This window comes from Dryas octopetala, chromosome 2, assembly GCF_963921425.1.
Source record: "Dryas octopetala chromosome 2, drDryOcto1.1, whole genome shotgun sequence".
NCBI classification, from domain to species: Eukaryota; Viridiplantae; Streptophyta; class Magnoliopsida; order Rosales; family Rosaceae; genus Dryas; species Dryas octopetala.
Window position 1 is genome coordinate 2,596,930 of NC_141367.1, and position 105,279 is coordinate 2,702,208.

At 36.4% G+C, this 105,279-nt stretch overlaps 8 protein-coding genes, 1 long non-coding RNA gene and 1 pseudogene across 13 annotated transcripts; 6 read left to right on the forward strand and 4 right to left on the reverse strand.

Moving 5' to 3' along the window:
- Nucleotides 1-19,309: 19,309 nt before the first annotated feature.
- Nucleotides 19,310-20,356, reverse strand: LOC147292483 (germin-like protein subfamily 1 member 14). The gene is made up of 2 exons (XM_086234520.1): nt 20,175-20,356; nt 19,310-19,995 (listed from the first exon to the last, which is right to left on the reverse strand). The coding sequence occupies exons 1-2, from the start codon at nt 20,308-20,310 to the stop codon at nt 19,439-19,441; spliced, it is 693 nt and encodes a 230-aa protein (XP_086090646.1). The 5' UTR covers nt 20,311-20,356; the 3' UTR covers nt 19,310-19,438.
- Nucleotides 20,357-24,873: 4,517 nt separating this feature from the next.
- LOC147292484 (germin-like protein subfamily 1 member 14) lies at nt 24,874-25,880 on the reverse strand. Its single transcript, XM_086234498.1, has 2 exons — nt 25,745-25,880; nt 24,874-25,559 (listed from the first exon to the last, which is right to left on the reverse strand). The coding sequence occupies exons 1-2, from the start codon at nt 25,878-25,880 to the stop codon at nt 25,003-25,005; spliced, it is 693 nt and encodes a 230-aa protein (XP_086090624.1). The 3' UTR covers nt 24,874-25,002.
- Nucleotides 25,881-30,042: 4,162 nt separating this feature from the next.
- On the forward strand, nt 30,043-33,119 carry LOC147292485 (uncharacterized). The gene is made up of 5 exons (XR_015120920.1): nt 30,043-30,158; nt 30,243-30,327; nt 31,606-31,682; nt 32,830-32,922; nt 33,032-33,119. It is a non-coding gene; the product is annotated as an uncharacterized LOC147292485 (long non-coding RNA).
- An 8,119-nt stretch (nt 33,120-41,238) lies between these two features.
- LOC147292486 (germin-like protein subfamily 1 member 14) lies at nt 41,239-42,156 on the reverse strand. Its single transcript, XM_086234567.1, has 2 exons — nt 41,975-42,156; nt 41,239-41,795 (listed from the first exon to the last, which is right to left on the reverse strand). The coding sequence occupies exons 1-2, from the start codon at nt 42,108-42,110 to the stop codon at nt 41,239-41,241; spliced, it is 693 nt and encodes a 230-aa protein (XP_086090693.1). The 5' UTR covers nt 42,111-42,156.
- An 8,941-nt stretch (nt 42,157-51,097) lies between these two features.
- Nucleotides 51,098-53,174, reverse strand: LOC147292487 (zinc finger BED domain-containing protein RICESLEEPER 2-like; annotated as a pseudogene).
- Nucleotides 53,175-64,559: 11,385 nt separating this feature from the next.
- On the forward strand, nt 64,560-78,583 carry LOC147292488 (S-adenosyl-L-methionine-dependent methyltransferases superfamily protein). The gene is made up of 16 exons (XM_086232158.1): nt 64,560-64,964; nt 65,068-65,169; nt 65,428-65,494; nt 65,588-65,769; nt 66,026-66,280; nt 67,054-67,137; nt 67,245-67,292; nt 67,383-67,447; nt 68,036-68,084; nt 68,345-68,603; nt 71,225-71,346; nt 72,472-72,552; nt 72,676-72,750; nt 76,996-77,195; nt 77,313-77,463; nt 78,049-78,583. The coding sequence occupies exons 1-16, from the start codon at nt 64,614-64,616 to the stop codon at nt 78,244-78,246; spliced, it is 2,289 nt and encodes a 762-aa protein (XP_086088284.1). The 5' UTR covers nt 64,560-64,613; the 3' UTR covers nt 78,247-78,583.
- Nucleotides 78,584-80,072: 1,489 nt separating this feature from the next.
- Nucleotides 80,073-85,286, forward strand: LOC147292489 (uncharacterized). 2 transcript variants are annotated; one of them, XM_086233831.1, is made up of 9 exons: nt 80,073-80,571; nt 80,677-80,826; nt 81,019-81,168; nt 81,258-81,419; nt 81,644-81,724; nt 82,734-82,850; nt 83,086-83,391; nt 83,914-84,287; nt 84,675-85,286. In XM_086233831.1, the coding sequence occupies exons 1-9, from the start codon at nt 80,073-80,075 to the stop codon at nt 85,284-85,286; spliced, it is 2,451 nt and encodes an 816-aa protein (XP_086089957.1). The 2 variants fall into 2 exon arrangements, with proteins under 2 accessions (XP_086089957.1, XP_086089958.1); XM_086233832.1 differs by having other exon boundaries at nt 83,086-83,373; nt 83,941-84,287.
- Nucleotides 85,287-86,008: 722 nt separating this feature from the next.
- LOC147292490 (uncharacterized) lies at nt 86,009-88,434 on the forward strand. 4 transcript variants are annotated; one of them, XM_086233684.1, is made up of 2 exons: nt 86,009-86,145; nt 86,606-88,434. In XM_086233684.1, exon 2 carries the CDS (start codon nt 86,622-86,624, stop codon nt 88,308-88,310), a length of 1,689 nt encoding a protein of 562 aa, XP_086089810.1. In that variant the 5' UTR covers nt 86,009-86,145; nt 86,606-86,621; the 3' UTR covers nt 88,311-88,434. The 4 variants fall into 4 exon arrangements, with proteins under 4 accessions (XP_086089810.1, XP_086089809.1, XP_086089811.1 ...); XM_086233683.1 differs by having other exon boundaries at nt 86,057-86,145; nt 86,451-88,434; XM_086233685.1 differs by having other exon boundaries at nt 86,064-86,145; nt 86,705-88,434.
- Nucleotides 88,435-93,282: 4,848 nt separating this feature from the next.
- Nucleotides 93,283-93,958, forward strand: LOC147292491 (uncharacterized). The gene is made up of 2 exons (XM_086230865.1): nt 93,283-93,702; nt 93,785-93,958. Exons 1-2 carry the CDS (start codon nt 93,283-93,285, stop codon nt 93,956-93,958), a joined length of 594 nt encoding a protein of 197 aa, XP_086086991.1.
- A 5,521-nt stretch (nt 93,959-99,479) lies between these two features.
- Nucleotides 99,480-103,011, forward strand: LOC147292492 (uncharacterized). The gene is made up of 3 exons (XM_086230866.1): nt 99,480-101,836; nt 102,156-102,216; nt 102,646-103,011. The coding sequence occupies exons 1-3, from the start codon at nt 99,480-99,482 to the stop codon at nt 103,009-103,011; spliced, it is 2,784 nt and encodes a 927-aa protein (XP_086086992.1).
- The last annotated feature ends 2,268 nt before the right edge of the window (nt 103,012-105,279 follow it).

Below are 105,279 nucleotides of genomic sequence, written 5' to 3' on the forward strand. Positions count from 1 at the left end.
TATTGTATGTTGATGATATTATCATCACAGACACTGATGATTCTGTCATTTCAGCTGTTATTAAGGAGCTTTCTTCTGAGTTTGAAATGAATGATCTGGGAGAACTCAACTATTTTTTGGGTTTGCAAATCACTAGGACTTCTACAGGTATCTTTGTTAATCAACAGAAATACATCACTGATTTGCTTAAGAAGGCAGCTATGGAGGATTGCAAGTCATGCTCTACTCCCTCTATTCCCAATCACAAACTACTCAAGTATGCTGGCACACCTCTTCCTGATCCAACTTTATTCCGAAGCTTGGTTGGTGCTTTGCAATATCTTACATTCACCAGGCCTGATATTGCTTTTAGTGTCAACACAGTCTGTCAATTCATGCATGCTCCTACAGATGTTCATCTTGATGCTGCTTATCGAATTCTCAGATATCTCAAGCATACCATTGACTATGGCATTCATTATCAAAAAGGTACTCTTGATCTTCTTGCCTACAGTGATGCAGATTGGGCTGGGGATCCCAATGACAGACGCTCCACCACTGGCTATGTCATTTTTCTTGGCTCTAATCCCATTTCTTGGTGTTCAAAACGTCAACCTACTGTCTCCAGGTCCTCTACTGAGGCTGAATATAGGGCTCTAGCCTTCACTGCTGCTGAGTTAACTTGGATCAGGCAGCTTCTTTGTGATGTTCATGTCTTCCTTTCTGCTCCTCCTCTGCTTCACTGTGATAATCTGTCTGCCATTGCGTTGTCTTCTAATCCTGTATTTCATTCTAGAGCTAAACACATCGAAATCGATTTTCATTTCATTCGTGAGAGAGTCATTCGAGGGGATATTCACTTGGATTTTGTCTCTTCCTCTCAACAAACTGCAGACATTCTTACTAAAGCATTGTCCTCTCCCCACATCAAATCTCTGCTTTCCAATCTCATGCTTGTTCCTAAGCATGTGATTGCGGGGGGGTGTTAGCTGTACGCTTGCCTAGTCAGCAGCCACTCTAGTCAGCTTCTGTGTTAGCTGTACGCTTGCTTAGTCAGCAGCCCATCTGTCAGCTTCTAGAAGATTAGTTTGTTACATTAGCTGGCAAGTTAGTTATGAAACTGTTAGAAGTCAGTTTTAGCTTTATAAGCTCTCAGACTGTATCACTTTTCTGTGTGTGAAATTAATGAGAATTCTTCAGCTTATTCTTCATTTTCCTGCAAGTTTTCTTAGCTACCAATCACGAATTTTACTTGCTCAATCAAAGACTTGATTAATTTTTCCAAGCAGGTAAAGACTTGATTAATTTTTCCAAGCAGGTAAAGACTGAATTGGCATGTTGATTAAGTCTTTACATGTGAATGTGAATCGATCAACCCAAATAAAAAAAAAAAAAACCAAAATTTGAGCTAGGTACATTAATTAGACTACTTAATTAATTGCTCCAACAAATATTTGATATTTAATTCCACCTCTTCCTTCTCGAATGGATTTCTATATATGATGTCAATTTCTTAATTTAAATGTCCAGAATCTTTTCTGTAGATAGATTAGAGATCATAGAAAACGCACTAATTAATTGTTGGAAAAAAGACTTTTTTTGTAATTGTATTATAAATGAGTCGCACTTTGGTCCCATCATTTTAATTTTAATTTTGTAAGGACCGTGTTTTCATTAATGTCGCAAAATCGAGACAGAAAAAAAAGACGTGGCACCACGTGATTGGCTCTAAAGTAGATGATTTTGATGGATTCGACCTAATTGCGACACTAATGGAAACACGGTACATCCTACAAATGTGCAAATTGAAATGACGGGACCAAAGTGCGACTTACCTTAAAGTACAGGGACCATAAGTGACTTTACGCCTTAATTGTTCAGCACTAACCGGATTGTGCATTTTAATTCGTTTTGGTTTTCGAAAATTTCATTAAATAACTCATTTAATACAATTATATCTTTTTAACCGTCCACACTCAGTTTATCTTTGATGAGTCTTTAGCCCATTTTCAAACAAAAATGTCGTTGATGTAAACCACTCAGTTATGCTTAACCTTCTTCCTCACACCCACATCCTCTTCTTCTTCTCCACAAATCACAGATCTAAACCAACCCACACCCACTCACCCACAAATTTTGATGATATTAGCACCCACAAAAAGTTGACCCAAAATATAATGGATAACTTTTTGATGATTCGCAGCAACCAAAAAGCTAAAATCATCAAGCATCCATGACTTTCATCCACCCACAGGGTTGCTGCAAATCACCTCCACATGTCGCGAATAACCTCTTCCAAGCTTGGGTCGTTGGGAATCATCTCCACAATTGTCTACAGCCGCTGAAATCTTCTCCAATTAGTTGGTTACTCTCGATTTCTCAAGGGTTGCAGTGGGTTCCTCCCAAAATCCCCAAACAGAGCGCTTTGCAGTTTCACTTTTTTTTTTTTTTTTTTATCAATTCATTATGTAAATCAAGCATCTATTCTTGTATCAATATATATGAGATTGAATTTGTGGGTTTGCTTAAGTGGGTTCTCAATTTTGCAGATCTAAGATCTTTGTGTAGTAGATCTAGGTTCTCAATTCTTGTATAATAAATGGATAATTTTGAGTTTTGATTGTTGATTTATATGAGTTTTAAATCTTGATTTAGAGTGGTATTAATGAAATTTTGATATGGGTTTGATGTTCCAGATCTGAAACTTCGACCTAGGTTTGTTGTTTGAGTTAATTACACTTACACCCCCTGAGGTTTATTGTGTTTTCACATACACCCCCTGGGGTTTCAATAATTACACATACACCCCCTGAGGTTTCAAAACTGTTGCATATAACCCCATATAGTGAGCAAAAAATGATGAGAAATTATGCAAAAAGGCATGCTAAGAGGTTAAATGGCCTAATAAGATTACTCAAGGTGTAAAGTCCAACCTCAATACAAATATTTTCTTTTTTGTTTATTTATTTTTTTCTCTTGTAAGGGGTTATATGCAATAGTTTTGAAACCTCAGGGGGTGTATGTGTAATTATTGAAACCCTAGGAGGTGTATGTGAAAACACAATAAATCTCAGGGGGTGTAAGTGTAATTAACTCTTGTTGTTTTATATCGGAAATTTGATTCCTAACGACACATGGTCGGCAAATTGTTGACAAATAATGGTCAACAAATGGTCGATAAATGGTCAACACATAGTGGTACAACAACTTTAGATGGTGCTGCAGCCAATTCGATCATCATATTCATCATTTTCTACCTTTTTTTTTGTCGACAGATTATCGACATGTCAACCATGTGGCGATGAGAAGGGCATTTTTGTCCAAAGAAGGGCCAAAGAGTCATAAAAGATAAAGTTGAGAGAGAAGGGTTAAAAAAGATAGAGTTGTATTAAAAATGGTTGAATCCTTTTTCACATAAGTACCTTTCCAACACTCTAGAATTAGTAATTACGTACCGGCACCCCAAGTATTTGTGATTTCACCAACACATACGTACTGCCTTAGCAGTCAGCATCCAAACAAATATATTGGTGACACTAGTCAGTTATATAGAGACTAGCATTTGTGTCATTTTTGGCTTCCATGCATATATCAAAGTGCGTACAATTTGGTGTCATGCACTAGTCAGTTATAGAGAGGTCGAGTTACCTTTCCAAACTGAATTATTGGTAGGAAATCTTTTATGTACATTTTGTTCTCGTATCACATGGCAGTCGTCCTTCTCATATATATGTACTTGCATATTGTTCCCATATAGTACTTCATTATTATCTTCTCTATGGCTATTTGGCTTTGTTGTTAGATTGATCATATCCTCTCTGGGAAAAAGATCAAAGTCCATCACTATCATCATGGCAAACATGATAAAGCATGTGACACATTTCTCAACTCTGGATGATACTTTAATTGAATGGTTATGATATAATTGCCCAAATGGACAATTTGAAAAATTATAAGTAAACCCAGTGAGATGTGGAATATATGTTGTTTATGTCTCTGGAAAAATGCTAATTAAAGGGATTACATTTTCGGACGATATTAGCTCACCATGTGATAGTTAACATGTATTGTCAATTTTAGTGCACTCAACATCAAATCTATGCTGAGAGACATTATTGTCACTTTTGTTTTGCTTGCGCGCTTTTAATATTTGACACCATGCTCAAATATACCCATGAATTAATTACAGTTCGTGCATGTATATATGCATGGTTGTAGTACGTAGCTCTATACCCTTGTGCGGTACTAACTTTATACGTACCCCTTGTCAACTTGAGCTCCGAAGATGCAGAAGAAGTAGAATAGAAACATATATCTTGATTTTCTAAGCATCATATTCACTACAAAGAAAAAAAGGTTTGGGCGACGAACCTAGTTCCTCTCCCAAAGTCGAATTTCGTCGCCCAAACTTTTGGGCGACGAACTCAGTTCGTCGACAGTTTAGCCGCCCAAGCCATGACACCTAGATTTTTGGCGACGGATTTAGTTCGTCTCCTAAAGCATATTATTCGTCGCCCAAAGCATACTTTGGGCGACGAAAAATTTCGTCACCTAAAGTATGTTTTGGGCGAGGAAAAATTAGGTTCGTCGCCCAAAGCATGTTTGGGCGACGAAATTGTCCGTCGCCTAAACCTGCTTTAGGGGAGAAATAATTAATTTCCTCGCCAGAACATGCTTTGGGCGACGAAATTGTTCGTCGCCTAAACATGCTTTGGGTGAGGAATAAGTAAGTTCGTCGCCCAAAGCATGTTTAGGCGACGGAATTGTTCGTCGCCTAAACATTATTTGGGCGAGGAATAAGTAAGTTCGTCGCCCAAAGCATGTTTAGGCGACGGAATTGTCCGTCGCCTAAACATATTTTAAAAAAAAATTGTGTTTTTATTTAGATTATATATTTGAATTTAATATTTTAAAAAAAAAATCTTTATTCAAAAACTATATAAAACAAAATTAATAAATTTATATATCCAAATATCCATACAAAGTAGTAATAACTCTAATGGTCAATCTATTCTAAACCAGTAGCATCATCATCATTCATATCTGACAGAGGTTGATGAGAAGATGGTGGCGGGACAAACCCAGGTATCGCCTTGGTCAATGCAGCATACAACGCCTCCTTCTCCGCTCTCTCAGCTCGTAAGTCCTCCTGCAACTTCTTCACTTGAGTGGACAACCCTGCGACGACTGCAGATGGCTGAGAAGAAGATGAAGACGAAGGCGAGGATTCAACATCACGAATCCGGCCCATATCCCATGCCGCGTATTTCCTTACCGGGCCTAGCACCCAATGAGTCTATCATAATACGAAGTCCGACATCGGGATCGGGTACTGGAATCTACTCCAACGGAGTACCCGGAGGGTGCTGCTCGGCCAAGCTCTCCAAATATATTCTCGAGTTGCCATCTCATCCTTCAAAATGTTATATATACAAGTAACCAATTAGAAAAATAAATATAAAAAATTGTGAAAAAAATTAAAATATAAAAAACTAACATGTTTTGCCTTGGCCGCATCACAACAGGGATGAACATAGATATCCCCGAAAGTGTCTATCTCCGGGAATTGCGACCCCCGCTGAAAAAGAAAATAATTTTGTCAAAGACCCAAACAATATTAAAGAATATATATGTATTAAATTAAATAATGGCGTACCCGACGTCGCGACTCCACTCGATATGAGATGGGCGTCGGACCATTATGATGGTTAAACGGCTTCCCTTTCCGGTTTCTGGCGTTGGCGACCGACTACTTCTGTTAAATATTAAGCAAATTATAAATGTGTTAGTGTATGTATACAATAATAGAATAACAAAACAATAATCGATTTTTTAAAGTCTTAAAATGATAAAACGTACCAAAAACGACGGGCTCATGAAATGATCGCACAAAAAACGCCACTGGTCAGACCGCTCTACCAACTCCATAGGGGGGTTCGCCAATGCCTCAACTGCCGACGAAAATCCCTTGAAATGCACGTGTAGTTCGTGCTTCCACTGCTTGTAGGACTTGATGAGTAAATCTGTCATGTACGTGACGGTGAGGGGATCATCCATCTGAATGTCAAAGTTAACCTAAAAAAAATATTAGATTGTTATGAATGATCAAATTTATCGTTTTGAATTAATTATTGAGCTATATACTCACTGAGATAGAGCGGATCACTTTGTGTTGAATCTTTGCCGACAATTTTTTCCAAGTGGTTGCAACCATGGCGCACTCGGCACGGATAATAGCCCCCACATCGTGCGAGAACAAACTGTCAACATTAGGATCTAACGGTCGTCGGCCGTTTTGCACACACATGACTGGAATTCGCGCCCCAGTACTGCGCACGATCCGAGAGAACTTTAATCCACTACATGGTCCCCTCGTCGCAGTGGATGACGTCGCAGTAGATGAAGCGAAAGTGGTGACCTGACTAGAGCGGTGAGATCAACGGGCCCTCCGTGGCATAGAGGGGCTCCCAGTACTCGAGGATGGCTGAACTACATCATTGGGAGGGGACTCTATCGCCTTCCACCTTATAACTAAATTATATTTCTCAAACTAATTAATCTACATTTTGTAATTAAACTAAATTTTATATTTAAAAATTAACAAACTAACTAATCTACATACAAACTAACTAATAAATTTTATAATTAAAAAACATATAAAACTAACTAATTTTATATGAAAACTAATTTGTTATCTAGCATAAGAAAATATCAGCAAACTAAATGATCAGAATTAAACTAATTTATTCAACACTAATAAACAAATTTAAGAACAAAAAATTAAAAACACCAGCCAAATAACATTAAAGGAGCGATTGAGTCTTAAGTCTGACCTGAAAAATTTCCCTGGGTATTACTATTCCCCTGGCCACCTGCACTCGATCCCTCTGAAAAAAAACTAAAGCTAATGAGCAGAAAACACAGAAAACAAAAAAAACAAAAAATACCCAAATAAAAAAAAAACCCACCAAAAACCCACAATCGGGTGGGTTTGTTGCAGCTAGGTTCAGGTGGGGTTGCTGGTCGGGGTGGGGGTTGCTAGTAGGGATAGGAATGGGAATCGAGGGAGGCGGCAGGGAGAGGGGAAGGAGAGAGAAAGAGGAAGCCGGGGAGGGTTTTGGGGAGAGAGAAAGAGGAGGGGGTGGGTTTCGGGGAGAGAGAAAGAAGAGGGGGTGAGAGATCGGGAGAGAAAGTTTTGGGCGATCGGCGACGAGGCGAGGATCGAGGGGGATTGGGGTTTCTGAGAGGATCAGCGGGGATGGGCGGATCGACGGGGATGGGCGGGCCTGGGGCTGGGAGAGAAGATCAGAGAGATGAGAGAAAACAGAAGAAAGGAAAGAAAATAAGAAGACGAAGAAGAAGAAGAAGAAGAAGAAGAAGAAAAGAAAGCACTTTAAAAATTTCGAGAACCTTAGGTGACGAAGCATTTTCGTCGCCCAAAACGTTCTTGAGCGACGAACTAAGAATCTCCTCGCCTAAGAACAAGTTCGTCGCCCAAACATTAAACTATATGGCGGGCTTAATATCGCCCAATTTTTCAACTTTTGGGCGACGAAGAAGAAATTTCGTCGCCCAAAAGAGTCTTGGGCAATGACTTTCCCACTTCATCGCCTAAAAGCTGTCCGAATAATTAATTTTAAATAACTAAATATGTTGTTAATTTTACATAATCAATTATGTTGTTAATTTTATATAATCAATTTATTAATTTTAACGATCCGAACCGTTTATTTATTAGTCCCTCACTAAAAGATCATCCCTACCAAAAATCGGTCAAATCGGAATTCATCTAGCCGTTCGATTATCATTATTAAAATCATGATCGTTCATAAGTTCGATCTCCGATACTTAACTTCTAAAACTTTGATTGAGCTAATTTTTTACATAAATGATCTTTGAGTGGGAAACTAATAAATGAACGGTTCGGATCGTTGAAAATAAGATCAATATATGAGATTATATATATAAATGAACGGTTTATATATTTGAAGAATAAAATTTCATTAACTCTTTCATTGAAATCTTGTCATTTCAATAATTGTGAAGACCATAATGTGATTACAATGATCAGAGCCGTTCATCATCTATGTTCATACTCAAAGATCATCCGTGAAAAAAATCAGTCCAATTGGAGTTCATCTACCCGTTCGATTATTATTATAAGAACCACGATCGTTCATACACCCAAAACGCCAAACCTAACTTCTACATCTTCGATTGAGATAATTTTTTGCATGGATGATCTTTGAGTGGGGCACTAAGAAATGATCGGTTCGGATCGTTCAAACCACAATAGAAAAGTGAGCTTCTACATACATATACACTTGAAGAGTATAATTCTATTAGCTTTTTTGTTGAAACTTTGTCGATTCAACAATTGTGAAGACTACAATGTGATTTCAACGATCTGACCCGTTCATTTTATTCGTTTACACTCAAAGATCATCTCTGTTAAAAATCGGTCAAATCGGAATTCATCCACTCGTTCGATTAGTATTAGAAAATTCACAATCGTTCATAAGTTCGAGCACCGTTACCTAACTTTTACACATCTCCGATTTAGTTAATTTTTTGCAGGGATGATCTTAAAGTGGGGAACTAAAAAATGAACAGTTCGGATCGTTGGAAATACGATCGCATCTTATACGATTACATACATAAAATTGTAAACAAAAAAGGCAATGAGATTTTGGGCGACGAACTGCACATTTCGTCGCCTAAGATCACTTTGGGCGACGCATACTAATATTCCTCGCCTCAAGTAACCTAGGGCGACGAACTATTTCCTCGCCCAAAGTCATTTTAGGCGAGGAATATTAAATTTCGTCGCCCATAGTTATCTTAGGCGACGAACATCTTCGTCGCCCAAAGCCTCTTTGAGAGACGAAATTTTACATTTCTAGCCTAAAATAACTTTGAACGAGGAAATGGTTCGTCGCCCAAACCTTTATTAGTTGGCAATGATCGTTCATGCGTTCGAACTCCGATACTTAACTTTTACATCTCTAATTAAGCTAATTTTTTGCATAGATGATCTTTGAGTGGGAAACTAATAAATGAACGATTCGGATTATTGAAAACACGATCGATATTTGAGATTCTATATATAAAAGAACGGTTTATACATTTGAAGAATAAAATTCTATTAACTCTTTCATTGAAACCTTGTCATTTCAATAATTATGAAGAGCACAATGAGATTACAACGATCAGAGCCGTTCATCATCTATGTTGATACTCAAAGATCATCCCTGCAAAAAATCGGTCAAATCAGAGTTCATATACCCGTTCAAGTATTATTATAAGAATCATGATCGTTTATACACCCTAAACGCCAAACCTAACTTCTACATCTCCGATTGAGATAATTTTTTGCATGGATGATCTTTGAGTGGGGCACTAAGAAATGATCTGTTCGGATCGTTAAAAACACAATAGAAAAGTGAGCTTCTACATACAAATACACTTGAAGAGTATAATTCTATTAGCTTTTTCGTTGATACTTTGTCGATTCAACAATTGTGAAGACTACAATGTGATTTCAACAATCAGAGCCGTTCATTTTATTCGTTTATATTAAAAGATCATCCATGCAAAATATCGGCCAAATCGGAATTGATCTACTCGAACGATTAGTATTAGAAAATTCACGATCGTTCATAAATTCGAGCACCGTTACGTAACTTTTACATCTCTGATTGAGCTAATTTTTTGCAATGATGATCAATGAGTGAGGAATTAAAAATTGAACGGTTTGGATTAATGGAAACATGATCGCATTATATGAATATAACCTACATAAAATTGTACCAAAAAAAAAAGGCAATGAGACTTTGGGCGAGAAATATGCATGTTCCTCGCCCATACATTGGGCGACGAATACGTAAGTTCCTCGCCCAAAGTGACTTTGGGCGACGAACAGAAACCTTCCTCGCCTAAAATCATCTTGGGCGACGAAATAGTTCGTTGCTGAAAGTTATTTTAGGCGAGGAAGCTTTTTGTTCGTCGCTCAAAGTCACTTTGGGCGAGGAACATACTTTTTGTTCATCACCCAACATATGGATCAACTATCGTTTTGGCGCGTGTTTTAGGTGACGAAATATTTTCGTCGCCCAAAGTTCCTTTAGGCGAGGAAAATTATATTTGTCGCCCAAAGTTATCTTGATAATATTCGTCGCCCAAACCTAGATAGGATTAGGCGACAACGTTTATGGTTCGTCGCCCAAAGTTGCTTTGGGCGACGAATTTTGGTTTGTCTCCCAAAGTTTCGTCGCCCAAAGATATTTTTCTTGTAGTGTATCTTTTTTAATCCTCCACACTCAATTTTATCTTTAACGACTCTTTGGCCCATTTTCAAACAAAAATGCCCTTGATCTAAACCACTCAGTTATGCTTAACCTTAATTCTTCCCCCCACGCACATCCTCTTCTTCTTCTCCACAAATAACAGATTTTGATACCCACCCACAGATCTTAATGATTTTAGCACCCCACAAAAAGTTGACCCAAAATATAATGGATAACTAGCTTCTTGATGATTCGCAACAACCAAAAAGCTAAAATCATCAAGTATCCATGACTTTCATATATCCACCCACAGGGTTGCTGCAAATCACTTCCACATGTCGCGAATAACCTCTTATTCCAAGCTTGGGTTGCTACGAATCACCGGCCTCCACAATTGTCTATCGTCGCTGAAATCTTCTCCAATTAGTTGGTTTCTTCTGAAATGCTCTCCAAGCTACTGGGTTACTCTCGATTTCTCAAGGGTTGCAGTGGGTTCCTCCCAAAATCCCTAAACAGAGCATTGTGCAGTTTCACTTTTTTTTTTTTTAATCAATTCATTATGGAACAAAAATGTTGATGGTGGTGGTGGTTACTGGAACAATAATGGAGGTAGAAATGGGAATTCTGGAAGGCATGCACTGGGGTAACAATGGAGGCAGGTTTAATACTGGTGGTGGTAGAGGTTGGAATTATGGTGGAAATGGTGGCAGGTTTAACAACCATTGGGTTGCAAATAACTGGAACGATGGGGATCGACATATTCTTGAGTGTCAAATATGTTCTAGAAGAAGGCACACTATTGTCAATTGCTTTGATAAAGATAGATCATCTCAGAATGTTGGTACTGTTGTGGAATGTCAGATTTGTGGTAGAAAAGGTAATGTGGCTTTAGATTGCTTCAATAGATCAAACTATGTTTATCAAGGCTCAGCACCACCTTCAGCAAACTCAAGATATGTTTCAGACTACACTCAAGTTAGGAGATGGAGTTGTGTACAAATATTTTTGACTCAGATGGTTCGTTTTGTTGGTTTTGAGTTCTCTAACTTGTAGAAGAACTACACCTTTGGAGCATAAGATAAAGAGCAAGAACAAAACAGAGGAAAAATGAAAACAGAGGTCAAGCTATATTTTTCAGAAAAATGGAGAGATTTTAAGGAGGGTCTGCACAACTTTGATAGCTTTCATTAGCATATATTGATTCATTACAACCCTAAGGCTTTAACTAATACAAAGCCAAAATCAACCACACACAAGTTTACTAACGTGGCTGACTAAGAACCAAGTACAAAAACTTAAGTATTAAGACAACAAAAACAAAAAGACAAAATTTCTAAAAAACTTGCTTTATATAAATTGATGCATCTGCTTCATTGCTTCCATCTTCTTTTTCAAGATTAACTACCAAAGGTGTAGCTACAGGTTTGCATCCTCCTAGGCCAAAATTTTTCAAAATAGTCTTTGCATACTTTTTTGAGATACAAAAATGCCATCTTCATTTTGACAAACTTCAATTCCCATATATAAAATAATGCAACAGACCCAAGTCACTCATTTCATACTTTTTCATCATCTTTTTCTTGAAATTCAAGATCAAACTCTCACTACTTCCAGTAAACACCAAATCATCAACATATAGAGAAACAATCAGAATATATATCAGTGTTACCTTCAGTTTTGATGTAGAGAGTAGGTTCATTTTGGCTTCTTTGAAAGCCTTTCACAATGAAATAAAAGTCTATCGATCTCCCCATATCATGCTCTTGGTGCTTGCTTCAAGCCATAGAGAGCCTTATTGAGCTTGTACACCTTTATTTCTTCTCTTTTGATTACAAAGCCCTCAGGTTGATCAATATAGACCTCTTCCTTCAAGACTCCATTAAGAAATGCAGATTTCACATCTAGTTGGTGTAAAAACCACCCCTTTTGAGCAGCTAGGGAGATTACACTCCTAATTGTATCAAGCCTTGCCACTGGTGCAATTGTTTTATTGAAATTAATTTCGGGTTGTTGAGAATACCCTTTTGCAACCAGCCTAGGTTTGTTCCTTTGAATGGAACCATCTTTATTTAGCTTTGTCTTGTAGATCCACTTCACTCCTATGACATCTTTGTCACTAGGTCTGTCCACAAGCTCCTATGTGTTGTTCTTTTCAATCACATTGATCCCTTCCACCATAGCTTTCTTCCAGTTATCATCTTTCACAGCATCTTCAAAGGTTTCTGGTTCAATGAAACAGAAATTACACCTTGTATAGACATCATTCAAAGTCCTCATTCTGATTGGAGTTGAACTAGGGGATGAAGAACCAGATGATTGTGAATGTGGACTGTCCATTGGAGTTAGTTGTTGTGGAGATCCTTCAATAAGCTCATCTTCATTTTCTAGATTCTCTACCTAGCCTCTTCATTAACATCAATGATGGGACCTTGAAATTCCTTTTTCTTCCAATCCCAAGTGGCTTTCTCATTGAAGAGAACATCTCTACAAATCACAACCTTCTCTTTCTTCAAATTGTAGAGTCTATAGCCTTTAGTTTGATTGCTATAACCCACAAAAATGCATTTCTCATTTGAATCATCAAGTTTCTGCCTTTTCTCCTTTAGAACACGATGAGCAAAGCAAATAGAACAAAACACCTTCAAGTGATTAACAGAAGGTTTTCTGCCACTCCATGCCTCAAATGGTGTTTTGTCTTCCAATGCTTTTGTTGGACACCTATTCATAAGATAGATTGCAGTGTTGACTGCTTCTCCCCAGAATTCATAAGGCATTCCTTTTTCATGTAACATGCTTTTGGCCATTTCAAAAATTGTTCTATTCTTCCTCTCTAAAACTCCATTTTGTTGTGGAGTATAGGCTGCTGTGAGTTGTCTTTCAAGCCCTATGTCTTCACAAAACTTGAGAAACTCCTTTGAAGTATACTCTCCACCTCTATCACTTCTCAAAACTTTAATCAAATGCCCACTCTGCCTTCCAACCATCACTTGAAACTTTTTAATACAACAAAGACATCTAATTTTTGTCCCAAGAAATACACCTAAGTCATTCTAGAGAAATCATCTACAAAGATAATGAAGTACCTGTTGTGACCATGAGTTTTTGTCTTCATCGGACCACACACATCACTATGGACTAGCTCCAAACGCTTAGATGCTCTCCATGCTTTCCTTTTAGGAAATGATTCCCGATGGTGTTTCCCAATAGCACAACCTTCACATACTTCACTTGCTTCTTGAATTGATGGTAAGCCATGAACCATAATCTTCTTTTTTTTTAGATCCTTCAAACTCTGAAAATTCAGATGCCCATACCTCCTATGCCATAGCCAAGAGTCATCTAGAACATCAACCTTCAAAGCCATTTTGCTTGGATATTGAAAGGATATCGGAAAACTCATATTCTTCTCCATTTTGATTCTTGCTACAACTTGAGACTTGCTTCCCTTGTCATAAATTGTGCAAAAATTATCTTCAAACTGCACCAAATAGCCATGCTCTTGAAGTTTCCCAACACTCAAGAGGTTTTGGTCCAATTGTGGAACCAACAACACCTCATTGATGTATATTCTTCCTTTCTTTGTTTCAACCACAAGTGTGCCCTTTCTTTTTACTTGAACTAAATCACCATTGCCCATCTTCACTCTAGTGCTCACAGATGTGTCAATATTAACAAGAATTGACTCATTTGTTGTCATATGAATACTACAGCCACTATCAACAAACCAAACATTGTCATTTTTTGGTATAGTTGCTGCTTGACAAGCAAAGAACATGTTGGCACCATTGTCTTGTTCCTCCATGAAGTTAGCTTAATAATTCTTGTTGGACTTGCAGTCTTTTTGCATATGCCCAAACTTGTTACAATTGAAGCATCACTAATGCCCCTTAAACCAACATTCACCAGTATGAAGTTCATCACAGATTTTGCACTTTTGTTGAGGTGCTGAACTCATCTCACCATTCTTCTTGTCAAAAGTACCTTTTCCTTCTCACTTCTTCTTGCCTTTCCAATTCTTCTTAGACTTAGGCACATTGCCTTTGCCTTGACTAGAACTAGATTGTTCTGGTTTTGTATCTCCTGAACTAAAGCTAAGTGTTTGGAAAGCATTCTCTGTATCATTCTCATCATGCCTACTTAATCTTTGATCAAAGGCTTTAATTGATGCTGTCACTATTTTAACACTCAATGTCTCCATATCTTTAGTCTCTTCTATATTATAGAAACTATAGAATCATAATTTCTAGTTATGCTTATAAGGATTTTATGAACTACCCTCTTTTCTGGTATAGTTTCACCATAGCTTCTCATTTGATTCACAACATCAGTAAGCCTAGTAAAATAATCCTTGAGAAATTCACCCTCTTTCATTATAATATACTGAAAATCTCTGCTCAAAGATTGAAGTTGTATAGCTCTAACCTTTGAATCACCTCTGTATTCTTCTTGAAGAACATCCCAAGCAGCTTTTGTTGTCTCCTCATTTGAGAATATTCTTAGGAAGATGTCCTCTGAGACTGCACCTTGTATGAGCCCCAAAGCTTTTGCATCTTTTTTAATGTTCCCCTTCAAGATCACCTTTTGAGCTGCTGTCAAGGCTCCCTCATCTTCAGGAATTTCATATCCTTCTTCAACAAAGCTCCAAAGAACATGTGAAAAAAAAAATGATCCTCATCTTGATTATTCTCCAAAAATCAAAGTTTTCCCCATTAAAGATTGGAGTTATGAGTTCACCACTAGTACTTGAACTTGCCATGGTTTTTTTGATTCTCACAAACGCCCACGTACAAGAGTTGATCTTAGAGAGCTCTAATACCAAATGATGGTTTTGAGTTATTTAACTTGTAGAAGAACTACACCTTTGGAGCATAAGATAAAGAGCAAGAACAGAACAAAAGAAAAATGAAAACAGAGGTCAAGCTATATCTTTTAGAAAAATGGAGAGATTGTAAGGAGGGTCTGCACCACTTTGATAGCTTTCATTAGCATATATTGATTCATTACAACCCTAAGGCTTTAACTAATACAAAGCCAAAATCAACCACACACAAGTTTACTAACGTGGCTGACTAAGAACAAGTACAAAAACTTAAGTATTAAGACAACAAAAACAGAAAGACAAAATTTCTGAAAAACTTGGCTTGAGCCAACATTGGCAGAAGATAGGTACCAAAGGGACAATCGATCATGAAGCAGGGGACGATCGATCGTGTGAAACAAAAAATCAATGAAGCATTAATTAATATTTCAACACCTTCTTAGATATTCCTACTGCTTTGCATGCCCACTACTTTGACCAAATTGGTTTTGTGGTAAATGTTTGCCCAGGATCACCCCCTCATTATCAAGAGGACATTCTTCATAGCTAGTCACCATAACTTAAAGGAAGAAAAGTTATCTGCAAAGTCTTATTCAGTGGCATCATCTAATAGTAATACCAACTGTAGTGAAGATGATAATCAGGAATCTAGGCAGTCAATTCTTAAAGCTCATCAGCAGAGAAAATTTCAAATCCAAACCACTCTTTGCAATCATGTGCCAATGATGCTCCTGCTGGTGCTCATGATTGTGAAATTGATCATTTCATTGATAAAGATGGTGATTTGTTGAAGAGAAGAAAAGGCAGACAGCAAACTAAAAGAAGAGTTATTTCTCTACTAGAAGATGATAACATGTTTTTGCAAGCAGACACATCATCACAATAAAAATGGCAATCTAGTTGATCATGTCACACAAGTGGAAACTAAGCAAGTGAATCAAGCTTTTTATGGGAGTGATTTTGATGAAGTGATTGATGAAAGACAAATGTTGTCAAATAAAGTAATATCTCACTAATTGATGATGCAAATGGATCATTTAGGGGTGCATGCTTATCGATCACCGAGGAGTGAAGATTTTATTGAGAATTATTTCAATGTAAATGTTGCAGATTTGGGAAGTCGTGAGATTTGTAGGCAGTATATGCATTGCTATTGTATACGTGCGCTGGATTCTCTTTACAAAGAAAGAGTCGTTGTTGTTTTACTGAGTAGTGCCAACAAGCAGTATGTGCAACTCATGGTTTTGCTATTCTCGTTAGAATTTTGTCCCTTGGCCAAATCTGACAAAGAAGACTCAAGTGTAAATGGGAAAAGGACAGCTTTAGGGTTGGTTCCAGCATATTGGTTATGTTTGAAAGAAGATGCTGATCTTGGCAGGTTGATCTATTTATAGTTCTTTCTTCTCCTCCTCTATTTCATAATCATTTGCATCATCAACATTACTACAACCTCAGGCTTGGTTCCCTTGCTGAGGTTGAGGGGAGATGTTGACTGTACAACTATCAGGCTTGATTAGTAGCTTAATTAGTATGGTTACTTTTTTAGCTAATAAAAGGCCTATGTGGTTATGCCATGTGGCATTATAGTTAGAAAGAAACGAGTATGTTAGAATTGGTTAGAGGTTAATTAGTTGTTTCTATATAAAGCATTGAGTTGTATTCATTTTCTGCATGTAATTTCATTCAACTCATTCAATGAAAACTCGGAGTTTCCTCTTAAAACTCTCTCTCTTTTCTTGATGATCTTTGATTCTTAGAGCTTTGTTATGAATACTTACCCCTTGTCAACTTGAGCTCCGAAGAGGCAGAAGAAGTAGAATAGAAACATCTTGATTTTTCTAATTAAGCATCAATAATTCTTCCTCTGTTAATGGGTGCAGCTTAGCTTAATATTTAATTAGAAATAGAACTGATCAATTGTATTTAATGTTTAGTGTGCATCCTATTCTTCCTTTGTTGTAAAATTTGATTATTCAATGTTGTGATTGTAAGCAAGGAATTAAATTTCGTTTTTTTAGGGTGTCGAAATCGAAACACATGTTTAATATTTTTCGGGAAGATTTCGCCGAAAGTTTTGAAATTTTCGAAATTTCGGCGAAATTTATCGAAATTTATCGAAATTTACCGAAATTTTCATATTTTCTATTTTCTCCAATTTCAGAAATTCACCAAAAATAGCTCGAGACTCCAAATAATTCACCGAAAAATTCTACGGACTCGTATTGATGAGTACTAATTTCCTATAACCTCAAAATAGTCAAATTGCTTTCAAAACAATTATGAAAAATCCTACTCTTATAATTTAATTATGAAAAAAATAATAATCGTCAAATTCTTGAATTTTCATTTTCTAAAATTCATTTCCACACAACTAAGCTCTAGAACCATAACCAAACGTCTAAGTAAGTTAAATTAAATTTAAAGAAATTTCTAATTCCTTTAAACAAACCTTAAAAAAAATTTGAAAAATTTAAGTAACAAAATTTGGGTTGTTACACTTAGTGAAGACAAAGCTTGGCTAGGTAAGAGACACGAGAAAAAAGGAAGGAAAGAAAAAAAAAATACTGAAGATAAAGGCACGGGAAAAAAAAGTAAGGAAAGAAAAAAAATGAGGGGGGGTTTGGGGCCTTTGGGCAATTGGAAAGAAGAAAAAAAGATTTGAGATTTCTTTTAGTTATTTTAAATCTTAAACTTTAATACATTTTATATAAAAAAAAATAATTAAAAGTATCCTAAAGGGCTTAAAACTTAATATTCTAAAAAATATAGAGTATATAGGGTTTAATATATAGATTATAGAGTATAAAGAGTATTAGGGCATATAGAATATATAGAATATTAGGGTTTAGATTTTAGTGTATAATTAAATTATACAGTATAAAGAATATACTAATTTTGTTTATTCATTATACTAATTTTATTTAACAGTATTTGCTCCAGCGCGCATTATATTCACCTTATATCACATGAAACCTACTATATAATTTGATTTCTTCAATGTTTTTTTATCAATTTAGTAGATAATATGTTAAATAAATATATGGTGAAGTTTCATTCAAAATTTTCGTATTTTGATAGCAATTTCCGTCATTTCCATCTAATTTTTGTCGAAATTTAAAAATCTTCGAAATTTCCGTCGAAATTTCCTCGAAACTCGAAATTTTATTCCTTGATTGTAAGGCTTCACTTAATTAATCTATTTTTTGTTCTTTGGGGCTGCATGTATTGATTTCCTTCTTAATAGAGAGCTAATAGTGCTACTTTGATCTCTTTCTCTTCAATATTCCCGTCCATATTGTGTTGCTGTTTATTGATGTGTGTTATCTCACTAATCATTGCATTTGATAGATTACTTTTATATAAGATTAGTAGTTTACAATTAAGTTAAAGTAAATTAGTACGTTAGTGATCGAAGATGTGCGTATATACCAACCTAGCTAAAAACACCAGTGAATGCATACTTACCCAAAAATTAGGTGCTTGGACAATTCACTTGACATAAAACAATTTAATAGTACGTTGTATTAAATCAATGCTCCTGAAGTCTTCATTATCAAATTGACTCCAGAACCAGCATAGGCACATGTTCATATATATATAAATATATATATATATTAAATTAAGAGATAATTAGGCTTAAATTCTTTAGAAAAACAGTTTTTAGATGGAGATCGGAGGTGTTTTAAAATTTATAAGCTAGAAAATTCTTTTAATTCATAATAAAGTCCTTTTAATTTATAAGAAAATCATTTTAATTCATAATAAAGTCTTTTCCCGATTTGGCCAAGGAGCAATTGGGCCGATGGGCTTCTTTTCTTGGGCCTCCATCTTCAAACTCTTTAACACGGGGTCAAATAGTGGCCCGAGACATCATTCGGTGGTCGAATCAGGGCCCAATTTTCTATGCTAACCGATTCCTCCTCCATTGACAAGTCAACGCCTCAAATGGGATGATTGGCTAGGATACGTAAAATACTTAAAAATTAATTAGGTGTTGGACGATTCACTTGACATAAAACAATTTAATAGTACGTTGTATTAGTTAATGCTCTTGAAGTCTTCATTATCAAATTGACTCCGGAACCAATATAGGCACATGTTTATATATATATATAAAATTAAATTAATGGATATATTTGTAAGTAATTCTTAATTGAATTGCATGTATCCAAAGTGAAGTAAGAGATTGAGAAATGGAACACACCGCACCACGTACTAGGGCAATATCATTATCATAATTATACTGATCATCAAGTAAATCCACGTAGGATGAAGTACATCATTGAGCTGGCTAGCAAACCATTTTATTTAATCAATATTATATTGTAATTTGTTTTTTGTGTATACTTATTAATTAATTGTTGTCGTACCAGAACTGCTTCTGGAGATAGTCGACCAAATTCTTGTCGACTTGGAAGGCCTTGGCAAGAACATCATCAGAGATGGGAGGGTCGGAGCCGAAGACAGCATTGGCTATGGTGATGACTCCTGGGTTCTGGCTGCTCAGCCCAGCAATGGCCACAGCGTTGGTGTGTCCCACATTCTGTTGGAAGTGAATGAGACCAATTGGGAAGACAAACACATCTCCCTTGTTCAACACTTTGGTGAATAGCTTGTTTTTAGCGTTTGGAAGGTTGGAGGTGACAAAGCCAACGTTGAGTGTGCCTTCCAAGACCACAAGGATTTCAGAGGCACGTGGGTGAGTGTGGGGAGGGTTGATGCCTTTTGGTGCATAGTCTATGCGAGCCAAGGATATACCGAGAGTGTTGAGTCCTGCTATTTGCTGCACATTCGCGGGTGACACTGTAGAACCAACCGGGTTTGCTGCACTTTTCGGAGTCAACCCGGAAAAGAAGAAATCGTTTGCTGATGCAAGCTTTGGGTCCTTGCAGAATTTCCCATTCACAAACACTGCTCGCACAAAAAAAATATATAGTTCATGTATAGTTGTGGGCATGCATTCATGAAGGAACAAAATAATCATATATATATAATAATTCATATATATAGTTCATGGATTGCATATACATATATATATAATAATTCTTCATGTATAATAATCATATATAGTAATGCATAAGTATATATACCAGCAGATTGGGTGTCATTAATATCTACGCAGAAGTCCTGCAGAGGACTGGGGTCAGAGGCAGACACGACAAGGAAGGTTGCCAATGCCAGAATGGCAATTACAGTGACTGCAGGGAAATGAACAGCTTTCATCATACTGAAAGAATTATAACTTATAAGCTTGCTTGCTAGCTTAATTGGTTTGAGTTTGAGATCGATGGATGAAAATCCTGCACTGGGTATATGCCTATTTATAGCTTGGAGTTAGACACTGAAAGATAGAACTGGTCTTTGATTTTTGTCGAAGCAGGTAAAGACTTGATTAATTTTTCCAAGCAGGTAAAGACTGAATTGGCATGTTGATTAAGTCTTTACATGTGAATGTGAATCGATCAACCCAAATAAAAAAAACAAAAACCAAAATTTGAGCTAGGTACATTAATTAGACTACTTAATTAATTGCTCCAACAAATATTTGATATTTAATTCCACCTCTTCCTTCTCGAATGGATTTCTATATATGATGTCAATTTCTTAAATTAAATGTCCAGAATCTTTTCTGTAGATAGATTAGAGATCATAGAAAACGCACTAATTAATTGTTGGAAAAAAGACTTTTTTTGTCTTTGTATTATAAATGAGTCGCACTTTGGTCCCATCATTTTAATTTAAATTTTGTAAGAACCGTGTTTTCATTAATGTCGCAAAATCGAGATAGAAAAAAAAGACGTGGCACCACGTGATTGGCTCTAAAGTAAACGATTTTGATGGATTCGACCTAATTGCGACACTAATGGAAACACGGTACGTCCTACAAATGTGCAAATTGAAATGACGGGACCAAAGTGCGACTTACCCTAAAGTACAGGGACCAGAAGTGACTTTACGCCTTAATTGTTCAGCACTAACCGGATTGTGCATTTTAATTCGTTTTGGTTTTTGAAAATTTCATTAAATAACTCATTTAATACAATTATATCTTTTTTAACCCTCCACACTCAGTTTATCTTTGATGAGTCTTTAGCCCATTTTCAAACAAAATGCCCTTGATGTAAACCACTCAGTTATGCTTAACCTTCTTCCTCACACCCACATCCTCTTCTTCTTCTCCACAAATCACAGATCTAAACCAACCCACACCCACTCACCCACAAATTTCGATCATATTAGCACCCACAAAAAGTTGACCCAAAATATAATGGATAGCATTTTGATGATTCGCAGCAACCAAAAAGCTAAAATCATCAAGCATCCATGACTTTCATCCACCCACAGGGTTGCTGCAAATCACCTCCACATGTCGCGAATAACCTCTTCCAAGCTTGGGTCGTTGGGAATCATCTCCACAATTGTCTACAGCCGCTGAAATCTTCTCCAATTAGTTGGTTGCTGCCGAAATGCTCTCCAATTAGTTGGTTACTCTCGATTTCTCACGAGTTGTGGTGGGTTCCTCCCAAAATTCCCAAACAGAGCGCTTTGCAGTTTCACTTTTTTATTTTTTATCAATTCATTATGTAAATCAAGCATCTATTCTTGTATCAATATATATGAGATTGAATTTGTGGGTTTGCTTAAGTGGGTTCTCAATTTTGCAGATCTAAGATCTTTGTGTAGTAGATCTAGGTTCTCAATTCTTGTATAATAAATGGATAATTTTGAGTTTTGATTGTTGATTTATATGAGTTTTAAATCTTGATTTAGAGTGGTATTAATGAAATTTTGATATGGGTTTGATGTTCCAGATCTGAAATTTCGACCTGGGTTTGTTGTTTTATATCGGAAATTTGATTCCTAACGACACATGGTCGACAAATTGTTGACAAATAATGGTCAACAAATGGTCGATAAATGGTCAACACATAGTGGTACAACAACTTTAGATGGTGCTGCAGCCAATTTGATCATCATATTCATCATTTTCTACCTTTTTTTTTGTCGACAGATTATCGACATGTCAACCATGTGGCGATGAGAAGGGAATTTTTGTCCAAAGAAGGGCCAAAGAGTCATAAAAGATAAAGTTGAGAGAGAAGGGTTAAAAAAGATAGAGTTGTATTAAAAATGGTTGAATCCTTTTTCACATAAGTACCTTTCCAACACTCTAGAATTAGTAATTACGTACAGGCACCAAGTATTTGTGATTTCACCAATTTCAACGATCTGAGCCGTTCATTTTATTCGTTTATACTCAAAGATCATCTCTGTTAAAAATCGGTCAAATCGGAATTCATCCACTCGTTCGATTAGTATTAGAAAATTCACAATCGTTCATAAGTTCGAGCACCGTTACCTAACTTTTACACATCTCCGATTTAGTTAATTTTTTGCAGGGATGATCTTAAAGTGGGAAACTAAAAAATGAACAGTTCGGATCGTTGCAAATACGATCGCATCTTATACAATTACATACATAAAATTGTACACCAAAAAGGCAATGAGATTCTGGGCGACGAACTGCACATTTCGTCGCCTAAGATCACTTTGGGCGACGCATACTAATATTCCTCGCCTCAAGTAACCTAGAGCGACGAACTATTTCCTCGCCCAAAGTCATTTTAGGCGAGGAATATTAAATTTCGTCGCCCATAGTTATCTTAGGCAACAAACATCTTCGTCGCCCAAAGCCTCTTTATGAGACGAAATTTTACATTTCTAGCCTAAAATAACTTTGAACGAGGAAATGGTTCATCGCCCAAACCTTTATTAGTTGGCAATGATCGTTCATGCGTTCGAACTCCGATACTTAACTTTTACATCTCTAATTAAGCTAATTTTTTGCATAGATGATCTTTGAGTGGGAAACTAATAAATGAACGATTCGGATCATTGAAAACACGATCGATATTTGAGATTCTATATATAAAAGAACGGTTTATACATTTGAAGAATAAAATTCTATTAACTCTTTCATTGAAACCTTGTCATTTCAATAATTATGAAGAGCACAATGAGATTACAACGATCAGAGCCGTTCATCATCTATGTTGATACTCAAAGATCATCCCTGCAAAAAATCGGTCAAATCAGAGTTCATATACCCGTTCAAGTATTATTATAAGAATCATGATCGTTTATACACCCTAAACGCCAAACCTAACTTCTACATCTCCGATTGAGATATTTTTTGCATGGATGATCTTTGAGTGGGGCACTAAGAAATGATCGGTTCGGATCGTTAAAAACACAATAGAAAAGTGAGCTTCTACATACAAATACACTTGAAGAGTATAATTCTATTAGCTTTTTCGTTGATACTTTGTCGATTCAACAATTGTGAAGACTACAATGTGATTTCAACAATCAGAGCCGTTCATTTTATTCGTTTATATTAAAAGATCATCCCTGCAAAAAATCGGCCAAATCGGAATTGATCTCGAACGATTAGTATTAGAAAATTCACGATCGTTCATAAATTCGAGCACCGTTACGTAACTTTTGCATCTCTGATTGAGCTAATTTTTTGCAATGATGATCAATGAGTGAGGAATTAAAAATTGAACTGTTTGGATTAATGGAAACACGATCGCATTATATGAATATAACTTACATAAAATTGTACAAAAAAAAAAAGGCAATGAGACTTTGGGCGAGGAATATGCATGTTCCTCGCCCATACATTGGGCGACGAATACGTAAGTTCCTCGCCCAAAGTGACTTTGGGTGACGACCCAAAACCTTCCTCGCCTAAAATCATCTTGGGCGACGAAATAGTTCGTCGCCCAAGATGATTTTAGGCGAGGAAGGTTTCGGTTCGTCGCCCAACATCACTTTGGGCGAGGAACTTATGTATTCGTCACCCAACGTATGGATCAACAATCGTTTTGGCGCGTGGTTTAGGCGACGACATATTTTCGTCGCCCAAAGTACCTTTAAGCGAGGAATATTATATTCGTCGCCCAAAGTTATCTTGGGCGACGAATATGTTCGTCGCCCAAACCTGGATGGGATTAGGCGACAACGTTTCATGTTCGTCGCCCAAAGTTGCTTTGGGCGACGAATTTTGGTTCGTCTCCCAAAGTTTCGTCGCCCAAATATATTTTTCTTGTAGTGATTCTTCCTTTGATAATGGGTGCAGCTTAGCTTAATATTTAATTAGAATTAATAGAACTGATCAGTTGTATTTAATGTTTAGCATCCTATTCTTCCTTTGTACGTTGTAAAATTTCATTATTCAATGTTGTGATTGTAAGGCTTCACTTAATATATTTTCTATTCTTTGGGGCTGCATGTATTGATTTCCTTCTTAATAGAGAGCTAATAGCTAGTGCCACTTTGATATCTTTCTTTTCAATATTTCCATCCATATATTGTGTTTCTGTTTATTGATGTGTGTTATCTCACTAATCATTGCATTTGATAGGTTACTCTTTCTATAGGATTAGTAGTTTACAATTAAGTTGGAGTAAATCAGTAAGTGATCGAAGATGTGCGTATATACCTACCCAAAAACACTGGCGAATGCATACTTATCCAAAAAAACTTAAAAATTAGGTGCTTGAACAATTCACTTGACATAAAACAATTTAATAGTATGTTGTATTAGTCAATGCTCTTGAAGTCTTCATTATCAAATTGACTCCGGAACCAGTATAGCACGTGTTTATATATATAATTAAATTAATGAATATATTAATTTGTAAGTCATTTTTGGATTGCATGTATCCAAAGTGACGTAAGAGATTAAGAAATGGAACACACCGCACCACGTACTAGGGCAATATCATTATCATAATTATACTGATCATCAAGTAAATCCACGTAGGATGAAGTACATCATTGAGCTGGCTAGCAAACCATTTTATTTAATCAATATTATATTGTAATTTGTTTTTTGTGTATACTTATTAATTAATTGTTGTCGTACCAGAACTGCTTCTGGAGATAGTCGACCAAATTCTTGTCGACTTGGAAGGCCTTGGCAAGAACATCATCAGAGATGGGAGGGTCGGAGCCGAAGACAGCATTGGCTATGGTGATGACTCCTGGGTTCTGGCTGCTCAGCCCAGCAATGGCCACAGCGTTGGTGTGTCCCACATTCTGTTGGAAGTGAATGAGACCAATTGGGAAGACAAACACATCTCCCTTGTTCAACACTTTGGTGAATAGCTTGTTTTTAGCGTTTGGAAGGTTGGAGGTGACAAAGCCAACGTTGAGTGTGCCTTCCAAGACCACAAGGATTTCAGAGGCACGTGGGTGAGTGTGGGGAGGGTTGATGCCTTTTGGTGCATAGTCTATGCGAGCCAAGGATATACCGAGAGTGTTGAGTCCTGCTATTTGCTGCACATTCGCGGGTGTCACTGTAGAACCAACCGGGTTTGCTGCACTTTTCGGAGTCAACCCGGAAAAGAAGAAATCGTTTGCTGATGCAAGCTTTGGGTCCTTGCAGAATTTCCCATTCACAAACACTGCTTGCACAAAAAAAATATATAGTTCATGTATAGTTGTGGGCATGCATTCATTAAGGAACAAAATAATCATACATAGTAATTCATATATAATAATTCATATATATAGTTCATGGATTGTACATATATATATAACAATTCTTCATGTATAATAATCATATATAGTAATGCATAAGTATATATACCAGCAGATTGGGTGTCATTAATATCTACGCAGAAGTCCTGCAGAGGACTGGGGTCAGAGGCAGACACTACAAGGAAGGTTGCCAATGCCAGAATGGCAATTACAGTAACTGCAGGGAAATGAACAGCTTTCATCATTCTGATCGAATTATAACTTATAAGCTTGCTTGCTAGCTTAATTGGTTGGCCTCAAACTTGTACTGTTTTGTGTAGACTACTTAATTGGTTTGAGTCTGAGATCGATGGATGAAAATCCTGCATTGGGTATATGCCTATTTATAGCTTGGAGCGACACACTGAAAGATAGAACTGGTCTTTGATTTTTGTCGAAGCAGGTAAAGACTTGATTAATTTTTCCAAGCAGGTAAAGACTGAATTGGTATGTTGATTAAGTCTTTACATGTGAATGTGAATCGATCAACCCAAATAAAAAAAACAAAAACCAAAATTTGAGCTAGGTACATTAATTAGACTACTTGCTCCAACATATATTTGATATTTAATTCCTCCTCTTCCTTCTCGAATGGATTTCTATATATGATGTCAATTTCTTAAATTAAATGTCCACCATCAGTTCTGTAGATCAATTAGAGATCATAGAAAATGCACTAATTAATTGTTCAACACTAACCGGATTGTGCATTTTAATTCCTTTTGGTTTTGGGAAATTTCATTAAATAACCCATTTTAATTCATTATATCTTTTTTAATCCTCCACACTCAATTTTATCTTTAACGACTCTTTGGCCCATTTTCAAACAAAAATGCCCTTGATCTAAACCACTCAGTTATGCTTAACCTAGCTTAATTCTTCCCCCCACCCACATCCTCTTCTTCTTCTCCACAAATCACAGATTTTGATACTCACCCACAGATCTTAATGATTTTAGCACCCACAAAAAGTTGACCCAAAATATAATGGATAACTAGCTTCTTGATGATTCGCAGCAACCAAAAAGCTAAAATCATCAAGTATCCATGACTTTCATATATCCACCCACAGGGTTGCTGCAAATCACTTCCACATGTCGCGAATAACCTCTTATTCCAAGCTTGGGTTGCTACGAATCACCGGCCTCCACAATTGTCTACCGTCGCTGAAATCTTCTCCAATTAGTTGGTTTCTTCCGAAATGCTCTCCAAGCTACTGGGTTACTCTCGATTTCTCAAGGGTTGCAGTGGGTTCCTCCCAAAATCCCTAAACAGAGCGTTGTGCAGTTTCACTTTTTTTTTTTTTTTAATCAATTCATTATGGAACAAAAATGTTGATGGTGGTGGTGGTTACTGGAACAATAATGGAGGTAGAAATGGGAATTCTGGAAGGCATGCACTGGGGTAACAATGGAGGCAGGTTTAATACTGGTGGTGGTAGAGGTTGGAATTATGGTGGAAATGGTGGCAGGTTTAACAACCATTGGGGTGCAAATAACTGGAACGATGGGGATCGACAGATTCTTGAGTGTCAAATATGTTCTAAAAGAAGGCACACTATTGTCAATTGCTTTGATAAAGATAGATCATCTCAGAATGTTGGTACTGCATGTTGTGGAATGTCAGATTTGTGGTAGAAAAGGTAATGTGGCTTGAGATTGCTTCAATAGATCAAACTATGTTTATCAAGGCTCAGCACCACCTTCAGCAAACTCAAGATATGTTTCAGACTACACTCAAGTATTAGGAGATGGAGTTGTACAAATATTTTTGACTCAGATGGTTCGTTTTGTTGGTTTTGAGTTCTCTAACTTGTAGAAGAACGTACTACACCTTTGGAGCATAAGATAAAGAGCAAGAACAAAACAGAGGAAAAATGAAAACATAGGTCAAGCTATATTTTTCAGAAGAAAGGAGAGATTGTAAGGAGGGTCTGCACCACTTTGATAGCTTTCATTAGCATATATTGATTCATTACAACCCTAAGGCTTTAACTAATACAAAGCCAAAATCAACCACACACAAGTTTACTAACGTGGCTGACTAAGAACCAAAGTACAAAAACTTAAGTATTAAGACAACAAAAACAAAAAGACAAAATTTCCGAAAAACTTGGCTTGAGCCAACATTGGCAGAAAATAGGTACCAAAGGGACAATCGCTCATGAAGCAGGGGACGATCGATCGTGTGAAACAAAAAATCAATGAAGCATTAATATTTCAACACTCCCCCTTAATGCTTTGTTCCATAACTTCCAATAGCTTTATGAGATGCTTGAACTTGTCCCTTGGCAATGCCTTGGTGAAAATGTCATCAATTTGATCTTCAGTCCTGCAGTAGACAACATCAATCTCATTGGCTTCAACAGCATCTCTGATGAAGTGATGTTTTCGAGCAATATGCTTTGTTCGATTGTGAAAGACCGGATTCTTTGCTATTGCAATTGCAGACTTGTTGTCACATAGTATTGGAGTAGGTTCTCCTTACTTTTCACCAACATCTTCCATGATACTTCTCAGCCACATTGCTTGAGAGGTTGCCAATGATGCTGAAACATATTCAGCTTCTGCAGTTGATAAAGCTACTATCTTTTGTTTCTTTGATTGCCATGAGAATACACATGTTCCAAGAGTGAAAGCATACCTAGAAGTACTCTTCAAGTCATCAACATTGCCTCCCCAATCACTATCACAAAATCCATATAGTTTTGGCACAACATTTCTTTCAAACATGAGCCCAAAATCTATTGAACCTTGAATGTATCTTAGAATCCTCTTTGCTGTCCCATAATGAACTTGAGTAGGCTTGTGCATAAATCTTGACAATAAACTTGAAGCATACATAATATCTAGCCTTGTTGCAGTCAAATAAAGCAAGCTCCCAACTAAGCTTCTATAAATTGATGCATCTGCTTCATTGCTTCCATCTTCTTTTTCAAGTTTTTGATTAACTACCAAAGGTGTAGCTACAGGTTTGCATCCTCCTAGGCCAAACTTTTTCAAAATAGTCTTTGCATACTTTTTTGAGATACAAAAATGCCATCTTCATTTTGACAAACTTCAATTCCCATATATAAAATAATGCAACAGACCCAAGTCACTCATTTCATACTTTTTCATCATCTTTTTCTTGAAATTCAAGATCAAACTCTCACTACTTCCAGTAAACACCAAATCATCAACATATAGAGAAACAATCAGAATATATATCAGTGTTACCTTCAGTTTTTATGTAGAGAGTAGGTTCATTTTGGCTTCTTTGAAAGCCCTTCCCAATGAAATAAAAGTCTATCGATCTCCCCATACCATGCTCTTGGTGCTTGCTTCAAGCCATAGAGAGCCTTATTGAGCTTGTACACCTTTATTTCTTCTCCTTTGATTACAAAGCCCTCAGGTTGATCAATATAGACCTCTTCCTTCAAGACTCTATTAAGAAATACAGATTTCACATCTAGTTGGTGTAAAAATCACCCCTTTTGAACAGCTAGGGAGATTACGCTCCTGATTGTATCAAGCCTTGCCACTGGTGCAAATGTTTCATTGAAATTAATTTCGGGTTGTTGAGAATACCCTTTTGCAACCAACCTAGGTTTGTTCCTTTGAATGGAACCATCTTTATTTAGCTTTGTCTTGTAGATCCACTTCACTCCTATGACATCTTTGTCACTAGGTCTGTCCACAAGCTCCTATGTGTTGTTCTTTTCAATCACATTGATCTCTTCCACCATAGCTTTCTTCCAGTTATCATCTTTCACAGCATCTTCAAAGGTTTCTGGTTCAATGAAACAGAAATTACACCTTGTATAGACATCATTCAAAGTCCTCATTCTGATTGGAGTTGAACTAGGGGATGAAGAACCAGATGACACTACAAGAAATATTGGCTATAGTGATGAAATTTTTAGTGACGAATGTGAAATTCATCATTAAACATGTAGATTTAGTGACCAAATATATTGGTTCATCCCTAAATGGTTTGGCTCCAAAAAAATTCATTTTGCCTCCTAAATTTTGATTATTAGTGACCAAATATTTGGGCTTTAGTGATCTATTTTTGACTTGGTCACTAAAGCCCAAAATAAAAATAAAAATGGCTAAGTTACTTCTTGTTAACTCGGTCACTAAAGCCCATGAAAAAAATTATACTGTATTCTATTAAATTAATAAAACAAACAAAGAACCACAAACGTTAACACACTCCACGCACAACAGAAACCCACACAATTGCCAAGACCAAACTATCTCACTTCTCGATCTCGACTCCCTTAGTTTTCCCGTTCACTAATTTTCTCTCTACAATTTGCCAAAATCTTTTCCCTCTCTAGATGATGATTATCCCTAATTTCTCATTCGATTAGCTCTGTTCTTTAGTCAAGTGCGTTTTTCTCTGGCACTCATCACTGTAGGTTCACAAAATTTTGGCATTTGGTGGAGGTAATTTGGTGGACAGACTAGATTTTCTGTATCTTGCCATGGATTCTTCCTGGTAGGCTTTCTATTTTTTCTATTCTACTTTCATTTTTTCCCTTTGTTAAACTCAAATAGTTAATGGGTTTCAATTTTGATACAGAGAATTTTATGGAGTCTTGTCTTTGATCAAGATAACTAAACAAGCTTCTTCATAGTGTGGGTATAGGCTGAGGTTCTTCAATTTGGTAAGTTTGTAGATTTTTTACTATGCCTTTTTCTGTTTTGTTTTGGAGTCTCCTATCTTTTACTCTAACTCTGTGTTTGGATGGGGGAAAAGAAGTCGATATTTAGAGAAAATTTGGAATTTGAGGAACGACAAACTCTAAGTATCGTGTTTGGCATCTTACACTTGGAAAATTAGAAATTTTTTGCTTGAAAATTTGATGAAATTGGGCCTCTTTGTTTGTCATGGCTGGGTTTATTTTGGGATTGGGTCTTTTGTTTTCCTTTTGACATTTTTATTTATAAATATGTATGATTAATTTGTATAAAATTGACATGGGTCTTTGTATTTTTGTTGCTATGGATGAGTTTTGATTGTTAACTTGTACGTGGCCTTATGGTTTTGTTGTGCTTGTGCTACTGCAAATTAGATAATTATAGTTTTGGTTTTAAGTTGCAACTTTGCCTTTCTTCTCAATTGTTACAAATTAGATGATTATATGAGAGCAGGATGGTGGTTCTTTCCTCCTCTTGAGTGATTTAGTTGCCATGTTATTGGCCACGCAGCAACTTGAGCTTTTCAAGCTAGTTGCAACCTATATTTTATAATATATTGTGTACCACTTAATTTTAAATAATATGAAGTTAATTAGTATTGCTTTCAATTTTTACCGACAATTAATGGAGTTATCCAAACAATAGAAATTATATATAATTCTTGTCACTTTCTAGTTCTGGACACATAACATCCAAATGACTGTTATTGACTTGCTATGAATGGTTGTATCATGTATCGACTATGACCATAGAATATTATATGGTTTCTTAATTTGGGCAGGAATTTAGGTAATTCAAATTATAAGTAGAATTGAATGATATCTTTTTTCTTTTTGGTGTTTCTCTCTGCAAAAGTGCATTTGACCAATCTATATAACTTGAAGTACTATGCATCTGGTTTTTTTTTATTTTCTTGCTGTTTTGCCACAAAATTGTATGGACTATATATGTAGTCACCATCTTCTTCTAAGTGACAATTTCATGCTCTACTAAACTATATGTTAGGATAATTATTCTCTTTTAAATGCCTTTATCTAACTGAAAAATATGATATAAAATCTTAAGGTGTAAAAGCAAGAATTATATACTTAAGGTGTAAAAAAAACAAGAAAGAAGAATCTCTACATTCTAAATTTGGTCGGTTATTTTTTCTAAAATCAAAAGGCCTTTGGATGCATTATATTTGGACAGATTTTTTGCCTATATGAAAAATATTTGACTAATGCTTTCTTTCTTTACTGCAGGCTGATTCTTGGCAGTAGTTGCATTGAGTTGTTCTTCTCTTTGTACTCAAATATTGCGTCTTGATTTCTTTGTACTGGTATGTTTCTATTGATTTCCACTCTTTCATATCAATTGCTTTTATGCTGGATTTGTTGTTATTAAGTGATCAAAGTCGAAAGAACCTCTTGGCATAATCTTGTTGCTCATAAGTATTTTGGATATGATAAATGCATGCTACTGTCTCCCTTCTCCCTGTTCTCTCCAGGAGTATTTTACACAAGCATTTAATGCATTGACAACATAAGTTCTTTTTTTTGTAATTCAACCCTTACTAAATGCCTTCATTTAGCTGTTTACAAAAAGAAAAAGTACATTTTAGCAACACTATTGTCATATATATATATATATATGTACGTATATTTTAAATTCTTGCATTGTTTTTAAATCTTTTTCAAATTTTAGCAAAATCATTGACTTATATTGGGTCAAACTCTTTTATTTTTCATTTATTTTAGTTTAATAAAAGTGTGTTACAATATATCAAGCTCAATTAAATAAAAAATAAAAGAAGATATTAAACATGCAAGTAAGAAAAATATATATATATATCAGACAGAGGGAAAAAAAACCTTTTCAATTATTATAATTTTTTTTTTTTGCATGCAGTAGTCAGTGTCGTTCAAAGTGTTTTCATAAGAAAAAGAGTTGATAAAGACGTTTATTAATGTCATATGTAGGAGAAATTTATGTTTTCAATCCATATTAATTACTTAGTTTTGAGTATGTAAAAGACACAAGGCATAAAGAGAAAGGAGAAAAAAAGAAATATGACAAGGTAAGAGGGATAAGACAACTGTCATTTCTATCTGGACAAAACTTTTTATTTTGCTTATTTATGGTCAAGTACCTCATTATTTGCTCTATGTATTTTCTATTCTTTTAGATAACCAAGTGTATTATCTTTATTTTAAATTGATAACACTATGATTGGATACCAATTGTTTGGGTTGGAGATGGATAGGAGTTGGATTCATCTGCACACTAGGGGGAGACCACAGTATATTCATGGGGTCAAAGAGTTCATTCGTTTTGCAACGGACCACATGAAGCTGATTAATAATTAATTAGTTGGTGTCTACATACTCTTTTTATGGTTTAGATTTATTTATAATTATTAAACTACTCATTCCTTTATTGTATGCTTTTAAAAAAAATGCTAACTTAATATTTTCATTTTAATCAAGTTAAAGAGCACAAAAAACAAAGAGAACAGAGAAAACTTAACGATAACTCATTGTGCTGGGACAAAGGCATTCAGTCGTCTTCGAGAAGAAAATGTAAGCTTTCTTTTGAAAATTTTATTTTTTCTCTTATTGTCTGTATGGTATATGCAAGTTGTATATCACCTCTGCATGGTGGTCTATATATGGTTGTCAAATTATATAGAAAAATCATGAGAGTGGAGAGGAGCCTAGTCGAATTGAAATGTTCAAGCTCACTCGGTTTAGCACAAAAAAAGCATCTTGGGTTGGTGAATGGAAGTCTTTGTTATATATATAATTAAGTTTATATATTGTCTTATTGTTGTAATAATTGAATCAATTACTCTTAATTTATACTATCTTATGTGTAGGCTGATATGGAGAAGCTCCAACATCAGCCACAAACAGATGAAAATACTGAAGTTATGACTGACGATCAAGTCTATGATAAAGTTCTTGATACAATTATTGGCCATCCACCTCGGCCAGGTTATATACGTGGGCTAGGAGCAGGTCCTAAGCCAAAAAAGTCCAGATTGGAACAATCTAGTCGTGCACAACTTGAGGAGGCTGCAAGGATAGCAAAGGAGGCTACAAGGAGGGCCGAGGAGGCTACTCAAAGGGCTGAAGCTGCAGAGAGACGAGCTATGCAACTAGCTGAAGACTTAGGGTCAATGAAGGCAACTGCTGAGGATGCAGAGAGGCGCTCTAATCAACAAGAAAATGAGTTGCAAACATTAAAGTTAAAGACTAGTGAGATGGACAACATGTTACAGTTGATAGTGCAAAGTTTGGCACCATCCACAAATTAAAGGTTTGTCTATATATATTTCTTTTCTATACTTCTTTATTTAGGGTAAAATACAATTTTTAGAGCTTTGATCACTGGTTATGGTTTCTATACCGTAGATCTAACTCATCCATCAGCAATAATAAATGGGTTTTGATTTGTAAGGGTCGAGCTTGCCCACTCCCTATAACTGGGTTTTAGTTTGGTGGGTGCAACAAATGAGTTTGTCCTCATGACTTTAATTCTTTAATTCTTGTTTTTTTTTTCTCTTTCTATTTAAGCTGCAAATGGATTCCAAAAGTAATTGTTCCTTCCACTGTATATTTGTTTGGGTGCTGAGAAAATAGAGCAATGAAAAGATGAGATTTTTTATTTTCTTTTGGTTCATTTTTCTTATTTGGTGCATGAGAAAATAAGTTGTAGTGGAGGGATAGGAAAGTTGGAGAAGAAGGGGAGGGGAGTGGTGAGGTGGGGCGATGGGAAGGAGGAGGTGAAGGGTGGGGACATTGACTGAGGTGGGGTAGCAGGGGAGGGGAAGAGGAAACACTTTTTGTGATTCTCTGTCTTCTTGTGGCAGTGGCAGTGTCTTCTTTGCTATTTTCTTTTTTCTAGCTTCATGTCGCTCTGGTTTTGTTTCTTTGTATTGGTCATGGACTTGGTGTCATCCCCATGACCATTTATTTCTTGTTTCTATATGTAATTGATATATATTGAGAGGCTAGGCAAGGGTAAGTGTGTTTATTATTAAATATGTTTTAGTTCTAACTTTGTAATTCCCAATTTTTTATTTCATATCTTTTAGTTGTAACTTTGTATCTCTTTTTAAATATGTTTCTTGGATGTTTCTAGGCTCTAACTCTTCATGAGATATATATATATATGTGTGTGTGTGTGTGTGTGTGTGTGTGTGTGTGTGTGTGTGTATCTATGTGTTTGGCTTGCCGTTCCTTGTTTGGCATAGATATTGCATGCATACTACTAATTATCTAAAAGCATTTCGCTATGTGGTAGTATTATATTACAAGCACAATGGACTAATACTATTTATGCATCTATCTCTTATTTTCAGATGAATGATTTATCAAAGGCGTACATCTCTCTTGGAAATTGAATCAAGGTTAAATGATTTGGGCTTAAGTGTATTTTTTGGAAGTGTTTGTTATGGATGAATTTTCGTATCTAGAGATTTTCTTTTTGGGTTTTATGTTTAGAATTTGATTTGTAAGAGAGATGTACATGTTTTGGTGGATAAACTTTGATATCCAAAAACTTGCCACTTGTGTCATTTTGAAATGGAATGTATATATTAACATCTACTATTGGTACTTGTATATTGAAAACAAAGTAGGATGCATTTAATTTTAAACATTCAATTTGTGACCAATTAATTAAAGTCTCATCACTAAAGCTTGCATTTAGTGACCAAATAAATTGGTTACTACATATCCATCTACAAGATTTTAGTGATGAATAATCTTAGTGAGGAACCATGTTCCTCACTAAAACTTGAACATGACCATCAGTTGATTCAGCTATAGTGATGAAATGGTAGGTTTTAGTGATGAAAATTTTGGTCACTATTTCATGTAATCACCATATCTAACCATCATGTTTTAGTGATGAATTGATTTAGTGAGGAACATGGTTCCTCACTAAACCATCATCTATAGTGATGAAACATAGGTTTTAGTGACCAAAATTTTGGTCTTTTAGGGATGAATTAGTTCATCACTAATTCAATTATTTTTAGTGAGGAAATACTTTGGTCACTAAACATATAGGGTTTTAGTGATGAAATTTTTTTGTTCCTCACTAATAGGCTTTAGTCACTTGGTTCTAGTGACGGCGCAGTGACGAACATTTTTTCGTCACTAAATTGCTTTAGTGATGAAAAATTGACTTTTAGTGACCAAAATGCTCCATCACTAAAGCCCAAATTTCTTGTAGTGTGATTGTGAATGTGGACTGCCCATTGGAGTTAATTGTTGTGGAGATTCTTCAATAAGCTCATCTTCATTTTCTAGATTCTCTACCTAGCCTCTTCATTAACATCAATGATGGGACCTTGAAATTCCTTTTTCTTCCAATCCCAAGTGGCTTTCTCATTGAAGAGAACATCTCTACAAATCACAACCTTCTCTTTCTTCAAATTGTAGAGTCTATAGCCTTTAGTTTGATTGCTATAACCCACAAAAATGCATTTCTCACTTGAATCATCAAGTTTCTGCCTTTTCTCCTTTAGAACACAATGAGCAAAGCAAATAGAACCAAACACCTTCAAGTGATTAACAGAAGGTTTTCTGCCACTCCATGCCTCAAATGGTGTTTTGTCTTCCAATGCCTTTGTTGGACACCTATTCATAAGATAGATTGCAGTGTTGACTACTTCTCCCAAGAATTCATAAGGCATTCCTTTTTCATGTAACATGCTTTCGGCCATTTCAACAATTGTTCTATTCTTCCTCTCTAAAACTCCATTTTGTTGTGGAGTATAGGCTGCTGTGAGTTGTCTTTCAAGCCCTATGTCTTCACAAAACTTGAGAAACTCCTTTGAAGTATACTCTCCACCTCTATCACTTCTCAAAACTTTAATCAAATGCCCACTTTGCCTTTCAACCATCACTTGAAACTTTTTAAAACAACAAAGACATCTAATTTTTGTCCCAAGAAATACACCTAAGTCATTCTAGAGAAATCATCTACAAAGATAATGAAGTACCTGTTGTGACCATGAGTTTTTGTCTTCATCGGACCACACACATCACTATGGACTAGCTCCAAACGCTTAGATGCTCTCCATGCTTTCCTTTTAGGAAATGATTGCCGATGGTGTTTCCCAATAGCACAACCTTCACATACTTCACTTGCTCCTTGAATTGATGGTAAGCCATGAACCATAATCTTCTTTTTTTTTAGATCCTTCAAACTTTGAAAATTCAGATGCCCATACCTCCTATGCCATAGCCAAGAGTCATCTAGAACATCAACCTTCAAAGCCATTTTGCTTGGATATTGAAAGGATATAGGAAAACTCATATTCTTCTCCATTTTGATTCTTGCTACAACTTGAGACTTGCTTCCCTTGTCATAAATTGTGCAAAAATTATCTTCAAACTGCACCAAATAGCCATGCTCTTGAAGTTGCCCAACACTCAAGAGGTTTTGGTCCAATTGTGGAACCAACAACACCTCATTGATGTATATTCTTCCTTTCTTTGTTTCAACCACAAGTGTGCCCTTTCCTTTTACTTGAACTAAATCACCATTGCCCATCTTCACTCTAGTGCTCACAGATGTGTCAATATTAACAAGAATTGACTCATTTGTTGTCATATGATTACTACATCCACTATCAACAAACCAAACATTGTCATTTTTTGGTATAGTTACTGCTTGACAAGCAGAGAACATGTTGGCACCATTGTCTTGTTCCTCCATGAAGTTAGCTTAATAATTCTTGTTGGACTTGCAGTCTTTTTGCATATGCCCAAACCTGTTACAATTGAAGCATCACTTCTGCCCCTTAAACCAACATTCACCAGTATGAGGTTTATCACAGATTTTGCACTTTTGTTGAGGTGCTGAACTCATCTCACCACTCTTCTTGTCAAAAGTACCTTTTCCTTCTCACTTCTTCTTGCCTTTCCATTTCTTCTTAGACTTAGGCACATTGCCTTTGCCTTGACTAGAACTAGATTGTTCTGGTTTTGTATCTCCTGAACTAAGGCTAAGTGTTTGGAAAGCATTCTTTGTATCATTCTCATCATGCCTACTTAATCTTTGATCAAAGGCTTTAATTGATGCTGTCACTATTTTAACACTCAATGTCTCCATATCTTTAGTCTCTTCTATTATAGAAACTATAGAATCATAATTTCTAGTTAAGCTTATAAGGATTTTATGAACTACCCTCTTTTATGGTATAGTTTCACCATAGCTTCTCATTTGATTCACAACATCAGTAAGCCTAGTAAAATAATCCTTAAGAAATTCACCCTCTTTCATTCTAATATACTGAAAATCTCTTCTCAAAGATTGAAGTTGTATAGCTCTAACCTTTGAATCACCTATGTATTCTTCTTGAAGAACATCCCAAGCAGCTTTTGTTGTCTCCTCATTTGAGATTCTTGGGAAGATGTCCTCTGAGACTGCACCTTGTATGAGCCCCAAATCTTTTGCATCTTTTTTAATGTTCCCCTTCAAGATCACCTTTTGAGCTGCTGTCAAGGCTCCCTCATCTTCAGGAATTTCATATCCTTCTTCAACAAAGCTCCAAAGATCATGTGAAAAAAAAAAATGATCCTCATCTTGATTATTCTCCAAAAATCAAAGTTTTCCCCATTAAAGATTGGAGTTCTGAGTTCACCACTAGTACTTGAACTTGCCATGGTTTTTTTGATTCTCACAAACGCCCACGTACAAGAGTTGATCTTAGAGAGCTCTGATACCAAATGTTGGTTTTGAGTTATTTAACTTGTAGAAGAACTACACCTTTGGAGCATAAGATAAAGAGCAAGAACAGAACAAAAGAAAAATGAAAACAGAGGTCAAGCTATATCTTTTAGAAAAATGGAGAAATTGTAAGGAGGGTCTGCACCACTTTGATAGCTTTCATTAGCATATATTGATTCATTACAACCCTAAGGCTTTAACTAATACAAAGCCAAAATCAACCACACACAAGTTTACTAACGTGGCTGACTAAGAACAAGTACAAAAACTTAAGTATTAAGACAACAAAAACAGAAAGACAATTTCTGAAAAACTTGGCTTGAGCCAATATTGGCAGAAGATAGGTACCAAAGGGACAATCGATCATGAAGCTAGGGACGATCGATCGTGTGAAACAAAAAATCAATGAAGCATTAATTAATATTTCAACACCTTCTTAGATATTCCTACTGCTTTGCATGCCCACTACTTTGACCAAATTGGTTTTGTGGTAAATGTTTGCCCAGGATCACCCCCTCATTATCAAGTGGACATTCTTCATAGCTAGTCACCATAACTTAAAGGAAGAAAAGTTATCTGCAAAGTCTTATTCAGTGGCATCATCTGATAGTAATACCAATTGTAGTGACGATGATAATCATGAATCTAGGCAGTCAATTCTTGAAGCTCATCAGCAAAAAATTTCAAATCCAAACCACTCTTTGCAATCATGTGCCAATGATGCTCCTGCTGGTGCTCATGATTGTGAAATTGATCATTTCATTGATAAAGATGGTGATTTGTTGAAGAGGAGAAAAGGCAGACAGCAAACTAAAAGAAGAGTTATTTCACTACTAGAAGATGATAACATGTTTTTGCAAGCAGACACATCATCACAATCAAAATGGCAATCTAGTTGATCATGTCACACAAGTAGAAACTAAGCAAGTGAATCAAGCTTTTTATGGGAGTGATTTTGATGAAGTGATTGATGAAAGACAAATGTTGTAAAATAAAGTAATATCTCACTAATTGATGATGCAAATATCTCACTAATTGATGATGCAAATGGATCATTTAGGGGTGCATGCTTATCGATGACCAAGGAGTGAAGATTTTATTGAGAATTATTTCAATGTAAATGTTGCAGATTTGGGAAGTCGTGAGATTTGTAAGCAGTATATGCATTGCTATTGTATACGTGCGTTGGATTCTCTTTACAAAGAAAGAGTCGTTGTTGTTTTACTGAGTAGTGCCAACAAGCAGTATGTGCTACTCATGGTTTTGCTATTCTCGTTAGAATTCTGTCCAGGCCAAATCTGACAAAGAAGACTTAAGTGTAAATGGGAAAAGGACAGCTTTAGGGTTGGTTCCAGCATATTGGTTCTGTTTGAAAGAAGATGTTGATCTTGGCAGGTTGATCTATTTATAGTTCTTTCTTCTCCTCCTCTATTTCATAATCCTTTGCATCATCAACATTACTGCAACCTCAGGCTTGGTTCCCTTGCTGAGGTTGAGGGGGGATGTTGACTGTACAACTATCAGGCTTGATTAGTAGCTTAATTAGTATGGTTACTTTTTTAGTTAATAAAAGGCTTATGTGGTTATGCCATGTGGCATTATAGTTAGAAAGAAACGAGTATGTTAGAATTGGTTAGAGGTTAATTAGTTGTTTCTATATAAAGCATTCAGCTGTATTCATTTTCTGCATGTAATTTCATTCAACTCATTCAATGAAAACTCGGAGTTTCCCCTTAAAACTCTCTCTCTTTTCTTGATGATCTTTGATTCTTAGAGCTTTGTTATGAATACTTACCCCTTGTCAACTTGAGCTCCGAAGAGGCAGAAGAAGTAGAATAGAAACATCTTGATTTTTCTAATTAAGCATCAATAATTCTTCCTCTGTTAATGGGTGCAGCTTAGCTTAATATTTAATTAGAAATAGAACTGATCAATTGTATTTAATGTTTAGTGTGCATCCTATTCTTCCTTTGTTGTAAAATTTGATTATTCAATGTTGTGATTGTAAGGCTTCACTTAATTAATCTATTTTTTGTTCTTTGGGGCTGCATGTATTGATTTCCTTCTTAATAGAGAGCTAATAGTGCTACTTTGATCTCTTTCTCTTCAATATTCCCGTCCATATTGTGTTGCTGTTTATTGATGTGTGTTATCTCACTAATCATTGCATTTGATAGATTACTTTTATATAAGATTAGTAGTTTACAATTAAGTTAAAGTAAATTAGTATGTAAGTGATCGAAGATGTGCGTATATACCAACCTAAAAATACCAGTGAATGCATACTCACCCAAAAATACCCAAAAATTAGGTGCTTGGACAATTCACTTGACATAAAACAATTTAATAGTACGTTGTATTAAATCAATGCTCCTGAAGTCTTCATTATCAAATTGACTCCAGAACCAGCATAGGCACATGTTCATATATATATATATATATTAAATTAAGAGATAATTAGGCTTAGATTCTTTAGAAAAATAATTTTTAGATAGAGACCGGATGTGTTTTAAAATTTATAAGCTAGAAAATTCTTTTAATTCATAATAATTTATAAAAACATCATTTTAATTCATAATAAAGTCCTTTTAATTTATAAGAAAATCATTTTAATTCATAATAAAGTCTTTCCCCGATTTGAAGGGTATTTCTCCCATTTGAAGGAAATATAGGGTGTAAAATGGGCTTTGTAGAGACTGCACGTTAGGTTTTAAGTCTGCCCAAAATCTTGGAGTTAAAACCTAACATAAAGCCGTCAAAGAAGAAAAATAAAATGACTTAATTAAAAACCCTAAATCACTACCGATCTTAGTTTAAAAAAGACTCATAAAATTGACTGCATTCTAAGTCTCCCTTAAATTAATAAATATATTTATATGTCATTCTTGGATTGCATGTATCCAAAGTGAAGTAAGAGATTGAGAAATGGAACACACAGCAGCACGTACTAGGGCAATATCATTATCATAATTATACTGATCATCAAGTAAATCCACGTAAGATGAAGTACACATCATTGAGCTAGCTATCAAACCCTTTTATTTAATCGATATTATATTGTAATTTGTGTAGTGAAAATTAAGCATGATAGAATTGGCCATGTAGAACATCCGATTAGCAGGCAGATGGGCCTTTTTTGTGTATACTTATTAATTGTTGTCGTACCAGAACTGCTTCTGGAGATTGTCGACCACATTCTTGTCGACTTGGAAGGCCTTTGCAAGAACATCATCAGAGATGGGAGGGTCGGAGCCGAAGACAGCATTGGCTATGGTGATGACTCCTGGGTTCTGGCTGCTCAGCCCAGCAATGGCCACAGCGTTGGTGTGTCCCACATTCTGTTGGAAGTGAACGAGACCAATTGGGAAGACAAACACATCTCCCTTGTTCAACACTTTGGTGAATAGCTTGTTTTTAGCATTTGGAAGGTTGGAGGTGACAAAGCCAACGTTGAGTGTGCCTTCCAAGACCACAAGGATTTCAGAGGCACGTGGGTGAGTGTGGGGAGGGTTGATGCCTTTTGGTGCATAGTCTATGCGAGCCAAGGATATACCGAGAGTGTTGAGTCCTGCTATTTGCTGCACATTCGCGGGTGACACTGTAGAACCAACCGGGTTTGCTGCACTTTTCGGAGTCAACCCGGAAAAGAAGAAATCGTTTGCTGATGCAAGCTTTGGGTCCTTGCAGAATTTCCCATTCACAAACACTGCTCGCACAAAAAAAATATATAGTTCATGTATAGTTGTGGGCATGCATTCATGAAGGAACAAAATAATCATATATATATAATAATTCATATATATAGTTCATGGATTGCATATACATATATATATAATAATTCTTCATGTATAATAATCATATATAGTAATGCATAAGTATATATACCAGCAGATTGGGTGTCATTAATATCTACGCAGAAGTCCTGCAGAGGACTGGGGTCAGAGGCAGACACGACAAGGAAGGTTGCCAATGCCAGAATGGCAATTACAGTGACTGCAGGGAAATGAACAGCTTTCATCATACTGAAAGAATTATAACTTATAAGCTTGCTTGCTAGCTTAATTGGTTTGAGTTTGAGATCGATGGATGAAAATCCTGCACTGGGTATATGCCTATTTATAGCTTGCATGGAGTTAGACACTGAAAGATAGAACTGGTCTTTGATTTTTGTCGAAGCAGGTAAAGACTTGATTAATTTTTCCAAGCAGGTAAAGACTGAATTGGCATGTTGATTAAGTCTTTACATGTGAATGCGAATCGATCAACCCAAACAAAAAAAACAAAAACCAAAATTTGAGCTAGGTACATTAATCAGACTACTTGCTCCAACATGCACAGTAATTAAGTTAGTAAAAGAAAAACGAATTAAATACCATTAATTTAAGGTCAACCAACCACTGAGGCATTGAACAAATCCAATTTGATCTCCTATTATAGCAGTTGAATTTTGAAAAAGTAGTGATTGAAATTTAGAGAGCAAGCTTTGTTACATTGGAGGGAATCTAGCGCTAGTCTAATCCTAACCTTTATCCCACCCACCCTCACCACATATATCCATTTAAAGGTAGCTTTTGTAAAGGGATTTAACTAATTAGGTGAGGACTGAGCAAGGAAGATTATCTCAAATATTTATATAATGATGATCGAGAGGAAGATGAAGAGGAAGATCGAAGAAGTTGTTAACTAAACAAATAAAGGTGGTTAATGTGATGGTGATATAAGAATATTATAAAATTTAGGTAGTAAATAACCAATGCAAGTGTTACATGTTTATCTCTTATATGGAATATTCATTCTATCAAAGAGAATAATCTGTTTCATTAATTATCTCCTTAACAGTTATTAATGTTGACAATCTGCCCCATCCCCAATACAGCAGTCCGCAAATTGTTTCCTGTCAATTCCACCTGCACCATAGAAACTAGGGTCAGGGTGCATATATGCAACACTTTTTCTTCTTCCTAATTTTTTTTTTTTTAACCTTCTAGTCTTCTATGGCCAAAAAGTCACAATTTTTATATTAAGTGTGGTAATTTCAAATTACAAACTGACTAAAATTTTTAGAACGTTCTGTAATGAGAAATTAGAATACAGAAAACAGAGAAAATTTTATAACTTGATCTACGAACTTACAAGCAAAAACAGAGCAAACAGAGCAAATATGCACAGTAGTTTTGTGTACTTTTGGGTATCATTTTGTGTCCATGAATATTAAAAGTGGTCAGTTTATTTCTTTTTTGGTTAGAGAGAATTAAACGCTGAACTTTTATTTTTTATTTTGTATTAATGTCTCTTAAATATTCGATGAATTAAACGCTGAACTTAAATACTAACTCATAACCTCATACTCCCTTAATTACCACTTAAGCAGTACATGTATTTCTTCTTGGTTAATTAAAGACCAAAATAACTTACCACTCACCAACTCATGTTAGCATGAAAAAGAAAGCCAAATTATAAGACCAAGAAATTTTCTTGTACGCAGTTATGCAAAATGATCAATCAGTGCTGCATGTAATGTGTGAGTTCTTTTATCGTTGGATTGGTATTTAAATGACGTGGCAGCCTTATATCAAAAGGCTAGTAGATTCTAGCAAAAAATTTAGGGTATAAAAGGCTAAAATGAATACTTTAACTTCGAATACAAAATTCCTACTAGGCCTCCCAAGCGCATGCTGAGGCTCGGCAGCTGCAGCTGCAGTCTGCATATGCAACCTAAACACGTGCATTTGCATTCTAAAAACTTTATATGCAAGCTCAAAATGCCCTAAAGATTACAATTGCAACTCCAAAAATTAGCTCCAAATGCAAATGTAGATGCATCTGTATCTCAAAAAGGCATCTGTATCTCAAAAAGGCTGTAGATGTAGATGCAGATGTAGTTGAGCCATCGCAGTTGAGCCATCAGTAAGAATGTCGTGCACTAGATATTATCTTCAATAATTATAAATTATAAGATATAAAAAATTAGAAAATTAGAATTAAATATCAAATCTCAATAATTTTTTGATATAGCATGAAGATCATATAATATTTCAATTGAACTACCAAATTTAAATGTAGTTTTTTAGATTAGGTCACAAATATGTTGGCCCCTTTGATTTGAGCCTTTTCCATTTGACATTTTTATCATTTGACCCACATATGATGATAGTTAAAATTTATAAGCTTTTGACAAAATTGTCCTTCAAGCTTTTATATTATCTTGAAAATTTGATGATGTAGTCTCAGCTTCACATTTAGTTGTAACTGTACGACACTCACAACTTCAGATTTAGTTGTGACTGAACGACAGTCACATCTAAGTTGTGACTTAATTGGGGCAAGGTGGTCTTTTCTCTTGAGTTTTTTTTTTTTTTTTTAAAGGGTGTGCAAATAGTAGCTCTCATTTTATATTGCTTTCGCACACTAGAGGCTTTTCTATTGCGCATAAGACGTCATTGTTTTATTATTTCAATCGACCAAAAAAAAAACTTTGATTTAAATTATCTTGTGTTCATATGAATTGGTTTTAGTGTACTCCTCTTTTTTTGTATTTATCAAAAGTGTTTTTTATACTGTAAATATATTTAAAAAAAGATCTAAGCAGATGAAATTTAAATTGAATAATTTACCCATACCAGCATCCCTTCTTCTCTTCTTCCTTCTCTTTCTTAATTTATCTATTTTCTTCAATCTATTTTTTTGGTCTCTTTGTCTTCGTTCGGTACGTTAAACCAATTTCTTCTTCTATTTCTCCGATCATGTGACCAATAGCTGAAGAGTTTGATTTTGGTGTATCAACTTAATTCAGCTCTCAACTTCAGGTATTCAAAAACCTCAAGTATTGCAGAGATAGATATTCTTATCCACTGAAATTGTAATTCTACGGACTTTCCTAGTTTTTAAGTGCAGCTAATGACATAGGTGTACATCATTTGTAGTTTTCTACTGCATCTAATAACCTAGGTGTACATCATTCAAAGTTCAAACCCCACCAATAGCCCTAGGTGGTATTGTTAATGGAATAGGGACCATGGGAATCAACTTAATTTATTCTTGTTGACCAACTTTCTATTACTAAAGTAAGCAATGAAATGTATGTAAACATTAGTCGGCAGACCATATATGTACACGAAATTGTCTATATCATTGAGACCATTTGCTTGGCCAAGTTGAATATATCACCAACCAAACCCAATAAGAAACATAAAGCTAGTGAACAAATATATTCAGATCTGCAAAGTGTACATTTGCATCCCTGCCGACCAAATGCTAGCCTTAATTTCTAGTTTTTATTTTTTGTTTATAAAAGACGTTTAGGGTGGAACTCGTAACCTCAAATATTGCAGAGACATTTTTATGAATTGAACAGGAGTAGAGTAAGTTATCATGGGCCTTAATTGGTGGTGGTTGATTTCTTCTTTCTTTTAGTCTACTATTATATCAGTGTCGGTTTACATTTTGTTCAATTCGGTTTAAGTTTTTTTATTTTTCAACTTGCTGATTAAAAGAAAATGAGAAAACAAATTCAAAATATGCATAACAAGAAATTAAATCCTATTAAATACACTATGCGTGCCAAAATATCTATATTTGCGCAATAGAAAGAGCCTACGAACCAATTACTACGGAATAGCCTATTAAACGGATTACACTTGCCAAAATATCGGTGTTTGCACAATAAAAAGAGCCGCTTCGCACTCGCGAGAGCAGTGCGGTGAGGCTAGTATGAATAAGGTGGATTAATTTACCATCAGATCTGCAAGGAAGATCGAGTAATATGCATATATATTTTTCTTTGGGTGCCGCTATTTAGCCCAAACTAATTCATTTTTAGCCCCAACAATTTAGTAAATATATAATTACTTATTTTTCCCTATGTAAATTGACCAATAAAGACATAATAGTTATTACCAAAAAAAAAAAAATTCACTCAACATCATTAATTCCTATACCTAACCATGCAGAGTCATTTTTTTCTAATTAAAAAACCTAAAAATATAATTTAAAAAAAATCTCATCATCCCATCACCACAACCTAGCCCCCCACCACCACCCTTCATCCCGTCACCTATCCGGCAGGCCTCCACTCTCTCTCTCTCTCTCTCTCTCTCTCTCTCTCTCTCTCTCTCTCTCTCTCTCTCTCTCTCTCTCTCTCTCTCTCTCTCTCTGTCACCTCAACAATTAAGTTCATAAAATTATGATTAATAATTGTCTAGCAATTGTAAAATTGCTTAAACAACCTTATAATTAAGGCCCACAAGTAATTACAAACCCAAATAAAATATAAACGAAATTAAATAAAATGTCTGAAAGTTTAAAACGCAGATTTGAAGCCCTAAAAGGCCTCAAAAGGCCAAAAAAGCCCATACATCATGGCATAGCAATGGGTTTGAATCGTTTCGCGATTCCCTTCAAAACAATATGCAATAGTGCCACTTTCAGAGCCAAACCCTTCGACTAGTAGAAATCATTTCCCAGATTTCTTGGATTTGCAACGATAAGTTGTTGCATAAATTTCTCCGCCAACAGTTCTGCATCACCCTCTCTCTCTCTCATCCTTTCCCAATTTGCAGAACCATTGGCCCTCCCTCACTCTAATCCTTTCCCAATTTGCAGAACCATTGGCCCTCTAATCGAACCTCCATGTTGGGTGGTGGTCTGACCTCATTCTTCTTCTTGTAGAAAAAATAAAATCCAACCCAAGATGATTTGGCTTTCATTGTAGTAGATTTGAGAGAGACTGAGAGAGAAAGGAAGAAAGAGATAGAAATAAGAAAGAGTGAGAGATGATGCAGACTTGGAGATGTCGTCGGCGTCTCGATCGGCCAGGGTGTGGGGGGGTGGGTAGGGAAGGAGGAGGGGGACTGCTAGTTTCTCAGTTGGGATTAAGTGATTAACTGTAGGAAAAAAGAAGAAGAAAGAAAAATAAGGAGGAGGGGCTGAGAGCCTGAGTTTCATAGTTTTGTTCAAACTTTTTTATATGCATTTGCAGGAAAAAAAAAAGGGAAGAAGGAGGAGTAAGAGGAGGAGGAGGTATATAAATAAAATACCTTAATGTTTGGTAGTGGTAGTGGTTATGGTGTTGGGTGGTGGTGGTGGTTATGGTGTTAGGTGGTGGTTATGGTGTTAAGTGGTGGCGGTGATGGTATTGGGTGTTTTTGTTGGATATAGAAAGTATAATCGGTGAGATGTGGTTTAGGGTTTTAGTAAGGGTAATTTGGGAAAACTTGTTGGGTATACTAATAAATTTTAAAATTTCTAATTTTTAGTTGGGTGTAGAAAGTGTGTTGGGGCTACCGATAAAAAAATTGGGTTCGAATAGCGGCACCATTTTTCTTTTTGTTCGTTTGTGTTTCATTTTTTCCAATGAAACACGAAGGGTGCCGCCAAGGCTAGAACCATGGTTGGACCTTAGAATAAAGTTTAAAAAAAAATTAAAATTAGTCAACTGTTAGTTCATATTTAAATTCAAAAGCTCCAACAAAAATAAAGAAAAATGTGTGTCATCTACTAAACTAAATAGTTACTGGCATAAAGCGATTTATTAATCAATAGTGTTATTTATTAATTTTGAAGAATTTACTGTAACCCATTTTTTGAACTTTTTAATCATCCATTCTTCAAGTTAATATTACGGAAAAAACTTACTTATCCCCATGTTGTAGTGATGTGACATCCCTTGAAGAAAGAGATAGAGACAATAGATGAGAGAAAGAGAGAGAGAATTAAAAGAGTGAGAGAAGAAGGAGAGTCAATGAGAGAGGGGGTGATACCATGTGGTATCATATGAAGGGATAGGTAAGTTATTCTCTAATATTATTTATTTATCGTTTTACACTTTTATATAATTTAAAGGCTTTATTTCCAAACACCATTCATACTATAGGGGGTGTGCACAAATACGCTCATCCGTTGTGAATTCATTAGTCTATTCACATGAGTATTCAGTCTCTACCTTGGTCCTAGTGTAAGCCCCAACCTCGTTGTTTCGAGTAGAAGCATCACCATATTGCTCACTCTATACATAAAACATGAAAATGTAGTAAGAATCATGTATGCGGCAGAGGGTAGCCAAACAAAATGCCTTTATTCGGCAGTTGGCTGCCAAACAAATACAATAACATTCGGCAAATGCCTGTCAAACAAGATCACTTCTACACAAATATCAGAATTTCATTCGGCGGCTTTTTGTCGAACATAAGTAAACTATTCGGTAGATGTCTACTGTAACGACCCGACTCAAATTTCACGAGAAATTGAAATTCTTATTCGTAATGGCCATTAGAGGCGTAGTGGGAAGTTGAGTTGTGAGACCCCGTATTTTTCTAAGTTTTGGTTTGAAAATATTTCAAATATTTTGAGAATTCATCTTAAGGATTTTGAGAATTTATTTGAAAAATAAAAGGTTTTGAGTTAATTTTTAATTTTGTTTTAAATTGGGTTTGACCCAATGTTGATTTTGTGTTCTATTGGGCTTTCGTTTTTTAGCTTGGGCCCATTGGAAAGGTCTCGAGCCCACGAGTCCATAGACGTGAACCGTGCGTCAATCGAAATTACTGTTTAAGAGATACGTGTATTTAAACTAAGGGGCAATTTTTGTAAATTTACAAAAATGGGTTTTAAAAACCCAAAAATCAGAAATTCTCTCTCTCTCTCTCTCTCTCTCTCTCTCTCTCTCTCTCTCTCTCTCTCCCCGACATCTCTCTCTTCCCTCTCCCCTTCGCCGGCCAGTGCTCCCACGAGTAAAAAATAGCTCGGAAAAACCCAGCTTTCTTGCCAGTTTCAATTCCAGATTTCGGCCACCTCCGAGCTTCGATCGACTTGATTTTAGAAGAGTTTTCTTCCTCTCTTCATGGGCTTCCAAACTCATATGGTATTGCTTGTCAATTTTAAGTATTTGTGATTTTGGAAAATTGGGGTTTAGGACCCATTTCGGGTTCTCTTGGGAATTTGAGATTTTGGGTGGTGTTTGAGGTATTTTGGACAATTCACACCCCTAAGAAACGTTAATTGATTATTAGAATTAGAAAATTTAAGAGATTTGGACGATTGGTGACTTTTAGGCTAGACACCGCCACTTTGGGCGGCAACGGTAGTGGTTTCGACCACCCAGCCATCAATTCCTTTAGATAACATGAATTTTGGAACAGTATTGAGTTGATTATTGACGTTGGCCGGATAGGTGGAAGTTTCTCAGATTTGACGAAACCTCAAATCAGACCATAATCGGACACTTTGTGTTACCGAAACGACTTCTAGACAAACCTCGGCTAAGGTATAACGTGTATAAGGTTTATTTGAGTGAAATGAATGGATTAAAAAGTTTGGGTGTTGCTGGATATAGAGCCGGGAAGGGTCTACAAGGCTTTTGAGTGATGGGCTTTAAGCGAAATTTTAAATTAATCGTGAGAAAATAATAGATTTAAGTGTAACGTTTAGATTCACACATGCACCGTATATTTTCGTTAAGCCGAGCCTAATTTCATGTTTATTTGTGTATAATATAGGCAATATCAATGAGGCTCAAGACAATCCGACGGAGGATCGACATTGATTTCGCACTGTGAGTGGACTTTCATTTTCTGAAATGTTTTACACATTGTATGATTTAATTCACTTCTTAATTTCATTGAGTTTGGGTTTGAGATAAAAAGGGTTGTGAGTGAAACTTTGTTTTGAAAGAATTTATGACCTCTAAGTTATTGATATTTAATTTGATTTAGTTTCGGATTTTGATTGATATTTCCGATTTAAAGTTTCTTCAAATAGTATTCTATTTGAGTTAGTTACATTGGATTTTATGATTTGGTGAGAAATAAGGAAATTAAAAAATGTTTGCATGCGTGAGATTAAATGATCATATAAATATTTGAGTTCTTGATGTGTGAATTGTTTTAAACAAGTATTTGGCATTTTGGGATTTGAATTCATTGTTGCATGCATAGTTTTGATATGAAAGTTGCATGAGTTAATTTAACTAAAAAGATAACTTTGGGGAATTTTATTCGAGGATTTAAATTGGAAGTTTTATGCGAGAATTCGTTTCATGGGTATTGATTTGAGATATTTCACCAGCTATTTCCATATTTATCTATTGGCGATAATTAAATTTATTGGAAGCATGGTTTTAGTGGATTTTATAAGAAATTACAGATCTGACTCGGCGATGTATGTCCAAACTTAATTGCTTGCCCGTACATTGATTCGCTCTGCACGGGAAGTGGCGAGCTTTCCTGCCTGCATGTGCATTGATTAGCTCTGCACGGGAAGTGGCAAAGATTTCTGCCTGCCCGTGCATCGATTCGCTCTACAAGAGAAGTGACGAGCTTACATGTCTGCCTGTGTATGGAGATCACTCTACACGGGAAGTGACGAGCTTATTTATCTGCTCGTGCATATGCACGGGATGTGACAAGCTTATGTTCTTAAGAGTATGATTGGATGTTTATTTCATGGCCTAGATGTAATGTCCAAAAACATAATAATAATAATAAAGAGATGGAAGCAATGAAAAAAAATAATAATAATTCACCTTAAGCAAGCAATGAAAAAAAAAACAAAGAGAGAGAAGGAAAGAGAAAACGAGAGAGAGAAAGAAGGGAGAGTCAACTGGAGAAAGGGACTGCGGGTGGGCACAAGACGGGGGGGACGAGACTTTTCTCATCCCGTTCTCATCTCATGATTTGAGTTCAGGATCGGTATGGGACGAGATGGGGGTTTTGGGATTATGGTACCATCTCATCCCGTACCAAACTGGTTCGGTACCATCCCGATCCCAGACAAAAAAATAATAAAAATTCAATTATTCAATTTTTATTCAAGATTCATCTTCAAGTAATAACCTATAAACATAACCTATTTTTATTCAACTATGCAAATGGAACAACAATTCAAGTAATAACCTGTTTTTATTCAAGATTGAAGATTCATCTTCAAGACTTCAACAATTCAATTATTCAACAATTCAAAATTCAAATAAACAACAATACAACATAAACTTCAACAATTTAAATATTCAAAGTTTCAAAGTTCAAACATAAACTCTAGCAATATATTAGTGGTAGTACTTGCATATTCTACACAAAATAATTCATAACAATTAGTAACTTAGTCCATGAAACTTACAAAACAAATACAAACTTACAAAGCAAACCAAATAAAGTTTAAGATAATAAACAAAACATTACTTGCTTCAACACTTTCATAAAATTCAAGTTCTTCAAGACAATTTTCATCTTCTAAATCCAAGCTGGAAATGTCATCTCCCCTCAATCAGTTTTGCATACAAATCAAGGCCTCCACTGATTTTGGAGTTAATGAACTCCTAAATGCATCTATGACCCTGCCCCTAGTGCTAAAACAACTCTCAGATGCAACATTAGATACTTGAATGGCAAGAACATCATTTGCAATTGCTGACAACACAGGATATTTGGGACCATTGAGCTTCCACCACAATAAAATGTCAAAACCATGTGCTCCTTTGGCTGTCCATTTCAAGGATCCATCAAGTATGTATCAACTTTATGTGCCACCACTGCATCATTACTCCCTCCCACCATCTCTACCCCCATCTTCTACCATAGAACTAGAAGTAGCATTTTCTGAATCAGAATCCTGGTTCTTTCTAATGTGTATGCCACCATCTACTCTTGGTCCATAATCTTCATAAAGGGCCATCAAAATTTCTTTAATCCATGAGGTGGTCCCATCCACCTCCCATTCTTCAAACCCCTCCTTCCTATATAGATGAGTTACATGTCTCATCTTGAACCTTGGATCCAAAACAAGTGCAATCAACACCAATTGGTTTAGCTGGTCTATACTATAAAAATACTTATCGTATTTTTCTCTCATATTGGCTGCCAAGTCACACAACACTTTCTCAGTCTGTGAACCAGTGACCATCTCAGGTGTCACAAATAACCTGTTAATCTCACAGTTAATAGCCAAAAGATCATGAAAAGTTGTGTGGATAGTGGGGTGCAAAGATGCACTAACCTTTAAAGTCACATCATAAAACACCCTCAAAAACTGCACAAACACCCTTGCTTTTTCCAAATCATCCTCATTAGGTGGTCCAACTCTAGACTGCTTACCGCTGCTTTTAATCACATGACCATCCTCATCATATTCTTCATCTGGTTCCTTAAAGTAAGCCAAAAAGGCTGCCTCCTTCATTTTTGCATAAGCCTCCTTCATCTTCATCCTCCTTCTTTTGCATAAGCCTTTTTAAATTTCAAGGCTGCCTCTAACATTATAAATATTGAATTCTACCTTGTGGGGACATCCATGCATAAAAGACTTTTGGTGGACAATTTTTCCTTTTCCACTGAGGATTTAAAATAGTTCAATCTTTGTGGAGAGGACCTCACAAACTTCACAACATTCCTAATGGCTAACACAGACCTATTCAGCTTCTTCAACTTACTCACCACTATTAGATTGGTTATGTGAGCAATACATCTCATATGCAAATACTTCCCACCCAAAATAGCTTGTGAATTCTCCCACTTATTAATCTTAGACCTCACCCAATCTATGGCAACTTTATTTGCAGAAGCATTGTCAACAGTTATGGCCATGACTTTCTCTATCCCCCACTCCAACAAACAAGCCTCAAGAAGCTTCCCTATGGTGGACCCTTGGTGATTAAGAATCACACAAAAGTTTAAAATTCTTTTGTGCAACTCCAATCACTATCAATGAAATGGGCAGGGAGCACCATATAATTAAGGTTTTGGACACTTGTCCAAGTGTCAGTAGTGAGGCTAATCCTATAGCCACTCAACTCCTTCTTCAAGCTGGCCTTATGGACATCATACATGTCGAGAAAATGTCTAACTATAGTTCTCCTGCAAGGGACATCAAACAATGGGCAAGCGACGCTACAAAACCTCTGAAAACTCATCTTCTCTACAAAACTAAATGGAAGCTCATCAATCACAATCATCTCAACACAAGCTTCCATAACATCACTCTGCACAAACCCCCTAGAAACCATCTTGTTACCCTGACTCTTATCACCAGTAAGGATCTTTTGGTTTTTATCTTGATTGGGTGGGTAGTATCTGCAATATTTTCTAATGTGTTTAAGCATTCTTGATGTCCCATTTTTTCCACTATTAACAGCATAATCTCCTAAAGAACATTTAGGACAATATATGCATTTAACTCTCTTATGAACAACTTCTACTTCTATCATCTTCCCCTTTCATTATCTTTTTTTTTTTTTTCTTTTCCTCATACTCTTTAAAGTGATCTCAAACCCAACTACACTTGTTTTCAAATCTACCTTTACTATCTGTATTGAGCTCACTTACAGGTTTATTTGCTTGGGATGGCATGTTCTTTCCTCCTCATTAATTGGCTCTCTTCTACTGCAGGTTCAATTTGCATGGAGTTGGACAATGGGCATGGCGGTCCCATTGGTGATGGTGACGTTCCTGTTGAAGAACAAGCAACCCCACTTGGGCCACTCTGCTGCTGGGGGGGATTAGACTGCATAACTCATAACATATAAATTTTAAATTGATATAAACAATTGTAAACTAATAGGAACAATTGTAAATTTATTAATTTAATTAGATTTGCACAGCTGAATGCTACTCAATCAGCCTTCTCAAATCTCAATCAACATCAACATTGCATAACATAACAACCAATAAGTTATACCAAATATAACCCAATAACCAATAACCAATAACATATAACATATTAATTGACATAAACAAAACCCAACCCATAACCCATTTCGGCTTACAGAACAAATAAGTTAACAAATCTAAGTATCTAACCCAGAATGCTCAATCAACAAATCAAAAAATCCAGAAACCAAATAACAAATCTAACCCAGAATGTTCAATCACAAACTCACAAAGTACAAACCAAATGCTCAATCACAAACTCACAAAGTATAAACACTTAAGACTTACCATAACCTGTCGAGAGAAGTGCAATGCGACGGCGAGAGAGGCTGGTGCAGTGGTGAGATGCGAGGGGGAGAGAGGTTGCGAGGTTGGTGCGAATGTGCTGGCGCAGTGGTGCGATGCGAGGGGAGAGAGGCTGGTGTGACGGCAACGACGACAGCTTCTGGGGTCCGACACGGCGACGTCTGTGACTGGCAGTCCCTTGCGATGCGAAGTTGGGACTCAGGGATAGTGTTGGCCGATGGGAGAGGGTTGGGTTAGGGTTGTTTTTTGTGACTTTGGTGTTTGGTCAGTTGGTTTGGAGTTTGAGAGTCTAAATTGAAATTCAGAAATTGGGATTAGGCATTTAGGCCATTTGGGAGTCACGGGCCTCACAGGTGTTGGTTGGGTTTTTAGGTGAAAAGTTAAAAAATGAATTGGACTTAGTGTTATTTGGGCCCATTAAATGAAATAAATAAATTTTTAATTATTTAACCTTCAGGATGAGACCATTCCGGTATTGAACCTTCAGGACTGATCCCATCCTATTTGAGATCGGTACGGTACGAGATCGGTACAGGGTTTGAAAAAAAAAAAACGAAACGAGACCATACGATATGAAATGGTACGGAATGGTATGGTTTCGGTATTTTCCGTCTTAATGCCCACCCCTAAAAGGGACAGAAAGGAGAAGGAAGAAACATGAGAAGGTTAGAGTTTAAATTTAAACTTCATCCTTCTTCTTCATCCTTCTTAGTTGTTAAGACTTTGCTTAAACAGTTAAACTAACATCTTTTAGTTTCTGTGGTCTTTCTTTTTACTGTAAGAATCACAAGTTTTAGCCTCTTTTTAACTCTAAAAGGTAGAGAAGAAGGTGAGCTCAAGGAACCATGGGTGTTCTTGGCATTTTTTTTTCTTTTGAAACTTTTATTTAAATTTTGTTTATACATCTTTGTTTAATGTTGTTAAACTAAATGTAGGTCACTTATAACCTTAATATAGCTATAGGAACAGGTTTTGAGGATTGAAAACGAAGGAAAATGAAAAACCAAGAAAAATGGAAAATCTGGAAATTTTTCCAGAAAATTCACATGTTCGTATAGCCTCCTTTCAGGCCTTATAACTTGAGTTTTAACCGTTCATTTTGCATGTTCTTTATATGGTTGTAAATAGGTGATGCAGAGCTTTAAAACAAGTATAAGTTTGTTTAATTTGGTGAAGGTTTGAAAGGTTAAAAGTCAAGTCAAAATGAGATAAAAACTGGAAAATTTCTGAAAAAACAGGGGTTGTTTGAAGGGATGATGAATAGTGTTTGCCAATGACCCCCACACGCGTGGCAGCGCATGTGGTTGTTTTCGGCTACCGTTTTCGCCTAATTTTCACCCTCCCAACTTTATTTTTTGATACAAGTCTATTGGTATAAGTTTTGTGTCAATATGACACCTCTAAGTTAAAGTGTGAGTTACGCTCTCCTTAAAAACAGAGTGAGATAAATTTAAATTTAATTAATTTATATCTAAACTATACTTTTTTAAAATTTTTTAGACCCGAACACATAGGAATCGACCAAGAGGGAACCCGTGCTCAAGAAATTAAGGTAGAGTCTCTATTTCTCCAATGATTGGACTATATTACAATTAATCTTTGTGTCATGTTGTGTGATTTATTTTCTTGTGATGATATTTATTTATTAAATGTATCAAGTTCATTATATTTGCCTTATTATTAATCTTGTTATTATTGATACTGTGGGTGTGCACTGTGAAATTTCCTAAGTCTGTGATACACTCAAATTGCATAAGATTGAATTATCATTAATGTACAATTTAACTTCTCTACACATGCATTAATGTTTATCTTTACATGCATAATCAAAAGTAAATAAGAAAAGTGTGGTTGTGAACAGTGTTAATAAAATGATTAATTGAGACACTAAAAAGAGAGAGAGATGAACTTGGTGGTCTCATGATTTATGGGAGACACCAAGGAAAATGGAAGATGTACCTGGTGATCTCATGATTTATGGAAGAACTGTCGAAGGAAAATTGAAAATAATAATATTCAAAATATTTGGGCTTAGGGACGGACGGGTGTTGGCTCATACATGGGACATTCGGGGCCACAGTGGTAGGATGTACGGTATGGGACGTGTAGGCGTCTTTGTCTTGGGTATGTGTCATCGGGAATAGTTAAGGAGTGAGTACACACATTTTCATTGCATATAACTGTAATCATTATCCGTTTTCTTTTCTTTTACTGAGACATTGATTAAATGTGATAATTGGCCATGAGAGATCACTATACCCTACTAAGTCTTAAAAGCTCACACCCAAGTAGATTGTGTGGGTGACGAAAATATGACCGATGAATACCCAAGTGGAATTTAGAGAATTTGCTGAAGTGTTATGTTTCGTTTGTTTATTAATGAATTGTAATATATAAGAAGATGAACATCTGGTGTGGTACTCTTGGAACAGTAGTTTGCTAAATAAAGTCTATTTTCATATTCATTTTACTTAGTTTCTTTAAATATTCTATTTTGTTTTATTTTCCTTTCTTTCACGTCTTGATTATAGAAATAATTTTATTAATCTGCGATTATTACATAAGTCACGCTTTACTCCAAGATTAATCAATTTTATTCAAGATTGTGGTGTGACACTAGAGATGGATATAGTGCATGGATATAAATGGAGAATCTGGTTATTTACGTAATCATCTGTCACGCCCCAAAACCCGGGTACATAACAGAGGTACCTATCTTGAGAATACCCGAGACTACAACAACTAATCTTTTGATGCTATAATCCCAACTATTCTCAAAATAAGTTAAGCCTTTTGATTTAGTAAAATGGGTTGGATCAAAGTGCTTGAGTTTGCAGCAGAAAAAAAAATATAATTAATTTATTAATATACCAACTCCCGAAGCTACTATTGTTCAGAGTAACTTCAAAAAAACTGTTCATACATACTCGATAATTAAAAAACAGACAACTCAAGGACTCAGTGTATATACAGGATATGACCAAGGGTATATAAAGATAGTAAAAGACCACCAACAACCTACCCAAGGATATATACTGACTAAACCGCAACACAAGAGTTGACAAGCTTGAGACCGCACCACCACCTCCTCAATCGAGGCCGTCAAAGTCCACACGCGCAGCACCTAAGAGGGAGAAAAACAACAATGTAGGGGTGATCATCATATACGTTCATTGCTCCCCCTCAGGGAATTCCCTGCTAGGTTTGAAATAGTTTTAGACAATTTAAAATCAAATGCACAACACAAAATAGTTGCCAAGCTTTGTAAAACCAGTAGCATGCTCATACAGTTTTCGCAATACAGTTTTCCAGGCCCAATTTCAGAATCATACCTGTTGACCGGCTGTTAGGGCCAATTACCCTCTCACATAAACATAACAAAGTCCTGCAGTCATTTGACTAGGACAGGGTAGCGAAAATGGCCATTTCATGGTTATACTGCTTAGACTGGCCTCCCAATAAGGACAATCGACCAATTCGTCTGTACAACCCCTCCAGAGGTTTAGGGGATCGAAACTCAAGTTTTACCGTAAGAAACCTTTCACTCTCAAGTCAAACACAGTAACAATCTCACGGGAATATGCATAATAGTCATTATTTCCATCATCATAAAACCAAGCACATATGCCAATAAAAAGCATGTAGCTTTATCACACAGTATTTACTATATATAATACATGCAAGAAAACCACTAGTTAAGGTGTGTTGTCCCTCTACCTGGCGTCCAAAGCTCTTACTTTTTCTCGAGTACAAGTCACAATTTGCCACGTCACAACGATCACTTTCAGGTAACTGGAGTTCCTAATCTAATAACAACTGGTGTTAAAATTGTCTTCACGTAAACCGATGACCTTGTCTGTTAATACCATGTATAATTCAAAGATTTGGCACTAGCGTAACTGCTAGGCTTATCTAAATTCTTGGTCCGACATGACCTTACACCTCGAGGCAAACAGTCATGTCAGACTGTGTGGTTTCTAGATTCATTTTAATTTATTGTCGAGGTGGTTGATCATATATGAACCTACAACGTGGCCAGGTCAGTGTATGAGGAAACTGAGGGAGCTCTGACTCATTACCCAACGCATGTATGCTCATGAACTGACCTTAGTCATCACGTCATTTGGTTACCACTAATATGGCATCAATATTTATTTAGTCAAATTTCAGTTAAACAGTTAAGCAGTGTTTCGTCTATAACCACAACTTTAATAACAGTAGATTAAATAAGCTGAGTTAAGGGTATACCTTAAGAATGACCTCCCACGGGCAGAGTCTCGATACTAGACTTGCTAAGTAACGAGATTAAAAGAGTCTAATTAACAAGAAATTAATCTAACAAAATTTCCTTAGAATTTTGACAGGGATTAAGAAATTACTAATGGAGCTCATAAATGACTTTGTTAAAACTTGATCAAAACCTAGCCCACGCTACAAGAATCGAAGAGCTTATCGCCACAATCACGTAGGCGAAATCGGATCGTCGATCGGAGCTCTAAAATTCAAGATATTTCAAAAACAAAATTTGAAGAAGAAAGAAAACAGAGGAGAGAGAAGCTTTCTCTTGATTTGTGTGCGGCTGAATTGTGAAGAACCAGCTGAAGGGTGCGGCACTATTTATAGGGGAGAGAGAGTGAGTCAACGCGGTTGACTCAGTCGAGTTGACCAGGTTGACTCAAGTCAACCGTCATAACTTAGAGTAATGAGAAGGCAGCAAGTGGCGCGGGCCCTAGCACTTGGCTGCACATGCAGTCGTCGGATATGCATGTCCATGCAGCGATGGATGCGCCAGATTGTGCCACGTGGCGCAATCTGGTGGCTCCAATTTATTTTCCTATTTTCTAATATTCTAACAACTTCAAAAATTAATTAAAAATAGCTCGGGACTTGGAAAAATACCATGAAAAATACTCAGAAAATTAAAGCTTCACAAAATAACTTAAGGAAAAAAGAAACTTGGGAAATTCATAAAATAATCTCCCGAACTCGAATTAATACAAGACTTGTACCGTTGGGCCCGAGAGTAAAAGCACTACGTTTCCAAGGTATAACTCGGGTCAAAACCCTAGTCAAAGTTTGTCCACAAATTATAGTCAAAGATAGAAAAATTAGATTTTTCGACAAATAAATTGTAGAAAATAAAAAAAAATCCCAAAATAAATTTGAACATTTCCAAGTCTCACATCATCTATTTTTGCAATGATACTATACTTGATATTTTACCTTACATGTTTTATGGAAGATATTTCTGAATATTCATGTTTACTTGAATAATGAAAAGCTTTACGTGGGCTAGTTTGTTGATTTGTTTGGAAAGGAATTTCGTTATGGTTTTAAAACTGGGGGACTTCAAAATTTAGGAGTGTTTTTGAGAAAAACAGAAATTTCCTTGGAAAATGTTTTGCGAAAGGTATTCATTTTCTATTTTACTTTTATGTCCACTCATTGAGGTTTTTCCCTCACGTTTTCTTTGTTTTGTGTTAACCTTTCTCCCCAAGTAGGAGCGGTCGAGTCAATGACGTCGAGGCAACTATACTCCGTATGTAGACATTGTAGGTTCAGTGTTCTCCTTGTAGTTAGTTCTGTAAAAATATGGTCCTTTAGTTGTGAGACTCTGATGACCCACGGAAAATGACAGATGTTTTGTATTTGTATAAACTTTGTATGGGTCAGAGACCCTTGTTGGTTGTGGTTGGGGTGACTGTTGAGGAATAGAAGTGTATTTTCTAAGTATTTTAAAATTTGAGTTAGTACAATTTAAGGGGAGGTTCTGCTGAATTTTCGATAAGATTTTCCTTGGTTTTGGATTCTACAGGATCACTCCAGGTTTCAGAAATAGAATCCGGGGACGGTCCTGTCATCTACTGAATTGTATTCAGCGAACAGCCGCCGAATAATTGACTTATGTTTGGTTGGCATGTGTTCGCCAAACAAACTACGACTGGATTTGGAAGAACACAAATTAAAAAAAAAAAAAAACAAAAAACAAAAATTGACTATCATACCTCATCTGAAGACAAATAAGGGATGAGTGGAAGCTCCATTCATCAAAACTAATATGTTTTTTTACAATATTATTACCTATATAGAACAAAGAGAGAATGTTTAGGGTTTAGTGGACGAAAGATGAAGAAATGAGGTTATAGGAGGATGAGGTGTGCCTCAAAGGTTGTGGTTGAGGTTTAAGAGTGTTGGGTTTGGGACGTGTAAGAGAGTTTTTTTTTTGTTTTTTTTAAATATGGGTTGTCATTTATGGTCTTTTCATTTTGGGGGGTGTATTTAATTAGGATTTTAAATAACTTCGTAGAATTAAGAAATCGAGTGGTATTTAATAAATACTTTTAAAGAGTTTATAAATATATGGTAGTATTCAATCAAGATTTTTAAAGAGTTTATACAAGTGAAGTTCAATCATGACTTTTAAAGGGTCAATAAAAAGTGGTGTGGTATTCAAAAAGTCATTGACTTATATGGAATTTATAAAATCATAGACATTCATAGACTTTGTAGAGTAAATTATGTTATATCAAAGTTAATAATTCTTCAACCTTCATCATACAGATTTCAACGGATTTCAAATATTAAATCCAATATAAAAGTGGTATATTTATTTAAAAATAAAATGAATTTGTATTTTATTTTTTCAAAATAAAATTACCAAACAGTTGCAGTATTTTGCATTATTAATATAGAATTTTCTTCTCCCTCACTCTCCCTTGGTGCATCACTGCAGCCCTCTCTTGGGTTTGTGGGCCATATAGGCAAATAGCTTACCTTCTTCCCTACCTCCATGTAAGAGAGTAGAAATTAACTTTTAAGATTTGTGGGTGTAAGGTTCATTAATTATGGCTTCCATTGAATCGATGAAAATTGCAACTCCAATACTATATATATTAATATATAATAAAAAATTATAATTAGTATATTTATGATCTATTCAACTAAGTGAAAGGAAAAAAATCTATTGTTTTTATGTTTGATGTAGTTTGCTCAAAAGAATAAAGTGATAATTTATTTTAATAAATTATTTTAGTTATATAATTAAAATTGAAAAAAAGTCAATGAATTGGCCAAAAAAAAAAGAAGTCTATAAAACTTTGCAAAAGTCTTTCATTTAACTTTGCAAAACTTTACACAGAATTTTGACAAAGTTTACGTAGAGTTTATAAAAGTCATTAAAAATCCATCAACTCTACCAAAGTTAATGACTTTTAAAAACCCTATAAAAGTCCATTAAAATCCTAAGAGGAATGTTATCCACCTTCTCCAATGTACCTTATCTACCAATTTTCTCCTTTATTATTCTCATTCCGCAATGTAAATTCATGATTAAAACCGTTCATTTTTCAAAAGTTTTTTTTATCACAAATAGTCCATCAACTTTCACCAAAACATCAATTTGGTCTCTAAAGTGCATTTTCACTCAATGTTATCCCTTATCTTTTCCATCGAACATCAATTTGGTCCTTAGACACACTTTGAAAATTCGCCAAAAATAGCTTAGGATACGAAAAAATTCTCCGAAAATTCTTATGGACTCGTCTTAACTACTACTGTTTTTATATAAGGTCAAATTATTAAATTGAAGTTTAGTATTTTCTAAAAAATCCGGGGAATTAGTTTGAAAATTCTAAATTTTCTAAAAAATCAATTTGATAATTTGACCCCATATAAAAATAGTAGTAGTCAAGACGAATCTAGCTATATAAATTTTTGGAGAATTTTTTAGTATTCCGAGTTATTTTTGGTGAATTTTCAAAGTATGTTTAGGAACTAAATTGATGTTCGATGACAAAGATGAGAGATGAAGTTGATTGAAAATGCAATTTAGGGACCAATTTGATGTTTGAGTGAAAGTAGAGGAACTATTGGTGATAAAAAACCTTTTTTAAATACAACTATGAAGATCATCTATGCAAAAAATCAATTAAATCAGAAATCATTTAATTATATAACTGTGATCAAATAAACACACGGTTTTAATAACAATTTGATTCACCATTTGTTTATTTGATAAAGATTATGACCAGACCGATTTCCGATTTAGTTAATTTTTTTGCAGAGATTATATTCAAATAATTATCTAAAACATGAACGGTTCCGATCATAAAAATATACTCTAGAATGAAAATAATAAAAAAGAAGGCTGGTGAAGAATGTGAATCGAAGAAGGTGGAAACATTCTCCAAATCATAATTTTTTTTTTTTTGTGTGGTGAAACCCCAAATCGTAATTATACATACTTTAATTCACAAATAAAAAATTATGATTAAATACCAAATCCTAATAATTTTTTAGAATAACATGAATACCATATAATATTTCAATTGGACTACCAAATTTAAATGTAATTTTTTGTTGTTGAAGCTTTTATATTGTCTTGGAAGTTGATTAATGTAGTCTAATTGTACTTGTGAGCATAAAATTATAACGTTACCCTTAATTTAGTTTAGGGTATAGAAATGTGATGTATGATATAATAATGAGATACAGGGTATATAAATGAGGTTTAGGGTTTATAATTATGGTTTCGGAGCTTTGCCCAAAACTCGGGAACTAACCTTTAAGCCGTTTTGTTGCGTAACAGTCAAACACAAACTTAATATTTTTTTTATTGATTTATTTGTAATTGAATTTATTTTTTTATAGCTCAAGTACATTTACATCCACCAATTATAGAGTCCATTTCAAGTTGATCCACAAAGTATAAAACATTTCAAATTTCTCTATTAACTAACAAAAAAATACATAATTATACATAAATTTCTCTATTTATATATATTTATATATTTTATTATATATTATATAAAAGTTATATATATTAAATAAAAAAGGTGTAAAGTGTTTTTTGCATATGTTGGGGTTTGAACCCATGACCTCTTGAAGTGTGAATTCTCACTACACTTAATCACTTGTGATATTCATGTACATGCAATATATTTATAAACATATTGATACTTGAAATATAATAATTTATAAAATTAAATATATTTTATACATCATTCATTTTTTTTTTAAGATATTAATTTAGGTCTCTATTTAAATATTATCATTGCAAAAATTCTAAAAATATGACTACTTTATATTTTATATAATTTATACTTTCTATATTATAAAAATATTACTAAAAATCCAAAACTATAATTTATAGTACGTTTATATACTAACATTATTATAGTATAGGGTTAATTTTTAAAGTATAAAGTTTCAACTTTATAGTTTAGGGTATAAGGTTATAGTGTAGAATATCAATTATAATTTTATAAATTATTATATTTCAAATATCAGTATGCCTATAAATATATTGTATGTACTTGAATATCATAGTGGCTAAGTGGTGTAGTGAGAAGTAATACTTTCACTCTCCTCAAGGGTCATGGATTTGAATCCCAGCATGTGCAAAAAACACTTAATATTTCTTTATTCAATGTATATAATTTTTATATAATATATAATATATAATAAAAAACATATATATATACATATATAAATAGTCCGGTTCGATTTTTTTTGTCAATCCAATTTTGTCTACTATTATGTATGTTTTTTGTTAGTTAATGAGGAAATTTGAAATATTTTATAGTTCGTGGATCAATTTGAAATGAATCCTATAATTAATTGAGAAATTTGAAATGTTTTATAATTCATGAACCAATTTTAAATGGATCCTATTGTTGGTGGATGTAAATGTATTTGAGCATTTTTTTTATTGTACTAGTGGATGATGTAATATTTATGAATTATAGTAGCCTTCACTATATTATTATGTTTGACTTTTTAATTAGTACTTAATTTTTTTTTTTTTGAGAATAAAGCAAATCATTGTATTAAAACAGCCAAAAAAGCAGAGAGAATACAAAATATGAGCCTAAAGGCTTACAAGAAAACAAAAACCCACAAAAGTGGAGCAGAAAAGCCCACAGAAATTCGAAGATCTCATAACATCGGCATCGAGCAGATACTGTAGCCATCAAACGGAGCCAGAGAGGCACCGTAGGAATTAGCGAACTAGTCGCGTTTGGGTTCACGATCCTACCAACATCTCTAAGTCGAGGCTGACAATAGCGCAAAGTGGCGGATGTGGCAATAGTAACCGGTGGAAATATGACCGGTACCGGCGAAAATAGTGACTCCCTAACACCTTGTGATGAGCGCCAGAGAAAACCTGAAAGCATCAAAACACAAAACAAACCAAAACAAACAAAATCTGAAAAACTCTCACGAAGAGAGGTGGAAAAACTCTCACAAGGAGAGATGAAAACACTCTCACTTATTAGGATGAGAGTATCCCAAAGGACAAAAATAAAAAAACAGAAAAAGGAAAAGAAAAACAAAAGAGAGAGGGGCGAGGGGAGGAGCAGTCTGTGAGAACACAAAGGCCGCCCCTCCCCCATGGAGAATTAGTACTTAATTTAAAATACTATTAAATTTTGATATATAAATTAAAAAATTATTGAAATTTGATAAAGTCAATAAAACTATTCACAAATTAAAGTGAGGGGGTGTATAGTGTGACTGTGAGAAACCAAAAACCCAAATAAACCCCAGCTTTGAAAACACACGCATCACAGAGAGAAGCCGCAAAAATGGGGAAGAAGGAGCAGTTAGAGCAGCTACTGGGAACCCTAGGAGACTTCACAAGCAAAGAGAACTGGGACAACTTCTTCACCATCCGAGGCACCGACGATTCCTTCGAGTGGTACGCCGAGTGGTCCGAGCTCCGAGACCCATTGCTAGCCCACCTCCCGCCACCGCAACCCCAAATTCTCGTGCCGGGTTGCGGCAGCTCCCGCCTCTCCGAGCACCTCTACGACGCCGGTTTCCATGCCATCACCAATATTGACTTCTCCAAGGTCGCCATTTCCGATTGCCTCCGCCGCAATGTCCGCCACCGCTCCGATATGCGCTGGCGCGTCATGGACATGACCGCCATGCAGGTGCTACTACTACCCTTCACAACTGTGACCTTATAAACGTCCATTGAACTGAGTTGAATTGAATTGGTTTGAACCCTTTTCTTATTTCTTTACAAATTTACAGTTTGCGGACGAGGCCTTCGATGTTGTAGTTGACAAAGGTGGATTAGATGCTCTAATGGAGCCAGAGCTTGGCCCTAAGCTAGGGAGCCAATATTTATATGAGGTGTGCTGGACTTTGTTTTAGAATAAAACTATTTGGATCATCTCAATGAACCATGCTATGCTGTTAATAGAGGTGGGTCCCACATGATTGGGTTCTGCCTCTGTTTGAAAGATGGTACATGGTATGTAAGATGGTCAGTTAAGATTGTCCAAATAGCAATGCTCTTTGTTTTATGTTGTCAGTGATTTAGTTAGTTTCATTGGTTATGGAATATACGAATTCTTTGTTGAGTGGAATTTTGTGTTTCCCATTTTCCAGGTGAGAAGAGTTTTGAAGTCTGGGGGGAAGTTTATTTGTCTTACATTGGCAGAGTCCCATGTCCTGGGTACTGTTTTTACATGTTATTGCTTGCTCTTCCACTTTGGTTCCATTTGAAGAAACTATTAAGTCCTAATTATCTTGGCTGCTGTCATTCCAGCTTTGCTTTTCTCTAAGCTTCGGTTTGGGTGGAAAATGAATATTCATGCCATACCTCAGAAACCGTCTAGTAAGCCAAGCCTTCAAGCGTTTATGGTTGTTGCTGAGAAAGAGATGTCCAGTGTGTTAAAGGAGATCACATCACCATTTAATAATTCTTCTCTGGCTTGTAAAGGAAGTCAGGTAAAATATCTGGCGTGCATGATATTATGTTAGTATTAATTTATCTTATTTACATAAAATTCTTACACAATAAAAGGTTATAATTGAATAACTAGTTGTTTCAGGAACAGTGTTTACTGTTTAGTCTTTCAAACATGTTGGTTGTATGGAGTGCATACTTTCTACAGTCTTTCTTTTATAATGTAAGGTCGCGTACATAGATATTGGGAAACTAGTTTCTCAAAAGATTGACAAAAGCTGCTGGTTGTGGGTTTAGGCTTGTGGACTTCTTGAAGCCGTTGAAAATGAGAATCAAATTCGTAGAGAATACTCCGCTGGTTCAGATATATTGTACTCTCTCGAAGACTTGCAACTTGGAGCTAGAGGGGATTTGACTAAGCTTTGCCCAGGTCATCGTTTTCAGCTTAATTTGTGCGGGAGCTCCCGTTTCAGTTACAGGGCTGTAGTTCTTGATGCTCGGGAGCTGTCTGGCCCATTTGCATATCATTGTGGGGTTTTTATTGTGCCTAAGGTCTGTCTTAGTGAACTTCTGGCTGGTGCATTGCATGGTACCACATATGCACATACATAAAGTAAATGAAAGCTTTGTTCCGAAGTAGAGTTATTTTGACTAAGTTTTGACTCTCTTCTGCAACCCTTCTTTATTGGGAATGAAAAATGGAAGCATGTCTTATAACTTGTCAAATTATTTACCTACCAAAGAAAAAGAAAAAAAAAAAAAAAAACTGGCCGAGTTTTATAAATGGGTTCATCACATGAAACCATAGTTGATAATAGCTCTGACAGTAAATAAACTTGTTATTCTGATACTGCATCATGCTTTCAGCTGGCTGTAGCATTGTGTCGTCCAACATTACTCGAACCTAATTTGATCAATTATCTTTGCCTGGTTTGTTAAGAAACATATTAATATCCACCATGAAAACATATCTTTCCTCTCTCTCTCAAGTAATATGTCAAAATTTTTGGAATATTGCAATATGAAGTTTCTTTGTATTTTGGGAAATGTGTAGCTATAAGGTAAATTAAACATGCTTTTACTTTTCAGTTGACATGGTTGGCTTATAGAAAAACAGAGTTATTTATCTTCTTTCTTTATTTCTTCTACCTTTTCTTATTGATTTTTTATTATACGTGTCCCATGTGGAGCTCAAATATATGAAAATGTTAGAACATATTATGATTCTATTTTGCCTGATAGATGTGCCATATACTATTTTCTCAGTCTTCTCAACTTGTGAATTAGTTCTTTTTGAAATCAAGTAACAAAATATTTGATTCCAGACTCGGGCTCATGAATGGCTATTCGCCTCAGAAGAAGGACAATGGATGGTAGTAGAAAGCTCGAAGGCAGCTCGTCTAGTAATGGTACCTTTACCTCACAATCATATTATCTTTGAGATCATTATTTTCAGGGGTGCTTTTTTATTTTATTTTTTTGCTATTCTAAATTAGATTTCATGTGTTGAGTGAAGGTTTTATTAGATGCCAGTCATGTCAATGCCAGCATGGAAGATATTCAGGTAATATTTCTTCATCCTATTCTATTGATGAGTTATGACAGTTTAACTATTAATTTTGGTTATTTACTATCTATTTGGTCTCTCTTTCAGAAGGATTTATCTCCCTTGGTTAAACAATTGGCTCCTGGAAAAGATGACAATGAAGCTCAAATTCCGTACGTTACTTGCATCATTTGCTTTTCTTTTTATTTTCCAGAAGGCCAACTTGATCTTTTTATATACATAGTTATCATCATTATTTCCTGTTGTGATTTTTTCTTGGGTATGTCTATCAATAAAATACCTTACAACTAGTTGTTGCTCATTACCACGGGTAGTTCTCTAAAAGCCCAAAATCTTAGCTATGTTCTCCTTGACATGTGTCTCCACCAAGCCAAATTCTGCACCATGTAAACACAGTTGAGTTTGCAATTGAGTCTATAGAAACCATTCAACAACAGAATATGCACTAATTACAAGCTGTTCACCAAGAAATCACATTTGAGAGCAGTAGACCAATTTGCCAAGCCTTATGAACTCTATGTCATCCAGTAGTGTTGACAGTATGGCTTGCCCAATACCACTTATTAAGTTATTTTATCTAATTGCTTTTGTATTTTCAATGCCCTGTAATCAAGTGGTATTGCAATACAAAAGTTCAAGAAGATATCTTTTGTTCCATACTTCTATGACACATTTTCTAATTACTTTATGGTTTCAAAGCATTTCTTTTATACATTTATGTTGGCTGGTTGCTGTTGCAGGTTCATGATGGCAAGTGATGGGATCAAACAACGGAATATTGTTCACCAGGTTCTTTCTATTTTTAAATGCTATGGCATTTTCAATGTGCACACTACTACTGTCTATGAACTATGAGGACATTGATTTATTTATTTACAGTTGGAAAGACCTGGCGGAAATTATTAAGAAAATGCCAGTACTTGTATGCCTTTTTTATAATGCAAATGGACTGGATTTTCTTTCAACCTCTTTTTATGCAATCCTATAAAAAAAGAATGAAAACGGGCTTGGCATTTTCATCATCCTCACTTGCTTGCATACATTTGCAGGTCACATCTTTGATAACTGGGCCAATAATAGTTGAGGACGTGATTTATGAAAGTGTCGATGGTGATATCGGTCGCATTCTACCATCTAGAGATTTGACATTTCGTCGCCTTGTTTTCAAAAGAAGTGAGGGTCTGGTTCAGTCAGAAGCTCTTCTATCAGAGGAAGGATCTAACAATAAAATTGTTGGTGAGACTGACAGGAAAAAAACAAACTCATCTTCCAAATCTAAAAGAAGAGGAATTCAGAGACGAAGTGTTGGTATTGATCCGTGCCTTTGGCATTTTAATTTAAATTGAACTTCTTTCATGCTCGTTTATTTTTTCTTGAATAATGAAATCTATGCATGTTATACTCTTAGTTTCTTGTTAGCTGTACTTTGGTGGTACGTGAAACTCTCTTCAGACAAAAATGTCTTCACCTTCTGCAGAAAATGGAATTTAATTTTTTTCATTTCGGTTATAAACTTATAATAACCTTGTAGCACTCAAGACTTGAACCCATGTGCTTGCAGTTGACAATTTGGGCTTTTACTATTATGCATACAGTGGTAAAAAAATGTACGTAAAAAGTACTTGAGGTCGTGATTAGAATGAAAATGAAGAAAATGGGCTGAGAAAGGAAATTTTGGAATATTTCCCATATCCGTTTTTTGACAAAATTTCTGAGTCTTAAAAGTGGATACGAAGACAATTTCCTTCAGTGATACTCCTGTATTCATATGGAATCTCTAATTTGATCAAACTTACGCGGAGTGTACAAACTCTTTTCTGGAAAACCCACCTACTGGAATTTTCTATTTTCATTTCATACCTAAAGTTCAAACTAATATAGAATAATGTAAATACATGCATGTAGAAAACTTTTAAAAGTCTCATTGCACCTGGTGTACTGGCAGGCTTTACATGGAGTTGAAACTGTATCCCTTTTTTTTAGTCTAAATTTGGGTTTGGAATTTGAGTTGCAGCAATTTATTTTGGTTTGCTTTGTAAATTTTGTATGATGTCTGAATCACACTTAAATGTAAGATGCGTACTTCATGTTCTTTTTATTGACTTTTTATTTTCTCTGTTATATTCAGTTCAATTATTCCTTAGTCATATAAAATTATTTAATCTTGCTCAATATACGCATGTATGTATACATTAAATCAAGATTAAATTACACGTAGGTATCTCATGTTCACACCGTTTTTCACTTGGGTACCCCAATAAAAAAAAGTTGCATAGACGTACCTCAACTACCATTTTTGACACTTAGGTATTTCCATCAACTTTTCCTTCTGCTAGGCCGTTAAGTGTCGACGTGGCACTTTGACATGACTTTAAAAAAATGCCACGTGGACAAAAAAAATAAAAAAGGAAATAATTATTAAAAAAAACTAAAAAAATTAAAAACCTAAATAATTAAATTAGAAAAAAAACAAAAATACCAAGAAATAAAATCAAAAGAACCCAGCCACCCACCCCTCCCTCCCAGCCACCCCTCGCCGCTGACCCCACCCACCTTGCCGCCGACCTCACCCACCCCGCCGCTGACCCACCCGGCCACCCAACCCCTCTCTCCCCGCCCCACTCCTCTCTCTCTCTCTCTCTCTCTCTCTCTCTCTCTCTCTCTCTCTAACTCACTCTCTTTCTCCTTCAAACCCCAGCCCAACCCCAGCCTCGAGCCCTCCTCCCTCTGCCTCCCCCGCGTCGGCCACCCAACCCACCCATCTCCCTCCCCCTCTCCGGCCACCAGCTCCATCTCTCTTTCTGTCTGTCTCTCTCTCTCTCTCTCAGATCTGAACGCAGGGGATTGGGTTGGGCTGGGTTGGAGTTGGGGTTGGGCTGGGTTTGGGATGGGGTTGGGCTTGGTTTGGAGGGATGTAGGGGGAGGGCGGCGGTCGGGGTGGGGTGGGGAGGGGCTGGGTTTGGGAGGTTTCGGGGAGAGGGAGAGCGAGTCAGAGAGAGAGAGAGAGTCGGTCGGCGGGATGGGTTGGCGGCGGGGTGGGTGGGGTCGGCGGGAAGGAGGGGTGGCTGGGAGGGAGGGAGGGGTGGGTGGCTGGATTGGGGTGGGTCTCGGAGGGAGGGGTGGCAGGGTTTTTTTTTGTTTTTTTTTTTTAATTTAATTATTTAGGTTTTTAAGTTTCTTATTTTTTTTTAAGTTTATTTCATTTTTTAAAGTTTATTTAATTTTTTATTATTTTTTTGTCCACATGGCATTTTTTTAAGCCACGTCATTGTGCCATGTAAACAATTAACGGCCTAGCGGACAGAAAAGTTGACAGAGGTACCAAAGTGTCAAAAAATGGTAGTTGAGGTACGTCTATGCAACTTTTTTTTATTGGGGTACCCAAGTGAAAAACGGTGTAAACTTGAGGTACCTACGTGCAATTTGCTCTTAAATCAAAGCATCTTACTGTTTCATATAATTTGGTAGCTTGGTATCTTGTTAGGTGCCCTTTGAATGCTCCTTTTAGAACTCGCTCTAATGCAGTTCACAGCAGTACAGAATACATATAATGGCATTATGACATTAGGCAGTTGACGCTGCTAGAGTCAGAACTAAAAGAAATTGTGATGGCATAACTTTGATACTCTCAACAGTAAAATTATTCCAGTATGGTCAAACTTTAAGGTCATGTGAAAACCAAATACAAATTCTTAAATGTCAACATTTTACTTATAAATACTGTCCAGTTTTTTTGGGTCTGAATATCGTCCACTTGCACTTCTGACATTTTATATTTATTTTTTTAATTCATAGTGGTTTTATAACTCTTTATTGTGTTCCATCAAATTAAAGAACATTATTGCTGCTCATTTTGAGTTTATTCTTTGCCTTACCTTTGGTGATTGATATTTACTTACTTTTTCTTCTTTCAAATTTTTTTTTTATAGAAACAGGCCACCAGATGAAGGTCTATCATGGGTATTTGGCTAGTTCTTATCATACAGGGATTCTTTCTGGATTAATGTTGATTTCATCCTATTTGGAAAGCATGGCGGAAACGCAAAAATCAGTAAGCACTGTGTTTCTAACTACTTTTAAGCCCTTGGTCTTGCTGGGGTGGTAAAAAGAATGGGTAGGCTTCTCGTAACTTTACGCTCAAAATTTTGAGAACAATAAAATAAGCTTAAATTTTTCGTTTCTATTATAATTTCCTCAGCGTCCTTCTTACCTTCTAGAAATTTAACCTTCAAGAGGAATCTGAATGATAGGAATTCATAACAGTTTGTTAATTTGTTGCCTTGAATTAGTAATATTCCTCCCCCGCTTATAGAATGAGCTGGAAGATTTCGGTACCTACTAAAGTTTCTATTATAATTCTTGTTGCGTTAGTGGCTCATGGTAAAATCAATGTGTGATATGCTCCAAAAAAGAGGGACCCTCTGGTCCTTTATCTTCTCATTGGTGCGTGTTTTGTGAAGCTGAGGGTGAGCCTATTGAGCATATATCTCTTTCACTTTGCAAGTTTTGAGTAGGCTGTCAGTCCAAAAAAAAAAAAGGCAGGCTGTTGCTTTTTGTTTTTTTTTTGGTGTTGAGTGGGTTGTTCCAGGAAACTGTTATTTCTTGGTGATTGAGGTCTTCTTGGGGCAGAGTACAACTTTGTACTCTGTGGTTGGAAAGAAACATAAGAAATTTTTTGACAATATGAGGAGATGTTTATTTGGGACAGGTTTAGATTTCTTGCATCTCTCTGGACATTCTTGTCTAATCATTTTTGGGGCATTCCTTTTAGTGTTATTCATCCTTTTTGGGTCGGAGTTTTGCATTGATTGTTGTTTTGCATGTGCATGTAGTTGGCTTGTCCTAGGTGGTTTGCTTGTCCATCTCCTTTTGTGTTTCAGTACTGTTTTTCAATAAAGCTATTTCCTTGCCAATTGTATCATAATTGTGGAAATTTTTATATATGCTTGGTGTTAGGCTTTAGTTTAACGAGGGGAATCTGCTGTACTCCCATGTATAAAAAATGGACCCATTCTAGGTTCAGCTGTCCAATTTTCCTGCTCATCTATCAATGTTTGCAATATTCTTTTGTCTGCACTACTTCATAATAGTTGAATTTTCTTGTCATTGGTCAAACATTTTATTCTTTTTTGGATATTGATGGTTCCTTTGTTTCACACTACTAATCCTTTCTCAGGTCAAAGCAGTTGTAATTGGTCTTGGAGCAGGTTTACTTCCTATGTTCCTTCGTAGATGTATGCCTTTTATGCACACTGAGGTAATTTTAGGCTTAGCCCATCTCCCAGAAAAAAGAAAAAAAGAAAAAAGATGAGTTTTCAGATCAACATCTATGATAAAATTTGTTTAGTGGAAGTGTGGTAATTAATTATTTTATTTACAGGTGGTGGAGTTGGATCCTGTAGTCCTCAAACTTGCAAAAGAATACTTTGATTTTATTGAAGATGATCACTTGCAGGTAATTTAATATGCATCAAGCTGCCTTCTTTTCATATTTATCATTATTTTTAAAAGAAGATTTTTTTTGTTCCTACATAGAAGACCAGGGCCACCTCCAGCGAGAAATGTTATTTATTCCTTGCAGTTGATAGTCTACAGAAATAATAACAATAAGGCTGAGTAGAGTTGAGTTGAGTTGAGTATGGTTCTTTGGCCATAAATCATAATCGCTAGAGCAGACAAACACATGCAACTTTACTTGGTTGCCATAAAACTTAAGTAAGGAGGCACAAAATGTCTTATTTTACTTGGTTATTCTGTGCCAGGACCTATTTTTCCCCCCCTTTTGGCAATGTCTGGTTAATGCTCTTTAAAATTACTAGTTGCCATTGCAATTTTCATGTTAACCTCATACAACATTTCCTTTATTCCTCACACCTAAAATTCATTCACACCCAGTTACTCTTTACATCCAACCCTAATTTAAGAAATAAGATTTTGCTCAACACACCCCTAGTATATTCCCAAAACACAATTTAAAAATAAAAATACTTTTATTCTTCAAAACTTAAAAAATAAAAAGATAAAAATATAAATGAGAGGGTAGCCTTTGTTGGCAACAGCACCCCCATCTCAAGCCAACGGCCAGCCATGGCTTGCTTCTTTTATTCTTTTTTCTTATTTTACAAAGTTGGGTGTGGAAATAAATTTAGTGTAAAACACTTCACTTGCATCTGAGTTTCAAATTACTCTCTTTCCTTATTACTCTGTTGGAAGAAAGATTTAGAAATGGTGAAAGGATTCCTTGTCTTTTTTTTTTTTTTTTTTTTTTTTTTTTTTTTTTTTTTCTGCATTATGAATAGAGTACATGTGTGTTTTATAAGGCATGAAGACATAAATCTACTTTGAAGATTATCATTAAATTACGGTAATTAAACAATCAGACCTTAATCTAAGCTCACGAACTTTTTTTTCGGTGCAATGGGGGCCGCTAAGCTAACCAACTTAATTTACACTAAATGCATATCATCAGCCATTAAGTTAAATGACTAATATCCGGCCTATATAAATGACACTCTGCCAGCTGGAGAGTAGGGATTGATATCTCTTATCTTGCTGCAAATAAAACTGAGATGAGATCCAAGCGAAATGATGTAGAGGCAGAGGAAGCTTCCTTGCTGTTACTACTATTGGAAAGTGCTTGGTTATGTCCTTCTAAAAGTGAAGCAAGGAGATGGAAGTTAGAGGCTTCCGGGAGCTTCTCAGCTAAGTCTTTTAGCAAATTTCTAAGCGATTCCTCCCACTACCCAACTTTTGATTCTGCAGGTGAGATTTGGTAATCGAAAGCCCCTTCCAAGGTTAAGGTTCTTTTTTGGGTAGTGGTGCATGGAAAGCTAAACACTTGTGACTTGATTCAAAGGAGAAGACTAAGCAGATATGGCATTCAAGATAATGGCTGGGATGCGAGGCCTGGGGTAATGGTATCTTCTCGCTGTCCGTGGAAGGACATTTCTCAAGTTTATGAGGAGTTCTTAGAGTGTTGTCAATTTAGGGTGGGAGGGGGGGAGAGAATAAGGTTTTGGAAGGATTGCTGGATATCGGAAGTGCCTTTATGTTCCATGTTTGTTCACTTGAGTAGGCTGGCTTTGAATCTAAACTGTATGGTGGCTAATTTGGTGGTTTTTAATTCTTCGGGAGTAGGTTGGAATCTTGGATTTAGAAGAAATCTTCGTGAAAGAGAGGTTGAGGATTTTGCTGCTCTTTTGGTAGTTTTGGAGGATGCCCAAGTGGTTGATGGATGTCTAGATAAAAGAAGATGGAAGTTGGAGGCTTCTGGGTCATTCTCTTGCAAATCCTTTTTTAAGCATCTATGTGAAAAGGGATTTTCAGCTGTTTTCGAGCCTGCAACATTCATTTGGAAGTCGCAGGCCCCTCCTAAAGTCTGTGTTCTGGCATGGATTATTGCTCAGGGGAAGTTAAATACGTGTGATATGCTTCAAAAGAGAAGACCCCGTACTAGTTTGTCTCCTCATTGGTGTGCCCTTTGTAGAAAGGAAGCTGAATCTGGGAACCATCTGTTTCTGTATTGTCCTTTTGATTTGGGCTTATGGGGTTATTTGTTTGAAGCTGCTGGTATCAGCTGGGATAATCCTCCGTTAGTATCCGCGTTGTTGTATTAAAAAGATGTTGTGTTTGGGAGGAGGGATAGGAAGGCAAAGGTCCTGTGGTCTTGTGGTGTGATGGCAGTGGTGTGGGTAATTTGGTGGGAGAGAAATAGAAGAATCTTTGAAGATTTTAAGGGGGATAATGTGGAGTGTTCCTGGGACAAAGTGAGATTTTGGGCGTCGTTATGGTCCTCAGTTTCTCCAGCTTTCAGTTTCTTTAATTTTGTTGGATTGGAAAGCTGCAGTTGGATAGGGTGGTTTTGGAGTTGTGTGGGTTTGTTTATGTTGGTGGTGTTGTGTTTGGCTTATAAAAAATCTGGAAAGTAGCAGTTTGGGTTATTCCTAGTAGGGTACAGTTTTTATGAATGCTGAGAGGATTTGCGCAAGGTCTTCCTAGTTAAGGAAGGAGTTCTGAGTATTTCTAATTGTACAAGGAATTAGAATTAGCTAATTAGGCCAATTACCTAGTTCTATTAGGATTAGGAATCCCAGCTGAAACATAAGTGTTAGCTGCAACCTATGAGTTATAAATAGGTTGCAGCAGCCCTAGGTTTAGCAGAATGTCTTCGACACAAGCACCAGCAAAAGAGAGCCGAGTGATTGAGAGTTTTTCAGGATATTCTGCAGAGGGGATTTAGATTCTAGGGTTCCAAAAAGTCCTTGTAATCTCTGAATTTATTCCAATAGTGCAGTGAATCTCTCAGGAGATATCACAACTGGACGTAGGCACAAGTTTATTGCCGAACCAGTATAAATCTCTTGTGTTTAAGTGTGCTGCATGTGATTGTTTATTTTCTGTTTTCTATTGTTAAAAAGTCATCTCTAGTTCTAGGTCTAATTTACATCAAAGAACAAAGATCTCAAGGGCTTTAATTCAACAAGTGGTAGTGTGCTTTGTGTGTTTTATCTCGTCCTTTCTTTATTTTTAGTAGCTGCTAGTAGGCTAGTGGACATCTTGTTCACTGCTTGGTTTGTTTGTTCTGTTTGTCTTTGTTTAATGAAAGTTTGTTTCTTATAAAAAAAAAAGAAGACTGGGCAACTGTCTCTCTCCCAACTGTTGCATAATGTGTAAAAATGGGGAGAAAACTGTGGATCACATTTTTCGTCATTGCCCAATTGCTTTAAGTGTGTGGAGGAAGTTATTTAGGGAAGTGAATGTCAGCTGGGTTGTGCCAAGAGGTTGCTTTTACTTGTTATGTGAAAAACGCAAGGTGTTAGGGGGAGGGAAGAAGGCTAGAGTCCTGTGGGGTTGCTTGGTGCTTGCTGTCTTTTGGGTTATCTGGTTTGAGAGAAACAAGAGAATTTTTGAAGACAAGAACGGGGATGGACAGGAGGAATTATGGGCCATAACTTTATTCTGGTCTGCTCTCTGGGCATCGGTTTATCCAGAGTTCGGAAACCTATCTTTTAATAATATTTTGATTAATTGGAAAGCGAGTGTGTTATTCTTCCTAGGTCTTAGCTCTATGGTTAGGCTGGGATCAATTATTCCTCTTCGGTTTGCTTTTTCTCTCTGGATCAAGTAGCTTCTTTGTCTCTTTTGAAGTGGATATCATGTTCACTGCTCTGTTTTCTCTTTTGTGATATGCAATAAAGTATTGTTTCTTCTGAAAAATAATAAAAGATCCAAGCGAAATGATCAGATACATTTTTATTCAACACACTGTTGTCAATATGCTTGGAGCTTCAAGCTACAGTTCGGCGAGTTCTAAAAGATCTTTTTCCTAAAGTCTTGTTTGGCCTATTTATACCTCCCTCCAATGAATACCAAGATGATTTATCAAAATCTATGACATGGTAGCGAGAGAAAAGTTGCCATTTTTCTTTTTCATGGTCAAAGTAGGGGTAAGGGATAAATAGGCCAAACAAGAATTTAGAAGTAAACAACATAGAATGGAAAAGAATTAAAAAGAATTAATTTGGTTTTCTTTGGGATGCACAAAGAAAAAGAATTTTGAAGTAAACATAGAATTTCTGGACAGTGGACTTTCATGAACAAAACATTGTTACTTAAATGATATTGCCTTGCTTTGAAATACTTGTAGTCCTGAAACTGTAATCATTGTTTATCGCTTTTTAGATTTCCTTTGGTGTTTCAGGTGCATATTGCTGATGGGATTCAATTTGTTAGAAAAGTTGCTGCAGCTGATGAAAGTTCTGCTGTTCAAGGAAATGAGGATTCTCACAGCAATTCAGAGCCCCCTTCTTCCAATGGAAGCTGCTTGGCATCTCATGTAGAAGGCAAGGTGACTACAAAGGTTGACATAGTTATTATTGATGTGGATTCTGCAGACTCAAGGTGAAGATTTACTTATTTTGCAAGTAAACTTATAAAGATAAGTTAGCAATACTAATTTTAAAGCATGGGCCTTTATATTTTAGTGAGCTACATTTTTTTTTTTGGTCACGTGTACAGCTCTGGGATGACCTGCCCTGCACCGGATTTTGTGGAAGAGTCGTTTCTTCAGACTGTAAAGGATGCACTTTCTGAGAAAGGTCTATTTATTATTAATTTGGTGTCACGGTCCCAAGCCATTAAAGACGGTGTTATTTCAAGGATGAAAGGGGTGAGAATAGTAGACTAATTGTTCATATAGAAATTCTCTCTTATATCCTGAAGAATCGTCTAAATACACATCTAAGCTTTAAATCTTCCTTTCAACACACTTGAATAAAAAAGTTTGCAATGTGGGATTAGGACTGTAAAAGAAGACTGGTGCCATTAATCTTGTGCAGCATTTCTCTTCGCCATTATTCCTGTGTTGTTAAGATACACTTTCAGATTTCATTGCTTGGAATTCAATACCACGTTGGAAAGTCCATGCACACATTGGCAGCAATAATATGTGCGCACACGGCACACATGTACATACAATTTGAGGATAAAATCTGAACTTTGCTCTCACAATAATCTGTTTAGAATTGTCTACTCGAGTGTGACAAGTCAATGCACAGATGTGTGCTGATGTCATATTTTCAGATTTTTTCTGCTAAACCACAATTTTTGGAATGCTCTCTCAAAAATAGATGATCTTATATAAACTAATAGAGTTATTGTCAGTGAAGCTTATATATTGTATTCCCCTGTTAGATTGTCTACAATATATTGTTCTTGAAGAAGTTCTGATTTGCAATTTAATCTTTATCTTCAGGTGTTTAGCCATCTCTTCAGCCTTCAGCTTGAAGAAGACGTCAATGAAGTTATTTTTGCGCTTAGTTCAGCTTCTTGTATCAAGGAGGATTGCTTCCCTCAAGCCACTCTTCAACTCGAGAAATTGTTAAAATTGGAACACCCGGAGATAAGCCAAAGCATTATAAGTGCTGCAAAGAATATGAGACATCTGAAGTGACTCCAATCCGTCGAAGTAGTATCCTACTTGGACCCTTTTTGAGAGGTTATGCTATATTGATCTCTGAGAGCAGGCTTTCTCAGATACTGCTGAAAAATGTATGCCTACAAACCAGTTCATCAGCACCTGCAACACAATCACTTGGGCGAAATGTGTTCAAGTAAAATTAAAATGCTGAGAGAATGTGGGTGAATTGCTTCTCTTGTTCAGCTATTTGAATGCTTGTTTGGGTTACTTTGCCCATAAATAGATCTAATTGAGAATGATGTGTTACTCGTATCAAAGTTGCTATGAATCTAATATAAAATTTGTCTATAATCAGATGACTACAATGAAATCAGCCCCATACTTCTCTTCAACTGTTCAATTTGTAGCTTGCTTGTAGAATTAGGTTTTATGAGTGTAATGTGTGTGAATAAGCTAAACTTATACAGTTATTAGATATCAAGATTGATCCCGTAGTCTCATTGTGTCTTTTTTCTGTTTTTGATTTATATTAAAGCCTGCTGTATGTAGTATAATGTTATTGGTACAACCTCTAATAGTGTTGTAACAGATTGAGAGATCACATAATGGTGTGCTGTCCGCTTGAAGCTATCGCTGCTAACATGTAACATGCAATTCTCAACTTTTGGCTACTCTACTTGAGAAATTTAATTTGTGTGGGGCAGTTCGTGCCACATGGATGTTGAATGCCAGGAATTTTTTATTTTTTTGGGCATATATAATCTTTCAATGAATTGTTTTGTCACTTAGCACTGTCGCGTGATAGAAATAACTCCTCACAAGTTTTTTAAGTTTGGCTATGCCCGACTCTTTTGCACATCTAAGCTCTTTAGTGTTGATCCCTTCTTTGGCACCAACACTCTTTCGTGTCTTCAACACCCGATCGAATACCAATATACTAAAGTCTAAGCTAATTTCTTTTAGTGGACAAGGAATAACTAAATTAGACTAGCAAGGAATATGAAACACACTTTAACAACTAGTTATCTGTAAAACTTTATTACAACGTAGCTTAAAGCATGCATTACAGGCTTTTCTTTTACTAAGATATAATTTTGAAAAGCGAAAGGAGTGTGTTTATTCGCCAAGTACGAGGACTTGATAGGAGAACACAAGAATGACTTGAGGAAGAAGAAAACAGATTTATCAAATAGTATAGTGCTGGAGCAGTAATCCAGTACGACACAGTACAGTGCAACACTTTCACTGATGTGAAGTTTGCTTGACGAGCTTTTTCTTTCTACACGAAAAAAAATTTGGGTTTACAATTACAACGTTGGAATAAAGGCAAAGAAATAAAGCCGAAATAAGTATCTTAAGCATATCTTAATTTTTTCTTTATCTTCCTTTTTTAAACAGTGCATAAGATCAGTTCATTTTTTTTTGTTTTTTTTGTTTTCCTCAAATGGGAAGGAAGGCATTGCTCTTGTGTTTGATTAATAGGGAAAACACTGAAGCCAAATAGTTGGGCATACTTGTGCTAGACTAAATGCAGATTCATACTTGAATTTTGATTTTCCTTTTAACTTTATTATATATATATATATATATATTAGTAGGTACATTATTACTAAATTATTAAAATATACGTAATGTACAGTCAAATGACAAAAATCAAAATCCATTTGATAGCGCTTTTGGTTGAGTTGTCAAAGATTTGGCCTGCATCAAGAACTATTCGCTTTTTAACATTTGTTAGTTTGGTTTATTTAAGAGGCCAAACCAAATCTTTACTTGGCAAGACATAATAGTAGACATTATATCACAAAGCAGTATACATATATATAGACGAACTAGAGATCAAAAGAGGCCAAGCTGCCATGGCTTCAGAAGAGGAAGTGGATAGCTTGTTTGAGAATGCCATGAAAGGCCAGTGGGGAAAGGTTGTGGACGCCTATACAAAGGGTTGCAAAGCTCAAAAGGCCAAAATTACCAAATCAAAAGAGACTGCTCTGCATATAGCTATTGCTGATGGCCAAACAGAAACTGTGCTGAAGTTGGTGGACATCATTTCCATTGGAGACAATAATCATGCATCCAACATACTCAAGATAGCAAATGATAGAGGCAACACTCCTCTCCATCTAGCTGCTCGGCTTGGGAATGTGGAAGTGTGCCACAGCATGGCCTCCAAAGATCACAACCTGCTCGCTGTTCGCAACCTTGAGGGCGAGACCCCTCTCTTCTTGGCAGCTCTTAATGGCAACAAAAAGGTTTTCCTTTGCCTTCATTCTCTCTGCCAAGAAAAAAACCATTCCTTAATTAGAGACAATAATGGTGATACCATTCTTCATGCTGCTATATCTGGTGAATACTTCAGTAAGTATTGCAGGCTATCATTTTTTAATTTCCCCTTCTAGTTATTATTTAGTTTTAGCTAAATTAGGATAATGGCATTTTAATTGTTTGTTTTGCTTTTGGTAGGTTTGGCATTTCAGATCATCCAGTTGTACCCGGAACTTGTTAACTCTATGAATGAAAATGGTTTATCTCCCCTGCATATTCTAGCCAGTAAGCCTAGTGCATTCAAAAGCAGTAGTCGCCTTGGACTGAGTGATCAAATTATATATCACTGTAAGAATATCTAAGCCACATATTTTTATGATCCAATAAGCACATGTATTTGCAATTTGATTTGTTAGAATATTGTTCCATATTGTGTGATTTGGCTTCCTATTTGTGAAAAAATAATAATGGGAAAGTTTCAGTTTGGTTATTCCTGATTTATGTTGGTTTTGAAAAGGAATTTTCAAATTCATTTGTCAGGTTTGATTGTTGAAGAGCTGAAAGAGGAATCATATAACCATGAAGCTTGTCTGTATAAGACAAGAGTCAAAATGAGTTCTGAATATCCAGAAAACTATGAAACATGCATGAAGTTCTTCCAACTTCTGAGAAGTTTGTTTCAAGTGTTTAGTGGGTGAATCTTATCCAATGCAATTATATATGTTGCATTTTCACCAGACATTTATATCACAAGTCTAATTTAGTTTCTCCATTTTTAGCTAAAACGCGGGGAAACAGGAGTTGGATGCAACTGTTGCCCTTATACTTGAATAAGCTGCGTTGCTCCCTCCTACATGCTAATGGAGGAAATAAAAATGGTATTAATGCTGCTAATGATGAAGAGAATCCCCAACGGATAAGCAGCTCAGTACAACTACAAGGTAACCATCATAAGTCAAAAGTTCATATCCCTTTAAAGGAAACCTTGAATTGGTGATTAGTCACTGCTCATTATCTTGCCTTCATGATGTTCTCTATGGAAAAATAAGTAAATTCATTTTTAACATGAAAGAGAAAACTAACTTGATGGTGAAGTTGAATAGTTTTTACATTATAGTTGAAGAAGCCAAGTTAAAGATTCATCTGATTAGTCCAATTATTGCAGAGGCCACTCAAGCAGCATCCCCTTCTGCACAAGATTCTACAAAAGAATTATTGGATGCAAAGAGTTCAAAATCAACCAATGGTAAATTCCTCACCAAGAAAAGGTCCATGTATAATGTAAATTACAATTAAAAGTAATATGAGGATGAAACAGTCATACATATAAAAACACATATATGTGTTTGTGTATTTTAAAAAACTAGTGTGGCCCCAGAATTCAGCTCCACTCTGTAGAAATTTTCACAATTTGTCCATGATACCACAATGCATTATACCCAAGTAGAGGGTATTCATTGATCACACCAGGCCAGTAATTATTTTACTCCATTTATTCAGCAGTCCATGCATGCCTCATTTTCTATCTTTTTAAAGGAATCGTCTATTTTGTATTATCTTTAGTTACCAATTCATTAATTATTAATCTTGGGAGTGCAACCCAATCTACAACTTTTTTTTTTTTTTTTAAAGTATGAAATTAACTGTTCTTCCTCCATCTAATTTGATGCGAAAATATTAGAAGTATTGCATAATCTTGAGAAACTTAGACTACTTAGTCCCTTTCCACTGGGATATGTTCAAGATTCCGAAACATAATCTTGAGAAAGAGCTGTAATTTTATCAAAGAGAAATAGATAAATAGCTTCCCTTGGTGAGTCAGTGACAAAGATTAACATACCTAACTAAGTGTAAAAGATGTGCTTATTTAGATTCATAACTCAAGTCAAACTTGATATAATTCTGATTGAGTTACTGCAGCAGGAGGGACTGCAGGATTATCTTCATCAGCAAAGAAGTTGGACTCAGAAGGTGCTATAAAAGATTTATCAAATTTAATTCATCTTAATGTTGTTAGATAACAATAATAAGTAGAATGAGGATATTTTCATATTCTGTATTTAGTGTGGTGTAATAACTTGTTCCTCCATAACTCCATGACATTTTGTCTAGCTCAATAAATCAAGAAAAAGGTATTGCTAGTCTGAAGTTCTAGAAGTAGTAAGTGTGGATTATGCATATAGGGGGATTTACTGTTTAGACTTCTTAATTGTTCTCAGGAGATACGACTTTAGCATCTTTTTGTCTCTTTGCAGGTACAAACCAACCAGAGGGACAGGCTAGAGAAAGTTATTCGTTTCCACCCAATTATACCACATTTGTTCTGTTTTTCAAGCTTATGATGAAGGCCTTGTTAATCATTCTGGGAATTGGTCAGTATCAAAATTTTTGTTGGATCCATTTACTCGTTGTATTATTATGTACCATTGCCCCAATTGATACATAATACAGCTTGCCTCATGTAGCTAGATGTGTAAGCTTTATTAAAACTACATCACTTTCCCATGCAAGCACACCCTTCTAAATCAAAGAAAATTTGTAGAAAATCAGTTGGCCATAGTCTCAGCCGGAGTCCCCCTAATGTGCATTTTACTGAATGTCATCTAGGCATTTGGAGGATAAAGAAAATACAAGAAAAGAAAGAGCGACATATATGGGCTAATCAGGTCATGAATGAATTGATTCAGCGCACTTATTTCTACAAGTATGCAAATACTGGCCAAAATCCCGAAGAAATCCAACCAAACAAAGATACAGAAGAATTTCAAGTTCCTAATCCTACATTGTTAGATCAAGCTCCGTCCTTGTCAGCTGATCATGTAGCATCTAAGAATAGAAATACAAATTTTGATATGAATTCCTTGTCCTCAAATGCAAACAAGTATGAGAAAGGGAGTGATCAGAATGAATCAGGTAAGTTAATTACTCATCTCTTTTATTTTTGCTTGGAAATTACTCATCTTATTTGCACTGCATGCTTCATCGACATCACAAAAAAGGCGAGGGAAGAAATTAGGTCTATGGACAGCCTACTACCAAACTTCAAACCGACATTCCTAAATACTATTGCAGTCATTATGAATTTAACTGAGAGATTTCCAGTTTCAAAGTTAAATTGTTAGGAAGTGGTAAATTCATTTTTTTATTTAGTACTCCCATTCTCTTGCTCTTTCTTGCTAATGCTTTAGCTATGATATTATGCTACTCTCAAGAAACTACCAATGAAGACAATCTTGTTTTTTCGGTTAGGAAGCAATAACTGCATAGAAAAAAATGAACAGAAATGAACAAGAGATGGACAATCAGTGCACCTATAGGCGACTAGGATAGGAAACTAGTAGGAAAAATCTCTTGTTTCCTTTTACTACTCTTTTCACTGTCAAACCTTAATAAAACCTACAATGCATGGTTACAAACTTGGGTTTACCGGTACAGAGAGGAAGGACAAGAAACCCTTGGGAGATAAGAAGAATGAAATTTATGAAGCAGGGAAAAAGCAGACACCTATATTAATTGCAGCAAAGATGGGAGTGACTGAAATGGTGGAGAAAATCCTAGACAAATTTCCGGTGGCTATCCAGGATGTGGACTCTGATAACAAGAATGTTGTACTCTTGGCAGTTGAGAACAGGCAACCCCATGTTTACAATCTCCTGCAGAAGAGAAAGATACTAAAGGAAAGCCTGCTGCGTCAGTTGGACAACCAAGGGAACAGTGCATTACATCTTGCTGCTACATGTGGACAATACCGGCCTTGGCTTATTCCAGGCGCGGCATTGCAAATGCAATGGGAAATCAAGTGGTATAAGGTATGTACTATTCGTTGATCTCACACTTCTTCAGTGTCAGGCTCAACCTTCATTTTATCAGTCTTGAGCTTACACATCTTGATCCTATTCATCTACCATCACTAGCCTTTGGTTAATATTTTCAAGTTAAACTTCAAACTCAATTTTTTGAAGATTTTTACAATATAAAAGTCACACATCGGGTATTAAGTTTTGCATCACAATGCATAAAATCATGTACCTCTTCATTTTATTACCAATTGATTTTGGATTGGATGCTCAAACCTACATATGGATGTGTTGAGAATACAAAAATCCAACATTGATATTTGAAGCCTTGCATCACAATATATCAAACAATTTGGAACATAATCTTCTAAGAGTACGTAATTTTAATCTGCTACACAGTTTGTCAAAAACTCCATGCCACATGGTTACTTTGTTCGGTACAACAAAAGCGGCCAGACCCCAAAGGAGATCTTCATAAATACACACCAGGGTCTTTTAAAAGAAGGAAGCAAATGGCTAACCAAAACCGCAGAGTCATGCTCAGTGGTTGCAGCACTGATTGCAACAGTTGCATTTGCAACATCAGCAACTGTACCAGGTGGACTCGATCAAGTTACTGGTGAACCAATTCTCAAAGACAAGCCAGCATTCAGTGTCTTCACCATCTCATCACTCACTGCTCTTTGCTTCTCAGTAACTTCCCTGGTCTTCTTTCTTTCAATTCTCACTTCTCGATACGAAGAGAGTGATTTTTCAATGGACTTGCCTCGGAAGCTTTTGTTGGGTTTGACTTCACTCTTTGCATCTATAACTTCCATTATAGTCTCATTCTGCACAGGGCATATCTTTGTGCTCAAAGATCAACTGAGATATGTTGCATATCCATTATATGCAGCAACTTGCTTCCCGGTTACCTTTTTTGCTCTTGCACAGCTGCCACTCTACTTTGATCTCATGAGGGCCATCATCAGAAAGGTACCACAGCGGAGCTACGAGGTCTATCCACACTAGGACTTGGTCTCTTCATCAGTTCTGATAACAGGCCTCTAATGGGTTATGCAGTTGGAAGTGATCAGCTTGAGTGTAAAAAATTTGTTTGGTTGTGTTTTGTTTTCAGAGTGAGGTTTATAATTGATGCGGTTTCTTTTGCATGTGAATAATATCAATACCAATAATATAATATAAGGTCACTACAAGTTTTCTCAAAGTTTTAGTCACCTGGTGATGTTGCACATTGTATTACTGCGCCTTATTTGCCAGACATATATGAATATGAGCCTTAGAGTCAGAGCATAGATGAATAATTAAGATTCTGTCAGGTCAATTGGTACACCAAAAAAGATGTAACATTTTCTACCAATATTGAAATTAGTATGGTGATGTCCCTTCTACATTAGGGAAATTTCGAGTAAACACCCATTTCAATATGTCTCTTCCTTTTTTAATCCTACCGTCAAAACTAAGAGACGATAGTAGGTAAAAAAATGGGCTTTAACCAATGTAAATAGTAGGTAAAAAAAAAAAAAAAGTATTGCAACACTATCAAGTGTAAATCCAAATGGACCAAAATATCAATCAATATCGACTTGGACCACAATATCGATTAACTTTAACTTTAGTCGAGGATCCGAATCCGGGTAGAGAATCCAGTCCCAACTAAGCTTATGGGTCAGTAACTCAGTAATAAAGGGAGCCAATGGGCCCAACAAATAGAAACAAACGAAGTCCCAACGCAAAAATAACATACTTCCCTAAACTCAGTACTCACTACTCACTACTCAGAAGATCTCTGCATTTCTGAATTTCAGGGCGATGATGACCAAAATTATCGCTAAAACAGCTCCACCACTACTCACGCTTCTCCGCGAGGGTAAGCCTACTCCCTATTCTCTGTTTGCGCTTCTCAGAACCCACTTTTCCTGTTTTTCTCTCAGTAATTATCATACTGTTACTGCTAACAAAACCACTAATTTTGAGGATTTGCTAAAATCGCGTTGTAAATCTGGTACTATTGGGTTAGGTGCAGCTTTGGAATTTTTCAATTTTATGATTCATATGGAACCCATTCCCTCTATTTGGGCTTTTAATCATTTGTTTGGGGCACTCTCCAAGATGAACCAATATTCCACTGTTGTTTCTATGTATATATACTTGAACGCTTGTGCTCAATTCCAGCCTGATGTCTCTACAACGAGTATTCTTCTCAATTGCTTGTGCCGTCTGAATCGGGCGGACTTGGGTTTCTCTGTTTTAGCAATTACTCTTAAGCATGGTCTTCAACCTGATGCTCATTTTCTAAATACTTTGCTTCATGGGCTTTGCAACTCCAGCTCCCTGGATGAGGCAATGGACTTGTTCTGGAAAATACAGGAGAAGGGATACGCATGTAATGAACTCACTTATGCTACTATGATTAATGGGTTATGCAGAGCGCAGAAAACTTGTAAGGCACTTGAGATGCTCAAGGAGATGTCTGAAAATGGAAGGTTTAAGCCCAACCCAGATTGCTACAATCCAATCATTGACAGCCTTTGTAAAGCAAGACGAATGAATGAGGCATTGACCATATTTCGAGATATGATAAAAAAAAGTGTTGTACCAGATATCTTCACCTACAATTCATTGATTCATGGATTATGCAAAGAAGGGAAGACAGCAGAGGCAATGGACTTGTTCCGCAAAATACAGGAGAAGGGATACGCATGTAATGAACTCACTTATGGTACTCTAATTAATGGGTTATGCAAAGCCGGGAAAATTTGTGAGGCAGTCAGTGTGGTCAAGGAGATGCATGAGAATGGAAGGTTAAAGCCCGACCCAGCATGCTACAATCCAATCATTGACAGCCTCTGTAAAGAAAGACAGATAGACGAGGCCTTGACCTTATTTCGAGATATGATCAACAAAAGTGTTGTACCAGATATCTTCACCTACACTTCATTGATTCATGGATTATCTAACTTGGGTCGTTGGGAAGAAGCCAAAAGATTCTTGTTTTGTATGGTTGATAGTGGAATCTCGCCAGATTTATATACTTATAATGTTCTAATCAGCACTCTTTGCAAGGAAGAAAGAATTCAAGAAGCACTTGCTCTGTTCGAACATATGACTACAAAAGGCATAAATCCTGATGTTGTCACTTTTACATCCTTAAATTCTGCTTTGTGCAAGTCTGGTAAGTGGCAAGATGCTGTGCGGTTATTTCAAAACATGATTGGTTGTGGAGCCTTGCCTGATATTGTTACATTCAATGCTGTATTGGATGCTTTATGCAAAGAAGGGAAGACAGCAGAGGCACTTAATCTTGTGGAAGAAATGATCCATGGTGGTCTAAAGCCGGATCTCGTCACCTACAACTCCTTAATTAATGGATTGTGCCATTCCGGCCAATGGGGAGAAGCCACGAGGTTGTTTGATAGAATGGTGGATGAAGGAATCCCCCCAGATGTTGTGACCTTTAACACTCTAATAGATGCTCTTTGCAAGGAGAGAAGGACCAAGCAAGCCCTGGCCGCGTTTGAGCTAATGGTTCAAAGAGGTCTAAGACCTGATGTTGTCACTTACAATCGTTTAATATATGGCATGTGCCATACAGCTCAATGGGGAGAAGCCACGAGATTGTTTGATGAGATGGTAGGTCAGGGAACATTTCCTGATACCATAACTCTGACAATACTTTTGGATGCCGTCTGCAAAGAAGCAATGCCAAATGAGGCTCACAAAGTATTTGAGGCAAAGATTGAATACGGTATGGAGCTTAGCACGATAACTTATAGTATGCTGATTAATAGATATTGTTTGCATGGAAAAATAGATAAGGCAAAGAAGGTGTTTAATTTAATGGAGGCTAAGGGACACGTGCCTGATATTTCTTCCTATAGAACCTTGGACAATGGATATGCAAAAATAAAAAGACTAGATGAATCATTAAAACTTGTTAAAGAAATGATCCACAATGGATTGATGCCTGATCTGGAAATGAGAGAAACTTTGAGAGGTTTCCGTCCTAAAAGGCATGTTGCATCTACAGGATAAATCTCTAAGAGAGTGGGTGATGAACTAATGTAAAATTAAGTCTCCTTAAAGGTTTTGAAATGTTAGTTTCTGATGTTGTGGTTCAATGTTATCAATGATTTATAATAAATGTATGCTGTTGTCATGGTACTCACTTTTGCATGGAATACAATAATTGTGAAGATTATTATTTCACCGTAGTTTCTGTAAGAAAGTGGCCGGGTGATGAACTAATGTAAAATTAAGTCATGGTTCAATGTTATCAATGATTATAATAAATGTGTGCTGTTGTCATGGTAATCTCTTTGCATTTGACAGTGAAATCCTCAAGGATTCCAAAATTAAGAATTTAGTGGTACAGGTGGCTATTGTCATGGTAATCTCCTTGCCTTTGACAGTGAAATCCTCAAGGATTCCAAAAATCTTATTGTTCCCATTTGCCTTCTAAAAATTCTGTTGTTTCGTTCAGTCTGAACTATGCGAAAAATTGACCCCAACACATAAATAGGCGCATCAACCTTCCATGGCAATTCAGAGGGCTCAAAAGTGGGATTGGATTGATGAATCCTGGAATGTAAAAAGGATTTGCAGGTGAAAGCCTAGAAGTGCATGAATACATCCACGGCTTTCCACCTCACCTACTAAAAACGTGGCACTGATCACATAATTATTACATTTATTATCCCTAAAATTATAGTTGTTAGTACTTTGTTTTATTTAATTTGAATTATTAGGAGGTTTTTCTCTGACTACGCATGCCAATTTGAAATGGTTCTCCTGGATCAACTTCAACAACATTTGGCAGAGGCGAAAACCAACTATCAACACAAGAAAGGAGGCTGTCACACCATTCACACCTTTGGTGGAAAGTCTTACTGCTGCAGTGACGAAAAGCATGCTTTTGAGGGAGCAGGTTGCAAAGCTTCAAGCAGAATTGACCATCGCCCAAGCCAACCTTGTTGCTGCTGATGAGAAGGTTGCCCAACTGGTCGTGAAGGTGCATGCCAACACACAGTCTTTGCAGGCTGATGTTCGAGCCATATCATGCCCACGGTCTTTGGAGGCTGATGTTCAAGCCATCAAAGATATAAAACTTGAGAACAAAGCTGCACCTCAGAAAAAGAGAAAATGTGAGAGGATTCGCCAGGAGTGCCTTCAGTGCCGTTCTTGATTTTTTGGAGGCTCGGGGCGAAAATATGAAATGGGCCTCTTTGTACACAATTTTAGTTTTACAAAAAAAATATTATAAATTTATGTAGAGATGTTTTCCATTTACATATTCTTGAAAAATAATAATTTCATACAAAATGAAATAATATCGCAATTTGTACAAACTTTGAACAATAAATAGTTAAAGTTGCAAGGCCTTTGGTCATACAAGTTTTAAACAAAACTAATTAAAGTTGCAAGGTCCTTGGCCAAAAAAAAAAAAAAAGGTTGCAGGGCCTTTGGAGTCTGGACATACAAGCTTTAAAGAGGGAATGAACACTAAAAAAGACAAACCCCAAACTAATTAAACTAATTACAGTAAACTCTAATTTTTTTGGAGAAGGAATGAGGACTAAAGAAGAGAACCCCAAATTGAAATAGAATCAAAGAAGAGCTCTTGGGCTGAAGCTTATAGAATTTAAGATCTGATCCGTTGCAAGGAATGGAGGAAGAGAAAGTGAGAGAGAGAGAGAGAGAGAGAGAGAGAGAGAGAGAGAACTCGTTTTTTAACAAAAAGAAACTTTAATGTTTAAATTTTCCAATAAAGAATTGAAAGTTTAAAACATAAATTGATTTACTAGTTAGTTATAAAAAAATCAGTTTGTGCTTTTTACAAATTTGGGCCTTTTAGAAATAAGGTATTATACACTTTTATAGGAATTGTACAAATCACATATTTTTAATTATAGTTTATATTTTTATTGTATAGTGTATATATATATATACATAAATTTGGGGCCCCCCTTGAAGATGGGCCTTGGGCGGTCGCCCCTTCAGCCCATGCTCAGGGACGGCTCTGAGTGCGTTGACAAGTGGGATATTTTCGTGGCTTCTTTGAAACCCTTCTTTAGAAATTAGGTTTTATTTCTTTTGTATTTTCTTTCGCCCATATGCTTCATATTGTAAATATTCCCAACTTTTGGTACGAATAGAAAATAGACGAATTTTTTTTTTATTTGCTGAGAACAACTTTTGATTTGTATTTTTGTCACAATGTTTGGTGGCTGCCATAAAGCTTCATAATATTTCACTGCAAATTGCGTACGGGTCTCAATCATAAACTAAAAAAAAACTAAACAAGCAAGAAATGACGTAACACGAAACAAAACTACAAAATCGCACGAAGGAGAAAAGGAAAACAAAATAAAAGCAAATCAACACTTAGATACTAAAAATCTTTTAGCACGAGTCCGACCGGGCGTGCCAATTTATGTTATGGTCAAAAATGTCTCGGCTATATGTAAGGCTGAGATTTGATCCATATCATTGATTGATCTGAGTGAAAGGCGTGCCACCAAGTAAAGGTCGTACTTAGAACGATTGCAAAGCAACTAAAAGAGTAAAAATAAAATAAAATAAAGATGAAAGGAATCAGATGTTTGTGCTTGATTCTTTTCTATGCATGGGCACTCCAGGACTTAAATGCTAAAAGTTCTAAAGTACGTGCTAAGCTTATCTGTTTTAGGATGTGTTCATGTTGTTCTTGGCGAGTAATCAAACAAGATAAATAAGAAAACAAATCAAAAGTATAGAAATTAACTATCTCGGGATCCAGATCTGACAAAAATGCCCATTGGAATCGCATGTCACAGATAGAGAATGTAAAGTTCAAGAAAAGAAATGAAAGGAACTAGTAATAGACACTCAATGATTGAGAAAGTAAATGCTTCTTTGATTAATTCTCACTAAGGAAATACATTAAATTTCAGAAATAAATATAAAGAGAGGAAGTAGTAAATAAGGCTATTAAATATGCAAGAACAAACAAAGTTTCAATAAATGAAATGAGATCAACGCATTAACACAAGCGTAAAGAGTAGACAAAATGAATGATCAAGTCATTTGGCAGAGAATTTTCATAAACAAATTTGAGTATTTGTGTGATCAAGTTGTTTGGAAAGAGTTCAATTTTCTTCTAAAATTGTATTTATAGTGAGACAAGGCTCCAAAAACCTAGCTGATCCTCCTTTGGATTCCTGGCACGTGTACGACTCAGGAATCTTGAAATCAGTGACTTGATAGCTGCAGCCAGCTTTTGGGCAGCTTTTCGTCAACGCTCACTGTCCTAATGGCCCCATCTCCTTATAATTTTCTCGGCTTGGTATAGCCGAGCGTTTCTTTTGCCAAGGCATTTCTATTGGCCAGAGTCATCCTGCATGGGCCTTGAACTTGGGCTGGCATCACCTTTGGGCTAATTTTATGCCACATGAAAATCATGGTACAAACATTAGCTGAGACTGTTGAGTCACATGGTACTAGTGATTAAGTTAAGGGGGCGGCTATTCCAACCACCCTATTGTGCTTAGTTGACCACCCTAGATTTAATTTAGTAAAAGACATATATACCCTATAGCAAATTGACCATAAAGGACATCTAATATTTGGGATAAAATTTTTCTCCCAACACCCCCTACCATCTTCAACCACCAGCTGAGGAGTACCATCATCTTCACCACCATCTTCAACCTTCCACCACCACCATCTTCAACCTTCATCTTCCACCTTCCACCACCACCATAATCAACCTTCCACCCTAGATATAGATTGTTGTTTTAAACAATCTCACCCGCTGGCTCCACCCACGTATACCACCATCATCAAACAACACTCCACTCTCTTCTACCACCACCACCATCTTCAACCAAACCCTAGACATAGATTGTTTTTGTAAACAAATTCATTGTATCCAAATCACCTACTTTTGACAAATGGACAATCAGAACGACAATTTGGAGTCATCAAATGAAGTAAGTTTGAGTTTTTTTTGAGTTTTTATGAATTTTTTCGCGGCTGAAAAACTGTGAATTCGTGTTTTTATTCGGTAAACCAGTACCGAAATATACATTATATTTCGGTGGATGGTCACCGAATAAATGTACATATTTCGGTAGGTATCCACCGTTTATAAATGTAATGTCAATTTTTTACACATTTGTTCAGTCGATGCCCGTCGAAAAATGGCAATATATTCGGTGGTTTGTCACCGAAGTTTATACCACCGTTCGGCAGATAGCCACCGAATGAAAAACGTATAGTTTTTTAAATAGTTTCATTCGGTAGGCAATTGTCGAACTATATTGGTATATTCGGTACTTATCCACCGAATATCTATGATTTATTCGGTGGGTTCCCTTCGAATACTGGGACACAACTACTTTTTTTCCCGAATGACCAACGTATAATTGTTTCATTCAGTAGTCAATTGTCGAACTTTGTTTGCATATTCGGTACTTAGCCACCGAATATATGTGATATTTTCGGTGGCTTCCCGTCGAATACTGGGACAAAAATAAATTTTTTTTTTTTTTGCTGAATAGGAGCAGCAAGTGGGTGCTTCCACCGAACTCAGTATAGTTGAAAGAAGGTGCAATTTTGACTACACCAATGAATTCACAACAGCGGAGGTAAACATTGTTTGTATGGCCGGGAATTATGATTTATGCATACCTAAATATGAATTGTAAATAATATATGTAATTGTCATGTGTAGGTGTTTCAAAGTAAGGATTCAATGGTTAGTTGGATTCGTGCACAAGGAAAAATGAACAACATGGTAATTGTCATTAGAAGGTCTGATGCAGGCGGGGTTCGTGGTAAGAGAGCTTGTGACAGTCATTAGTACGTACTTTCCGGTTGTGACAGTCATTCACCCTCACCGTCCATTGGCAATGTTGGCTGTAGCTCGCCAAAAAAGAAACTAAAAAAACGGGCCAACAAAGTGAAGACGAGTTCGCCCATTCCATTTGCTCAGCCACATCGGTATATAGACCAGTTTCAACCCATCATGAGACCGTACATTTCTGGTGTAACCGACGTCTTACCAGATGGTAATTGTGGATATAGAGTTGTAGCTGCAGCTATGAGATTTGGAGTGGATGTTTGGCGAAAGGTACGCACAGACTTATCCAGGACACTGCTACATACACCGGCTTTGTTTGAGTCAGTTTTCCATGTGCGCGAGCGAGTTATGGAGTTTCAGAGGGTACTTGATTATTTTGATGACACCCCTGCACCCAGAGATCATTGGATGACCATGCCCGAGATGGCATATATTATTGCCACATGTTATGGTGTAACCGTGATCCATTTATGTAGATCGTTATGCCTTACGTGTCTCCCACTATATGCACACTCAGAAGCACATCAGGATGTTGAGATCCGTGAGATTTGCATTGGTTTTGTCAACGGTGATCATTTTGTACAAGTACGGCTATAGATTGTGTAATTGTAAATTTATAGTAGAAAAATTGTCATTGCTAAGTTATTCACTTAATTAATATGCGTAGGTACACTTGTCCCCGGGCCATCCTATGCCACCTATTTCAGATGATTGGCATAAACATGCCGACGCGTATGCCGCACGTGGTTGGTACATTGGATATCAAAATCGCCTTGAGGAGTTCAAGCAAATTAATGGTGACGTGCCTACGCCGGAAATTGTGTCTCTTGATAATGATTGAATTTCAACTTAATTAAATTTAGTGATTTGTTTTTAACCTTTATGGCGTACGTACCATGTATGTGGGATGATATTAACCTTTATTAGATCTTGACTCATACATAATATTATCATAATATGTGGTTATGACGTTTTTGTCTCTTTCAATCATAATATGTGATGCTCCAATATTTGTTCAGATTGTTTTTATGCAATTTCAAAGTCACTAAATTAAGATGCTCCAATTTTAGCCAAAATAAAAAACAAAAGGTCCTAATTACAAATAACCCTCATAATTAGTCATTAACTTTTGGCCCTTGTGTTCATTATAGTACATGCTACCTACGAGTTATCATGCCACCATTTTCTTACATTTACCTAAAATCAACTTGTCCATAATCCATGTCTGTCAACCAATTATAATTCATGTCCATAAAATAACAGCCATATCAAAAAAACTTCTGAACATGAAAGTGGGTGATCACTGCCGAGTGCGGCGCTGGTATGTCATGGTGTTGCTCAAGTGTGTGCCCTCCAAGATATGTTGTAGACTGTCAATCACCCTGTAAAGGTGAGAGGGACGCCTTGTGGCCTCATCCTCGCCCAATGCCACAATAGGGCGAGTGATATGCAACATACGGTCAACACAGTCCTATAAGTAACAAAATCATATATAAGCAACAATTTATATACCATGTCAAAATATAAGCCAATTTGAGCCTAAATAAACAATTTTCACCACCAATTTCAAAATTTAAGCCTTTGGATCCATACTCTGCCAAATCCTGGTGCCACGGTCCTATGGGGGTCAAATGCAGTCCTAAGTGCCGGATTTTGGATGTACGGATGAGATACATAATGGAACCACTGGAGGTAGCCGTTAACGGTGTCAGATGGAGCCTTCACTGCTTCACTGCTACACTGCGACTATCTTCAGACAATAGGTGGTCCGGCCACCTTTCCCACGTACTATCAAAGTACTCGTAAAAGGGATTGTACGATTGCGCATAAGCACCTCGTCCACCACACTGAGGAGCACGTGGTGCAGGGGGGATCGTTTGTACCTGTCCAAATTGCCTCAAGACTCTATCGGGATAATACGGCTCCACAATGTCGAAACACTTGATCAATCCTGTGTAGAATGCCACATCTAGTAATGGATGTTGTTGTCTACTAGATTTGTAGGGTTCCCATATAACCTGAAGAAAGAAAAAAAACAAAAATAAGTTAGTATCAAATAATTCATCCAAGAGCAACAAATGCAAAATTAAGTCTAATTTTTCATTATCACTATAAATATATACCTCATCCGCCTTCAAATCGTCAAGTTGTTGTCTCAGTTTCTGAACATCTTCACAAGTTGTCCCGGTATCCCTCCTCGGAGTCCATCGGAGCGCACGGGGGCTACTCTCTAAGTAATTAATGTCATAGCCCGGACTAACAATATGGTACATATGCTCATACACCCATGCCTCCAACAAGGTCATATATCCACACATTTGCTTAACCTTAGACCTAGAAGCAACACCTAACTGCCGATATAGGAAAGATAAGGCCCCTGCACCCCATGCATAATGGCTAGTGGTGTCGAGATTAGTAAGTAATCTTAGATACTGGACTTGTACCCTTGTGCCAGTCTTATCGGCAAAAAGGGTACATCCCAATAAGAACAATAAATAGGCTCTAGCAGCACACCTCACTAGCTCATCATCATCTGTATCACACACATGGGCAAACCTCGACCGTAACCACTCGAGACGCATATACTCACCAGAATAGTCATCCAACTCCGATGTGGCATCTGCCTCACTCACCCCTAAGTATGTTCTCAATAACAAATTTGATGCAATATAATCATGATGGGGTGTAGAAAGTGATAAACCCACAACCGAAATTCCCAAAATGTTTGACACATCATCTAGTGTGATGGTCATCTCACCGAATGGCATATGGAAGGTATTAGTCTCAGGCTGCCACCTCTCAATAAAGGCTGAGACCACTACCTTATCAACAGTACGGTACGAGCATGACACCAGTGGTCCGAGCCCAGATCTAATCACATACCCCTTCACATTGTTATTATAATTTCTACTCCACAAGTCTCATGTGCGCAGCTTTGTTGTTTTGGACATGCATCTTAGGGGCTTACGTTCCTATTTTCAAAAACAAGCCACAAGTCAATTACAATATTGCAAACTATATAGTTATAAAATTTTAAATTATATAAGTCATTATGTATAATCTCTAATACCTCATTTTTTCAAATGGAGGCAGCAATGTGACTGTTGAAGCTCCTAAGCAATGACATATTAGTGGGACCTCCAGGGAAAGGCCCATCTGGATCATTGTTGTCATCTTCTATTACATTCTCTTCCGTCTGGACATCATCCCCCCTCTCTTGGTAAATAGTTTTGCCCGTTTTCCTACGCCTCTCTGAAGCTGTAGGACGTGTTCGATCTTCATTTGCAGCACCACCTCTAGAAGATCTACCTCTACAAGTTTCGCCTCGAGCAGATTTACCTCTAGATGCCCCTTTCTTATCCATACCTATATTCAAAAATTGAAATCATGTTTAGAATATAGAGAATATAAGTTATCATGAAATATAGAATAAGAGAAAAGTGTATGTAAAAATATTTTATATTCATGTCATTCGGCAGATGTCTACCGAAAATTTCAGATCTATTCGGTAGATGTCCATCGAAATATTAAGATCCATTCGACAGACACCCACCGAACCTATATCAATGTTTCGACAGATGCCCGTCGAATGGAACCAACAACAGTTAAATCAATATATTCATTCGACAGAGACCCACCGAATGACATTTGATATTTCGGAGGATATCTACCGAATGAATGTAAATAATTCGGAACTGAACTACCGAATGAATTTGTTAACACATTTCCACCAAATTCTGTTCGGAAGTATACTGTCGAATATTTTGAAATAATTCGACAGTATACTTCCGAACAAGTTAAGAAATTTCGATACACCAATACCTAAATTAGATCCTATTTTGCAGACACCCACTTTTAAAATCTCATTCTAATTTCTCTAAAATATCACATATCTGTGTAATTGGAAGACCAAATATATATATATATATTAATGCATTACACAACCCTAAACCTGAAAATTTCAGTGTTGACAGAGAGTGACACCGAGAGTGAGTAAGGGAGACTAAGAGGGAGAAAGCAACCACCTGAAATTGCAGAGAAGGAATCGGCGGTGGAGGGGAGGACCGGCGACGGTGGGGAGGAACGGCGACTGGTGATGTGTAGGCGGGGGTGGGTCTGCGAGTAGGCCAGGGGGTGGGGTCTGCGGGTAGGCAAGGGTGGGGTATACTGGTGGGGTGTTTGTTTGGGTGGGGTAGGTGGGTTTAGATAGTAAAAATGATGTATTTTGTGAAATTATGGGTATTTCTGTCATTTTAGGGTGGTTAACTCAGTAGAAATTAAAAAAATTATACATGGGGGTGGTCAACTCAGCACAAAAGGGTGGTGTGCATAGCCCCCCTCTTAAGTTAAATTTGCAATTTATTTAAGGACAAAAGTAGTATATTTATAATTTATAATAGATGTAATTTGGTTATTAAGAATTAATAGCAAGAAGTGTATTTCCACGGGAGCTCGAGAGCTTTAAATACGCATAATTTTGTAATTATTTAATACATTTATAATGCTGCATGTAGTTCATATGATTGGGTACAATTGGAGTTCCAATTTGTTTGGAGGGAGACAAAATGAAGTTAAGAAGATTCAGACAGAAATTGAGTTTATAAAAGCTGGACCTAGAAGCAAAGAAAACTTTAGCAAACAGAAAACGCTGGAAATTTCCCTAGAGAATCTAATCGAGAAGAATGAAGTTTACTGGAGCCAACGGTCCCGGGTCACTTGGCAAAAGGAAGGGGACAAAAATACAAAAACTTTTCATGCCCAAGCTAAGGATCGGGGAAAAAGGAATCATATTGCAGGCCTTTTCAATGATGATGAGACAATTGGAGGTATGTTTTGTTAATATTTTTCCAACCTTTTTACTACTAATGGAGGGTTGGACATGCACATATTGCTGGAGATTGTAGAGGCAAAAATTACGGTTGAAATGAACGCCAAACTCCTCCAACCTTTTACCATGGTAGAAATCGAAATGGCTTTGTATTGGAAGTATCATTCCCAATATAGGTAGTAATTGCCTTGTCTGGCAGCTATTTAATTCTAAGGTGCTGCCAGTATATTTGAGAGTGCAAAGGTCCCTTTGGGAATCGTATTCTGTATTCCTGTGTTGGTTTGGCTCTTGAGCTTCTGGAGTGTATTTTATATATACCCAGGCTCTCCTCATGAGTCCTTATGAATAATATCTCAGCTACTATAGTGGACGTAGGCCTCTTTACCGAACCACTCTAAATTTTGTGTTCTTGTCTATTTGTGTTGTTAGTTTCTATACTTTGAATCAAATGTATCCCACCAAATCACCATGCGTTGCTGGGTTGCTAGCTTTATTCTATCAGAAGTCTTGGCATATTGTGGGCGATGGTGTGGTTGAGTTTTGTCTAAGGGTGCTGAACGGTGGAGAAAGTGTGGAATGTGTTAACTAAACCCTTATTGCTCTCATTCCAAAGACTGAGGAGCCAAAACGGGTTGCTCAGTTTCGCCCGATTAGTCTTTGTACTATACTAAATAAATTGGTGGCCAAGTCACTGGCAAACTGACTTAAATGGGTGTTACCAATGTGATTTCGGAAAACCAAAGGGCGTTTGTGCCGGGGCATCTAATTGTGAACAATGTGGTAATTTTTTTTGAGACAACACATATCATTAAAAATCTCCCTGAGACTGACACTACCAAAATGGCGATCAAGCTAGACATGGACAAGGCTTATGGCCGAGTGGAATTGTGTTTCTTGGAGGCAATGATGTTGAAATTAGTATGGTGATGACCATTAAAAAAGCACTGCAGAAAAATCAACTGATTTTTTTCTTATATGAGGCTTAGAGTTAGCCAGTCAGGGCATAGATAAACAACTAAGATTCTGTCACGTCAATTGGTACACCAAAAAAGATGTAGCATTTTCTACCAATATTGAAATTAGTATGGTTATGTCCCTTTAACATTAGGGAAATTTCGAGTAAACACCCCTTTCAGTACGTCTCCTCCCTTTTCAATTCTACCGTCAAAACTAAGATTTTTTTTTTAGCTCTTTGACCACTTTTAGGACCCAATGCTCCTTAGAATTGTTGACAAAATTGACCAAAAAATCGGCTTTAACCAATGTAAATAGTAGGTAAAAATAAAAAAAGTATTGCAACACTATAAAGTGCAGATCCAAATGGACCAATATAATCAATATCGATTAACTTTAACTTTAGTAGAGGATCCGAATCCGGGTAGAGAATCCAGTCCCAACTAAACTTATGGGTCAGTAACTCAGTAATAAAGGGAGCCAATGGGCCCAACAAATAGAAACAAACGAAGTCCCCAAGGCAAAAATAACATACTTCGAAACTCAGTAGATCTCTGCATTTCTGAATTTCAGGGCGATGATGACGAAAATTATCGCCAAAACAGCTCCACCACTACTCCCGCTTCTCCGCGAGGGTAAGCCTACTCCCTATCCTCTGTTTGCGCTTCTCAGAACCCACTTTTCCTCTTTTTCTCTCAGTAATTATCATACTGTTACTGCTAACAAAGCCACTAATTTTGAGGATTTGCTAAAATCGCGTTGTAAATCTGGTACTCTTGGGTTAGGTGCAGCTTTGGGATTTTTCAATTTCATGATTCATATGGAACCCATTCCCTCTATTTGGGCTTTTAATCATTTGTTTGGGGCACTCTCCAAGATGAACCAATATTCCACTGTTGTTTCTATGTATAAATACTTGAACGCTTGTGCTCAATTCCAGCCTAATGTCTGTACAACGAGTATTCTTCTCAATTGCTTGTGCCGTCTGAATCGGGGGGACTTGGGTTTCCCTGTTTTAGCAATTACTCTTAAGCATGGTCTTCAACCCGATGCTCATTTTCTAAGTACTTTGATTCATGGGCTTTGCAACTCCAGCTCCCTGGATGAGGCAATGGACTTGTTCCGGAAAATACAGGAGAAGGGATACGCATGCAATGAATTCACATATACTACTCTAATTAATGGGTTATGCAAAGCCGGGAAAATTTGTGAGGCAATCGGTGTGCTCAAGGAGATGCATCAGAATGGAAGGTTAAAGCCCAACCCAGTATGCTACAATCCAATCATTGACAGCCTCTGTAAAGAAAGACAAATAGATGAAGCCTTGACCATATTTCTAGATATGATCAACAAAAGTGTTGTTCCAGATATCTTCACCTACAATTCATTGATTCATGGATTATGCAACTTGGGTCGTTGGGAAGAAGCCAAAAGATTCTTGTTTTGTATGGTTGATAGTGGAATCTCGCCAGATGTATATACTTATAATGTTCTAATCAGCACTCTTTGCAAGGAAGAAAGAATTCAAGAAGCACTTGCTCTGTTCAAAAATATGACTACAAAAGGCATAAATCCTAATGTTGTCAGTTTTACATCCTTAATTTCTGCTTTGTGCAAGTCTGGTAAGTGGCAAGATGCTGTGCGGTTATTTCAAAACATGATTGGTTGTGGAGCCTTGCCTTATATTGTTACATTCAATGTTGTATTGGATGCTTTATGCAAAGAAGGGAAGACAGCAGAGGCAATGGACTTGTTCCGGAAAATACAGGAGAAGGGATACGCATGTAATGAAGTCACATATGGTACTCTAATTAATGGGTTATGCAAAGCCGGGAAAATTTGTGAGGCAGTCGGTGTGCTCAAGGAGATGCATCAGAATGGAAGGTTAAAGCCCGACCCAGTATGCTACAATCCAATCATTGACAGCCTCTGTAAAGAAAGACAAATAGATGAGGCCTTGACCATATTTCGAGATATGATCAACAAAAGTGTTGTACCAGATATCGTCATTTACACTTCATTGATTCATGGGTTATGCAAAGCCGGGAAAATTTGTGAGGCAGTCGGTGTGCTCAAGGAGATGCATGAGAATGGAAGGTTAAAACCCGACCCAGCATGCTACAATCCAATCATTGACAGCCTCTGTAAAGAAAGACAAATAGACGAGGCCTTGACCTTATTTCGAGATATGATCAACAAAAGTGTTGTACCAGATATCTTCACCTACAATTCATTAATTCATGGATTATGCAACTTGGGTCGTTGGGAAGAAGCCAAAAGATTCTTGTTTTGTATGGTTGATAGTGGTATTTCACCAAATGTATATATCTATACTGTTCTAATAAGCACTCTTTGCAAGGAAGAAAGAATTGAAGAAGCACTTGCTCTGTTCGAACATATGACTACAAAAGGCATAAAGCCGGATCTCGTCACCTACAACTCCTTACTTAATGGATTGTGCCATTCCGGCCAATGGGGAGAAGCCACAAGGTTGTTTGATAGAATGGTGGATGAAGGAATCCCTCCAGATGTTGTGACCTTTAACACTCTAATAGATGCTCTTTGCAAGGAGAGTAGGACCAAGCAAGCCCTGGCCACGTTTGAGCTAATGGCTCAAAGAGGTCTAAGACCTGATGTTGTCACTTACAATCGTTTAATCTATAGCATGTGCCATACAGCTCAATGGGGAGAAGCCACGAGATTGTTTGATGAGATGGTAGGTCAGGGAACATTTCCTGATACCATAACTCTGACAATACTTTTGGATGCTGTCTGCAAAGAAGCAATGCCAAATGAGGCTCACAAAGTATTTGAGGCAAAGATTGAATACGGTATGGAGCTTAGCACGATAACTTATAGTATGCTGATTAATAGATATTGTTTGCATGGAAAAATAGATAAGGCAAAGAAGGTCTTTAATTTAATGGAGGCTAAAAGGCATGTTGCATCTACAGGATAAATCTCTAAGAGAGTGGGTGATGAACTAATGTAAAATTAAGTCTCCTTTAAGGTTTTGAAATGTTAGTTTCTGATGCTGTGGATCAATGTTATCAATGATTTATAATAAATGTATGCTGTTGTCATGGTACTCACTTTTGCATGGAATACAATAATTGTGAAGATTATTATTTCACCGTAGTTTCTGTAAGAGAGTGGCCGGGTGATGAACTAATGTAAAATTAAGTCATGGTTCAATGTTATCAATGATTATAATAAATGTGTGCTGTTGTCGTGGTAATCTCTTTGCATTTGACAGTGAAATCCTCAAGGATTCCAAAAGTCTTAAGAATTTAGTGGTACAGGTGGCTATTTTCATGGTAATCTCCTTGCCTTTGACAGTGAAATCCTCAAGGATTCCAAAAATCTTATTGTTCCCATTTGCCTTCTAAAAATTCTGTTGTTTCGTTCAGTCTGAACTATGCGAAAAATTGACCCCAACACATAAATAGGCGCATCAACCTTCCATGGCAATTCAGAGGGCTCAAAAGTGGGATTGGATTGATGAATCCTGGAATGTAAAAAGGATTTGCAGGTGAAAGCCTAGAAGTGCATGAATACATCCACGGCTTTCCACCTCACCTACTAAAAACGTGGCACTGATCACAGAATTATTACATTTATTATCTCTAAAATTATAGTTGTTAGTACTTTGTTTTATTAAATTTGAATTATTAGGAGGTTTTTCTCTGACTACGCATGCCAATTTGAAATGGTTCTCCTGGATCAACTTCAACAACATTTGGCAGAGGCGAAAACCAACTTTCAACACAAGAAAGGAGGCTGTCACACCATTCACACCATTGGTGGAAAGTCTAACTGCTGCAGAGACGAAAAGCATGCTTTTGAGGGAGCAGGTTGCAAAGCTTCAAGCAGAATTGACCATCGCCCAAGCCAACCTTGTTGCTGCTGATGAGAAGGTTGCCCAACTGGTCGTGAAGGTGCATGCCAACACACAGTCTTTGCAGGCTGATGTTCAAGCCATATCGTGCCCACGGTCTTTGGAGGCTGATGTTCAAGCCATCAAAGATATAAAACTCGAGAACAAAGCTGCACCTCAGAAAAAGAGAAAATGTGAGAGGATTCGCCAGGAGTGCCTTCAGTGCCGTTCTTGATTTTTTGGAGGCTTGGGGCGAAAATATGAAATGGGCCTCTTTGTACACAATTTTAGTTTTACAAAAAAAATATTATAAATTTCTGTAGAGATGTTTTTCATTTACATATTCTTGAAAAATAATAATTTCATACAAAATGAAATAATATCGCAGTTTGTACAAACTTTGAACAATAAATAGTTAAAGTTGCAAGGCCTTTGGTCATACAAGTTTTAAACAAAACTAATTAAAGTTGCAAGGTCCTTGGCCAAAAAAAAAAAAAAAGGTTGCAGGGCCTTTGGAGTCTGGACATACAAGCTTTAAAGAGGGAAATGATCACTAAAAAAGAGAAACCCCAAACTAATTAAACTAATTTCAGTAAACTCTAATTTTTTTGGAGAGGGAATGAGGACTAAAGAAGAGAAACCCCAAATTGAAATAGAATCAAAGAAGAGCTCTCAGGCTGAAGCTTATAGAATTTAAGATCTGATCTGTTGCAAGGAATGGAGGAAGAGAAAGTGAGAGAGAGAGAGAGAGAGAGAGAGAAATCTCATTTTTTAACAAAAAGAAACTTTAATGTTTAAATTTTCCAATAAAGAATTGAAAGTTTAAAACATAAATTGATTTACTAGTTAGTTATAAAAAAATCAGTTTGTGCTTTTTACAAATTTGGGCCTTTTAGAAATAAGGTATTATACACTTTTATAGGAATTGTACAAATCACATATTTTTAATTATAGTTTATATTTTTATTGTATAGTGTATATATATATATATATATATAAATTTGGGGCCCCCCTTGAAGATAGGCCTTGGGCGGTCGCCCCTTCAACCCATGCTCAGGGACGGCTCTGAGTGCCTTGACAAGTGGGATATTGTCGTGGCTTCTTTGAAACCCTTCTTTAGAAATTATGTTTTATTTCTTTTGTATTTTCTTTCGCCCATATGCTTCATATTGTAAATATTCCCAACTTTTGGTACGAATAGAAAATAGAATAAATTTTTTTTTTTATTTGCTGAGAACAACTTTTGATTTGTATTTTTGTCACAATGTTTGGTGGCTGCCATAAAGCTTCATAATATTTCACTGCAAATTGCGTACGGGTCTCAATCATAAACTAAAAAAAAAACTAAACAAGCATGAAATGACGTAACACGAAACAAAACTACAATATCGCGCGAAGGAGAAAAGGAAAACAAAATAAAAGCAAATCAACACTTAGATACTAAAAATCTTTTAGCACGAGTCCGACCGGGCGTGCCAATTTATGTTATGGTCAAAAATGTCTCGGCTATATGTAAGGCTGAGATTTGATCCATATCATTGATTGATCTGAGTGAAAGGCGTGCCACCAAGTAAAGGTCGTACTTAGAACGATTGCAAAGCAACTAAAAGGGTAAAAATAAAATAAAATAAAATAAAGATGAAAGGAATCAGATGTTTGTGCTTGATTCTTTTCTATGCATGGGCATTCCAAGGCTTAAATGCTAAAAGTTCTAAAGTACGTGCTAAGCTTATATGTTTCAGGATGTGTTCATGTTGTTCTCGGCGAGTAATCAAACAAGATAAATAAGAAAACAAATCAAAAGTATAGAAATTAACTATCTTAGGATCCAGATCTGACAAAAATGCCCATTGGAATCGCATGTCACAGATAGAGAATGTAAAGTTCAAGAAAAGAAATGAAAGGGACTAGTAATAGACACTCAATGATTGAGAAAGTAAATGCTTCTTTGATTAATTCTCACTGAGGAAATACATTAAATTTCAGAAATAAATATAAAGAGAGGAAGTAGTAAATAAGGCTATTAAATATGCAAGAACAAACAAAATTTCAATAAATGAAATGAGATCAACGCATTAACACAAGCGTAAAGAGTAGACAAAATGAATGATCAAGTCATTTGGCAGAGAATTTTCATAAACAAATTTGAGTATTTGTGTGATCGAGTTGTTTGGAGAGAGTTCAATTTTCATCTAAAATTGTATTTATAGTGAGACAAGGCTCCAAAAACCTAGCTGATCCTCCTTTGGATTCCTGGCACGTGTACGACTCAGGAATCTTGAAATCAGTGACTTGATAGCTGCAGCCAGCTTTTGGACAGCTTTTTGTCGACCCGTGTCACTGTCCTAATGGCCCCATCTCCTCATAATTTTCTTGGCTTGGTATAGCCGAGCGTTTCTTTCGCCAAGGCATTTCTATTGGCCAGAGTCATCCTGCATGGGCCTTGAACTTGGGCTGGCATCACCTTTGGGCTAATTTTATGCCACCAGAAAATCATGGTACA

Coding starts and splice junctions, on each gene's coding strand:
- LOC147292483 (XM_086234520.1), bottom strand. CDS start 20,310: ATGATGAAAGCTGTTCATTTCCCTGCAGTCACTGTAATTGCCATTCTG. Junction 19,996..20,174: donor TAATGACACCCAATCTGCTG/GTATATATACTT, acceptor TTGTGCGAGCAG/TGTTTGTGAATGGGAAATTC.
- LOC147292486 (XM_086234567.1), bottom strand. CDS start 42,110: ATGATGAAAGCTGTTCATTTCCCTGCAGTCACTGTAATTGCCATTCTG. Junction 41,796..41,974: donor TAATGACACCCAATCTGCTG/GTATATATACTT, acceptor TTGTGCGAGCAG/TGTTTGTGAATGGGAAATTC.
- LOC147292488 (XM_086232158.1), top strand. CDS start 64,614: ATGGGGAAGAAGGAGCAGTTAGAGCAGCTACTGGGAACCCTAGGAGAC. Junction 72,751..76,995: donor TTGAAGATGATCACTTGCAG/GTAATTTAATAT, acceptor TTGGTGTTTCAG/GTGCATATTGCTGATGGGAT. Junction 77,196..77,312: donor GTGGATTCTGCAGACTCAAG/GTGAAGATTTAC, acceptor TCACGTGTACAG/CTCTGGGATGACCTGCCCTG.
- LOC147292490 (XM_086233682.1), top strand. CDS start 86,088: ATGATGACCAAAATTATCGCTAAAACAGCTCCACCACTACTCACGCTT.
- LOC147292489 (XM_086233831.1), top strand. CDS start 80,073: ATGGCTTCAGAAGAGGAAGTGGATAGCTTGTTTGAGAATGCCATGAAA. Junction 81,420..81,643: donor CAGCTCAGTACAACTACAAG/GTAACCATCATA, acceptor CAATTATTGCAG/AGGCCACTCAAGCAGCATCC. Junction 83,392..83,913: donor GAGTGATCAGAATGAATCAG/GTAAGTTAATTA, acceptor TTACCGGTACAG/AGAGGAAGGACAAGAAACCC.
- LOC147292484 (XM_086234498.1), bottom strand. CDS start 25,880: ATGATGAAAGCTGTTCATTTCCCTGCAGTTACTGTAATTGCCATTCTG. Junction 25,560..25,744: donor TAATGACACCCAATCTGCTG/GTATATATACTT, acceptor TTGTGCAAGCAG/TGTTTGTGAATGGGAAATTC.
- LOC147292492 (XM_086230866.1), top strand. CDS start 99,480: ATGACGAAAATTATCGCCAAAACAGCTCCACCACTACTCCCGCTTCTC. Junction 101,837..102,155: donor AATTTAATGGAGGCTAAAAG/GCATGTTGCATC, acceptor TGCATTTGACAG/TGAAATCCTCAAGGATTCCA. Junction 102,217..102,645: donor TACAGGTGGCTATTTTCATG/GTAATCTCCTTG, acceptor AACATTTGGCAG/AGGCGAAAACCAACTTTCAA.
- LOC147292491 (XM_086230865.1), top strand. CDS start 93,283: ATGAGACCGTACATTTCTGGTGTAACCGACGTCTTACCAGATGGTAAT. Junction 93,703..93,784: donor ACGGTGATCATTTTGTACAA/GTACGGCTATAG, acceptor TAATATGCGTAG/GTACACTTGTCCCCGGGCCA.